This window comes from Cibotium barometz, chromosome 24 (genome assembly GCF_041138505.1).
Source record: "Cibotium barometz isolate CiBa-2024 chromosome 24, ASM4113850v1, whole genome shotgun sequence".
NCBI classification, from domain to species: domain Eukaryota; kingdom Viridiplantae; phylum Streptophyta; class Polypodiopsida; order Cyatheales; family Cibotiaceae; genus Cibotium; species Cibotium barometz.
The window spans coordinates 35,399,258-35,543,436 of NC_141069.1; the positions used below are offsets into that span (position 1 = coordinate 35,399,258).

General features: G+C 42.0%; 1 protein-coding gene and 1 pseudogene across 3 annotated transcripts; one reads left to right on the forward strand and one right to left on the reverse strand.

Annotated features, from left to right (window-relative positions):
* The first annotated feature begins 32,896 nt into the window (after positions 1–32,896).
* LOC147625227 (ubiquitin fusion degradation protein 1 C-like) lies at positions 32,897–84,276 on the forward strand. Of its 3 annotated transcripts, none has more exons than XM_086818496.1 (11): positions 32,897–32,937; positions 34,178–34,342; positions 34,450–34,566; positions 35,031–35,114; positions 35,207–35,231; positions 35,342–35,374; positions 48,019–48,140; positions 48,256–48,386; positions 49,383–49,609; positions 49,752–49,999; positions 83,847–84,276. In XM_086818496.1, exons 3-11 carry the CDS (start codon positions 34,564–34,566, stop codon positions 83,943–83,945), a joined length of 972 nt encoding a protein of 323 aa, XP_086674622.1. In that variant the 5' UTR covers positions 32,897–32,937; positions 34,178–34,342; positions 34,450–34,563; the 3' UTR covers positions 83,946–84,276. The 3 variants fall into 3 exon arrangements, with proteins under 3 accessions (XP_086674622.1, XP_086674621.1, XP_086674620.1); XM_086818495.1 differs by having other exon boundaries at positions 34,182–34,342; XM_086818494.1 differs by lacking the exon at positions 34,178–34,342.
* Positions 84,277–95,099: 10,823 nt separating this feature from the next.
* Positions 95,100–95,540, reverse strand: LOC147625228 (histone H3-like centromeric protein cnp1 pseudogene; annotated as a pseudogene).
* Positions 95,541–144,179: the final 48,639 nt, after the last annotated feature.

The following is a 144,179-nucleotide window of genomic DNA, read 5'->3' on the forward strand; positions in this document are numbered from 1 at the left end:
TCAACCTACTCGACAGCCAATGAGACACCAACGAGCTACAATTTAAGGCCTTGCAAATAGACACAATACTTACTAAATTGAACGTAATACTTGATATTTCACTGACCTTGAAGTTGCACAATGAAATACTTGAATTCTACAAGTAAAACACATTTCACTGACCTTGAAGTTGCACAATGAAATACTTGAATTCTACAAGTAAAACACATTCCAGTTGTCTTACTGAATATAGATAATTTGTGCATCCTAAAAACATTCATGTGACCATATGACACCTAGGACTAAGCGTGCAGCTAAGGGTGGGGGGCGGGAAGAAGGGTTTTTGATAGGACTGTGTAACTAGGGTTTGAAAGAGTGGGGGAAAGAAAAAAAAGGTTTTTTCATAGGATAAAGTGTGTAGTTAGGGTTTGAAAGAGTGTGGGAGAAACAGGGAAGGACATGCACCTTTGTCTACCATCCTCAACTCCCTGCCTGTCAAACAAGCGGTGGTATTTTGAGAAATATTCCAAATACAGGGGATTTATAAAGATTATTTGCCAAATATTTTTTCTAAATTCAAAAGCGATGGAAAGTACCATATGTTAAGGTTCAACTGTACAACAAATCTAATCTTCATTCTTGATTAGTTAATGGGACATAAGGAATTGTGAGGGGACTTAATTTTCTATATTTAAATCAAACTCAATAATAAAGTGGTTTGAAAGGGGGGGAAAGAGAGAATAGGTTTTTTCATAGGGTAAAGTGTGTAGTTAGGGTTTGAAAGAGTTTGGGAGCAACAGGGAAGGACACGCACCTTTGTCTACCATCCTCAACTCCATGCTTGGCAAACAAGTGGTGGTATTTTGAGAAATATCCCAAATACAAGGGATTTATAAAGATTATTTGCCAAATGTTTTTTCTAAATTCAAAGGCCATGGAAAGTACCACATGTTAAGGTTCAACTGTACAACAAATCTAATCTTCATGCTTGATTAGTTAATGGGACATAAGGAATTGTGAGGGGATATAATTTTCTATTTTTAAACCAAACTCAATAATAAAGCGGTTTTCAATTATCATGGTATCTTTATGTTTGTAAGCTCATTTAATTAAGCTTCTAAACTTATCAAATCAAAACAATGAATCATGTCAACCCCAGTGGTCTAGCTCGGGCCATTCTACCCAACCAAACGAATGGACTCAGGTTCAAACTGTGTGTAACATCTCTGGTGTGTGAGTGGTGCAATGCATGTCAGTAGGCTCTAGCTTGAGCCATTCTACCCTACCCAAACAAATGGACCTGGGTTCGAACCGTGCGTGACATCTGTTGGTGAAAGTGGTGCAATGCACGTATTGCATCCTCGGAAAGAGGCTTCTAGGAGAAAAAAATGAATTATAAAAATGATAACAACCTGTTGCAAACAATAACTATTCTTAAAAAATCATGCAAAAGCACCATAGTTTTAGTTACAAAATTATGTCAATTTTTTGGGAGTTATTATTTTTATGAAGGTGGGGGGAATATAGAAGAATAATGATTGAATATATATTATCGATTGATTATTAAAAAGAGTCTAAACAATCTATTTTACATCATCACAAAAAACACAATATAACAAGTTGGGATGGGAGACTCTCCAAGTTAGCACTGTTTTTTAGTACTTTTATTTTTTCTTTTGCCCATAAATATTCTTACGATAACACAAATAAACATAAATACAAAGAAACAAAGGTTCAAGAAAATTATAGCACTTCAAACTGCAATTTGTGTTTAAAAAACATTATGCCTTTTCTTTTTCCGCTTTTTATTTTAATCTCTCGCAAAGACTAAGCTAAATAACACAAAATAGATGCAAATTGGAGTATTATATTGAATTGTGGCATCTAGCCTCTTAATTGGGATGGGCACATATTTTTTAATTTTAAAAATGATTTCTTTGTCCTAGTAGTTCTCCCTCTACGCCCTCATCCACAAGATATATGCACCCCTTGTGCCATCCATGTGTCAATAAATGCTCACACTCCATGTGTTGCCTTGTGTTTTCAGTTAGGATTGTCACATAGTCCGTCTACATGAGGGCTCAACTAAGCTTCGGGTACGCACATCGGAGAACGAGCGACGAGCGAGTCCTGAGTTCACGGGTGAGAGACGTCCAAGTCGTAGCACTGTGGGTGTCCGGGCTAGTGTGGGTAGGCAGGCCACTACTATAGCCTAACGGAATGAGGGACTCCTCATTCTCCTCTAAGGATAGGAGGTGAACTAGAGCCAAGCCTTCTCTCTCTCCATGGCGTAACATTGCGATCAGAGCGTTCCTCACCGCGAACAGGGCCGAGCCCACTAAAGTTTTTTTTTAACCATACAATTGGACTATAGAGGAGCTCTCTCCTAGTCGTGTTGGGGGTTGTTGGAACTGTGGGGCGCATAAAGGAAAAAGCTCTCTCTCTCTCGTCGTCGATTGCCGTGTTGGGGGACAGCCGAGACCAACTAGCGCACGTTCGGCAGCGAACGTGCGCTAGTTGGTCAGCCGTGTTGGGGGACAGCCGAGACCAACTAGCGCACGTTCGGCAGCGAACACAAGCACGGCCAAGGCGGCAGCAGCACCGCCTACGACAAGTGACGGCCGTGTGCCGAGAGCCACAAACGGGCGCACTCAGTCGACCACTCTCTCTTTATCTCGTAGCCACGCGTACAACAGCGTCAGAGAGCCACACGAGAGGGAAACGGCGGAGCCAACAGTCACAGCAACGTGCCTCTCTCTCTCTCTCTCTCTCTTGTCGTTCAGCAGCCGCGGCTGGGGACGCACACAGTCGAGCCGAGTAGTAGCAAAAGACGTGGTGGGGGGCGCATACGGGCCAGTCGAGACCAACTGAAGGAAAGCTCTCTCTCATTCACACAAGCTGCATGTGAGGAGACGGGGTGCAGGGGCACTGATAGCACGCCACACAGTGCAAACTGGCATAATGGGCCACGACTAACACAGCCGTGCCGTTGGTAGTAAATGTCATCGGATTGCTGCCGGATTTGTTGCCACCGTGCACGCCACCTCAACTCGGGCGGGGATATTTCGGGTAGCTAGTTCTAGTTTTATCTTGTATTATTTATTTATTTTTATTGAATAATATTTTCTATAATACATGAAATATATATATATATATATAAAGAAAAAAATCCAAAATGTCTAGTGGTATAGTAGTCCACTTGCACGGGATTTAGGAAATTTTTCTCGTATGTTATTTTCCATTTTTAGCCTTTCATAGGCTGAGCTTGGTCGCATGTGCCAAGCAGTAGTGGCTCGCCAAGCCGACACTTGATCCGCTCCCTCGGTCATTCGTGAGACCTGCGATGTGTCCATTGATTTAGAGCCCATTACGTCCCTTTTTGTAAAAGACCCCGTGAGTCCATCCGCACAGTGGTGGATACCATTTGATGAGACCAGTCCATAGAGGCTGGCGGTCCTTATGACCACCTTGACGAGGAGGAGTATAGAAACGATGCTCTCCACACTAATGCCATGGACCCAGATGAGTCGGATATAGATATCTCTAGAGAGCCCATCTCACAACTGTTGAGACAATCCTAATATGAGATTGATCATGGTGAATAAACATATATTAAGCTTAAGATTAAGGTGGATTAAACCACACAAGAAACTCCATGACTAGAGAGAGAGAGAGAGAGAGAGAGAGAGAGAGAGAGAGATTGCACACTCAACAATAGCTCTATTGCAATATGTTGTAAACCATACAATGATATACAGGCCTTCTAGCCTTATCCCACTTTACACATCATCATACCATGTGGCACTCCCTTTTTCACATTCTTTTATGTGGCTCTCAATATTCACACCACACAATATTATCTTGCACCTCTAAGGTGTGTTCACACAAACTACCATGTGTTCTCACATTCCATGATTTAACATTGCACCTTTCAACACCCCTCCTCAATGTAAAATCGGGTGTTCATAATCTCTCCAATCAACTAGACCACTCACCTTTCACCTCCAACAATTTGGCATTGTCAATCTCAACACTCCCCCTCAATACAAATTGGAGTGTTCAACAAGTGTGTGTGCATGTGCCTCGCCAACCTAGACACCTCAAGTCCGTTTTGAGCACCATTTTGCTCCAGCGGAACCATCGAGTGCTTTTTGGACACCCATATGCTCGAGAGAAGGAACCAACCCATAAAGTGCGATGCCTATGCGTACACAACTCAAAGCATACCACATTTACAAACCATTTCGAGCACCCATGGTCTGAGGTAGGGGACCTTCATAAAGCTAGGTGAGAGAAAATACAATCCTTTTTATGTGTGCAAGCAAGGGCAGGGTACTCACAAAATCCAAGTGATCAAAACAATTTTCACAGGTTTATTTTTACCAGCCGATATTTGCCCGCTATTTCAGGATGATACAAATTTTATGTGATAATTACAATTCTGCTTGTGGCCACAGCTGAGCAGGGGATTCCTATGTGTACATCTTCTTGTGGAAAAATACAACTCTAGCTCTACACCACGTGGAAACCACTTATATAGGGCACTTTTGACACCAACCATTTTAATGTTATTTAACACCTTATCTTTTAAGTGGCGATTTTCACTCACACCACAAAAAAACAGGAGATTACATTGTGAGTTTGTTGTCACTAAAGTTGCCATGTTCTCTGCATGGGCTATGGTGGGTGGCCCTTATCCACCCGCTACCTCCTTTCCTATTTGCTTTTGCGCATCATCGCCTATGTGCTCGAGAGGTCGTCTCGCTTGCCTCTGATGCTTCGATAATAGGAATATCCTTTCAATCCCTTACTTTCTTATACACATAATGCTGCCTTGCTATTGTTATTCGCTTTGATGCTCGCGGCTTGCTATTGTTTGTGAGGCGCTCTCTCTATAGCTGCCAGTTTTAGGTGCATAGCTCTTCATGGGTGGGCATCTGTGCAATAATCTACTATTGGTTGCCTTTCTCTCATGATTTACGATCGATTGTATTACCTAGCACCAAGCCGCCTTTGGGCCTTTTGTTGTTGCTCTTGTCTGCACTGCAGCCTCCTGCAAACTACTTGTTGGTTCTAGTCATCACTGTCTACTCTGCTGGCTACTGGCACGTCAAGGTCACCACCGACACTTGTTTCTTCTCTATTGTAGCAGTTGAGTCATAGCCTTCTCGTCTTTACACAACCATCTCTCACGATTGCATCAATGTTTTCTACTTGTCATCTTGAGTGTTGTGTGCTCAGTTTCCATAGTTGCTACTTCCAAACTTTTGACTGTGATTGCCGCTACTTCATAACCACCTCCATTATTTTCATTCTATCAAGACTACTTCCAAGCTCTTGATTGTGATTGCTTTTGCTTCCGACTGTGAGCTCCTTACTAAGCTCCACAATTCATTTTCTAAAAACCCATAACCTCCTTGAGGTTTCTATGATGACCATCAGCATGGTCTTTGCTACTACTGTGGGAGCTGCCATTTGAGCTCCATATGTAGCTCCTTGATTGCCTGTTCCATATTGGCATCTCTGCATTGTAGATGCCTCTAACTTGCCTTAATCATCAACCTTTTTCATGAGGTTTACATAGCCATCTATGTGACCATCACAACTCACCAATGAGCTCCAAACATGCATGGAGCCATCTATGTGACCATCACAGCTCACCAATGAGCTCCAAACATGCATGCTACTGTTTTGCATGCTACCAAGGGTTCTTTCATTGGTTTCTCACAAGAAACCACTCACAAGAAACCATGGGTGCAAAACCAATGTGAAAGTCTCTATTGCTTCCACACAAGTTTGCTCATCTTCCAAGAGCAAATATGTAAGAATCACCCCTTTTGGTGTTTCGGCCATGGGCTCCATTCCTTAGCCCAAACTTGCTTATCCCCATTTGCACAAGTTGCACCTCATAACACTCTTTGCTCACTTGCAAAGAACCATGGGATCCAAATATCCCATCAAATAGCAACCCTTCTAATCAACAATTCTCATGCTCAAACCAAAAATTAATGAGGCAAATAATCACAAAATACCTTCTTTGTTAATCTTCTTGGTAGCTTCCTTGTTGACACCGAAGACTCCATAGCCTTCATAGTTGCTGCCTTATTTCAGCTTCTTTGATGATGAGCAGGCTCTCCATATTACAAACCTCCCATTTTCAACTCTCTTGGGCAGCTTCTTTGATGTTGATGAAGACTTCATAGTCTTCATATTGCTAAAATCTTCATTTTCAGCTTCCATGGCAGCACCATAATCTCCAAATCTCCACGACAAGCGTCCAAGACTCTAAATGCAATTCATAATGATGAGTGTGCATAACTTTCTCATAATAGAAATGCTAAAATAGAAAATATGCTTAATCAAATGAACACATTAATACACATACATAAGCACCATGATCAAGAGCCCATCCTAGTTCTGATAACATGTTGACAATCCTAATATGGGATTGATCATGGTGGATAAATATATATTAAGTATAAGATTAAGGTAGATTAAACCACAAGAAACTCCATGACTAGAGAGAGAGAGAGATTACACACTCAACAATAGCTCTATTGCAATATGTTGTAAACCATACAATGATATAGGCCTTCTTGACTTATCCCACTTTACACATCATCATGCCATGTGGCACTTCCTTTTCCACATTCTTTTATGTGGCTCTCAACATTCACACCGCACAATATTATCTTGCACCTCTAAGGTGCATTCACACAAACTACAATGTGTTCTCACACTACATGATTTAACATTGCACCTTTCAACAACAACTATTTGCTAGGACCAAAGAACTTGAAAGAGGCCAATATGAGATTTTGACTATGTTGACGAGCATCCCACCACGGACATTTAGATGCTATTTGGATCACTCCATCAGGGAATAGAGTTGCACAACGACTAGGGAAGGATGAGATTCCCTTCTCTAGGGGACGTACGATCCAACACAGGTAGAGGCAGGTCGTAGCATCTGCCAAGCAGTCCGTAGTAGCGGTTGTTAATCTTTTTAAGAAACTCAAGCCGCTGAGCTTTGGGGGAGAGGAGAAAGAGCGCAACAAGGATTCAGTGAATATCTTTGTATAAACACGGTCGGATATTCATAACCTTAGGCAAACACCTGAGGATATGAGGCCCATAGAGGCCAGCCTATCATTAAGACAGGCAAAGCATATAAATGGTGGATGAGTTTGGCCGACAGTGCAAGACGTCCTCGCACCTAGGTGGATTTCGAAATGTTGTTTCAAAATGAGTTTTTATCCATGAATGAGTTGTAAAGATCCTGGCCTGAGTGGGATAAATGCTCGATGCGTGTGGCATTTCCCTCACCCAGTACATCTCTAACTACCGCGAGATTATGCTTAAATTGAAAGGGATCGATGAATTCCAAACTTTGTGCAGGTTCACAAGGGGATTACACCTGAACTATGAGGCTTTTGTGGAGCCCAAGGAACGGAAAGACCTCAATGAGGCCATTAAATACACACAAATTTATGATGATGTTTTGTGTCATTCTAAATCGGGTCTTGGTGGTAAAGCAGGAGAGGAAAGGGGTGGTTCAATTTTAAAAGAAATTTGTTTAGGGGTGATAGGGGGCAAGGGGGCTCTGATGAGCAGAGAAGGGAGGGTGGACGTTGGTCGAAGAAACCACGCTATCTAAAAGAGAAAAACCAAGTGAGAACCCTTAAAAAAGAGCAGTACGAGAGTGAGAAAAGAAATTTATACTTTCACTGCTTTGAGGCAGGACATAGCAAAGTAGCATGTTCTAAGCTGGGTACTCGAGGGAGTTTGAGTGGCACCAAGGAGGGGAAATCCTTCGACAAGTGCATACCATCTAGAAGTTGCCACTTAGTTCCGCAGAGTTCTGAGGGTAATTATCTGTCATATGAAAAGTACACATGCTTGCTGCGTTACATAGGCTATGTGGTAGCCATCGGTGGGACAACATGATTTGGTCCATCTATATGGCATGATAGGTGGCCATAGAGTCACCGTTATGGTAGACGATGGACCCACGCATAACTTTCTTAACTATGCATTGGTTAAGAAGTTGCGCTTACTTAAAACCAAAAATGATCATAAGTACACTATTTCATTGGTTAATGGTCATGACAAAACCATTTGGGACATAGTGGTTTTGGATGTACCTTTGGCTATGTAGGACTATGAGGCTAGATTGGATTTCCAAGTCATGCACTTAGCTAGAGAGCATATATATATCTAGGCAAGGAATGGTTGTATACTTCGGCGCTACCCTGAATCATAGTTACCAGGATAATAGCCTAGAGTTTGTGCATGAGGGTAGACTTGCGAGGCTACAGGGTGAGCGAGCGGTTCTAGCTACACCCCTTATATCTCCAAGGTATATATTTGTACCATGCTACATCATTTTGATGCCGTAGATGAAACAAGTTTGAATAATGTTATTTCCAAGATGAAATAAGTGATAATGTTTCCATCGTTGAAACTAGAGAAAACTTCATTAGCCTTGGACGAGACCCTTGTTTGTTAAACACTATCTTGTTGTCTTGTGAACAAAAATAACAATCCACGGCAGAAAAAGTGAGTCGATAAAAACTAATAAGTACTCAGGTACTTAATTAGTTTTTATGTGAAACTAGAGAAAACTTCATTAGCCTTGGACGAGACCCTTGTTTGTTAAACACTATCTTGTTGTCTTGTGAACAAAAATAACAATCCACGGCAGAAATTGAGTCGATAAAAACTATAAGTACTCAGGTACTTTATGTTATTTATTATGAGAGTTTAGGGATGTTTTTCTCGAAGATTTGTCGGATGGTATTCCACCATTGAGAGAAATTAACCATAGCATTGAAGTGCTTCCTGGGTCAAAACCAGTAAGCGAATCTGCTTACAGGATCAGCCACTCTGAGGCGCAGGAGGTGGAACGACAGTTAGCTAAGTATGTGAGACCGAGTTCTTCACCTTGGGTATCACCCATTCTTTTGGTTAAAAAGAAAGATAAATCTATGCGGATGTGCGTAGACTATCGCACCCTTAATCAAATTATGATTAAGAACAAGTACCCCATGCCACACATTGATGAGCAACTCATGGCGCATTGTATTTTTCCAAGATTGATCTTAGATTGGGGTATCACCAGGTAAAAATAAGGGAACATGATGTTTCCAAGATCGCATTTAGGACTCGTTTTGGACGTTACAAGTTCTTAGTCGTGTCGTTTGGCTTGATGAATGTGCCAGCGACTTTTATGACACTTATGGATGGTTTGTAACGACATACTTGTTTGTTTATAGTAAGTCGAGGAAAGAACACTTGCAGCATTTACGCTTGGTGTATGAATTGCTTAGCGAAAACAAGCTATTTGCAAAGGAAAGCGAATGCATGTTTTTCGCTAAGTAAACTCATAATCTAAGCCATATTATATATGTAGAAGGAACACGAATGGAGCCTGAGAAGGTGGAATCTATTCTCAAAAGGCCTGAGCCGAGAAATCTAGAAGAATTGTAATTTTTTCTAAGATTGTCGGGCTTTTACCGACAATATTTGAAGGACTACGCAAGGATCGCAATCCCCTTAACGGATTAGTTAAAAACAAAAGATAAAACTATTTGTTGGGAGGATACCCAATGAAGGAGTTTTGAAAAACTCAAGGTCGCCATAGTAACGACACGTGTTTTGAGTATTGTGTGGATCCTAATAAACCGTTTGTAGTGGAGACAGATGCGAGTGGGGAGGCCATTAGGGCGGTTTTATTGCAAAGGGGATACCCTGTTGCATTTGAAAGCAAAGATCTTGACCATGCTCTGCGTAACTACTCGACTTATGAGCGAGGGTTACTAGGTATTGTTCATGCTTTGAAAAAGTGGCGGCATTACTTATATGGCACTACTTTTGAGGTTCGAACAGACCATGAAAGTCTGAAATGGCTTTCTAGTCAAAATGAGTTGAAGGGTAGAAAAGTTCGATGGGCGGAGCTCCTACAAGAGTTTGACCTAAAACTTCGTTACTAGAAAGGTAAGTTTAATGTAGTGGCGGATGCACTGAGTCGCATGCCGATGTATGGTGAACGAGTTGTGTTTCACTATAATCAAAAGTAAATTCTTGGATTTACTACGTGGTATTTGTGAGCATGATTTGATTGTTTTCTCAGAGGCGGCTTGCTATACGTGTGCACACTTGCGAGCCTACACCTTCCTCGTTGGAAAGTGCAACCATCCAAGATTTCCATGAGAAGAAGAGTGATTGGGCGAGTCCATTGGGTTATGTACCTAGACGGAGAGCTCGGGGGTGGTGGACCCTTCACAACCATTTGACATTAGTTCATCTGGGGGTGATAAAGTTCGTTAGGGAAAAAAGTACAAACACTATTCCATTGACGATGAATACCTTCTCTACAAAGGTAGAGTTTGAATACCAGCTATTGGTGATTTTTGGTGCCAAATTCTTATTGCAAGTCACCATAGTCGGAGTGTTGGTTATCCCACGATATAAAAGACCTATGCACTAGTTAAAAGATAATTTTATTAGCCTAGTTTGTTTAAGGATATCCATGACTTCGTGCTGAAATGCAAGAACTGTCAGGTCAATAAACATGAGTTCCTCAAGGTTGGAGGTTTGCTTCATCCATTGGATATTCCCGAAGGGAAACAAGAAAGTATTTCCATGGATTTCATCACGGGTTTACCTAGAATGAATCAAGGGAATGCTTCGGTTTGGGTAGTGGTTGACATATTGACCAAGATGGTCAAGTTTATACCTTACTTAAAAGGAGGTGAAAACTCGTGAGTTAGCTAGGTTGTTTATTAAGCAACTATACAAGCTATACAACCTGCCTGCCATAGATACAGTTTCTCATAGAGATAGGAAGTTCGACAGTCATTTTGGGAGGGAAGTCTTAAAAAAAGTTGGACACTACTCTGAGTATGAGGACGATAGATCATCCACAGTCTGATGGTCAGACATAAAGAGTTAACCAAGTGTTGGAAGACATGCTTCGAGCGTATGTTAGGAAAAAGCAATCCAATTGGGAGGAGAACCTGCTGCATCTAGAGTTTGCTTATAATAGTTCAAAACATTCGGCAGCTAAATTTAGCCCATTCATGTTGATGTATGGTTTTCAGCCGAGGTCTCCTATAGCCGTAGGGCTAGAGAAGGAAAAGATTTAGTCTGTCAAGGATTTTCTTGAAGACATGCAATATATGCTATAGGTAGCAAAAGATAGCATACGCAATGCACAAGATTGCGCGAAGACATATGTTGACAAGGGTCGCAAAGAAGTAACCTTTGAAGAAGGTGATTTCATATTTTTGAAAGTCCTTGGTGAAGTTGGAGACGTTAAAATCAGGAAAGTGTCAACAAATCTCTCATGCCATAGCTTACTTGTCCCCACATTGCCTTGGGTTGTAAAAGCTAACAGCTCATAATTGTATTTTGGAATAATTTTTTATATTTTATTTTTGCATGCAAATATTTTCTTCTGGAAATTGTCTATGTCGATGAGTTTGCATCAAGAGCTAGTGGAACAAGGGGTGGCAGAGGAAGAGTCTAGGATGCAACTTTGAAGGAGTATATTGGCAAGATCTTCCAAGAAATCATTGTCTTTCACAAAGTATGCCCCCTGATGAACAAGTCTCTCTCATGAAGATCAAGGCTTTAACAAAGGGTGCTGCATTCAAGTCCAAGACACTTGGCAAGGATTTTTAAAAAAAAATCATTAAGTAAAGCATTTACATCATGATCACATGAGATTACATTGTGGCATATACATGAGATTACAAGATCTCCCTCTAAAATTACAAGATCTCTCTCTAAAATTGCAGCTCATCACCATAATCTTCCCTCCACTTCCGTAATGCGTAGAACTAGCTGCATATCTTTGTCAGTGATGGTGACTCTCTTGGCATAGACTCTTGCGTACACTGTGTCACCATACATGTCCACCAAAAAAGCTTCAGCAGCCTCTTGAAGAGCTTCCAAAGCTACTAATGTCCATCGTGTGGGAGCCTTACTATTGCTGACCCGACAATGCCATCGAGATATCTGGCTCTTGTTAAAATCATCCATGATCTCCCTAACGAGGCGATGAAAAGGTCTCCTCAGGATCAAAAGGTTTGTCGTCTTTTGATACTTTCTTATTTCTTGAAGAGCGACGGTGCCAGGTCTCCACCAATGTTTGCAATGTGTGGGCGGTGGTGGGGCGCTGACCTTCACGAGATCAACCCTCTTGGTAGTCTACTTGGTGCGAGCCATGTTTTTGAAGAAGATAAAACAAGAATAGAATGAAAATGAAAGACTCTAAACTTATATTTATAACTTCAAAAAGTGAAAAATAACTTATATTTATATTTTTATAGAATGAAAATAAATAACTCTTAAATTTATTAGTAATTTTTATTATATTTAGTAATTTCCTTATTTATAAGAGCCCCTTTGATGCAACATCTTACTAATTCCCTAGGGTTTCTAGAACTTCGTTCCATGTTTAAAGTAATCTAATTTTTAGAGTAATTTTTATTATATTTTTTTAGTAAAGACAAAAATTTTAAAATTTCTAAATTGAAGTGCGAACTTCACATATCTTTAGTGAGTACCTTTTCAATTCCTTGATTCACTTCATTTTCTAGATTGCTAAATGTCTTTTGCATGTTATCACGTTGTGCATAGATCCTTCGCATATTGTCCACCTGTCTTTGCCAACATGTGCATAGGTTTATATGACCTTTGGCGTTCAGGTACCTCCCGTGTCATTGTGGGCCCATAAGTGAGTCTTCTCTAGCATTGTCTTCATCTTCTTATTGCTATCCTGTAAATCATTAACGTGGTTAATCAAACTGGCATTTTGCATTACCATGTCATGCATAGCATCTTGCAAAACATTGTTCTCTTCTTGTTTTGCCAACAATGATCTATTAAGTTTCATGATCCATTGTGCAGAAACATGGGCTTGGGTTGCAAGTCTCCAAGTATTTTTGAAATATGCAAGTGAATGGGTGTGTGCAGAAACAAGCCCTAGCATTAAGAGGCTGTAAAAGAGAGTCTATAATTGAGTGGGTAGCAGTGAAAAGGTGAGAGGTATCTATTGATGAGAGAATCAAGGGCAGCATGAGTGAATATAGGGGTGTGGAAAGATTCTAGGAAAAGGTGTCCCCAGATGTAGGGGAGGTGGCACAAGGAGAAATCAGTGGGATTAGATGCTTGGCATCTTGTGGATGTAAACACTATAAATTGAGGCATTGGCCTAATGAGTATTTGCTGGTTTTTAAGTATCCATGCCTACATTAAGCTATTAGTTAATTGCTCACTAATCTCGTCTTAATCATCATCTAATAATCCACATAAAACTTCAGTTGAAAATCAATTGTTGCTATACAGGACATCATGGAGGGCTCTCAGGAGTCGAGCTCAACCTCTACTTAACCTATGGCAATGGTAGTGAGTGTTCCCAGGTATGCCAAATCTTTCTCAGCCTGTTAGCATAGAAATGGCCACTCAACTTATAATTCTCATAGGGCCTATAACCCAATGCATGGAAGAGCATCTCAATCATGTTTTTTAAAGTGATTTGAAGGAAATCGGGATAGTTCAATCAACATATCCCGTCCCCAATGTAAGTTTTGCAACCACATTTGGCATCTTGAAAAAGAGTGTCGAACTAAGGATACCTTAATCGAGAGTAGGGTTAGATCTAAAAACTAAAGTCTATAATGTTTTAAAGTGGCCAAATTTAATGAGTTTTGATGGTGAATAAGGATTAGGATTAAATCCAAGAACATGAATAGTAGGGATTGATATGCGGCATCTGTAAAAATAAGGCCGTAAGAGATTTGATAGGACCCATGCTCAAGGTGAGATTCTTCTTCACCATTATGTACTTGACCTCGTAGGGAATTTGCTCTTAGTTAGCATGGCCACAACCAATGGCACTGTAGTTGGGTTTTATCACAACTATTGCATCATTAAGATTAACGTCTAGTCCATAGCATGTAAAAAGCAAGGTTGACTTTACCCATTTGGCACAAATACCCCTATTGTAGCCTCCATAGCATCCAGCGCATGGCTAGTGACCCTCAAGAGACCCTAAAATGGACTCAGCCCTGCAACATGCTCTTAGTTGCAGGCCTTAGCCATTCTTACTGGGAGGAAGCTATGGCTTAGCCATTCTTACTGGGAGGAAGCTATGGCTATGATTATGGCTATGGCTTGTTACCTCTAAAATCAAACATATTCTTGAACCCTTTCTACCATACCTTATCGTTAGTGGTTTGGGAAGAAATTGGATTTATCACATCTTAGGGTTTTGTTTATATGCATGTAGAGGTGGTGCTATTTCCTCGCAATCAAAGAAATAATCAAAAGAGGGACTTTGGTTTCAAACTTTACTTTAATTATTCCTAGCTTATCACTTACTTTATATTGTGATAATTAATCTTGTATTGCTCTCGCTAAGAATCCAAGGCACCATGAGAAGACAAAACACGTCAACTACAAATTTTACTTTTTTTCATGAAATAATTGAAGCTGATTGACTTACCAATAGAGGAGATGGCTGATTTCTTGACAAAGCCAACATCACATCAAACACATCACAACTATTGCTCAAGCATAGGACTAAAAGAAAAATAAACTTGTCAAGCTTACGTGGGGGTGTTGTGATATTAATAAGCCGCCTGACAATTCTAACTTTAGGAATTAATTTAATGTAAATAAATGAAAAGGCGTCCGCCTCAAATCAATGTATCCAACACTTTCTCTACATGACAATGAATTTTTTAGCCTGTACTCTTCGTTACGGTGTTCAGGTTAGACACCATAAGGTTCGCTCTCTCTCCTCGTGAAACACATAGAACATGTCCCTCTCTCTATTGTCATCAAATGGAGATAATGTTCTCTCTCTCCCAGATCATTATCTCTCTCTCTCTCTCTTTCTTTCTTTCTTTCTTTTAATCTTTGTGCTTGTGTGCGTGTGTGCTTTTTCATGCCGCCCCATCAACAGCCAGCAGGTTTTAAACCAAGCACCTCATGCATGGGACTTCAACACCTTACCCTATGATGTGTCTCCATTGGCCACTCTCTCTTCTAACCATAGTCCTTGAGGAGATCTTTGTCATGTAACACTTATCGTATTCAACCTTATAAAATCTAGCGCTATTAATACTAAGGTTTTCCTTCAAATGTCCCAGTCTCATAATTAATTAATGTTTAAAAAAAAGTTTGGGACCCATATTATTCACGCCCCCTACTCTTTACATTCACTTTTTCACAATCATTAGTACTGATATTATTACTAAAGCTACCAATGTTGGGTGTGACGTATTGTTAAGCCCAACATCAATACATGTGGAGATATTTTGGCTATAGAGCAAGAAATGATGGATGGTCCCCAAAACTCAGCCACCAGTGAGGATATTTGATTCTTCATCACTTGCTATCTAATGAAAGTGTGTTCAAGTTGAAGCTTACCTAGCCTTGTCGAAACATGTGTCATTGGGAGCTTTGCCTAGAGCCGTGAAATACAACTTCCTAGTTGTGAGTGTGTTAGCCCATCATCCAGATCCTCACTCCATTGTTATATCAAGACCTTGAAGGGTTCCCTTCATAGTAGCCTTAAGTAACAAGCAACTTAGTGGATTGTGGGCAAAACTCCTTGTATATAGTCACATCACTTATGAGGGGAATTTGTAGCCATTTATATGGTAGTGATGTGGCTAATAATGGACCGGGCCACTTTTTCCCTCAGAGGATTTTTCCCTAGAGCATGTGTACACACTCTGTGTGTGCAAGTGACCTTATCATGTCAATTAACTCAATCTCATCAATCTACTTTGAGTGTTGTTTTCTCTCTAGCTCTCCATGCTTGCTACATTTGTGTATGTATTTCTACCTTCATCTCCACTCCAACATTAATGTTGTTATACAATACTTTTATAATCTTAGAGCCTTACCTTGTTACTCAATCACACACACACTAATACAATGACACATGGCACATGTGTTGACATCACTACTTACTAAATACACACACATAATGTCTAGCCTTTAAAGTATATTCACGCACGTAGGCACAGTTACATATACTAAGGGGTGGTTCACCCATACAAAGCTCCAAATCCCAACAAGATCTCATAATAAAAAAGGTCATTAAGATGGTGCTAGCTAACAATGAACAGTACACAAGAAGACAAATCTTCTTTTTATCTACTCAATCAATAAACATTAGTGGTCACTCAAAGTAGAGTTGCAATGATAGGGAGATTAGATAAGAGTGCTACAATGATAGGGACATTAGGTAAGAGTGCTATAAGGAAGTTTAACAAGGCAAAAGCCAAGGTAGAGTATACAAAAGCCATGGTAGAGCCATGGTAGAGTATACACAAAAGCCATGGTAGAGCATGTATGCATTTTGGTAAAATAAGCACATGTTAAGGTGGTGTAACCATAAGTAGGCTAAGGTAATTGAGGCCCAGGGCTACCGAAATGTTATCCTAAGAGGAGAGAGGTAGAAAAGAGGCAATACAACAAGTTATTGGATAGTGAAGGTGAGGACCTAAACTGTGAGCTACTCATGGGGCTTGGTGACTCTGAGGGCTAGATTCATGTCTTGGTGGCCACATGGACACTCTCTGACAAAATCTTGGATCAAGGTTTGCAAGATTGGATGGAACAAAGATCACCTTCCTAAGTTCCTATTCATGCTAAGTGCAGTAGTATTCCTTTCAAGAGCTAACAATGATTTCAAACTAGGGACAACTAGTTGAGTTGTCTAGCAAAGATTCCTCTTCCCTAGAGGAGTGAGATACTAGTCTCAATGGAAGAGAGCATCATCCTCAAAAGATGGATTTCACCAAAACTGATTGCACAATGAGTTGGAAAAAGAGATTTGCAGTGCAATGCTTGATCTCCCTAATGTTATTGTACCTTGGTGTGGATGAGGATGCCCTAACCTTTCAAACGTCCCAACTAGGTTGTCTTACAAATACAAATACACATCATCACCTTAGATAACTCCTAAAATTAAATACTCCTCTTACCTTGCCCCATTGATTATCCCTTCATCCACCAAAACCTCATTGGTAGAGACAAAAATTGCCTTCCAAGCAACAACCTTAAAAACCATCTTCAAGGAGGCATTGTCTAGCCGTGTATTCCATAGACAAATAAGGCACACCCAATAGCCAATAGCTTGTTATAAAGTGATATATCAAATGGTTTACCTACATCTTGGAGATTGAGCTTAGCACCTGCCTCTACTGGTGCTGCTTACACTCTTCAAGACCAAATTATGTAAGCATGTACTTTGATTGTAACATCACAATACCATCATCACGATACATAAAAATATATGCCCAAATAATAATGCAATGAGCCCAAATATATCATCCCAAATGACACACATAATTCGGCCTTGAAGGTTGAAATTTTCTCCTCATTAGGGTCTATGCATAGCATGTCATCAATGTATAAAATGATGATAAAAAAACAATCTTCACTTCTCTTTACATATAATTCGGCCTTGAAGGTTGAAATTTTCTTCTCATTAGGGCCTATGCATAGCATGTAATCAATGTATAAAATGATACAATCTTCACTCCTCTTTACATAGAGAGTACTCTCAATTAGACTATTGTAAAAACCATTTGCACAACCAAGTATGCATTTATCTTCCCATACCATAGTTTCGGAGCCTACTTAAGGCCATATAAAGCTTTTCTTAACATCCATACTTTAGACTCTTGTCCTTTCTCAACAAACCACGAGGCTGAGATACATAAACCTTCTCGTGCAAATCACCATTTAAAAGGCAGTCTTGAAATCTAACTGATGTACATTGTATACATTCCAACCATGATGTGCTATTGGTGTAATAATACACCTAATTCTAGTTATACAAGACGTCGGTCCAAAGGCCTCATCATGATATATGCCCTTCTTCTAATCATAACCCTTTGACAAGCCTTAACTTGTAGAGACAAGTCTTCTCCTAAGCATAACACTTTGCATAATGAGCCTTAACTTGTAGCAGCAGTCACAACATTACCCAATCAGCTTTACACTTGAGCTTATAAACCCACTTTGTACCAATGGTCTTTTTACCATAAGGTAAATTTTCCATATACCAAGTGTCATTTTTAGGATTGAGTCATACTCATCCTATATGGCTTGCATCCAATGATCATTTTCATGTGATTCCTCAAAGGAAACACGTTCCTCTTCATTGCATATATTGGCAATGAGAGCATGATCCATAGCCTTTGCTTTCTGAGATATATCCTACAAAAATACATTTTATGGCCTTATCATCTAGGTTATTGTGTTGTTACTCAGGTATAAGAACATAAGCAAGATAACTAAAAACATACAAATGAGCCGTAAAGGGCTTTCTGCGCCATTCCAAGCTTCACAAGAGGCAAGTGTATTTGCGGCCTTGGTGGGGCATTTGTTTAGCACATTACTGTCTCCAAACCAAAAAAAACATGAGGCAAATCCGAGATTTTAACTATGCAACGTGCTATCTCCATGAGAGATATATTCTCCCTCTTAACCACACCATTTTGTTAAGGTGTGTAAGACACCGTGCATTGATGTTTTATGCCTCCTTCAGCCACATATGTATAAAACTCCTTTAACATATACCCCCTCCTCGATCTATATGAAGAGTGCCAACTTTACATGTAGATACATTTTCAGCCATATGCTATAAGTCATACAAGACTCTAGCAAAGCGACAATAACAAAATTTATGGGTGTCACAAAATTAGTGATACTTTTAGGATTATACTACCAAACTTTTAAAAAAAACTCACGGGTGTATCTAGCAACATTTTGTGTGTCTCTAGGCTATAATTGTGACACTATTAGGGACAAGAATCCCATTACATACTAGAGTTATATTGTAGCATGTGTAATTCAAATCTTATTTCTCTCCCGCACTGCTTTTTCTCCTAGGAGTTCTCTCAATCTCCATTGCATCTTCTCTCTAGCCTCCATTGCATACATTACACACACCTGTATTTTCCCTTGCCATAGATCCTGGCATACTGCTTTTTGTTGATTTTACTTAGGCATACTGCTTTTTTGTTACTTAGGCAGATCCTCATAGATGGAGGATTCATAGGAGAGGTTGTGGAGGATGTTATGGCCTCCATGGCCAATGCTATTACAAAGCACATTCAAGATATGATCGACTCTTTACGGCGGCAGAGGCTGCTCACCAGGCAGATAAAGGTGTCGACCTAAAATATTGTTAATGCATTAACCTATTGCATGAGAATAATATATGTACATTCTAATGCATTTTTTCGAGTATGCATAAGATATCTATATGTAAGCATGCATAAGATCTCCCTTCCCCCATTCCTCAATATGGGAACATGTGATAGATAAGACCGTAAACTTTTACTTATACTCTCTAGATTCATGTTGAGCATTTTCTTAGGCATATCTCTTGTTTGCTATGTTTTTTAAATTAACACGTAGTTTTTCTATTCCCATTTCTCCCCAAGGATACGTGTTCTTGTTTCTTCCACTTGCCATGTTCACGTTTTGAAATTCTCATTCCTAACAATAATGTTTCTCGCTTTATTGGTCACATAGCTTTCAAACTTGTTTACTAAAGCTTGCTTACTTGTTGCAAATGTTCAGTTTTGTGAACTTCCCAAATAACCATGCTTTGCTCTTCTCAGCTTGTGCTTATGGTCGTGCAAACTTATAAGCGAGTTATAAGGATTTTGAGCATGTGGGCTTCTTGTCTTACAGGCTTTGTTGGACTAGCTTTGACTAATTGGCTTATATGCTTATGAACTTTGCAACTAATTTACTTCCTTCCTTGTGGACTTTCTAACTACTTATCTTGCATGCTTGTGGACTTCGTGTCTTGCAAACTTCTTGACTAACTGACTAGTAGGCTCCCCGGCTTGCAAGCTAATGGTCTTGCAATCTTTTTGGCTTATAAGCTTATGGACTTCCCAATTATCAAACTTCCAAAAGCTAACTAGCTTGTGGAGATCCCGACTTTGTAGGTTTCTTAGCTTGGAAACTTACAAGCTTATGGGCTTCCAAAAGTGCATGCTTATGGACTAACCATCAAACTTAAAAGCCACAAAAGTTGTAAGCTTGCAAGCGGCCCCGTAAGCCCACTTGCCTACACACCAAATGTCTAGCCTTACTCATGACTCTCTCAATTGTAGCATATTCAACAGTACATTTTTTGACTTCTTATTTGGATTTCCCCATTAGCTTAAGTAGAGTAAGCTTATGCACTTCCTAGTTATCAGACTTCCAAGCTAACCGGTTTGTGGAGATCCCAACTTTGCAATTTCTTAGCTTGAAAAATTATAAGCTTATGGGCTTGCAAAAGCGCATGCTTATGGACTAACCATCAAACTTGGAATCCACAAAAGTTTGAAGCTGGCGTGCAAGCTTGCAAGTCGGCCCCATAAACCCATAAGCTTGAACCTCGCTTGTATGCCAAATAATTAGTCTTACCCCCATGACTCTCGATTCTAGCATATTCAACAAGCCACTGTCAAACTTCTTATTTGGATTTCTCCATTAGATCAAGTAGAGGTTTTAAATTAAGATGTCCTTATTATCAGTGTGAAGAACCCAATGGCCATTTCCATCCTCCTAACATGCCCCATTCTTCTAATACAATGCACATACCTTTTAATGTAATTGGAAAGATCATAGCTAGTCATATGTGCAACATGACAAAGCTTGATGAAAAACAAAAATAGAGAAGAGAAAGAGAAAGGAGATAAGAACATCGTCACAAGATTCTAACCCTCTCAAGGGTCCCAACTTGTTGCTAAATTAGTTTCTTATTTGGAATTTACATAACATGCCAACCCAGTCTACAAAGCCAATCTTCTAAAGCACAACTACTCTCTTAGCTTCTAATACACTATCCTTTTGTGCCTTCAAAACCATGTGCATGAACTTGTTCCATTAACTTATTTTTGTTCTCATTCTCAAGAAGCCATTGTGGGTCTTATTGGTTGGATTTCTCCATTAGATCAACTAGAGGTTTTATAAGTGAGATATTCTTATTATTAGTAAGTTATCATCCCACACTTAACATACCACAATACATGAGAGAGAGAGAGAGAGAGAGAGAGAGAGAGCAAGATATTTTGTATAATGTAATTTTGACTTATATACAATACATGTGTGTGTGTGTGTGTGTGTGTGTGAGAGAGAGAGAGAGAGAGAGAGAGAGAGAGAGAGAGAGAGAGAGATTTTATAATATAATTTTATGTTATTTGTTCTATGTTCATGTTGCTTCAATTATACCCATACACCAGGATCTAGATCAAATAGTGTACCCGATAGTATCGGTTCCACTCCACCCTCCACACCCGCACCCCAAGTACCTCTACCACGACCTTTTACCACACCCACTTTCACCACACCACCACCTACTAGTCCCACACCACGGACCCTAATCCCCATACAACAGTCTACTACCCATGTCTATATACACATCACACCTATAGGGGCATGTCACTTACGATATCATGGGTTGAGCGTTTTGGGCACGATTATGAGCGTTCGTGTCGCTCCACCTATGCACATTCATATTTCACAAATAGAAGTATATTTCAAAATTTAGATATATGTTCTTTAATTGATAATCTTATGTTATAGCTACATTCTAATAAAATGACTACTTTTTAATGCAGGAAACAAGATTTGGGGGAGAAAAAGAAAGTGCTCGTTCAGTTAGAGTATGAGTTTAGAGGTGGATGGTTGAAAAACATGATTATGAGAGAGATGCACGAGTTAGTCAGTTTTAGGCATGATAATTCCAAGTACAACAATTAAACTTTAAAGTTTAATAATATAATATGTTATGATTAAAGTGGTGGTGGAATTCATTAGGACCTTAAGTTTACATTAAAGTGTATTAAAGGGTTAGTCTCTCTATAATAATGCACAAGCTTCTGGACCGTATTAGCATTTGATAAAGAAATCAATTATAATACTTGAAAGCATGACATTTAGAGAAAACAAAGAAAGATAAGAGAGAGAAAGAGTTTACACCAAATTGGGTCCCAATAACCTTCAAAGGGGCCCCACCTTGCGGTTTATTTGCTTTTATTATTATATGAAGTAGTTGGATTGACTAGAGGTTAATTATGCATGAGACTGACTTTGACCTTGTACTTTGATGAGATAGGTAGACTAGAGGCTGGTATGCAAACTCTAAACTATAGGTTTTGGTCCTTGCTAAACATCCAAGGCGTGCTCCCCTCTCTCATTGCTATCTTGATCTATAATATCACCCCCTTTTCTTGGCCTTTCTTGAAATATTTGCCTACCATGAGGCAACACATGGATACATACAGCCTTTGCCCATCGTGTGTATTTGGATAAAAGAATGGTTGTTCATAATACTCTAGGAAGACGAATGGCTCAATTCTTTGATGCAGTACTTTTGATGAGTTGATGGCATAGAATCCATTTATATCCATTCTAAATGCTACACTGTATTCACAATACTCTATCTGTAACCATTCAACTTGTAGAGCAACACGTTTGAAGGATATGTAGCCAACATCAATTATGTCTTTGATTACTCCAACATAACTGAGGTTGCCACCATCGACAAGATTTGTATCCATAATATCTAGCATGGCTTTGTTGTTGAAATGAGGCAACAATGCCAAAATCCATCGTCACGTGTCACAAACCAACTCTTGAGATTTGAAGATGCCAACCATAAGCCCACATACTACTATAACATCATACCTATCCAAACAAGAAGAGTGAACATGTGTGAATTTAGGCATTACATGTCAAGTAAAATTGTCTACATAATGATAGAAATTGCATATACATGTATCCTACATGGAAACCACACCCACGAGATATCTCAACTTTGTCTCACGAGAAATAATTGTCCCCCCTTACTTGTCATCACCTTATCCAAAGTCTCTCCAACATAATTAAGTACATTAGGCATGCTTGTAGTTGAGTGGCCATTCATCTTGCAGTCTCTTACTTGCAAGAAATCTCTTTCTCTTTTCCTCCTCTTTCACAATCAAGTACATTAGGCATGCTTGTAGACTTTGAGTGGCCATTCTTCTCACAGTCTCTTACTTGCAAAGGAATCTCTTTCTCTTTTCCTCCTCGTGTACAAGTTAACCCACTTTGCCATGCGCTACATATTGTACAACACAAAGGTGATTATTTGTTGGTGAAGCTGATATAAGCATAGCTTTAATAGCATTGTCATCATTGACTCATTGATTTCTATATTCTTGCGCTAATACCATGTCCGCTCTATACTATCATTAACAGCTTTAATATCAATGTCATCATTGACTCATCGATTATTATATTCTAGCTAATACCATGTCTACACTCTATACTATCATTTTTCATACACTTTGTAGGTTTCCTTTGTCATCAGTGATCTACTCGCAGTGGATATTGACAATAAATGCAAGTAGTTGGGATATTTGCATTTTATGTTAGAGATTCGATATTTGTATGCTGAAATGGTAGGGAGTGATGTATTTGGGATGCTTTTGCCCGAGGATAAGCTTGACCAAACAAATAACCCATTATGTGGTCCTATATGATGCGTCATGTATTGGTTGTTACAGGATTTTGGAATGTCATTATTAGCATTAAGACATGCCTTGTCTCACCACCATAGGATAGTATAGATACTTTGATGGTGATACTAGTTCATATGTAACTGTGACATCTGTCTCCACACCTCCAACGGTGAAACAAGCTAAATGGATGGCAGGGATGCATAAGCACATGCATTGGTGGCACTTTTTGTGAAAAGGAGCATTATTCCTTATATTTGCTCATGTAAAATTACTAAGTAGGCTTGGGATACGCTTTACCAAGTGCGTAACGAGGCACAACTAGCCTACCTGCACAAGCAGTTAGAGTCCAAGCATATGAATGAGTTTCTCATAAGGATTAAAGATCTCCAGGAGAAACTTGTATATATTGATGAGGCCTATCCAAACGGTTCATTTTTGTCTACTATTTTCACAGCTTTACCAGATTTATATCAGGGTTTTATATCCACACTTTAGCTCATGATGAAAGGTAACCCTAATGCCTTTTCGGGTTGATGAGTCGATGGTAGTGCTCTTGCAAATAAGAAGAGCAATCTCAATAAAATTTATCTAGTATGTGTGTGGGAGATTAAGCATTCATTGCCAATAACAAAGGTAAAGGCAAAGCCTTTTCTCATGGTGGCTATAAGCCAAATGAAGAATCACCCAATCTTTTGGCAAGGATGCTCATAAGGAGGGGGGTGATAAGCCTAAGAAGAAAGCAAAATGCAACTATCATTAGAAGCCATACATTGTATCAATAAATGTAGAAAGAGCCTACAAAAAGAGAGAAGAACAAAGAGTCAAGCATAGCTATGGGGCTAATGCATCAACACCAAGCATTTAAAAGAAGGAGTCAATGAACTATGCACATGATGTGACTGGGCATTCATTATGCATTATAGTTATGCTCCTTCTCTCCATGATGAGCACATTATTTCTTAGGGTGATTTTTTTTCCTCCCTTAAGTTTACTCCTTCTGTCAAGGTGATTTGTTTTCATTATGCATTGTAGCTATGACCCTTCTCTCCATGATAAGCACATTACTTCTCAGGGTGATTTATTTTCCTCCCTTAAGTTTGTTCCTTAAGGAGGCATAATCACATGTGCAAATAACTCCTCATATTCAGTGAAAGGAGTTGGTAAGGTTGTTCTCATTGCTGCAAATGATGGTGGGTCAATCACTCTCTCAAAAGTCTTGTTTATGCCAGGCACTAAAAAGAACTTGCTGTCAGTCTTTGCCATTGTTTGGACTGGCCATATTTGTTGATGACATGTGTATAGTATATGAAGCAAGTGATGGAGACATCACAGTGATATTCAATACTCTAAGCCAAGGGCTTTATAGGTAGGATAGGTATGAGAGATTGGCACATAATGCTGGCTTATTTACTATCATGTTCCCTATGAGAGACATGGAGCTATGCCATGCTTACTTTGGTCAGTTGAATTTTGGTAGTCTATTATGCCTTAAAAGGTAAGATATGGTGTGAGTTGTCAAAGCTTGAGGCACCTACTATCAAACATGTATGTGGGGTGCATTTTGGGTAGGATGTAATGGGCCATCATTCCTGAAAGATGGATCAGTAATGGCTATCCAAAAATTACAGCTTATATATAGTGATGTATATGGTCCTATGAGGATACCATCGAGTGGGGGATATCTCTACTCGGTGACTTTTATTGATGATTACTCTAGGCACACCTAGCAAGCACACCTAGGTATAGTATCTGCATGTTGAAAGAAAAGTCAGAGGTTTTTACATTGTGCTTTAGATAACTTTGTTTCTATCACTACAAGGATACATGGGCCCTGGCAACACAACTGAAGTAACACTATGGGTCCCCTAAAAAATGTCGATAATAATGTCGCATCTAACATGTCACAAAATGATATTTTGAAGAGACACTCTATATGTCGCTTAGTGACACTTTTTATGTCACTAAGTGATGGTATTTAAGTGAATCCTTTATAATATAATACTATTTAAAGCGTCACTTAGAGACTCATTTTATGTCGCTAAGCAACTCACAAGCAATATTCTCCTCTCTCTCTCTCTCTCTCTCTCTCTCTCTCTCTCTCTGTCTCTGTGACACACACACACACACACACACACACGTGTGCGCATGCACACACACTCACCCATAAACCTCTCTCTCTCTCTCTCTCTCTCTCTCTCTCTCACACACACACACACACACGCACGCACGCACGCATGCACGCACACACACTCACCCTCCCTCTCTCTCTCTCTCTCTCTCTCTCTCTCTCTCTCTCTCTCTCTCACACACACACACACACACACACACACACTCACCCTCCCTTTCTCACTCACACAATCATTCTCACTCTCTCATCACACTATCATGATCTATCATCATGTGTAGGATACAACATACGTGTACACATGTATTCACTATGTAGTAAGATGCTCTCATCAACGATTCCTCTCATGGAGGTCGTCTTACTAATTTCATGTATTTAATTGGTTATAAGATTTGTTTTTTTAATTAAAGTACATATAAATATACCTATTTCTTTATAAGAGTTTGTTAATATAAATGATAGAATGTACTCATACAAAATAGATTTAATAAAAGGTATAATATAAGATACAATGACTATGTGTATATATAAAAATGATAATAAAGTATACAACATTCATCTATGGCTAAGTGGTGACCAAAATTTTTAAAAAATACAAGCTATACAGGTATATGCTATGAGCTATGCAGGTATCTGCTTGTAGCATGAATGCATGGCCATATACAGAGACAATAATGGATGCATCATCATGAAAAAACATACAGACTAAAAAATCAGAGAAGATAGGCCCTATCACAAATCTAATGATTCTCCTCATCCAAGCTATGGTGTTTACGATCCTCCCTATCATCATCATGTTCAGCATTGTGCTCTCTATAATGCTCAAGGGAAGGTAACGGCCTAGCCTCCTACAATGAAGTATATTCAAACACTTGTTACTATGTTATTATTTAATTACATTACTAAGATCAAAGATAATCACATTATGAATAATATTATGCTATTTGACCACATATTTCAGGCACTGGCTCCACTTCATGTGATGAGAGCTCTCTACATAGCCACTCGTACCCATGATGTGTCACATCTCGAATCTCATCCAACAGTTGGACCACAAACATAATGGTATAATCTTTAGTATGCATTTTTTTAAATCAATACACTGGTTAACCTTTATAAATATGACTTTATTTTAGTACTACCATTGTACTTACAAATTGTACTTACAAATTGTGTGATTAAGGCACGACTTTGCCACACTTGTCGAGGCGGGTGACCACCTCTCCTTCATCGCTCACCTCTACTGATGTTTTTACCTCTTCTTGCTCTTGACCTCATCTCTAATATGACTCTATCTCGGGGGATTCACTTTTAGAAAACTTGTGATATCACATGAGTGTACAAGAGAGGGGTGTTTTGAAATGAGGCATAAGCTTATAAGGTAGGGGTAAGGCCATGTATTTAGGTGAATACTAAATCTTGAATTTAAGTTAGGGGGAGGGGGCCTTGGGGGAGGGGGAGGGGAATGGGGAGGGGTATAGCAACATTAAGGATATGTCATAAGTAGTTTTGATAAACATGGTTGTACAAAATTACAATGTTTTGGTAGCATTCTAGCAATACTTTTAGCTGTGATATAAGGAAGGGGGTGACGTAGACACTTTCAAAGGTATTCTTCTAAGCTTAAATAGGGGGCTGTATTCACCATATGTATCCAAATCTTCATGCTACCGTTGGAGGGTGCCACAGATAATACTTCGACAAACTGAGGAAGAGATGGGGGCATTCTTTGGCTGGAAGAGGTCTGGAAAGGAGTGGAAGAGGTCTAGAAAGTAGCACAAGATAGTCAATCATCCCAACCCCATCAATCGCCTCCATTTTTTATTCATCACAGAGACTTTCATGTGAACACATAAGACTACTTGTATGTCCAAGTGAGCTATGGGTTGGTTCTTGGGCTATAGACATTGGAAAATATGTGTCATGGTCTACCCTATTGTGTAATTAACTCATTGTAAAAATGAAGCATTTGAAGCTCTAATCTAGAATTACTAAGATTGTGCCTTATCTTAGTCTATTGGCCAATGGTGTGACTATGAACAAACACGAACCAAGGGATTGTTCACCCACAAATTGTTGCTTCCAAATTAACCCCTAACCTCCAATTTATGAAAAAGAAAAACATTGGGACTAGACATGTTACTAAGGTTGAGGAAACACAAGCACAGAAGAGAGGAAAGGCAGAGAAGGTAGTAGAGGTGAGGGCATCAGTTGGAATATTGACCCCTGAACACATCACTAGAATCATTGTAGAAGGGTCTGGGCAAGCTTCTAAAACCCCCACAATGCCTTCTAGAACCCCTGTGCTGCCTTCATCATCAATAGTGTTTCCTAAGGAAGTAAGCTTGGACCTAGTGCAATCAGCACACGTTCATACATTGTCGAGTGTGCCTCATTGTTGGCAAATCTGAAGGAAACAATATATTGATTTTTTAAGTCTCTTAAGCCTTAAAAAAGCAGTGTTTTCTTTACAAGGCTAGTGTTAGTATCCCTATAGGTCTCCATTCTTGGGGAGGGTTCTTGTGGTCTTCTTATTGTTGCTTTAGCTTCCACACCATTTGAGACGTGAGCATGTTTCTAGATGGTGGAATTACCATCATAATATTCTTGAGTAATGAGTAGGCATGTAGGCACCCATTTTTTATGAACTTTCGATGAGGGAGTTTATGCCTTCGTTGACGAGGTTTGCTTCCGTTGTGCAAGTTGAGGGGGTCTTCTGGGATCCACACATTTTCATTACCCTTATAGAATCCATGTGCTTGCAATAAATTTTTTGGGAACCCATAATTGATGAATTGGAAGAAGGTTTTGTCAAGCTATAACCAAGTCCTACAAATTCAGCTCCCTAACACACAGATCGAGTTAGCAGAACTTCCAGCCATCCGAAACCGATTCGCATATTTGAAAAATCAAAAACATGTCATGAGCTACTCTCTGGAGGGCCATACAATAAGAGTTGCATGAGTTGCAATCTACTAGGGATAAGTTTCAAGGGGAGCTTTTGGATGTACAAAAGAAATATACTGCTCCCAGAGCTCCATCAAATTATGTTCATTAGCTACATTTATTTTCTATATATCAAATAGAGGCTGCTGCTTAGGAAGACAAAGCTCAATCACATATTCTAAAGAGCTAGATAGCTACAATGGAATTGGAAGAAGATTTAGAAGTTTATGAGTTATTCATCTCGCCAGAATGGATGCATATGAAGCTCAGTGTATCCAACTTTTACAAGATGCATATGATGGATACATGGAGAAATTTTGGATCTGGTTCAACCAACCTGTTAATCGAATGCTCTAATACTCCATAATCTAGAAGACAGATCCGATGGATCCGGAGGCCCCAATGGTGATGCTGAACAGTCTAAAGGGCAAACACAGATTGCAGCAGTTGGAACTCAGACAACAATAATAATTACGCAACCATCTTCATCTGATAATGGTAAAGGGCTTGTAGGGCTAAAACAAAAGATTTGATAAGGGTAAAGGATTTGTAGGGCTGAAACAAAAAAATCTGAAACATTAAAAAGATTTGCTAATTTTACATATGCAAGCTCTAGTTTATGTAACTAGAGTGAAAGATCTGAGTCATGATGAGAAGCTAGCTCTTGAAGTAGTTAACCAGCACAGCTGGAGAAAACTCAAGCAGAAAACTCAAGCAAAGATGATTATACAATAGAAAAAAGTTGGAGAACTCATTCAACAACTCTAAAAAAAGCTTAGATCTTTAAAAGGGCTAAATGATACAGCCATCAAGAAGTTGGATGAATATGAATATACAAAATGAGACAGATGGAAACATAATTCTCAAAAAGATTAGATAATTTTTAAAGGAGGGTATAAGATCAACACATAGGAATAATAATTGGGTTTTCTATTTAAGTCCTTCAACTCCCTTGCTCTTTTGGTAGCTAGTTATTGTGTCAATAGCTTATCTTCTCAAAAAGTTAGTACTTTGGAGAAATTTAGAAACATTGTTTGTGTCTCCAATAATGTGCACGATGAGGAGATCCTTACCTAAGGTGAAATCCCAACAAACAAAATCCCTTGCTCTTTTGGTAGCTAGCTATTGTGTGAATATCTTATCTTGTTAAGTAGTAATTTGGAGAAAATTGGAAGCGTTGTTTGTAACTTATCTTCTCAAGTAGTAATTTGGTGAAAATTGGAAATGTTGTTTGTATATGTATCTTATCTTACCTTCTCAAGTAGTAATTTGGAGAAAATACATTGTTTGTGCATGAGGAGATCCTTACCTAAGGTGAATTCCTGACATGCAAATGAATTGATACCTCTAGAAGTTCCCACAACCCCTAATAATCTTCAACTTTCTTTAGAATACAAGGTCTATCCCCCCATTCTCTACACTAAGTGCACATCATGCCAATTGGGCAACAAAACCATACCTGTCTCACCAAATATTGGGTAAGGCTAATACCCCTACAATTAGTCAATTGGTCAACAAGTGCGGGTCATGCCAATCGGTCAACAAAACCATGAGTGTCTCACCACACAATGGGTAAGGCCGACACCCCTAAAATTAGTTTTATCGCTAATAAAACCATTCCTAAGGCTATTGCTCCTAAGGGTACGAGTCTTGTAGATTTATATGATGAAGATTAGACCAAAGCATCCTATGAAATGAAGAAAGCTTCAAAACCCTGCCATCCAGTGAGGGTGGTGCTTTGAGAGAGAAGCATGGTCACGTACCCATGAGAACACATCTAGTTGGCCAAAATCTCTAACAAGAATACCTTGCTAACTTATTAACAAGGAAAATTTAAAGTACGTGCTAAATAACCGATTATCATCATGGATGTTCATACCATTATAGAAGGTACTCACTTCTCAAATAATGGACTTACTCATTTATTTGGTCTTGGAAAGTCCCCTTTAAAAATCACGAGAGTCAAAGTGCAATATGAAAGTTCTCGGGCTTTGGAGACCATTTATGTGGTGAGCCAAAGCCTAACCCTCTTTCTACTGGTTTGGAATAATGATAAGCCAAAACCCAATTCTCTTTCTCGTAAGATAAGCCAAAACCCAACTCTCTTTCTATTGAATTTGGGTCATAAACAGTGCTTAGCATTTTAATAAAAACCTTCGGCAAAGAGACTTCCAACCACAATATATTATCACCCATTACAAATCAAATAAAAATAACTACGAGCACTTGCATCAAGTAGGAGCCTATGAGCTGAACATAAAAAAACAAAGAGCCCCTCGTTCATTACAAATCAAATAAAAATAACTACGAGCACTTGCATCAAGTAGGAGCCTATGAGCTGAACATAAAAAAACAAAGAGCCCCTCGTTCATTTATGATAAGTGGAGCAACACCATTATGGTAAGTATGAGGATTCACAAATATGAAACTTGGTGAACAAAATTTGATCTACTTTTGTAAGGCTATGGAAAGCAAATAGGGAGCCAAGATGTTGCATGACTGTGTACATCACACTAGGACCACCACTCACATGAAGAGCTCAATAGCCTCATGTGAGTACAAGCAATGGTGAGCTCAACACAAAAAGCAAAGAGCCCCTCCCTAATTTATGATAAGTTGAGCAACACCAATATGGTGGTGTGAGGATTCATATAAGGTTGCGAAAATAGGGAACTAAGAGGTTGCACAAGCTTGTGGATCACATGAGGACCACCATTGCTCACATGAGGAGCTCAATAGCCTCATATCACCACATTTTTGCCACCTCTATACCTATATAAGGAAACTATCCCCCATAAAGATGCCTTCTAGGATGTGTTACAAAACACTCCCCACATTATCTCTCATCTCTCTTGAGGATGCTACAGATAAGTCCCATGTTGAACTTACCTTCACCCTTCATGAACCAAAAGAAAAAAATCATATGAAGTTGATGGGATTGTTCTCCAAATTTACAAAGCCATGTAGGTAGCTATAGATCCTTTATCTTTTTGCTATGGTGTAAGAGATTACCTCCATTGTCCTTGACCAAGGAGGGTAATAGTTGGAGGCCTATCACCTTGCTGAGAATTGGGTATGGAATCATCTCGAAAGCCCTCACCAACCTCCTGAAACATGTCCTTAAGTGGGAAATATCTCACGACCAGAGTTACAAGATATAAGAACAATTTTTTCTATGAAAAACCTCTTTGGTTGCCAAGAAGAAATGACCTCCTAATAAGGAAGGACATACTTTTGTTACACATGTGCTTGTCATTATTGTACCTACTATGAGAGAGGAGTTGTTCATGGTAAAAAAATGTCTTCCTTTGAGTACTTCAAAAGGAAAGAACCTCTAACAAATGTGAAACATAAATCTCATTGAGCATCCCAATTGTCAGTGATGATTTGGGCAAAGCAAAGTCATTGTTCACCTAGTTATTTATAGCCTTTGCTGCCTAGGGAAGGCCTATGGGAAGCAATTATTTTGCTCGCCCCATCCAACATTGCCCTCTTACCTTTATGCCCATGCTACACACCCTTTTCCTTAACCATCCTTTTACTTGTCATCTTGAAAAGATAGCTTGGCAACTTCCTCGTGTAAATGATCTAGAGTACGAGGAATAGAGGAGTTTTGTCATAAGATATTGGAGTTAGCAATAGGTGGCTGAGGTTACGAGATGGCTTATGGCTTATGTAGAATTTGGTACCACGCCAAATAGAATGCACGTACGTATGGGTTGTTAGACCACACTCATGGGGTAGAAGGAGATCTTGCTGGAACACATAGTCCTTGGGTTCAATCTATACCATAGACCAAGTATAAAGATCAAGGTAAAAAAAAACCCATAGTCCTCGGGTTGCCATAGATTCAATCACCATAGAGTAAATATAAAGAAGATCAAGGTTAAAAAAACCATTATTTTTTTTTAAATTTAGAAAGATGTGTTACTTTGTGTGACCATACATCTAGTTTGTTTATTTCAATGTGCTTTTAATTACATACTCTTTTGGTTTTTTATTTTAGGTAACTTGTTGCAGCTCCCTCATGAGTTCATATCGATTGAAATAATTAATGAATATGTAAGACATTTTATATTGAAACACAAATTTTTATTAATTAGAGACTCAACAATGAAAAAGTAAAAATAAATAAAAAATTCAATGGTTCATACATACTATAAAACACCTCTCTTGCCATAGGGTAAAAATAGAAATAATGATAACTAATGAAAAATAATAGTTAATATGAAATTAATTAATAGTTAATACTAAATTAAATAATGGTTCATACTTAAATAAGGAGATGGAAAGCACACATATAGAAGACGGATTGATGTGAATTCTGCACGAGCTTGGATCCAGGTACGTTGTCTGTCATATCTCCTCTGTTGGGCACTCTCAGATCGTGCTACGTCTCACCTTCTCTATCCAAATTTTAATCTCCTAACTAGCAGAACGATACAGATTTTTTTTTTGTTTTTTTGTTTTTTGCATGAGAAGCTATGGAATATACACATTTTTGAGATTAAGAGATGTAGCGCATCTTGAGAGTAATTAATGGCTTGTTTCGAAGGTTAATTCAGCTTCACCCACGTAATGTAAACAGTGGCACTGTGTTCCTATGGTTCTCTATGGGCAGTTTTACGGTTCCAAACAGTGGTGTGTTTCTATGGGTTTCTATGGAAATACAGCCATGATCATCAGCTATAGGTCATTAATCTTCCAGTAAGCTCTGGGCCGGTTTTAGGGTTCCAAATAAAGATTTTGTGTGTGTGTGTGTGTGTGTGTTTCCAGTGGTGGGTTTATATAGGTTTCTCTGGCAATACATTTCTACCTCCCTTTTTAGTACCTGTAGGCAATTAGACCTTTCAGTCCGCTGGCCTTTTGGAGACAAAAATCTCGAAAAACATCGCCTTGATAAAACTTTTGGTTCTGTTTCAAAGGAAGCACATCTTCTGGCTAAGTTTTCTGTTTTTGGGGCTTACTAGGCAGATATTGTCCATGGACATGTAGCCTGGACTCGCTGGGCAGGAACCGGCAGCCAGGCTAGGTCTGCTGGATGCCTATAACTAAATATATCATATATCTCTTCAAAGAAAAACAAAATAAGTAGGCAGATAATAATCTACACATATCAAATTTGATATGCCATGGCAATGTGAGCTTTCTATTCAGATCAAAACAAGGGCAATCTCACTACCTTATGTTGTTTTTTCAACACCACAGGACAAGACAAGTCCCACATGCCCTAAAAAAGATCAACTCTATTTCACAGAGAGTAGCAGAAAAGATATTCACCCTTTTCTAAACTCTAGCAACAAGCCAATACTTAATCACTGTCACGGGTGGCTTTTAGCAAGCCATTGAGACCTAGTGAAGTTTTCTTTGCATACTTTTGTTAACCCTAAACTCAGGTGTGTCACCGTGTGTGATCAATGGTTTGGGTCAACTTTCGGGGTGGCTTTTAGCAAGCCATTGAGACCTAGTGAAGTTTTCTTTGCATACTTTTGTTAACCCTAAACTCCGGTGTGTCACCGTGTGTGATCAATGGTTTGGGTCAACTTTGTGTCACATAAACACTTTATCCTCGCTTTCTTTGTAGCTAGGCAACAAAGGAGGGGCGAGGAGATACTGTGAACTGCAACTCCTCTTCTACTTGCTGCAGAAAGCGTCCTCAATTGTACTGCATCACATACAAACTAATTTTAAAGGAGTGCTTATAAAGCACTAAAAAGGCTAGATGTGAAGTTACGAACACACGTGGATGGTAATACTCTTACTAAATGGTTGGTGACTAGAGCGGTTAGCTCACACCCACACTACCAAGACCTCGTGTATTCAAACCTTGTTAAAAAATACATACTTGTTTTGCAGATCATGTGTTGAAGTATTGACTGAAGGGTTTACGCAAACAACTTATCTTGAAGAGGGGTTTGCAAAAGGATAAAGCTGGCGGACTTTAACCCCAACGTTCCTGACCCATTTGCCATGGTAAAGATTTGGCTTTTTTGTTTTTAAGAAGGTAGAAAGACTATTGAGGACTTCAAGATACTTGGTTAACTTGACCTTACAATTAGCTCAGTATGTTGAGGACTTCCAAATAGCTTCTTTGCCTGATTGTTAAGTAGCTCAGTATGTTTGTGTCTAGCATTAGGTAGGACTTCCACCTCTTTTTAAGCGCAAATGCTTGTTTTGCAAAGATTGCAAAATTATGCAATTAATGAGGTGGTTTGGAGTTTTATCTACAGCCATTCGGAGAGAGGGTTGGGGGGGGAGCACACACACTCACATGAACAGAGACATATATATGAATATACATGTTTGTATGTACGCAGATACATACATGTGTGCATGTGTGTGTGTGAGTGTACGTTTGGACACACATATTTAAAGCAATACTTAAACATTATTTTGGGGGAATATTGATTCAGTGGACTTTGGTGTCTGTTGTGCAGTTTTATGGAGGATATGGGGTTGGATACCCAAGCACTCCATTTGAGCAGAATTATCGTTGCTACCCAATGTCTTTTATTGATAAAGTATGCAATTTACACACATTACATACTTTCACTTCCAGGATGTTCAAAGTGTTGAATATAAGCAAATGACTTCGCTTTTTCAATTTTTGCAGCCCCAACTGGAGAATGGGGACAAAGGTAGTCTTGTTTGCTGTGTGCTGTTGTCAAAGAGGCCGTTTGTTGCTTTCAAGCTCATGTTTTCTAATGTTCACATTGTTTTGCTTGTGCTGTTTATTTGATCTTTGCAGTCATCATGCCTCCCTCAGCCCTTGATCGTTTAGGTAGTGACTTGACAACTAAGAATCATTGTGATTTAAATAAGTCTGTTTTTATGCTTTAATCTCAAACAAGTCATGGAAGTTTAAATTCTGGGTTTTAGAAACCTGAAGTTCATTGTCAAACTGTTTTTGTTACACTCTATGTTAGCTAAAAGCAGGACTAAAACTTTGCATACAAGGCCTTTGAGGAAGTATATCAAGGAGCAGGAGCTCCTGCTTGACTGCCCACCAGCTCCCCCCTCAACCCCCCAAACAAAACAAAAAAAAACTGTTTGTTACCAGCCTTTGTGCTGCCCCCCGCCCTCTGTCACTGTTTCCTCTGCTCGCTCTTCCCACCACCTCCATTCTGTTGTGATTCTTCCCTGTTGGGGATGCCTTACGTTCCGCCTTTGTTTCCCCTTCTTTTTCCTTTTTCTATTTCTCCTTGCCTGTTCGCCTTTGTTTGGGTGCTTCTTGGTTAGTTTTATGCTCTTCTAGGCAGTTGGTTGACAGTTTCTTGCTCTTTTGCTTCCGGAGGACTCCATGGCAGCTGCTTTATCTACCTGTCTGTGATTGCCCTCAACTACCAATTTCCAGAAGCGGACCTCTAGCTTCTCTCCAGCTCGGTGGCTTCATGTTTGTAAGCAGCAGACCAGCACCAGGTTAGATTCGAGACCTTGCGCAAGCTGCTCGAGTCAGTGAGTAGGGGTGCATTGTTGACATTCAGTTCCTAGGCAATGGATACATCTGGATAGAGTATGACTCAGCTGCCCTTGCAGAGAAAACCATGTCATTGAGCTCTGTTGCAATATGGGGTTCCCATGTGTACTTCACAAGGTGAAAGCATGGCTTCTCTACGGACTTAGACCCACTGGCGTGCGCAAATGGCTTTGCCATCACTGTTTGCTTTCCCGGCCTTCTCAAAGAATATCTTGAACTTCTCCCTGTGATTGGGCGCTCTTTAAGCGAGGTTTTAGAATCCCCCCAAACAGTGGAGGTCACCCTTTTGCAAGGGCACCATGGGTCTGTATCCTTGGAGTTTTCATTGCTTCACCGGGGAACCTTCCTTGCCACCTTGCGATTCCTCAACTGGATGGCTCCAACTTCTTTCTTGCAGAGGATTGAGTTCTCAGATCTACCGGGGCAATGCTTTGTTTGCCCCCAAGTCGGCTATTAGCATGCACACGCCCTTGCCGCCGCCTTGGTGAGGGGGCAGATGACAGGAGTTCTTGCAGGCGCCACCCTGGAACTCTGGCAGCCATGGAGTCCAGAGGCGCACGGCTCCCCGCCCGCAGTCCTCCCCCAGAAGCTACAACTAGAAGCCTGCCACTCCTACTCGGAGCGGGCTGCTACTGCTGGTCCTAGTAGGGGGCACTGCACGATGGGGCAAGGCTCATAGGAGAGGCTCCTACTCTGGATGGGGCCCCGTGCAGGTTGTCCACACTTCGCTGTTTCAGGAGTACAAGTATGATAGCAATGAAAATTATGACTACATTAAAGACATTTTTGTATATCATGATCTAAGCCAAAACATCTGTTTAACCTATGAGATATTACGGTCATAGCAGCTTCAGATGTTTCCGCACAAATTGTTCAAGTTGCCATGAAGAATTCTCTGCCGGTAGTCCTTTCAATTGTATTAGGTATTCGGTAATATACCCTATTTATCAGTTACCCTTGCCAACACCACCTCCGGAACATATTGGATGATACCCTCTTCATTCATAGGTGGAAGTTCGTGAATTACCTGTAATTCTTGACCAATATATTCAAATTGGAGACATGGAATACATTATGTTTTCAGGAAGTAGTTGCAGTTGATATGCAACCTCTCATCTATTTTTAACACCTTGAATGGCCCCTTTAAAGTGTGTGCCAGGTTGATGCCCCTTTAAAGTGTGTGCTAGGTTGATGCTAGTATCACCCTTGAGAGATGCATACGTAGTAATTTCAAGAACACACAGTCTCCCTCCTTGAACTCCACATGCCTTCTAAACTGATCTGTATTTTCCTTCATTTTGGCTTGGGCCTTGACCATATCACCCTTGCATTGTTGTAATATGCCCTGCATTCCTTCCATTTCCTCCTTGCTTGAGGATTGGTCTTGTCATCAAATGATATGGCCCTCAGCCATAGCCCTCTATTTATAGTGACTTTTAAGCTAGTTGGCTGGCCAGCCCTAATCTAGGGTGTTCACACCATAATAATATGCCCTCAATTCCTCCTTGCTTGAGGATTGGTCTTGTCATCATCAAATGATATGGCCTCAGCCATAGCCCTCTATTATAGCGACTTTTGGGGCAGTTCGCTGGTCAACCCTAATCTACGGTGTTGACACCATAATAATGTTGTCCACACTTGGCTGCTCATTGGGTGCTTGGACAAGAATACAATCAATTGGCACAAATGTCCCTACATACACATGAATCTGGCCACGCACTCTACCTTTGAGCTGGCTAATGGTTAGAAGCATGTCCATGTCACACCTTGGAAGAGTGTGTACATGACATCCCCTAATGCTTAACTTGGAGCACGGGTGCACATGAGAGCCCTACGCTGTCAATCCGATTGTCGGCTCAACCTTCAACATGCTGCCTCCGCCACTATCTCCTTGGGAGCTTCGAGGATTGAAACTGGTCTCTTTGCCTTTGAATGTTGGGCTAGGCATGGTATGCCTCACGGAAACCTCAAGAATTGCTGAAGCACTCAATTCATCCTCCTCCTCAATGGAATCTGCGCTTGGTCTTCAATTGTGGCACTCTTGTCAACTTCCTTTGGCTTCACCACAAATGCTTCCACTTTTGTACTTGATGTCATGAATGCAGCCATCATGCCTGGTATCTCCTCCCTTTGTTTGGCAAAAAACTCGTATACCACTTTCAAACATTTGACTAGGTGCTCTTCTTGGAGTTGTGCCACTTTCGCATTACTTCCTCATATGCCTTTCTATGAACTTCTGCACGCTCCTCAGCTTCCTATCTTCTTTCTTGCCGGAATGCATCTGTCTTCACGTTCATTTGATGCTCAAAGATACTCTTCCCAAAAAGCGTTCATGGCTACCATGAAGCATAGCTAGTTGCTTTGAATGAAAACCCACCCTTGTGAGAAACAAAATTTCAACACCTCATGGTCAAGGCAATGTCGAGAGCTTCTCAAAAGTAGGCACCTACTGGCAAAGTCGCATTGAGATGTAACCGCTCTCTACGGGAGGCCTACAAATCGGAAGATAAAACACACATTATTAGATCACTTAACCAATACAAACAATACTTGCAACATTAAAAATGGAAATGACACAGAACACTTGACACCATCACTGGGGCCAGAAAGCCCCCCCCCCCCTCTCAATACAGTTTAAATTTCTTGGAGTATTTATATGTACAAGTGCCCCAAGGCCAGATTTCTCCATAACATGGAGTGAATACAACTGAAAACAATAAGATTTCAGTCGATGAAGAATTGGTTGTCGGAGTAGACCAAATCACAGGCAGTCTCCCATCTTCACTGCGTGAACACTTGCCCCTCACTGGTCTTTCGAGACCGTGCACCAACAGGCACGCCCATACTAGCATCTGGTAGGGTGAGGCACCGTGGAGGGAGTGATACCTAGTACTCCCAAGTAAGCTTTTCTCCCAGTTTCCCTCAAACCCCATTGACCTTCACTGGCTCCTTTGAATGTGAGGGCGCGGTCAGGGTACTCACGGGGAAAGATCACCATCCCAGTGGCCTTCCATGGTGAAGGCAACCGGTGGTGATGATTGCCTACATAAGACTTGGAAAAACAACATTTAAATTTAATATTATCTGAATTCGAAATACAAAAACAAGTACTTGATTTAGATTCAAATTGGGATTTAAGGTGAGGAGATTGTCCCCCTTTAATGTGGTCATAATTCGTGCAAACAGCCATAGTCGTCGGGTACTGATGGCGAGCACAAGAGCAACAACAACCAACAGGTTGGATGGCGGGTACCCAACAGATAGCAGCCGGCGGGGACTGGAGCAGCCACAGGCGGGTATTGGCAGGAGGCGGGTGCTGATGTAGGAGCCAGGCGGGTACAAAAGCTGGTATAGGATAGCAACCGGCATGTGCTGTAGGCGGGTACAGGGACTGGAGGCGGGTGCTGATGTAGGAGCCAGGTGGGTACAGGGCAGCAACCGGCAAGTGCTGTAGGTGGGTACAGGGCAGCAGCCGATGGCGGGTGAGAGAGCGGCAGTTGATGGCGGGTGTGAGAGCCGGTACAGGGGCAGCCACAGGCGGGTGAAACCATTCCCCCCTCTCTCCAATCCAGTAGGTGCCTTCTTTCCATCAATCACCCCCACACACCATCCACGTGCTTGAGAGAATTCTTCCCATGCAATCCGTAATCTTAAATATTATTAGGCCTTAATTAAGGGTTTATCCTTGGACACCCACATTAAAAAGTGTCCAGCCATTATTTTAAATATGTGTGAACACCCAACCTTATAAATATTAAGGTTAACACTACTTTATAGATTTTACATTTGAAAAAGGCCAAAAAGGCAATACTTACCACCTGTTCACACGCCACACCAACTTGTCAGCAAACAATACACCCACGGTATGTTGGGAGCGTCCCCATCCAGCGTACTGGCGCGTCATAGCAGGCAAACACACGAAAACAAGTTTATGCATGCAAACATGAATGCATGTGCACATGTAATGGATGAAATCTCCCTTTCATGACACTTCTACAAGAATTTCTTGTCGGGCACAAAACTGGCGCGACAGAAATGTGAAGTCCTGGTCTTCGTATGGAGTGACAGTCCCATAGGCAAAACACAAATCTTGGCACGGGCCTTCCTATGGGGTGACAATCCCATGGACAAAGCTCAGCACAAATATCAGTCCTACCATGGAGTGACAGTCCCATGGGTAAGATGCAATCCTGGTCATACACGGGTGGCAACAAACGGGCTCCCGTCCATACGGCACAATACTGGTCACACACAGGTGGCACAAAACTGGTTCTCGTCCATGTGACACAAGATGACTGACCCTTTCACATGGGACACTGGCTTGGCCACATGTGAACATGGTACAATCTGGCCGCTCTATGGAGTGACAGTCCCATAGAAGTGGCTCCAGAAATGGAGATGGACCAAATGGTGACATCCCCTCCCCACCCCTCCCGGCTTCTAAACAGTTGACCTCAACTAAAAAGCCTCAAGATATGCCTGCAAAAGTTGCGGGTAATCAGTAAAATAATCCTCATCTACCCACTTTGCATCAATGGGCAAGTAGTTCTTAAATTTCATAAGGTATCTCTTGGAATGCTTCCCCATGTGTAGCTCTCTCTCCTTGTGAAATACAATCTGCTCTGGCTGGAGGATCTCGTCAAGCTCATCAATCTCGGGTGGATCTTCTGTGACAGGCTCTTCCGGATCTGGCTCCACATACTTCCGCAAAAGACTCACGTGAAAAGTATTGTGAATCTTCTAATGATTGGGTAAAGCAAGCCTGTAGGACACTTCATACAGTGGTACAGCAGGCCGTGTAGCTCTTCTCCTATTCCTTGTGCTGGTTGTACAGTGGACAGCAGCCGGTTTTAGCTCTCTCTTCAGTAGGCCGTATAGTGGTACAGCAGCCAGGCAGATTCTTTCCTCTCTTGTTCTATCACTAGCAACCAGCCACACACCATTAGAACCACCCTCACGACCACCTCGTACCATCATCCATTTCACTAAAGAGTTGGAGGATATATACACAAACCATGTCTATGAGGGGATACTACATCTAGATCCATCAGCACCTCTATCGGCACTCACGGATGGACTTACGTCAGTATTGCATTCAGCAGCCATGGAGAGCTTCCCCCACACTACACATGGCATGGAGAGCACCCGTTCTAGGACTATGCCCCAGAACCGTTGGTATGATAATGAGTGCCGCCAGTTACGCAGACAGCTACAGAGAGAGCTGGGCCAGATTACACTACGCCAGGCTGGACGACAGATGTCCGCCCTTACTAGACGTAAGAGACGGGCATATCCCCCATGCCCTATTGGAGCTGACCACTCACATCTTGTTCTATCACTAGCAACCAGCCACACACCATTACAACCACCCTCACGACCACCTCGCACCATCATCCATTTCACTAAAGAGTTGGAGGATATATACACAAACCATGTCTATGAGGGGATACTACATCTAGATCCATCAACACCTCTATCGGCACTCACGGATGGACTTACGTTAGTATTGCATTCAGCAGCCATGGAGAGCTTCCCCCACACTACACATGGCATGGAGAGCACCCGTTCTAGGACTATGCCCCAGAACCGTTGGTATGATGATGAGTGCTGCCAGTTACGCAGACAGCTGAGAGTACAGAGAGAGCTGGGCCAGATTACACTACTACGCTAGGCTGGACGACGCCCTTACTAGACGTAAGAGACGGGCATATCCCCCATGCCCTATTGGAGCTGACCACTAACATCTTGTTCTATCACTAGCAACCAGCCACACACCATTAGAACCACCCTCACGACCACCTTGCACCATCATCCATTCCACTAAAGAGTTGGAGGATATATACACAAACCATGTCTATGAGGGGATACTACATCTAGATCCATCGGCACCTCTATTGGCACTCACGGATGGACTTACGTCAGTATTGCATTCAGCAGCCATGGAGAGCTTCCCCCACACTACACATGGCATGGAGAGCACCCGTTCTAGGACTATTCCCCAGAACCGCTGGTATGATGATGAGTGGTGCCAGTTACACAGACAGCTGAGAGTACAGAGAGAGCTGGGACAGATTACACTACGCCAGGTTGGATGACAGATGTCCGCCCTTACTAGACGTAAGAGATGGGCATATCCCCCATGCCCTATTGGAGCTGGCCACTCACATCTTGTTCTATCACTAGCAACCAGCCACACACCATTAGAACCACCCTCACGACCACCTCGCACCATCATCCATTTCACTAAAGAGTTGGAGGATATATACACAAACCATGTCTATGAGGGGATACTACATCTAGATCCATCAGCACCTCTATCGGCACTCACGGATGGACTTACGTCAGTATTGCAGTCAGCAGCCATGGAGAGCTTCCCCCACACTACACATGGCATGGAGAGCACCCGTTCTAGGACTATGCCCCAGAACCGTTGGTATGATGATGAGTGCCGCCAGTTATGCAGACAGCTGAATGTACAGAGAGAGCTGGGCCAGATTACACTACGCCAGGCTGGACGACAGATGTCCGCCCTTACTAGACGTAAGAGACGGGCATATCCCCCATGCCCTATTGGAGCTGACCACTCACATCTTGTTCTATCACTAGCAACCAGCCCCACACCATTACAACCACCCTCACGACCACCTCGCACCATCATCCATTTCACTAAAGAGTTGGAGGATATATACACAAACCATGTCTATGAGGGGATACTACATCTAGATCCATCAACACCTCTATCGGCACTCACGGATGGACTTACGTTAGTATTGCATTCAGCAGCCATGGAGAGCTTCCCCCACACTACACATGGCATGGAGAGCACCCGTTCTAGGACTATGCCCCAGAACCGTTTATGATGATGAGTGCTGCTAGTTACGCAGACAGCTGAGAGTACAGAGAGAGCTGGGCCAAATTACACTACGCCAGGCTGGATGACAGATGTCCGCCCTTACTAGACGTAAGAGATGGGCATATCCCCCATGCCCTATTGGAGCTGACCACTCACATCTTGTTCTATCACTAGCAACCAGCCATACACCATTAGAACCACCCTCACGACCACCTCGCACCATCATCCATTTCACTAAAGAGTTGGAGGATATATACACAAACCATGTCTATGAAAGGATACTACATCTAGATCCATCAGCACCTCTATCGGCACTCATGGATGGACTTACATCAGTATTGCATTCAGCAGCCATGGAGAGCTTCCCCCACACTACACATGGCATGGAGAGCACCCGTTCTAGGAGTATGCCCCAGAACCGCTGGTATGCAGTGAACCTTGGGAAAACCAAGGTTATGATCTTCCATACATCGCCAGCAATGAGGAGATCTGTTTTTATGTTTGAGGGAAGCCAAGTAGAGGTCTCTACATCTTATGTATATTTGGGGATTACATTCACTAGCAGAGCCGGGCAATTCTCTATGACGTAGGCAGCCCATGATCGACTCACCCGAGCCTATGCAGCCTTGGCTATGCTAGAGAGACAGAGCCATTAGGCACATTTCCAAGAGCCCCGTACAAAAGGGTGGCTTTTTGACACTTTAGTCACCCCAGCCCTGATGTACGCAGCCCCAGTTTGGACACCAGGCTTGGCAGCCTCCACATGGAGCCAGATAGAGCGCCCACAGGTCATACTGCTATCCCGGATGGTTTGTAGCAAGCCATCCGTTCCCCATGACATTGTGAGAGCAGAGATTGCTGCACCACCACTCTTTCAGACAGTATGTTTCTTGCACAGACTCAGTGACATGCCGGTGGACCGACTCTCGCGCATTGCTTTTGAGGCATTCAGGCAGCTTGTAGAGTCAGGGGATAGTCGCTCATGGTATACACAGGTAGTCCAGCGGCTCCAGAGTTTTGAGTATGATATGGACCGATTACCACCTACCGAGTATGATCTACATGCCCCACACCTCTCCCTCTCACACACTGAGAGGAATAGAGTCATCAGGCAGGAGCTGATTCAGAGACATATCATGCGCACATGGGTGACACCATCAAAGCCTCTTCGCACGAAGATGGCATACTACAGAGATCATTTCTTGGTGCTGACTTATGATGGTTTCATTCAGAGACCGCACTACATGGATCTATATCTTCCACATGCTCTGAGAGTAGTGATTGGACAGCTCCGAGTTTCATCACCCCCCCTGGAGATTGAGGCTGGACGAGCAGCCCGCATCCCGCATCCCGCGGGAGGAGAGATTATGCAGAGAGGTTGTGGAGAGCGAGTCACACTTTGTATGCAGATGTCCATATTATGATGGGATCAGAGCCACCTACCCTACTCTCTTCAGGGGAGGAGACACATCTTTTCAGTCCATCCTACAGATATCAGACCAGACCAACAAGTACTTGGGCGCTTCTTACTAGAGATATACAGACACAGAGAGCAGTTACTCAGTCAGGAGAGAGGAGAGTCCAGATCCGACAGACTCAGCTGACTGATTTCTTCCAGAGGACAGCCATGCTAGATCCCACAGTGATGGGCCGAGGAATCATTTTGAGGAGAGCAGAGGAGATTTGAGCATTGCGGCGTCCACGAGCGCCCGGATACCGACCTTCCCATAGACATTGACATATGATCAGGGACATTCAGGCATGACACTAGAGGCGACTACAGGAGAGAGGACAGCCAGGACCCATTGATCTGGTGGCCATCTTGCATATCATTACAACTGGTGTTGACATGTATGATATATTACACCCCCCCCCCTCCCCCCCCCCTCACCACAGGATGGAGCTGACTAGGAGCATGCCTGCACTAAGCATCGTTGTATCACCCTGGCATATAGTTGTGCATTTACCCGGTAGTGCTCCATCCTTATATATGTACATACATCCCGACCTCATAGTAGCAGTTTTCTTTCAGTTTTCTTCCAGTTGTTGTATTGTGCACTGAGCACCATTTGATACTCAGAGATACCACATACATTGTACATGGTTTTGTCTCATAGGCCAGTTCTCTTTGGCCTGAGAGAGACGTTAATACAATCTTTCTTTCTTTCTTTCTTTCTTCAGCACTCCCTCCTGATCATCGATTCCGGGATTGTGTTTGAGGGTATCAGGGACTTTGAGAGCTTTTCCGGGGCTGTTTTGGAGAAATCTGGTAACTGTTCTGAGAGCCCTTCTAGGAATGATTTGAGGCTCCGTTCTGGGGGCTGTTTTGGCACGGATTTCGGGGCTGGATTTGGCACCATATTGGGCTTTTGTTCGAGGCTGATTTGCACTAGTTGTGGTGTTGATTAGTACCTCAGATCTTTGAGCATGTTTTTGCTGAGCTTTGTGGAAAATCCGGTGCAGGATTGCACCCGCACCTTGGTTTATCTGTATCAGTTTATTCATTGGAATAAAACAATTTAGGGGGGGGCCGGCCATTCCGGCTCAGTGTTGTGTTCTCTTTGGTGTTTTTCATGGTTATTCCGCTGCGTCCCAAAGTTTGTTTCAGTACTATGCTATCTGGCGGTGTCCCGAGTGTTCAGGGGTTTGTTTTCATAAGTCTGGACCGGTCTCTATCTGGTATTATGAAGTGTTGGTCTTTCTCTCCGGGTCCCCTATCGGTTTCATAGGAACCAGCTCCCAAGTTCTATTCCGCTCAATAGAGTCAAGCTCTGCTTCCATGGCCCGCTTCCCTAATATGAGTAGGTTTCGAGTCCTTTTGGATGCGTGACATCAGTGCATATTTAATGCACAGGTTCTCTTGAGATGATGTCGTGGTACGCAACTGCTCTGATCGACGGGAACCCCCTGTTGGAGGTGAAGACAACCGTGTTAACCCTGAGTCTTGAAATGTCTAGTATAACCAATTGGGAATCTGAGATCCCCCCTCCAAAGTGGAACCTTGCTCGTGAGATGAAGCCTGCTGTGGAGCATCCACCAAAATCTCCTCCTCTTGATCAATGTTAGATAATTCCTCCGCCTGAGGTGCTCGAGGATCCTTCGGGTCAAGTTGAGGAAGAGGATTGGGAAGAGTGCATAGGTTCAAGATTGGACATCATTGGTGCTTCTACAACAGTGTACAGTTCAACCCAACTCTTGGTCTTCAGAGGTCTTGCGTTTGGCTTATCGTTAGTCACACCGTCAGTCTCTTCAAAGATAATAAAGCAAATACTATCTTGGTAACGGGATAGGGGGCCCTTCAGTGGGTAATTCAGGACCCCATACGGTGTACAGTTCTCATCTATCTCTCTCTCCCTCAGATCTCTTAAAAGTTTGAAGTCTTAAAGTGGATTGCTAAACTCGCGAAACTCAGGATACAGAAGACGGTGTGAGCATTTGTGTGACAAGATCCTCCAATACGAATACTTCCGCTGTATATTACAAAATCCTCTCTAGTCTTCCTGACATAGAGGGTATTCTTTGTTGGACTGTTATAAAACCCCAACCAAGTATGCATGTATCTTCTCGTACAATGTTCTAGGAGCTTGCTTAAGGCCATACAAAGCCTTCTTTAATGTGCACACTTTGGTTTCCTGACCCTTCTAAACAAAACCTCAAGGCGGAGATACATAGACCTCATGCAAATCACCATTCAAGAAGGTGGTTTTGATGGCCAATTGATTCACATTCCAACCATGATGTGCTGCCGTAGCAATAATACACCTAGTGGTGGTCATACGAGATGTGGGAGCAAAGGTCTCATCATTGTCTATGCCCTTTAGCTGAGCATAACCCTTTGCAACAAAGGGTGTGACTATGAAGTCGTGTGTAAAATCCACTTGTGGGAATACCAATGTTGCACTCCGGGCTAATAACTTGACTTGTAGGTTTATTCAATCATTAAAGCGGGTGATTGTCGGTGTCGAATCTGAATGGGCTCGTTAAAGCAAGCTGCTCTGAAACGATGTCTTTGATATTGCTACAGTCAAGCAAGACTACAACTGGGAGGCCGCTCGAAGTGCCACGATACTTCATGAGTTGTCCTTCCGTACTTGGAGTCTCGTCCACCTGATCTTCATGCTTCTGGGAGATTCTCTCTTGTGGAGGTTCTAGCACTTGATGGGTTTCCTTCTGCTGAGCTTCCAGAGGCTTCACTAGTTCGGCCATGACAACCACTACCCGGGTCGTTTCTTGGGGAAAGTACTCGAGGTATGCTCCATCGTGTGGCACCACAAACAATTACTGTCACATTGATATTGAGCCTTTTGTTTATGGTCCAACTATCCACCCCTTGTGCTTTCTTGGGATTTCTGGTCTGAGGTGAGCTTGGGTGTGTTCATGGATGGCTTTTAGAGCCTGAGGCTCCGGAAGCTTGTCTTGGGGCTGCTCCCGTCTGGGCCTGGGTATGGCCCATGCACACGCATTTGATGCCATGGTGCTTGGGGCTGAACGGTCTTGGGCTTTCCACCACTGTACTTCATCTCAACACTTTGTGTAAGCGAGAACGTGTCACACATGGGCCTCCTAGTTATGTGTGTAGAGTTGCTAATTATGTTTGAAGGGATTTGGGGCTTGTGTGAACAGCCAAAAGCTATGTTTTTGATCACATGGTATGGCTGGCCGGGCTAGTGGTTATCATGTGTCTGTTCAGTGTGGAGCTGGCCTTGTGGCAGTATTGGTTGGGCCTAGGACGTGCTACAGGGATTAGGGTACTGCTGGTACACAAACTTATTAATAAGTGTGGACACCAAATGGGCACTGGACCAGATTTTTTGCATTAAAACATTGTCCTTCATCATGGATTGTGGTCACAAGGACCAGTGAACATGTGCATTTTTGTCTTCCCGGGTTGGGGGGGCATAGTGTTCCCATTTTCATCACGATTGTGATGCAGGGTTCTTTACATACGAAATCTTTTTCCCTCCCGCACACAGACTTAGGGTCGGTCTATATAGTAAAGCAAGCACAGAATGGAACTAGGTAGTTGCTTAATCACGCTTCAAGTTACCACATAATTCAGGCTAACAATGGTATTGGTTTTTACTCTCTTTGGCAGCATCTTTGCGCATAGATTACCCTATGTTGTTTGAGTTGCATAATCCTGCAACAAGCCGTACTTCTCATTGTGGAGTTCTGGAGTTCATTGCTGAAGAAGGGATGATTTATATGCCCTATTGGGTAAGGGTCATCTCTATGCTGTGAGCAGCTGTTTGTTGATATAGTCCTACTATTGGACTTAATTTTCATATAACGTGTTGTGCAAGTATTCATTCTTCACCTTGTTTTGTTTTAGATGATGGAGAACATGCTACTTTCAGAGGGAGACATAGTTAGAGTGAAAAGTGCAACCTTGCCAAAGGGAACATATGTTAAGCTGCAACCGCATACGAAGGACTTTTTGGACATCTCAAATCCCAAGGCTGTGTGAGCATTCTCTCCTAGATTGTGACTCAACGTTGTACCTAGATGAGTACAAATCACACATACACCAAGCATGATTACAGTGCCTTTAAAAATAGCACTCTGTGACTATCCTGTAGGAAATGTTTCAGGAGAATCTAGTCTGAGTCATGTATACAGATGCCAATACGTTTTTATACATAAACGTGCACCTTCTTGTAGGCAATGCGAATGAGCATTTTGATGTCATAGCCAAGCTAGCGGACCCATACGATGGCACCAAACTGTAGGGAATGAGATTTAAAGCTAAGATCTTTCACTTTGGAGTACCCTTACTTCAGCATATAGCAAAGCTTTGCTAGTAGAGTCTTAGGAAGGCAAGACTGCACTCTTCCTCTTGTTGCCTTTCCAATTACGTGGCAGGTGGCACATCAATTTTCTTTATTAGTTCCATTTATCTGTAACTATGGTTGTGACTAGTGAACAATGAGGGAGTCTTGAGAACTAGTTGCCAGCTTCCACAATGACTGATTTATCAACCCTGTAACAGTTCTCGTGTATCCCTTCTAGAGTGGCAGGTAGATACCCAATAGATATACCTGCAGTTAGATACTTCTTAGATTCCATTTTTAATTGTTATTCTGAGGACTTGATGGGCACATGGAGGAGGTGACTTTGGAGGAGGAGGGGAAAGACTAGTAGATAGAGTTGTAGAGGAGACCTTACATGGCATTGGCTGTGGAGTGACTGTTTGCCTACATGTGCACTGAGGGGGATTTGTGACAGGATGCAAGTGGACTTGAGGCTAGTAGAGCAACCAGGGGTGGTCCAAAATTTAAGCGGCATCCATGGTGGCAGGGCCAATCCTCGGATGGCTTATTTATTAATTATATCTGCTTCTTGGATTGGTTTTTCATTGCATGTAGGCTTCCCAGCACTAGGCTTTCATATAAGGATGTCACCGTGTATGTGTCCGCTCCTTCAGGAGAATCTGATTTTCAAATTTTGAAAACTTTCCAGGTTAGAAACCACACTACGGAACTTTTCGTGTTTGACAGTAGGCGACAATATTATGGTTGCATATAATAACAAGAAATATTATATTGATATCATAGAGGCAAAACCATCAGCTGCAATCTCCATCATTGAGACTGATTGTGAAGTGGATTTTGCACCTCCTTTGGATTACAAAGAGCCAGAGCCAGTCCAACCTGCTGCTGTGTCCGGTAACACCACCACTTCTCAAGGTACTTTCTGTTAATTCCTCCTCCTTAGGAGACAGTTGCTTCTGATTTTTGTAGCTGCTTTATTGCTCTACGCATGTTTGTGGTGGGATTTATTTCTCTACTCTACATTTTTGTGGTGCTTATTTGGGCAATGATTCCTCAGCTTCTCAAAATCCGGAAGATTCCGAGGCGGAAAAATTCAGTGCTTTTACAGGTGTCGGGAGGCGACTGGATGGAAAGCCTTTGAAGTACTCTGTTGCACCAGAGAATGCTTCTGCAGGATCCACATCACAACCACCAAACCAGAAGACGTTGGTGGCTCCAGCTGGAACGTCTGGAACCGGCCCCAATAGACCACCTGGAAAATTGGTTTTTGGTGGGGGTAATGCGAGCGCTAATGTTTCTGTCAAGGTATGAAAAGAAGTAATCTATTCAATTTTCATGTGTCGTACCTGCACCCTTTGCTTGCATAGACCTAGAAAAATGTCGCTGGCTGTAGGGGTCAGTGGGTGGCTGCGCTTGTGTATGTGTGTGGGGAGAGAGAGAGAGAGCGAGAAAAAAAGAAAGAAAGATATATAATGTCTGCAAAAGGCCCGAAGGGCCTATGAGACCATGAATAGTACAATGATACCATGGGTATATAGTGCCATGGAAATACTAAAAAAGGACGTGAAAACTGAAAACTGAAACATGACTCTATAAGCCTCCTAATGGCAGATGTGGCTATGGTGAGGGCAGGGCATGTTGCTCGAGAATCTCATTGATCTGTCTCTATGTGGTGTAGATTCTCGGTGATCTGGGTCCAAGGGCATTGGCATGTAGGATGAGTAGGCTTGCCCACATGGTACTCCTCTGGGAAGTGAATATGGCCCCTGTGTACAGCTTGTTGGGATCAAGGTCTTGTGTGTGTGTTTGTTTGTGTGTATGTGAACCCACTCTTAGGAGGGGCTAACATAATATCTAGATATTTTATGTGTTTTACGTAAGCAATGATGTCATGAACCCACTCTTAGGAGGGGCTAATATAATATCTAGATATTTTGTGTATTTTACATAAGCAATGATGTAATGAACTGAACCTTTATACCTATAAAGGTATTGTACTTGGTTGAAGAAATACACAAGTCACATCATTTGTAGTCGTGCAAATACTCTCTCTAAGAGCTTTGTTCTCTCTGTTTCTCTCTCTCTCCCCTACACTATTTGGGTTATACATCGATGAGGTGGCTGACTTCATTGGTCACGGTGGTGGGGACGGGTTAGTCATCTCAGGTACCACAGTCCACACTATGCTATATGCAGATGATATTATTCTGGTCTCTGAGTCGCAGATGGGACTACAGCACCATCTCCATGCACTCGACGACTTCTGCACACAGAGGGGGCTTACAGTGAACCTTGGGAAAACCAAGACCATGATTTTCCACACCTCACGGCCGGTTCGACGACAGGCCATCTTCACACTAGCAGGAGGACAGGTAGAGGTGGTAGACTCATATGTGTACTTGGGGATTACATTTACGACTCCGCCAGGAAGATTTACTATGGCACAAGTAGCCAAGGATAGACTCACACGAGGGTATGCAGCTCTGGCCATGCTAGAGAGACAGTGTCACCAGGCACACTTCCAGGAGCCCCGCACGAAGGGGTGGTTGTTTGACACACTAGTCACCCCTGCTTTGATGTATGCTGCGGCAGTATGGGCACCTGGGCTCGCCACCTCCACATGGTCTCCGATAGAGGCGCCTTAGATTCTCATGCTCTCACGGATGATCCGCAGCAAACCCTCCGTCCCACATGACATTGTTCGGACGGAGTTTGCTGCACCTCCTATGGTAGTAGAGGCCCTCTTCCAGACGATCTCCTTCATACAGAGGATCAGAGATATGCCATCAGATCGACTCTCACATAGAGCTTTTGAGGCATCCAGGCAGCTCGCAGAGAGTGGAGGTAGGAGATCATGGTATTCACAAATGATACAGTGGCTCACTCAGCATGGTCTTGACATAGATCACCTGCCACCTTTCCAGTATGATATACATGCACCACACATCCAGCTCTCTCACAGTGAGAGGAACAGAGTCCTTCGGCAGGATTTATGGCAGCGATACACTCAAGAGACTTGGATTACACCCAGTCAGCCTCTACCGCTGAAGATGCTATACTACAGAGATTAGTTTATGCGTATCTCAGCGGATGGATTCATACAGAGACCTAGATACATGTATGTGTACATGCCTCACAGTGCCCGAGTGGCGATTGGCCAGCTCAGAGTGTCATCACACCAGCTTCAGATTGAGGCAGGTAGGGCAGCATGGATCCCCAGAGCAGAGAGGATATGCAGACTATGCCAGGAGGAGGTTGAGAGTGAGGAACATTATGTATGCAGATGCAGAGCATATAGTATCATTAGAGAGAGATACACCACCATCTTCAGTGGACATCCCTCACTCCGCCAGATCATGGAGTCCGTAGACCAACGCAGATTTGGCCAGTTCTTGCTAGAGACAGAGCGCCACAGAGAGACACTGCTACGGACTCATACCATAGGGAGAGGTGGGCTCCAGCTCCAGCTCCAGCTCACTGATTTCTTCTAGAGATCTATCCCAGTGCCTACCCTGACACAGGAGGGGGTTACACTTCAGCGCGCTGCGGACCTCCGAGCCAGACAGAGACCGAGGGCACTAGGCTACCAGACTCCCAGACTACATCAGAGGGGGATCACAGAGATACGGGCTCGACATCAGCACCATATCCAGGAGCGGCTAGCTCACTTACACTCACACCCGGAGATCATAGTCCGAGGTATTTTTGCCTTGCCATCGCCTATGTATCACATATTACACCCCCATTATGGTACTGGTTGGAGCTAGACAGATCTGCATTGCATTCTTGTATACCCTACGCATATAGGTTGCATACTGAGCCTCTAGCAGTAGTGCTCCATCCATCACACCCCCCCACTAGCTCAGTACTTTCATAGTTTATTTCATGTTCATTTTGTTCTTTTTTTTTTCTGGACATCCATAAGACATTGACAGTTGTACATTGATTTGTCTCATAGGTCGAGTTCGGCCTCTAGTAGACGTTAATACAGCTTTCTTTCTTTCTTTCTTTCTTCTCTCTCTATCCTTCTGCATACACACAGAAGTCATGGAGATTTTTTTGTGCTAACCCTAGTTTCAACATTTGGTATCAAAGCCACCTGCCCATCGACCTGAACCACTTTGTCCGCCTCTGCAGCGCTACGTGAACATTTGCTCATCGTTACCCATCAGCGTCATCATCTGCTCATTGTCAGCCCATCTTACACCGCTGTGTGCGTTGCAAGCGCTCCCCGCTTGTACGCCGATTTCAACAGCCACCTGGCCCACTTGTAGCAGCCACTCAATATTGACCTGCAGCTGCTCCTCCACGTAGGCCCATCTGTGAGCTTTTGCATATTGGCACGCCACCTCCTGTTCGCCTCTCGACTGTAGCAGAACTACATCAGCAGCAACATGTGTACTTGCACATTTCACATCAATAGTCAATTTGGGGCATGTCAGAAATCTGGTAAAAGTTGTCTAATTGAAGTCTCTGCAAGAGGTTTTTTCGATTTCTCCATTTTTGCATCAAATTGAAGCCACACCATCAAACAAAAATTGGGACTTTTTAAATTTTTGCAAAATCTTGCTTAATCAAGCAATTAATCTTAATTGCTTCATCATTTTTCAAAATTGAGGGCATAAATCAAGCATTTAAGTGTTGCTGCAGTTTCCTATAGCATCATTTCCAAAAAGCGCTAATTTCTCGGAAATCCTAATTTTTGGAAACCTAATTTTTCCGGTGGCATGAAGTGAAAATCTTTTATTTTCTCTGTAACTATGAGCTCTCACATGTTCATAGACAAGTTTAATGGCCAAGGTTTCCACACTTGGCAAATGAAGATAAAGTTTCATTTGATGAAAACTAATCTGTGGCGATTGGTGAAGAGCACTACCAGTACGACTTCTTCCTCCCATGATGGTACAACCATTGTAGAAGAAGCGAGAACACAACAGGAACTCCTTAGAGCAGAGAGGGCATATGCCATCATTGCCCTTGGCTTGGGTGATGACTATTTGTATTACATTTTTGATCTTGAATAATTTGCTGAAGTTTAGGCTAAACTTGATTTGCTTTTTAGTGCTAGTGCTAAAAATTGAACGCTTTCTTTAAAAATTGCTTTCTTTGAGTTACAATTGAAGGCATGAGAATCTCTTGTTGCACATGTCAACAAAATGAGGAGTCTCATGACTCAACTAGCTGTAGTCAAATCTCTAATGACCGAAGATGATGCCATGCTTGTGCTTCTCAAAAGCCTTCTCAAAAGCATGCCTGAGGAATATGACAACCTGGTCACCACCTTGAAGAATGTACCTAATCCAAGCTTGGAAGGAATCATCAGTGCCTTACAAGAAGAAGAAAAAACAAGGCTATCATAGAACAAGGCTTTGCTGTAACATCCAAAGGATCATACAAATGACAAGCCATAGGACAGGCTTGTAGATTATGTGGTAAAAGCAATCACTTGGAAAAGGATTGTTTTAGCGTGAATCCAGATTGCTATTCCAAGAAGAACATTGTGAAGATTGTTGAAGAGCCTTCCACACATGAGGCCATCTATTATATGGATGATTGGGCTTTTTAAAGTCCATTATGTGTGATGTTGGTTTTCTTTTGTTTATGTGACCTAAAATCCCTAGTTTGTCTCTATCCTTGGGAATCCATATTTGGCATGTGAAACTGGAGCCATGTTGATTTATCCTTGACTAGGAAAACTGGCATGAGAAACCATGAGCCTAGATTTATCCTTGACACAATATGAGCCAATCCCTTGAGTGGGGGTTTGTTGGGATCAAGGTCTTTCCTAAGAGTTTGTTTGTGTATGTGACCACTCTTAGGAGGGGCTAACATAATATGTAGATATTTTATGTGTGTTTGACACAAGCAATGATGTCATGAGCTGCACCTTTATACCTATAAAGGTATTGTACTTGATTGAAGAAATATACAATTCACATCATTTGTAGTCGTGCAAATCTTCTCTCTAAGAGCTTTGTTCTCTCTCTATCTCGCTCTTCTCTCTATATTCTTTTGCATACACATAGAAGTCATGGAGATCTTTGAGTCACCATAGCTTAGCACTGTTCCTGCTAACTCTAGTTTCAACATTGGTTGGTATCTGATGTCGATGTGGTAGTGTAGGCATGGGCGGCTGATGTGCATGCTCGTGCTGTGAAGAAATCAATGATGGATCTCTGAGCAACATCTCGTATCTGCTGGCCTTGTCTCTCATCAATACTCTGTCCTTGTGTTGTTTGAGCTCTATCAAGTACATCTCGAGACATCTATGGTCCTCATAATACTACATCACCCGTGCCAGTGGCCCGAACGTCTCCCGGAAGAGGCAATGAAATCTCCCCCGTATCTCTTGATACGTTGGGCATTTGAACATATAGTAGGCCTCGTCCTCTACATCCCCTATGGTGCATACTCTGCGTATCTGCTCCTTTGGTGGGATGTTCTAGTCTTTAATCGGAAGCGGTGGGAGGACATTTTGAGTTGATGAATCACAATGCACATAGCATGTGAGGATCTGCATGTACCTCGGGATCTCAAAGAACACATCCCGGTGAGTCTCAAAAATGCTCTCTGAAGAACTCACGTTTCGTCCTTCTCTCTGAGGATGACACCCAAGTTTGGCATATGTGTAGGCTGAATATATTTAACTAGATGATCCGGTTGATCTCCTTTTGTGAGAGGTCAAGGTGTGGGGGGAGTCTAGGTTGTAAAAAAATGTGCAGAAAGAGAGAGAAAGAAAGAAAGAAAGAAAGATATATTAACGTCTACGAGAGGCCAAAGTCAGCCTGTGAGACAAAAAATACAACTGTGTTCTTCCGGTCATCGGAAGAAAAGGAAAAGAAAGAAAAGGAAAAGAAAGAAAAGGAAAAGAAAGAAAGAAAAAAGTGTGCATGTGTCTGTGAATCATCATGGATCGGTGGAGCCTAGATACAAACAATATAAAGGGGAGTGGGGATGTGGATGGAGTGCTAAGGCAAGATGCATCTCTATATGCTGAAGGGGTAGTACAAGCATGATATGCAGATCTATGTCTAACTCCATCCAGTGCCATAAGAGGGATATAAGATATCATACATCGCCGATGCTGAGGCTGTGAGTGGCGTGAACATGTACCCTGAGTCTGAATGAAAGCGAGCTAGCCTCTCCTGTGTCTCCATCTGGTGTCTCATCCGGATAGCTGCTATCTCTCGGTGACGGAGTCGGGGTGCTCTGTGTCCAGTTTGTCTAGGTCTCCTCCTGGCTCTCAATTCCTTTGCTCTCTGTGCGGTCACCCCACGTGGTACATCAGCTGGCACTGGCATAGCTCTCTGGAAGAAATCTGTGAGCTGGGACTGTCTCCCACCCCTAGTGGGAGCGGGTGTCTGGAGGAGTCTCTCTCGAGAACTATGAAGCTCTAGTAGTAGTCTGCCAAGCTGTCGCTGGTCCGAGGCCTCCATCAACTGATGTAGTGAAGAGTGCTCCTCAAACAATCCTGCATATCTATCTCTGACCCCCTGGTGGACTCTACATCTACATACAAAGTGATCCTCAGTCTCCACCTCCTCGTGGCACAATCTGCATATCCGCTCGGCTCTGGGAACCCGTGCCGCTCTCCCAGCCTCTATCTCTAGCTGATGTGATGAGACTCGTAGCTATCCAATAGCAACGCGAGAGCTGTGTGGCATGTATACAACAAGTCCATGTCCTGAGTATGATGGAAAGAAAAACTGAAACGAAAAGCTAATCCTAGTCCTATGCAGCTCCATTGTCTAGCATGCTATAGATGTATAATCATGATAGGTGGTATACTACTAATTCCACCCAGTGGAGATGGTGGGGTGTAGTACATCATACAGGGGCATGGGGCGAGGAGGACTCTCACATCTATTGTGCTTTAGTGTAGCCTCTAGACTCTCTCCTCCATAGCTCTGCGGTATCATGCCTAGATCTGGGCAGTCTGGGCCTAATGGAGAGAGAGAGAGAGAGAGAGAGAGAGAGAGAGAGAGAGAGAGAGTTAGAGTTATATTGAACTTCTTCAAAGGCCTAGTGGGTCTATGAGACCAAAAGAGATGCAATAGTGTCCATGTAATCTCATCATGGTACAAAAGAAAATAAAGACGAGAGCTATGAGCCAAATCCGAGCCATATGATACAAAATGGGACCATCATCATCATACAGCCTATGGAGCTAACCCCCCAGTAGGAGGAGGGGGCCATCAAGGATATCAAGCATGGGGCTAGCCTAGGGAGCTAACCCCCCGGAGGGGGCCATCAAGGATATCAAGCATGGGGCTAGCCTAGGGAGCTAACCCCCCGGTAGGAGGAGGGGGCCATCAAGGATATCAAGCATGGGGTTAGCTTGTAGAAGGCTTTGCAGATCTGTTGGGTTTGGGAAGGTGGCTCTGTGCCTCTCCAAGATCTCCTCAAGCTGGGGCTGATGTCTGTGTTGCTAGCGAGGTCTAGGGAGTCTGGGATGTTGGGGCTTGCTGTAGTGCCGTCTTAATATAGCAGCCATCAAGGTTAAGGCATACCTGCAAACCTTGCTCAACTATCTATCCAACAATAACCAAATTCTTTGTTATGTTAGGCACATGAAGTACATCAGCCAAGTACCTCATCTTGCCATCTTGCATAGCCAATGGCACATTCCCAATAATGTGAGTAATAGAATGAGTCGTGTCATCCTCCATCTCTACATAACCTGGTTTTTCCATATTTTTAACGGCCAGATCTACAGTCACACCAGAGTGGGGTTTGGCAGGAGGTCAAGCACTTGAGAATGTTTGACTCGAGGTTGTGGGTATGTCATCCATGGTTGGTGTAGTGTCCTTTTGTCGGAAGAACTGAGTGATGGTCGCCTGGGGCCAGGGTGGATGTCTCCCACGGGGTCTCGACTCCCTAATTAGTGAGTCTCTGTGGCGATGAAACTCTAGTAGGAAGAGGCCTAGGCACCGTTGATCTGGGTAATCCATGATCCTGGATAAGGATCCAAATCCCTCTATGAAGAGATAGTGGAACCTCCCTCTAATCTCATAATATACAGTGATCCAAACCCCTCTCTCAAGGGATAGTAGAACCTCCCTCTAATCTACTTGACCTCCCGCTGGCACATAGTGCATATCCTCTTCTCATGAGGTATGTGGCCCTCCCTGTCAATCCTCAAGTGGTGCGATGGCCGCAACTGGTGTCAAAACCCGAGATCTCTCTAAGAAGGCAACCTGCAATACAAGCCATGAAAAGCAAGACAAAGCAACAAACCCCAACCCTAGAAGGCAAACCGAAAGAAACATATTTGGGTGCAGGCATACTCACCACCGAACCATGACAACCATGAGCGAGGCTCACAATCTTGGCTGTCCCCACCGAGCCACGAGCTAGAGCATCATGCCCTCAGGAGTGTCTTGCCACATCCTCCTCGGGTGTCTCATACCACCAGGGGTTGTCTCCCCCCAAGGATGATGGCCTACTGCACGATGGAGCTCTCTGCTCCACGCGCTCTGCACTCCTGAGCTCCATCCGTCGGTGTGTGCCCAACTGGTACCCCTCCCCGATTGGGATCTACATATGTTAAGTGTTGGTAGAGATGGTGAGAGTAAGTCGAGTCCCCATCATGGTGGAAGTGAATCTGGGTATAGAGTAGTTCATATCGTGGGGATAAAGAATCTGCAAGATTAGATGGCGGCGGGTGGGGATCACTAAGACCAGTGGCACACAAAAGCGACATCGACTCCGCCATCCCTCCGGAGTGGCTGGCCCCCGATCCCGGACCCTCCTCCCCACAGTGGCTGGGAGTTTTCACCAGGCACGGTATACCTTTGCCAATTCATTGAGCGGACGAGAGCTCCATCCTTGGCAGATTGGAGAGAGTAGATACCCCCTTAGAGGACCTCAAGGGATGCACCTTGCAGAGGGTGAGGGTGATTGGTTTTCATGCACATGAGTGGCACATCGACCCTCCACCGGCCAAGGTGGCTAGAGAGAGACTTTGGTAGTTATGGATGTGGGAGGGTCGACCTCTCACGAGTCTCCAGTGGGACCCAAGAGAGTGGACATGGCAAGATCTAGAGGACAGTGAGGTGACGCGTGGCACCTTTTTTGCATACACTGCATAGCTAGGCCGCAGGATTCAGATGTTATAGAGGGCACTCTAGCAATAGCAGGACATTGGCGGTCCTAGGGCCTCGCGCTGCATTTTCTCTCATATTTTTGGAAGCGGTTGTGGGGTAGTTTTCGGTGGCGGAAGATCACTCTTTTCATGTGGTTACTGGCACATAAGAGCTTGGCAGTTGGCACGTGGTTGGCCGTTAGAGGTAGACCAACATTATGTCCGAGATGTGGCCATCCCAAGGAGTGTTAGCATCATTGTCTTTGGGATTGCCCGAAGGCTCAGTAGGTTTGGCGGAGGATGCTACGCATTTTCATGATGGGTCGGGATGCCACTCGTATTGTTATGTGGGGTGGGCCATTGAGGCCGCGGTTGTCACGTCATATAAGGAGGAAGGTGGGGGACTAGCCCTTTAGGTCTCTCGCTTGAACATTTTTGCAGTCCCAGTCCCAACTTCATCCACAAGTCGTTGGTTACTAGGTTCTTGCTAGAGAGATGGGAGTTTTGCAGTAGTATAGCTGCATGTCACATATGGAGAGCTCGATGCATCGAAGCCATCAAAGGCATCCTCACCCCGCCAGTGGAGTCCATCCGGAGCATCTGGCTTGATATCATTCATACCCTCTGTGGTCAGTGGGGCAACGTTAGAGTGGCTCAGAAGTGTTAAGAGGCCTTCTTGAGGATTTGGTGTCACGGTCCCTTTCTCATGGACAGCGGTGGTGAGCCCACCTGGCACTATAGACCACTTGTGTGGTTGTTTCCCCCTCCTCCCATCGTATGAGATAGCCGTCTCCTCCTAGAGCGGCCAACCGAAGGAGAGGAGCATCCTCCCCACTTTTATGCGTCTTGACTTTCGTTTCCCATTTGAGGATGAGTTTGTATGTACCCATTTTGGTTGTTTTCTCGGTAACTAATAGAAGGATCTTCTTCCCGGGAAAAAAAAAAGACCAGTCATTAATTTAATTAAACACACTTAAGCAAGAAAGATTAAAATGATCACCATACCATAAACATTGCACTAGGAGTCAAAGATGGATGACCTCCCTCTTAATGTATTTTATTACCCAAGAAGCCTCTCTGGTGCTTAAGGGGCCATGGAAAATCCGGGCCTTCCCCATACCATTGTACCCAAACATGCTCCGATAGGAACTAAACTTTGTAAGAATGTGGGGGGGGGGACCCACCCCCACATGTTTGCAAAGTTTGGTCACAGTCGGAGCATGTTTGGATTAGTAATTAGCGCCCAGTGCGAATTTTTCAAGTCTCTTGGTGCTTAAGAGGCCATGGAAAATCCGGGCCTGTCAGAATACGCAGCGGCATCTCTATAAAAGTGATGTTAGCTAAAGAAAGAGGACGTTTTTGGCCATTCTCACATAAGCTATTGAGTGAAGCTCTTGAGCTCTCCGGAGATGATGACCAGATCTGGGAACACAAGAGCAAAAGCAAAAACGCAGGCAGAAAAACAGCACAAGAGAGAGAGAGATGTAGGTGTGTAACTCTGCTCTATATACACAAGAAGATCCCGAGGAATGATACAAATGAGGTATGGGGGCTGGGGTCCTATATATACCTCCCATAGAGGGCAGTCGGCCAACAGAAGGAATGCCCACGACTGATGAAAAGACCCACGACTGCATAAATGCAGTCGGCCAGCAAAACAGGTGCCCACGACTGATCAAATGCAGTCGGCCAGCAGCCCTGAAGCCCACGAACTGATGTAGATCCAGTCGGCCAGCAATAGGGTGCTCCTGGCATCACTTGGCAGCCCTCCCAAGCCTCAGAAAAATGGGAAAAAATAGGGGAAAAATGCGGAGAGTGGGGAAAAATGGGAAAACACCTCATAAGGGCAGGCACACCCACAACAAAGGCCCTGGTGTATAAAACTGGACAGGAGATGACTTCTAACACCCCCTCTCAGCTCCTGGCTGTGTGACCAACCATTGGGAGCTGGGGTGCCGCCTGAGCAAATCCTGAGAGTGACTTCGTGAAGAGGTCCACCTTACTGTCCTCCGTCGAACAGAACTCCAGCAAGATGTCATCAGCAACGATCTGTTACGAACAAGGTGCCTCTGGATGACAATGGGTTCCTGCAGTGGAAGCCCAAACCTGCAATGTAACCTCCTCCTGCTCTGTAAAACTGCTCCTGGGCCAGAAGTAGATCTCCTCGTGTCCGGATCTCCTCCCCAAACCGAGTCACTCCAACCGCGGAGTCGGACTCCATCCAACAATCCCCCTCCTGTGTACAAGAGTCCATGATCCTTCGCATGCCGCAGAAACCACAGGAAACGCAATCCTGCCTCCCAAAGAGACATCTGCAACCAAGAGCTCAACTGCCTCATCAGGAAGCTCCCGTCCAATCCGGTGTCAATCAATCAGATCAATGAACCATACAGCTTCTGAGTCACAGAGACATCACACTGCTCACAAGGATCAACACCTGTTACGGTGCACAAACAAGTCCTGGAAACCTGATGAAACCTGTCAACCACCCCCTCTGAATCCGGAACCACAAAGCCTGGAGAAACTACCTCCTTCTGCAAGTAAGCACCTGCCACCTGCCTGGCTTTCCGAAAGGTCCCCGTGGAAAGAACATCCTCAACTACTGGAAGTTCCGTGTCTCGAACACGACGAGACATCAGAGCATAAGTGACCTGTTCAGCTTCCTCTGACTCACGAACACAAGAACTACCAACCTCAGTACTGGAAAGTTCCTGCCAACTGCTGCCATCTACTGGCAAGCTATCCACCACCTGGTCTCGGAAAGCCCGCACCTGCAGCGTATCCACACTTGAGTAGCCATTACCAGACTGCCACTCATCACAATCCTGAGGACCTGGGAGAGAGAGTGCTGAAAGCCTGTAGACTCCATTCTCCACTCCACCTTCCCAAACCACTTGGCCTGTTGCTTTGTCCCGGAGAGCAACAAAATGCTCATCAAACTCCACCCGTACGCCAGTCTTGCAAACCTGATGCACTGACAACAGATGAAAACCAAGTGCCGGAACATACAACACCTGGGAGGAATGCTTCCCCCCTCTGCCATCGGGAACTATCTCCATCGTGCCCTCACTGTGAACTGGGATAGTGGACGTATCCCCAGTCAGAATATGACCAGAAAGCCTGTAGAGATCCTGTAAACCGGAACGGGAAGGAATCATGTGCTTGGAAGCACCACTATCGAGAATCCACTCCCGTGTATCCGTTGCGGAGAGTCCTCCAATCTCCTCCCTGCCTGAAGAAAATGAAGCATCGGTGTCCATCACCTCCAGGTGCACAAAAGCCGGAGTCTTCATGATTGCTGAGGAGTCTTCACCCTTCTCGGTCTTCCGCTTGGGACACTGCCTCCAGTAGTGGCCTTTCTCGCCACAATCATTACAGGTCCTCTCTGCCTTCAGTTTCTCGCGGTCAGCGTTGGACTTCTTCTCAGAAGACTTCTCCGATGAAGCCTTCCCTTTGCCCGAGTTATGGCCTTTCGACCGTTGGCCAGTTAAGGTCTCCGAACCTCCACCCTGAGGAGGGTTCGTGAATCGTTTCTCCTGGTCCAGGACCATGGGCACAAGCTCCTCCCACGTGATGGTGCTGAGCCTGCCACTAGTAATCAAAAACGAGTAGAATGCTGAGTATGAAGAGGGCAAGTATGACAGCAACGTTATGGCCATGTCCTCTGACGATATCTCCTTCCCAGCCTGGAGAACTTCCTGCTGAAGAGCCTGCAGCTTGTTAATATGCTCCCGCATCGTCGACGACTTTGCAGGGCTCATAACCCGCATCTGTACTTCCAAGGAAATCCTCTTCATGGGCGATACCCTGTTGTAAAGTGAGGCCAAATGCTGCCATATACCTTTGGCCAGCGTCATGTGCTTGACATGATTGATTACCTGCGGTGTGCAGCTGAGGAAAATAAACGAATGGACCCTGGCGTTGACGCGATCCCACATCTGCGTCTGGGCCTCCCGGTCCTTTCGGGTTGACGGTAACTCCCCTTCCTCTACTTCCGACCGTGGAACACCAACAATGACGAAATCGGCGAGATCGTAGGACTCCAGAACGGATTCCATCATCACCTTCCATATGCCGTAGTTGCTCCCGTCCAACTGACGGTCCACTGGGAACGTGGGGAGTGTCGGGATCTTCACATGTCTCTCGGCCATCTCAAACAGATCTGCCATAGCGGGGATGTACTCTGAAAAGGGTGGGTGGGTGGGAACAAGGAAGAAATAAAACCTGCAAGTGGCTGTCCAGCAAATCAGCCCGCCTTCCTCTTGCTTCTCCTCTTCCCGATCAGCCCAAAACAGTCCACCAATCAGCCACAAAACAGTCCCCCTCTTGCTCACACAAATCCCAAGACCTATCTAGAGCCTAGGGCTCTGATACCATGTCAGAATACGCAGCGGGGATGATGACCAGATCTGGGAACACAAGAGCAAAAGCAAAAACGCAGGCAGAAAAACAGCACAAGAGAGAGAGAGATGTAGGTGTGTAACTCTGCTCTATATACACAAGAAGATCCCGAGGAATGATACAAATGAGGTATGGGGGCTGGGGTCCTATATATACCTCCCATAGAGGGCAGTTGGCCAACAGAAGGAATGCCCACGACTGATGAAAAGACCCACGACTGCATAAATGCAGTCGGCCAGCAAAACAGGTGCCCACGACTGATCAAATCCAGTCGGCCAGCAGCCCTGAAGCCCACGACTGATGTAGATCCAGTCGGCCAGCAATAGGGTGCTCCTGGCATCACCTGGCAGCCCTCCCAAGCCTCAGAAAAATGGGAAAAAATAGGGGAAAAATGCGGAGAGTGGGGAAAAATGGGAAAACACCTCATAAGGGCGGGCACACCCACAACAAAGGCCCTGGTGTATAAAACTGGACAGGAGATGACTTCTAACAGCCTTCCCCATACCATCGTACCCAAACATGCTCTGATGGGAACAAAACTTTGCAAGCATGTGGGGGGTGCCCACCCCCACGTGCTTGCAAAGTTTGGTCATGATAGGGAGCTACATCCATTGGGTTATTTGCATTATCTGATTACAATAGAGAGATGAAAACATTCAAAGTAGAGTGTTGGTGTACTAGATTATTTGCCCACAAATGATGACACAATTGGTAAGCTTTTAGCTTAATTAAACATAATGAAAGATCTTAATACTTGTTGGCTGATGTGAGGGAGCTTTGCAAGAGAACACGCACGAAGACACAGAGAGTAGAGCTCAGAGAGAAACACGAGTTGTAAAAAATGTACTTAATGATAATGAAAGTACAAAGTACTAAGTACTAAATACTCTTAAGGCTCAAGGCCCAACACACAAGGGTGTGTTCCCACGGGGAAAAAACCTCTGTCCAGCCAGAGTAAAAAGTGTTCGTGGGTAGAGGTGTACACACTAGGACTTCCTGGAGGCCAAATGGCTAACAAACCCCCCGTTCGAACAATGGATCCCCTTGACATGCTAGTTGCAGATGCGGGACAAGCATGCCTTAACTTAGCACCATATACATATACCCACAAATTCTTTGCAACGAGTACATGCTTCATCATATATGCCCATATGGGATAGTTAGTCCCATCAAGCTTGTCCTCGGCAGAGAGCAACCCAAATACATCATTATTAGCCATGTCTCAAAGGTAACTGACAATCTGTCCCAAGCTTGTTGCACAATGCATTGCAAACCCTCAATGTCCACTGGAAGGCAGGCTTTTGTGATGCCCAATGATTCACTGATGACAAGGACCTACAAATGTATTGAGATGACAGAGTGTAGGGATAGAAAAGCTTGATGACCAAAATAGACCCCAAAGATGGGTGTCAGAATGTTGTATTTCGATGCCGAGTGCATTGAGAGAGAACAAAAGGAATGCCGGATTTAACCCAGGGCTCGATTCAGTTCTGTTTTTTGAAAGCTGAAAATTTGTAGAGGGGATTCGATGGCCTAAATGGGCTCCGATTCAGGTGCTTCGGCTTGGGAGACTCGACAAAGGATGAGGAACACAGCTATGTAAAAGAAAATTGAAATTTTTTGTATGGGATTTTGGCTTTGCAACAGTGGCACCGTTGGCAGTGGCGGGCGGAACTGGCGGCTCAGCCGGTGGAAATCCCCAAATCAAAAATTGATTTGGGGGTTTGCTAATTAAAGACTGGGCAAAGCCCCCGGTGCAAGCGTGTCATGTGCACAGTGTGTATCTACCGTGTGCTATACGCATGCAAGACTAGTTTCGAGGCTTGGGGAAGCTTGGAACTAGGCAGGCTGATTGACGAGCTGAGTTAGGGAAATACTAACGGGTAGGCACCCAAGTATGGACGGGCGGGCGGCCAAGTGTGGACGCCCGATGACCGGCCAAGAGCCTATAAAAGGGTGGCCAAGGTTAGTTATTGATTATAGAGAGTCTCGCGAGTTTGTGAGAGCTCTATGGTCTTGGAGCCTGGATCTAGTGGAGATGTGCACCTGCTTTACGCAGCCGAGGCTGATAGCAATCTCGAGGCCCGCGAGGGCCTTGGTGGCGGTATGGGACGTCGCGAGGAGGAGATTGGTCGGTACGTCAACCTAGTTAGCTCAGCTCGTGGCTCGGTGGGGACAGCCAAGACTGTGGGCTCGCCCATGGCTGTCATGGTTGGGAGGTGAGTCAGGCCTGCACCCCCTTGCTTGTTTGTTTGTTTGTTTGTTTGCAGGATTCGAGTTTCGAACCAAGATCGATCATGAGGGGGTCCGTGGGGATTTGACAGTGCTATCAGAGCATACCTCGTGAACGAGCAAGTCGGTAGGTAGAGAAGAAGAGGTCGAAGAACGGTATGTGTTAAAAGCTTGCTGTTTTTTCTGTGCATACTGCAGATTTCAGATTAGTATGTGTTTTTTCTTCATCAAAGACACCCATGTTGATGGGGGGATGGTAGTTAAGTAGGGTTGATTGCTTTTGCAAAGAAGAGGCATGTTTGTTGTGCAGTCGCATAAACTGCAGGGTGAGAAAGCAAAAAAAAGCAAAAAAAAGCAAGTTTGCTTTTCGTTTGCTTTTGATGAACGCGTAAGCGAGAGAGAGAGCAAGAGAAGTGTTGGATCGCATATTCGCTGGCGAGTGGGTTTGCTGGCCGAGATTTGTTGACGTGGCAGGCGGGCAAGTGCGTATGCAGGCGGGCAGGTGCGTTGCAGTCGGGCAAGTTCGTAACCAGGCGGTCTAGGCTTGTGGGCAGCTGGGCGGCCAAGCCTACCAAGATAGGCGGCTTGCGCAGCCACCCCAGGCCGGCCAGGCTTGCGTAGCCAGACGGCCAGGCCAGGCCAGGCCCGGCTTGCGCAGCCAGCCCAGGCCAGTACGGCCGGCGCCCAGGCCCACGTGGCCTCCTGGCCAGGCCTTTGAGGTGATGATGCAGGCGACAGCAACACCTCCAGAAACGTCAGCAGTCAGCGATGGCAACCAGCCAGTCCTCGGGCGAATCCAGGGAAAAAGAGAAAAAAAAAACTAAAAACTAAGAAAGCTTACGTTTTTTTTAGCTTTCAGTTTTTTTTTTGGAGTTTAAAATTTTTAAGTTTTAAAATCAAGGTTTCCAAGGTGTTTTATTTTTTTAAAGAAAAGAGAATATATATATATATATATATATATATATATATATATACATATATATTCAAGAAAAAAAAAAACACAAAAGCTAAAGCAAAAGCTAAGCCTAGCTTTAGGAGATTTTTTGGCTTTTGGGAAACCTTTATAAACTCCTCAAGTGGGCTTCTTGCCACACATCTCTCAAGTTCTCAAGTTTTCAAGCTCTCAAGCTCTCAAGTTCGCTCGCACTTTTGTTGTGCAAAGATCGAATTCTCTCTCCACGTATCCTCTTCACGATGTCGACCCAAGAATCAGAGTTGGAGCCCCTTGTGGAACGCGAAGGCTTGCCGGCTAAGGTACCGATGCCGATCTTTTTGAAGATTTTGTGTCAAAATCAGATTTCCAAGAGTTCAAAGTAGCTCTCGAAGCTTCTTCGACGGAACGTCAGGCACAAATCGCAGCCCAGATGCAAGCTTTGCAGAACTCCATCGCTCTATTGATCACTACTCTCTCTACTTTCTCGGGTATGGATACCTTGGCTTCAGCTTTAGGCCCCAACATTACTCTGGAACCGTTCGGGGCGAGCAAAAGCAGCGAACCAAGGAGATCGTGGACACGTGGCTACATAAGTGGCAAGTTCACTTTCAGTTTCATCCATATGATGATGGAAAGAAGATCCAGTTAGCAGCAGGTTTCCTGTCCGGCAAAGCTTTGCTTTGGTGGAAGGAACTCAACCCTAAGCCAACGACTTAGGCACAATTTGAATATATCTTCAAGAAAGAATTCCTCAAGAAAGAGGATGACTATGATGTTGTTGCCCGGTTTTCAGCTTTGACCATGACCTCGCAGCACCTCACTTACGAGGTCTACCTCCAGAAGTTTCGTGACTTGCAGATGAAAGCTACAAAGATGGATCCCACTACTCTTTTGGGGTTTTTCGTAGCTGGTTTACCAGACTCGTACCGATTACAGGTTACAAATAACAAATGTAAAACATTGGACGAGGCTATTCATTCAGCTCGTATCTATGATGATACGATGGTCTCTTCCAAGTCGAAACCCGTTACCGAGCAGGGGAACAAGCATAAAAGAAAGTTCTCCGCACCTATGGCTAACACGAATGAAGGCAAGTCTTCGGACCAACCTTCGAAGAATTCCAGTTCGACACCAGCGAAGAAGAAACGACTTCTTCGGGCTTTGAAGCTCAAGAAGGAAGGACTTTGTTTTATCTGCGAAGAAAAAGGACACATGCGTAACGAGTGCCCGAAGCAAAAGGGTACCAAGTCAAACGCAGGACCCAAGCCAAAGGCAGCTAACCAGTTGTCTTTGACAGGTACGTCAATTACTGTACTCTCGCCCTAGTACTTGTTCTGATTGTCTGTTCAATTCTAAGGTATTTGGCATGCATGATCTTCTCTGAGTTTATGGAGAAGTGAAGGGCCATAAAATTCACATTCTTTTAGACCCTGGCAGTTCGCATAACTTTGTTAACTACAAACTTGTGCAGAAATTGAGTCTTGATACGACACTTAGCGACCATACCTATGAGGTACGTCTACCTGCGGGAAGACAAGTTTGGGATCGCAAGGTGGAGATGCTTCCAATCCAGATTCAGGACTACAAAGATACTCTGGAATGCTATGTTATGCATCTGGAAAATGTAGACTTGTTATTAGGGATTGGGTGGTTTAAGACTCTTGACGTCCGGGTAGCCTCATTGGCGAGACTGCCAGAATCGTCAGCGTGGATTTTTTAGGCCGCGGCTACTACCAGGTGGAGTTCGAGTCCCCACCAGCAGCGCAGAGGGTGTTGGCTCGGAGCCCCATTGCCCTACGCTCCTCTCGGGCGTTCTTGGCGCGATGGACACATGGTTTCGACCCATCGTCTGATCCACTGGCAGGCGCGACTGGATTCCCCATCACCGTCTGCTTTCCAGGTCTCCGAAGGGAGTACTTGCCCCTCCTGCCGGCCATAGGCAAGGCTTTCGGGCAAGTGGTGGAGGTGCCACAGACCGCGGCCTCAGTGGTTGCGCGGACAGCAGGACTCCCGGCCATTCGTGTTGTGGTTCAGTCACCGGAGTCCCTCCCGAAGACGATCCTCCTCCCTTGTCTTTCTGGAGGACATCTGATTCAGCGCGTGGAGTATTCGGGCCTCCCCGGCCAGTGTTTCATATGTCGGGAGATGGGCCATCTCGCACGCTCTTGTCCCCGCAAGGGGGCTCCTCCTTCACGCTATGCTGCCGCTGGACCCCCTGCAGGAGACCCGAGAGGTGGCCATCCACCTCCGAGATCGGACATCCCAGGCTCGCCACAGCAGGCGCCACCATCGGACGAGCAGGCTCCGGCGGAGGACGCCGCGCAGACTCAGGAGGCTGGAGGCTGCTGGCAGGAGGTTCGCCGGCGGAAACGCCCGGCCCGCAGGGACCGTCGCAGACGCCAGCAGCAGCAGGCAGCACAGGCTGGCGGACAGGATGGTGGACGGGTGGCTCCGTCTGGCCTACCGGCACCTACCCGCATTTATGCTCCAGTCAGGGATAGGCGGCCTGTAGGTCCCACCCCGATGGACGAGGATTCAGACTCGGTGCCCGTTGTTGAGGCCGATGGTGGAGTCTCCCACGTGGAGACCCCACTCCCGCCTCCCCCCGCGGGAGGCCCCGCCCCCTCCTTGGAGCAGTTCCCTGAGGATCCCCGGCCGCACTCTGCGACCCCCGGCTCCCCTCCCCCCCACCCGGAGAGCTCTCTTCCCTCCCCCCCCTCTCCCCCCCCCGGCCCCCCCCTCCCACCTCCCCCGGCGGACCCCCCTGACACCTATCCTCTGGCAGATGCCTCTCCATCCTCCCCTCGCTCTCCCCCCTCCTCGCCGCGAGCCCCCATCCCTCCTTCGGCCTCTCCAGGATACTTCGCCAGACCTCCCGCTGCCCCGGGGCAGCGCAGCAGGGTAGGTCAGAGTTCAGTCCAGCGGCTGTTTCACCGCCACTCCGGGCCGGTGGAGATGGCGATACTAGCCTCGCCCGTCACAGAGTTCTCCCCAGCCTCCCCTGGGGGGCCCCCGCGAGTGATGGGGTTACCAGTGGACTACAGTTTTTTCAGATGCCTCCAGCTGGATGCTGGCCCTTTCGAGACTCTGGTCGCGCCCTTGCGAGTTTGCGTGGTGTGCCATCCCTCGCGTTCTCCTTCAGTGGTGAGCAGCATGGTGGCCTTCTCCTTTCCTCTCAGCGTTGCCCCAGACACAGCATGGGATTGCAACTCTGTAGAGGAAGTTCTGCGTGACCAGATACTGGAGTTTTCTCACCACTTCAGTGACTTGGGGCTCACGGATTTACTGCAGACCCGACTACACTCAGCCCGCATGAGCCTGTTTGGTATAGGAGATTGGCGGGTGGATCCGGTCCACACATCAGTTGAGGCGGTGCTACTGATTCTCCTCCATGCCGCCCCGAGGGTGCAGCCTACCTTTAGATATTTATATGCAGAGGATTGGTCTCACGCCTATGCTCTGGACAGGGCGAAGGCGGAGTGGGGCTGGACTCAGACACAGGTCACCCTCTTTCTGGAGAGACTCCGCACCCGGACAGACAGTGACTATTCTCCCTCCAAGCCGGCGCCCAAGACCCATAGAGTGGAGGGCAGATCATCCGGGCCGGCTGAGAGGGGTGAGCCAGTGGCGGCTACTTCACTTGCCACAGTTCATCCATGAGGATCCTCTCATGGAACATCCAGGGTCTGGGTGGACACCGCTGCTACATTGGTCGGGGCAGACTTCGCCAGGAGATCCAGAGGGCTCTCGTTGGAGGACCCATAGATATTCTCTTCATCCAGGAGCACCACCTTTCTGCCGGGCGTACCCGCACCTGCGGGAAGATCTTGCCAGGCAGGAGCCACACTTTTTGGTCCCCAGCATATGGCCCCCAGGGGAACCAGGGCGGAGTATGCATCTCAGTCAGCGAGCAGCTTCTATCCGAGGTTGTGGACTCTGGCACTCTGGTTCAGGGTCGAGCGCAGTGGATCATCCTTCGGGTTGGGGAAGACCGCATTGGCTTCCTCAACTTCTACGCCCCTAACGGGGCGTCCGGGAGAGCCGAGTTCTGGAGCACCATCAGGCAGTCCCTCCCCTTGGCAGACCATTGGTGCCTAGGAGGGGATTGCAACATGCTGGAGGACGCAGAGGACAGGATGGGGGGCAGCCAGGAGACCATTCATGGGCCAGAGCTCGCTGCCTGGGAGGAGCTAGTGCTACAGGTGAGAGGCCAGGATCCGTGGACTCTCCCGGAGTTTGGCAGGTTGCAGGGGAGTCTATCTTTCTCGCGCTCGGATAGACGGGCCACAGGAGTTAACCTTTCCCGTATCGACAGATTCTACGTTGATGAGTGGGCCTGTGATAGAGGCGGCACTGTGGGCATACTTGCTGGATCCTCCTTCTCAGACCACTTCCCAGTGCTTCTCCAGATTGAGGACCCTACGAGAGGAGAGCGGGGCCAGAGCGTCCGGATTCCTGATTGTCTCATAGAGGAGCCTGAGATCGCGCTCAGAGTTGAGCAGGTCTGGCAGGAGCTGCAGTTCAGGAGAGGCTCGGCAGCCAGTGATCTTGCCAGTGGCTTGCAGGAGATCAGTCGGATGCTCAGACTGGCTGCCTTGGACCGTCTGGAGGCCTTCAGGGAGCAGGAGAGGAGCCTTCGGAGGAGTTTAGCGTCCCTCCAGAGACTCCAGGAGAGAGAGCCTCTGAGCCCTTGGATTTCAGAGCAGATGGAGACAGCTCGCACTGAGATCAGATCCATCGAGGAGAGGCGGGTGGAGTTCCGATTCCATGCTCGGGCTTCTTTTTGGACTCAGGCTGGAGACAGAGTGACTCGGGATTTCTTTGAGGCGACTGGGCCTCGCTTCAGACGAGAGGGTCTCAGGCGGCTTCGTCAGGCTGATGGCCAGGTTGTGGTGGATCCCCCCAGGGTTCGGGCGATAGCCACAGATTTTTACAGAGATCTCCTCTCTGCTGAGCCAGCAGACGACAGGGTGAGAGAGGCTAGGGAGGCAGTCTGGAGCTTCACGCGACCGGTTGTGCCGGCCCATTTGCAGCACTCCCTGAACTAGAGGAGGCTCTTCAGGCATTACCTCGGGGCAAATGCCCAGGTGAGGACGGTTTATCAGTGGCTTTCTTCCAGAGGTACTGGGGCCTCCTTCACAGGGGCTTCAGATTGGCATTCCAGGAGATTATGGAGACGGGAGTCATGCCGGACAGCATGGCAGAGGGGTTGATTCACTTGATCCCCAAAGAGGGAGGAGACAGACTGGAGATTAGACAGTGGAGACCGATCACCTTGCTAGGCACGGCCTACAAAGTCCTAGCTAAGGCGATCAGCAGGCGGCTTCAGCCTCACCTTCCGGACATCATCCACTCCACGCAGACAGGCTTCATCCAGGATAGGAGCATTCTGGATAACATTTTTTCTTTCTGGGAGGCTACGGCTTTGGCTAGATTTCGGCAGGAGGATCTGGCGGTGCTCCTTCTCGACTTCGAGAAGGCCTATGATCGGGTGGACTGGGCCTTCTTGGAAGGTACTATGGAGAGGATGGGCTTCCCCCCTCAGTGGATCCGTGGGGTCTCTGCACTCTACACTTCGGCTCATAGCCAAGTGCTGATACAGGGCGTGTGCGGTGAGCGGTTCCAGCTCTCGCGCTCGGTGCGGCAGGGGTGCCCCTTGGCGCCCTTTCTTTTTCTTTTGTGGCGGAGGCCATGAGCACCTTCTTGACGGCACAGGATACAGGTTTGAGGGGCCTCCAGCTTCCCATCCGCACCTCGGAGGAGCTCCTAGACTCGGAGTTTGCGGATGACACTGCTGTCTATCTTCAGGGAGGTGAGGAGAACCTCCGCCGCTTCGCCTCAGCCATGGACAGGTTTTGCAGAGCCTCGGGCGCTTTGATCAACTGGCACAAGTCGTGTGGGTTGTGGGTCAGTTCTTTGCCCCCCCCGACTTGGAGGCCAGTTGATGGTTTTCAGTGGCTGCCCCCCGGCACTACAGTGCGTTATTTGGGCTGCTATGTGGGCATTGATATATCTCCGGAGCAGCAGATAGCCCCCCTTCTTCTGAGCATTCGGAAGAAGCTTCTGTATTGGAGTACTGCTCGTTTATCTCTGGCTGGCCGAGTAGTTGTGGCCAACCAGGTTCTGCTCGCTACCATGTGGTACATCACTTCTTGCTGGGCCTTCTCTCGGGCGTGCATTGGCCAGGTGCAGAGGCTCATCAGGAACTTTCTCTGGTCCGGAGGCGACGGGCGACCCGCCAGGGCCAAGGTGGCATGGGCTGTGATCACTCAGCCGAGGGAGAGAGGCGGCTTGGGCATTGTAGATCCTATTTGCCAAAGCCGCGCTTTGCTTGGCAAGCTGGTAGTTCGTGGTCTCCTGCCAGGCGTTGAGCCGTGGAAGGAGTTTCTTGTTTCCAGGATGCTCAGCCGCACTCCCTCTCTTAGCGGCCCCTGGACCCCCAGCATCAGGTGGATCTTTACGGAGCAGCGATCCAGAGGAGTTGGCCTTGGCTTCGAGGAGCGTTTTGCAGCCAGCCTTCTGAGGGCCTGGGCGCATCTGAGGCCGTCACTCTTCAGACTCCCCCGGGCACCGATGAGGAGCGCCTGAGACAGCCATTGATCTGGAACCCCTTGATTCGACTCCCCAGTGGCCATATGGTTGGCTCGCGGTCTCACGTGTCGTGGGGCCCGTTGAGCTCCGGCCCGGCCCAGTCCCTAGATGACTGGATTTGTTTTCAGCAGCTGCCTCCAGAGGCTCAGGAGAGGAGACTCAGTGGGATGAGGGGCAGAGAGTTGATGAGACAGGATATTGAGGCGGCCATCCCCCGGGAGTGGCGGACCCCAGTACAGGACCCTTCACCTCCACAGTGGATGGGTGTCTTTACTCGGCATGAGATCCTTCTAGCGGTCTGCGGCACAGCGGAGAGAGTCGCCCCACTCACTTTCGAGGTGGGAGAGGGTGGCCAGCTTCAGAGGACACGACTAGATTTGGATGGGCTCCAGGGTTGTATCCTACAGAGGGTTCGGGTGGTCGGCTTTCATCAGAGACAGTGGCATGTAGACCCCTCACCGGCCTCGATAGGGGAGGATTGTTCTTGGAGACTCTGGGCTTGGGACATCAAGCCTCTTATTCGCCTTCAGTGGGACCCAGGTGAGTGGTTTTGGCGAGACCCCTATTCGGCCCCTACCAGCCCGGCCATCCCCTTTTTTCAGTACACCGCGAGGCTGGGGCGGCGGATTCAGAGACACAGGATAGCGAGCACCCCGACAGCGGCCGAGCATTGGCGGCGACAGGGGCTCTCCCCTGCCTTTCTTAGGGACTTCTGGCAGCGCCTTTGGGCCAGCTTCCGGCCCCGGAAGGTGACGCTTTTTCTCTGGCTCACAGCGCATAGGGGACTGGCTGTGGGGGCTTGGCTAGCCTTTGGCAGACACCCAGCGTCCTGCCCTCGGTGCGACCATGCACAGGAGTCACAGCGGCACTGCTTATGGGACTGCCCACAGGCACAGCAGGTCTGGCAGCGCGCTCTCAGGATGGTTTTTGCAGGTTCTCCAGGGGAGATGTTGGTGACATGGGGTGCGGTGGCTTGGGCCACGGACAGCGGCCCTGCACTTGGATATGAGGACGTTCCTGGCAGTGTGACCATCCAGGTCTCTGATAGGGCGATGGCTGTGGTTCCGACGCCAGACTTCTCTTCGGCAGCCTCACTGGAGGGGGTCGGGCAGAGATGGGAGATGATCAGTAGCATGACGGCCTGGCACATATGGAGAGCCCGATGCAGGGAGGCCATTGATCATCAGACGACTCCACCGGCGGAGGTCATACAGGCTCTCTGGGTGGACATCATTCACACCTTGAGAGGACACTGGGGGAAACTCCAGGGTGACTCGGATCGCATGAGAGGGCGCCGCAAGGCTTTCCTCCGCACTTGGCAGCCTGGCCCTTTCCTCACCGCGAGGGACGAGGATGTCGCTTGGCACTATCGGCCGCCAGTTTGGCTCTTCTCACCTCCTTCATGTATGGCTCTTCTCACCTCCTTCATGTATTACTAGGTAGCCCCCCCCAGAGAGCGGCCAGCCACGGGGGGGAGCTCAGGTGTTCATTGTGTTTTATCCCTCCTTGCGAGGTGAGCTTTGTAGCCATATGGCGTTTTCTCAGTAACTAATAGAAGGATCTTTTTACCAAAAAAAAAAAAAAGACTCTTGACGTCCAGATAGATTGGTCTAGTCATATTTTTTCTTTTCAGCATAGGGACACCAAGTATAGTATTTTAGGTGATTGTATCCATCCCTCTCAGGGACCTCTTGTAAATACAATTGATTTTGGAAATATAATGGATTCTTCGTTGTATACCACTTTCCATTGTATATTGATTCCACTTTCTTCTTTTCTCATCCCTTTCATGGATGTGAATGAATTAAGTGTGTTTGAAAGCAAAGAATTACAGAAGATACTTGATTCGTTTCAAGATGTATTTCCTAAGGAACTGCCATCGGGTTTACCACCTGAATGGGCAGTAGATCATCGTATTGACTTGATCCCTGGTGCTCATCCTGTGAGTATTCCACCTTATAGGATGAGCCAAGCTGAGGAAGATGAGTTGGCTAAACAACTCGAAGATTATTTGAGGATGGGCCAGATCCGTCCAAGTAAATCACCTTGGGGTGCACCTGTGTTGCTTAGGAGAAAGAAGGACAATACTTGGAGAATGATTACCCTGGCTTTTTAGTGAGCTCAGGAGTGAGCTCTTAGAGGAAGGGGAGTATGTCATGTGCACAGTGTGTATCTACCGTGTGCTATACGCATGCAAGACTAGTTTCGAGGTTTGGGGAAGCTTGGAACTAGGCAGGCTGATTGACGAGCTGAGTTAGGGAAATACTAACGGGCGGGCACCCAAGTATGGACGGGCGGGCGGCCAAGTGTGGACGCCCGATGATCGGCCAAGAGCCAGGTGTATGCTCCAAGCTTACCAGAATGGGATGTCATGTGCATTTGTTAATCCTAATGCTCATGATATGATTATATATGGGCAGATTTGGACCTTATTTTGAGGCCCCAGGTGCCGAGAAGTGCTCGGAACATGCACCGCTGGATAGGACACCTTTTGGGCACAATTTGGAGGCCAAATATGACTTTTTGGACATTATTATGTGGGTCAAAAAGGCAAAATTGACCTGAACATGACTTTCTGTCCTATCCCTATATAAAGGAGGTCAAAGGGCATGGAAAAGAAGAAATCAAATAGATCTCTTAAGCATCTCACGGGTGTTGGGAAGAACTCCCGCATAGAGGCAGCCTAAGGCAGCTCTAGGCAAGAAGGCAAGCATCTGGAGATCACGACCAAGGTGTGGAATCATCAAGATTTTGTATGCACATAGATTAACATGCATGGATTGGATCTAGGTCAAGATCCAAGATCATTGTACATATTTATGTTTGGAATATACAAAAGATTATGTCTACCTTTTCTTCTGTGTGTTTGCTAAACATAGGATTAATGTTAATGTCTTTTACTTAGCGTAATAATAGGCATGCTTCCGCAATGCATTTCACACTGCGGCACTCCGTTGTGTCGGTCCTTAATCTTTTGGTGGTTTGTACCTACCAGGAGGCAAGCATTTGGAGATCATGACCAAGCTGCGGAATTAGCAAGATTTTGTATGCACGTAGATTAGCTGCACGGATTGGATCTAGGTCAAGATCCAAGATCATTGTACATATTTATGTTTGGAATATAGAATAGATTACGTCTACCTTGTCTTTTGTGTGTCTGCTAAACATAGGGTTAATGTTAATGTCTTTTACTTAATGTAATCATAGACACGCTTCCGCAACGTATGTCATACGTGCGGGGCTCTTGCATGAGGCTTGGAGTTCACTTGTAAATGTGGCTGCCCAATTGCGGTTTGTTGGTATGTGGCTTGGATAGAACCATGAGTGGCACTCTGTTGTGATGGTCCTTAACCTTTTGGTGGTTTGTACTTACTGGGAGTACTAATTTTGGAACAATGATATCCTTGAACCTTGCATCATTGGAGTTGAGGCTGTCTTTGGTTACAAGATGCCTGATTTCGGCCATGGCGCCTTTCCTCTATGGAACTTACGTGGGATGGCTGGAAGGTGGAGGGCCCTTTTGATGAGATACTCATTGAAAGCAATCCTTTTTTGTGATCCGTCGAGCATCTCTACCTCCCTTGTGTCATCATTGTTGTAGTGGACTTAGTGAAATGAAGGTTAAGGGGGAGATCTGGGCCCCATGGTTGTGGTATTCTGGAAGGCTTTGAGGCTGACTTTGTCAAGATAGGGGTCGACTTCTGCTAATTGAAAGCTCAAGACACTCCATCGATGGGTAGGTTACCTTGTAGTGGTTCCCGAGGGTGGTATTGATTTGTGCTTGGGTGATGGCTCCTTGAACCTTGAGGAGCATTGGTGTGTATAGGGAGGAGTAGTCTTCTCTATTAGTGACCTCAGTTTCGGCAAATGGATAAGAAGATTCATAAGCTGCTTCTTGGGCTCTCGTTTGTTGGGGATGAGGTGGAGGTAGCACGTTCAGCCAATGCTTGGAAACCTTGTTTTTCCTTGTGCGAGGATTAAGCCCTTAATCTGGGTAAGTGCACTTGTTCTCCCTTGTGCAATGATATTTGGTGCTGGTGAAAGCTTCTTTGACTTTGTTATGTAAGGGTGTTAACTGTTGGAAACAGGGCTGGACTTGAGCAAAAACAAGACTCTATGAATAGGACTCTATGGGTGGAAGAAGACGGTGAAAGAAGATAAGATTCTTGATTTTTGGAAGAGGGCAACCTTGCGTTGAAACCCAAGGGTGAGGAGGATTGAGAGTCTCGGTTTTCTTGGACTTTACAGTATGTGCAAGGCAAATTCCCAGCTATAACATGCTCTTACCCACTTAGTGGGGACTCTTTGTGAAAAAGAAAACAAGATGAGGGAATTGAGATTACCAAAAACCAGCTTGTTGTCGATGTGGCGGAAGAGGTTGCCTCTTATAGTGGTTTCTCTCAACTTTATCAGTGGCAAGGAGCGATGCTCGAGCGCGGGGCCGTTGTGGCAGCACAAGAGCCCAAGATGACGCCATTTGGACTCCATCTTTGCTGGCTTGCCTTCCGATGGGGCGTCTTGATGCTTTGCCTGAGTATGGGTTGCTGGGTGCTTGGCTTTTCTGTCGGTGGGCTTGGGGTCTTTGTGGCCTGGTCTTGTTCCAGGTTCTTCCGCTTTACTTTCCTGGTTCATTTCTTCTTCTTTTTGTTCACTCCCTTCGTCTTCCTTATTTTTTTCGTCTTTTTTTTTTTCGTAATAGAAGATATATTACCAAAAATTACTTTACAAATGGCCACATGGCTGCCATGTGATGTATTTTCCCTCACTAATTACTGGTGTAGCTCGGAGTACCCTCATCCAATATATAGCCGTGTCATTCTCTACCAAATGAGCTGACCGGTAAGGAAGAGACTTGCCACAATAGTAGCCCTTTTATATGACCTATGTGAGCTGTAATACCAACTTTTGCATCAAATATGAAGGCATTCCTAGTTAACCAGATATGCCACAAACTTGTCCACTTGAAAAAATGAAAGAAAACTGAATGTTCTGGGTTATCCGGCCCATTCGAAATCTTGTCAAAAATCCAGTCTTTAACCTTTACGGGCCCATCTGTCAACGAAATCCAAACAGGAGAAAGGAAATCCCACACCTTCTTTGCCACTCGACATGAAATGAAAAGATGCGGGCATGCTTTCAAGCATGTAGTACAAAACACATAATTACCAGAAGCAATCCGCCGCTTTCGTACTGGTTCCCCAATGGTAGGCCTCCAACTAGCATGCGCCATAGGAACACCTTCCCTTAATATGGAATGTTAGACCCCACCAGCCCTGTAAGATTTCTTCATTCCACCAGTCCTCACATACCCTATTAGCCTTCTCAATGATCTGGTGCTTATCTTCCACCATCATATGGTACACTTGATTTGTTGTATGTTAGACAATGTCATGAGGCTTTCTAAATGCCCAATCTAACCAAGGTTACTGATCCTCCAACTAAGGAATATCACCAAACTGCGTAAGTCCTGTCCTCACCTTCTCCCATAATTGTACATATCCACGTGGAACCCGAAAATATTGACGGATTTTCCGAAAAGACAATAAGTGGCCTCTACGTGGCAACAAGGCATCCATAATTCTCACTAGTCCTAATCGAGCCATTCTATTGAATTTTGGCCGCTCAATAAGTTTGTCAGGCCACTCCAGAAGTTGTGAAATAGCCAACACCTCATCTACCATAGAATTCAACTGCAACCGCCGCTGATCTAAAGGCTTCCATGTAGTGTGTGCCAACACCTCCTTCCATGAGATCATCAAATGAGAAACAAGAGGTGAAGCCACCACTTGAACCTGTTGGGAACCATTCACTACATCCCACCATGTACCATCAATCTTGGTATTACCATGCACAAGTGCGACCTCCTCTATGAGGACCTTAGCCATTACCACCCATGGCTCTTGAGATACACACATATCTTGCAATAAAGGCCATCTTCTAGCGACCATATGTAATCTGACATTTAATAGGGCTGCCTCTCCACTCCTCTTCAGAGTAGTAACATGTTTCCAAGAAATCCACATTTGCCCAAGCTTATTTCGTGCTCTTTTCCATAGCATAAATCTAATTGGTTGTTGTATCTGATGCAAAGCTTTGCCCGTCGATGTCAATGAAGGCAAGAAAAAAGATATCATGCTAATCATAATGCAATTTGCCACTTTGAGCCGAACATGCGTAGGCCAACCTTGAGATTTCTGTTAAGGTTAGGGCTACACACAAATAGATACACACAAAGAATGAACAGCTGCAAGCACTCTCAAGAGTGATGGTGATTAATACTCACACAAAGAAGATAGCATACAATGTGTGGAGCTTGGGGGTTGACTCCACAATATCAAAATACAATAATTGTCGTGTCCTTTCACACCTAATATCCAAGGGGCAAAACCCAAAGGGAGAAAAGTGCCCTTGGTTAGCCCATGTTCACATGTGGCACTACTCATAGCATATGTGCCAATAATTTCCAATACACAAACTTATCATTTATCCTCGTAGAAATCCATGCCAACAAAGCTTGTGAATCAACATCAACTTCAATCAGATAACCCAAGTGGCGTGTGATGCATCCCCTTTGTATGACTTGCCCATTCCATCCCAAACCAAGCAAATCGCTCTCGGTATAGCTTATCAGAGCAGATTACTACATATTAATTTGTTACCCTGAAGCAAGACCAAAAGTATCCCAAATAGCCATAGCCTTCTGAACATTATCTCTTTGAGCCTTAAGGAACATGAAAGAATCATCTGCCAATGCCTGGCCGACCATCTACTCTCCGCTTGGAAGAGTACTACAACTTCATAGTCCTCCACTAGCTTATCGAGTCCAAATAAGATTGGATGTGTAACAATTGAAAACAAGAGAGGTCTAAGTGGGCGTTCTTGCTTGACCGATCTCGTTAAATGAATGGGCTCAGTCACCCCACCATTAATCATAAGCCTAGCCACTACATGTTGGCTAATAGTATAAATTGAAGAAGACATGCGAGGGCCAAATTTCATAGCTTGCGTAAGCTGTGAAAGAAAAGACTAACTAACGTGATCATAAGCCTTTTCAATATCTTGTGGGTTGACTTCCATGAGTATATAACATGCACGTTCCTAAAAGTTGAATTTGGGATGTTCTTGGATTCATCTAGGTATATAATTCAGTAATATTAGCGGACACGCAGATTTCACATTGTGAAGTTTTCGTCTGAGTTGCGACCAGTTGATATTGTGCTTATTCTTTCTATCTTTAGCAGTGCATTCGCCCTATCAACTACTTATTTGCCGTACTAATTCTTTCTATTTGCTACTTCCCTTAGTGCTATGCTTCATTATGGCCGAGTCAAAACTCAGTACGAAGAGCTTTGTGTGAATATATGCTCTTATGTGTGTGTGTGTGTGGGAGAGCATATCTTGATATAGAGTTCTACACCCACTATTGGGCACTGATGACGTCAGTGGGGATGTCGTAGTATCTAGTCCATACTATGCATAATGGAGTTGATAGCTATATAGTCTTGTGGGTTGACTTCCATGAGTATATAACATGCACGTTCATAAAAGGTGAATTTGGGCATGTTTCTAGATTTATCTAGGTATATAATTCAGTCGTATTAGCAGACATGGAGATTTCACATTGTGAAGTTTTTGGCCAAGTTGCGACGAGTTGATATTGTGCTTATTCTTTCTTTCTTTAGCGGTGCATTCGCCCTATCAACTACTTATTTGCCGTACTAATTCTTTCTATTTGCTACTTCCCTTAGTGCTAGGCTTCATTATGGTTGAGTCGAAACTCAGTACGAAGAGCTTTGTCTGAATATATGCTCTTATGTGTGTGTGTGTGTGTGTGTGGAGTGCGTGTGGGAGAGTATATCTTGATACAGAGTTCTACACCCACTATTGGGCACTGATAACGTTAGTGGGGATGTCGTAGTATCTACTCCATACTATGCATAATGAAGTTGATATTTATATAGTCTTGTGGGTTGACTTCCATGAGTATATAACAAGCACGTTCCTAAAAGGTGAATTTGGGCATGTACTTGGATTCATCTAGGTATATAAGCCTTTTCAATATCTAGTTGAATCATAACCACCTCTTGCCTCGAAGCCCTTGCATAATCAATTTCAATTTGAACATTCAGTATATTATGCAAAATATTTCGATCTTTAATAAATCCATATTGCCTTGGATGAATTAAAGTAGGAAGAAATTACTGCAACCTGTTGGCCAAGACCTTTGTAAATATTTTTACATGGCTCCCATCAATGTGATTGGTCTCCATTGACGTAGATTAACTGGGGATGGAACTTTAGACAATATACGTACAAGCCCAATCTTCCAACTCGCAGGCATGATACTTGTATTCTACACCTCCTGAAAAATACAAGCGAAAGGGACCTTCAACTCATCAACATACTTTGTGAAAAGCTCATTGGGGAGCCCATCCCATCCTGGACTTTTCCTTTTAGGCAAATGCTTCAACACATCTTCCACCTCCTTTGCATAAATATCTCTTTCCAATTCATTTGCAAAAACATCTGATACTTGGTGACGAACCAAGTGAAACAAAGACTAGCTGCAATGACATCAGGAGACCACCTCTTGCGGACCCAACAAATGGTGATAAAAGTCCATACACATATCTAGAACACAAGTAGGATTAGTAATCAATACTCTTTGCCTATCCTGCATTCTGACAATATTCTCACGTGCATGCTTTTGCTGCAAACGAGCAAAGAACGTATGTGACTGACAATTAGAATCCATTAGGACATCCATTCGAGCCATAAGCTTATATCTCACATATTGATTCTCGTACAATGCAGCAACTTGATGGGACAACCAATCAATAGCTATCTCAATGTCAGGGCAAGAACCGTCCTCTTGAACCACCTGATTCAAATCAACCAACAACAATTCTAGGTTCCGCAACTTCTTCCTCAAATATGATGCATTATGAATCCCATACTGGTGAGCAAGCTTTTGAATATTGAACAGACAACACTCCCAAGCTTTATTGCCATGGGCGGGTAAAGCTTTGCATCATATATAAGAGCCAATGAGATTTATGCTATGGAAAAGAGCAGGAAATAAGCCAGGGCAGATGTGGATTTCTTGGGAACATGTTACTACTCCGAAGAGGAGTGGAGGGACAGCCCTATTAGATGTCAAATTACATAGCCTTTATTGCAAGATACGTGTGTATCTCAAGAGCCATGTGTGGTAATGGCTTAGGTAGAGGAGGTCACACTTGTGCATGGTAATACCAGGATTGATGGTACATGGTGAGATGTAGTGAATGGTTCCCAACAGGTTCGAGTGGTGGCTTCACCTCTCCTTTCTCATTTGATGATCTCATGGAAGGAGGTGTTTGCACACACTAAATGGAAGCCTTCAGATCAGCGGTTGGAGTTTAATTCTATGGCAGGTGAGGTGCTGAGTGGCCTGATAAACTTGTTGAGTGGCCAAAATTCAATAGAATGGCTCGATTGGGACGAGTGAAAATTATGGATGCTTTGTTGCCACGTAGAGGCCACTTATTTTTTTTTTTTGTGGAAAATCCGTCAATATTTTCGGGTTCCACGTGGATATGTACAGTTATGGGAGAAGGCGAGGGCAGGACTTACACTGTTTGGTGATATTCCTGAGTTGGAGGATCAACAACCTTGGTCAGATTGGGCATTTAGAAAGCCTCGGGAGATTGTCCAATGCACAATAAATCAAGTATACTATATGATGGTGGAAGATAAGCGCTAGATCACTGAGAAGGCTAATAGGGTATGTAGGACCTGGTGGAACGAAGTAATCTTACAGGGTTGGTGGTCTAAGATTCCATATCAAGGGAAGGTGTTCCTAAGGCGCATGTTAGTTGGAGGCCTACCATTGGGGGGACCAGTTGTTGCGAAAGCGGTGGATTGCTTCTGGTTATTGTGTGTTTTGTACTATATGCTTGGAAACATGCCCGCATCTTTTCATTTCATGTCCGGTGGCAAAGAAGGTGTGGGATTTCCTTTCTTGCGTATGGATTCCGTTGACAGATAGGCCCGTAAAGGTTAAAGACTGGATTTTTGACAAGATTCCGAATGGGCCGGATTTTTCTTTCATTTCCGCTGACTTCCCTTCTCTCTCTCTCTCTCTCTCTCTCTCTCTCTCTCTCCCCGCCTTGTTTTTTATTGCAGGCGGCAGCATTTTTGGTGGGGAGGCGGCGGCAGCACTTTGGAGAGGGCGGTGGGGACAGCACTGTGGGGAGGGCTAGCGGGGCTTAAGGGCAAGTAAGCAGTCAGCTATGGCAGATCTGGTTTGCAAGTAGAGTGGGCGGGTTCAGACGGGGGCTCGAAAGCAGGCTGAACAAGTTTGGTTGTGGGGTTGGTGTGGGCAGGGTCATGGGTCCAGATGGGTGGGCGGGTTAGGCGTGGGGCGCTGCTGCGGGGTGGGCTTCAGCATGGGTGCTTCAGACTGGCAGCTGAGACTGCTGGCAGGGTCGTGAGGTTGTTGGGGCAGCAGCAGCGCGAGATGGCGGCATCGGTGGCGTTGTTGGTGGATCAGATGGTGATGGGGGCGGCACCGGTGCGAGACGGGTGGCAAGGGCAGCACTGGATGCGGCGAAGGGTGACACTGGTGGCAAGGGGCAGATACGCATAGGCAAAGTCATAGGCTCACACACACAAGCACAGGCAGAGGCATAGCTACCGCCATGCTGAGTGAGCTTTGATTTTTTTGAGGATGAAGTGCAAGTAATTTCTGAATTTCTTGGACCTATGCCAGCTTTGTTTTTTTTGAGGATAAAGTGCATGTAATTTATAAGTTTTTTGTAGAGCATTTGTGTACATTGGTCTTCTTGTGCATTTAGTTTTCATTTCTATGCCCTTCATGTGTTTGGGGCAAGGGTCTTTGTTGACATTTCCAACTTGTTTTATTGCAGCAACCAGCACCTAAAGAACCTGTCAAGGAGGAACCCCCAAAGGAAGACCAAGCTAAATTTCAAGCTTTTAGTGGCAAAAAGTATTCATTGAAGGGCTGAGGGCTGAGGCCTTACTTGCTTGTGTATGATATCTTAGTGCAAAGATGCATCTGTACTCATGTACACAGCCTGAGTTAAAGGTGCTTCTGAAGAGGTTGAATATTTATCTTATAAGTGAATATAGGAGAAAGACGAATTCATGGTTTCAAAGATTACCATGATATACTTTATGAATTGATGGCATCGGTCGGCTTTGCAAGGTCTTCTTTTGAGATCAGTTGTTTCATTGTGAGACTTTGAAATTGTGGAATCCATTTGGTTGGTGGATGCTTGGTTTTGAGCTTGGGACACCTATAATTATCACACGAACTGCATCCTCTTATCTTTTAAAGGTTTAGTTTAGCGAAACTCTTTTTCATTGTTAATTTAATCATTTAAAGAATGTAATGTATTTTAGAATTTAGATGAGATGAATAAATTGTAATAATTTAATTAAGAATATAGTTATATGTTGAAGACAATCAATACTTTTATTATAACAATTGAAGGGTTCACCATATGCTTGTATCCAGGCAATTCCGGATTTGAATTGTTTGTTTTGTGCATCCACATCCTCGTGCTTGTATTACAAGAAGCAAAGATTTCATGATGTGCCTGTATTTAGGAATCTGCGAGCATGCGAATATACCTTGTGTAGAAAGATGAAGCAAAGAAAATTGTATTTAGGCCAGAGCGGCCTATGATACCAAACATGAAGTCCATGAGGTCTTGAGCCGTCAGGTGTAATAAAACACTTGAAAGAGAAACAAAACTTGCTAATCATTCATCATCGATTGCCCATTTACTTGCTTTGTGAGCTTCCATTCTTTTGCTTGAGATGCATTGGAGTGGATCCCTAAGCAATCCATATCTTTGCACCTTTTAGTTTGATTGTTTTAGAGCCTCAATCTTGCCAGGCTTGTTGTGGTCAATATTACATGATTACCTTGTAAATCTTAGGCAAATACATTTCGTTCGATCATTGGTGTGATTGCATGTAGCTGATCCTTGAGAGGTGTCCCTTCTTGTCTCCATCTTTGTACCATGCTTGAGGTAGACCGTTGATGTAGGTCTAAAGGGCCTTGATACATTGATACCACGGATATACTTGGCCATAGAAAAAATTAATGAGAGAAAAGGAAAAATGACAATCACTAGTGTATAAAAATGTGATATTAACATGTGACCATGTATGGGAGAAACTAAACATGATCAACCAGTGAATGCCCTCCTTAGCCATATAGATCTGATGGTCGAAATAATATCTTGTCTCTGTGTGATGGTGCCAAGTGGAGGGTCGTGATGCTCTGAGGTCAGGAAGTTTGGATGGCAAAATAGATCAAGCTCTATCATCGAGGATCCCTTCAGAGCAGAGCACCGGGCCGCTAGTGAGGGCGGTGGGCTTTGATGCGGATGCATGATGACTGAGGAAATCTGTAATGACCCTCTAGGAAGTATCATCTCAGGTCTGCCGCTCAGTATGTTGTCTTAGTAATGCATCCCTGTGATGTCTAAGCATCTTTGATCATCAAGCTACATCACTTGTGCGAGTGGACCTAACTCGAGTGGAATCTTCCTTGTATTGCAAGTCTTGGTAGCCAAATATGTAGTGCACCTCATCTTCCACCTGTCACATGGTGCACACTCTGCGTATCTGATCCTCATGTGGGGTATCATCAACTCTAGAAAACATCTTGAGCTTCCTTGTAGGCCGGGTAGCTAAACATGTAGTGCACCTCATCTTCCACTTGTCGCGTGGTGCATATGCTGCATATCTGATCCTCGTGTGGGGTATCATGAACTCTACCACTCACGACCTTGAGGTGGTGAGAAGACACCTTGAGCTTGCCAATCACAATACGCATGGCATGTGACATATAGATCCATATATATATCTCAAGATTATAATGAAACAATAACCGATCCTTATAAAACTGGCTTTTCATGCCAAGCTCATTTTCATGCCAAGCTAGAAAGGAGACACCCATGTGTGATGTATGTTAAGCTGCAGCAGTAGATCCAACTGGTTGATCTCCTGTTGTGAGAGCAGACTCCATACTATATTGAAAAGAGGGGGAGGGGGGAGGGGGGGGGGTTGGTGTCAATTTGGAATCCGTGTGCATCAAAGCACTTGAAGTCCTATCTCCATGTACCATGCTAGTGAGGGTAATGATGGTGATGGTGCTGATTAGGTGGAGGGAAATCTAGCCAGTCTAACCCACTCCCTCTCCCTCTCCTAATGTAACTGCATAGATGAGTCTAGTGCATGTTAGTGTGGGAAAATACCCTTAGGAGTAATACCACAATTAAAACATGCCCATTCAAGAACCTAGGAGGTTATGCACATGATGGAATATAATGTAGCACATCGGAGTAGGCAGCTAGAGGCTACACACTATAATCTAGCATGTCAAAGTAGGTAGTTAGGGGACACCACCTACCACCTCCCCTTGGGCTAAAAAAGCCGCCTTGTATGACAGTGAACAGAACAGAGAGAAATTACGATATAGTTTTTGTACAATGCAGGTCATAGAAAGTAATGCACTTTAAATGACTAATTTGAGTCCTGTGTTCTGTCGTGTCTGATCACGTTCTACCTCTATGTGTGTGCATTTTCACCTCGGTGTGTTGATGGCTATTCATTGCTAACACTTTTGGCACGCTCACTGGGACCAAACCACAAGTAGTACTGATTAGGAACTTCATCATCTTGGTGGAACATCCAAGGCACTTGACAACAGGTCTCCCAAATGAAGGAACTCCTTGACAATGGCGTCAACCTTCAAAAATAAAACCAACAACAATGCCCCCCCAGCTCTACTATGACGTTGCACCCATGTTGAACACAGAGCAGCTTGACAATGCCATCACCATGTTCCATAGTGAAACAATGGAACGGTGCAATGAGCTCACCCTAGTGGAGCAATACAACTTGCTTTGACTCATGAGACTCGACAGTCTACATAACTGGCAAGTGGGTTGAAGGAAGTAGCCTCGGCGCTTGTAGGCTTATAGCTGATATGGGACCCTGCCTACCATGCTAATAAATTAGTCAAGATGAGAGAGCAGATGAACAAACCTTTGTGCCAACTCCTCCACCCGCGCATTGCTGCGGCCGATGACCAAGGTTCCAGAAAAGAACTATTCCCTCTCTACAACCATCTCTCTCTCTCTCTCTCACACACACACACACACACACACACACACACATGCACATGACCCTCTCCCTCTCTCTGTCATGGACACACTCTCAAATGTTGAAACTCTCTCTCTCTCACATGCACACGCATATACACACCCTCTCTCTCTCTCTCTCTCACACACACACACACACACATCCACACACTCTGAATAGGAGGATAGTGCCGCGAGACCTCAAATTCGGCATTGTACAATCCTATACAAGGCTTCTATACCTCAACTACAAGGGAGAAGCAATATGCAACATCCTTTGCACCATAAGTAGGAGGTGCCATGCATAATGATAATTTAGCTTGCATCACTATCAGTTCTTAACAAAAATGGGAAAAAGTAGGTGTCAGAATTATGGAGAAAAGGGCCACCGTAAGACTACCAATACCACAAGTATGGAAGATGTTCTGACAAGGGCATAGGCAAAGATACTGTCGGTTGGAAATCTCAGATGCGTATGCAGTAGTTACCAAAACCATTTGCAAAGCCAACACAAAGCTTGAGCTTGGAAAGCTTGATAAGGCAATGAAGCAACTGAAAGATTTCTCAAAATTCTTGAAAAATGCACGACAATGGCATCTGCAATATAATAGGGGGAAGCATGTGTCATATTCATCATAAGGATAGAAGAGCTCCAAAATAATGTGAAAGGACTCCTAATAACAAAAAAGGTAGCAAAAGCATATACCAAAATGGAGTTAGAACGTGAGAAGTCAGATGAGGAGGTCTGCTACTTTGAAGAAGAAGGCGAGGACGATGATGAAGCTGATTCCGCAGGGCAAGGTCAAGGAGATAAGAAGAGTCAAGCATCCTTGAACCACATGAGGACATCATGAAAACATCAAAGAGCAAGCTGAGGCCTCAAGTGTTCTGAATTTGCCCCAGTAGTTGCAAGTGCTGTTTCAAACCAACATAACCAAGAATTGAACCAGGAGGAAGAGAATAAGAATGTGACAAGAGTTGAGGTGCCACAGGAGGAGCAAAGAGTTCAAGGGACCTAAGATGACTTCTTACACACAGCTAACTCTACGTTGGGGGACAAATCTCAGATTCAGGTTTCTGTTAATGGAAATATGTAGGGCCAAGAACATCACAGAAAGTGGATCAAATTCACCCGAAACTAGACCAAGTTGGTAAAACTTATGCCTCAAAAGAAAGCCTAGATGTTGGCTTGTGGAATAAGAGCTCAGATACCCAAGAGGATCCCCCAAACAGCATGAAGAACTAGTTGGATGATGCTTCCAGTAATGATGCAAGTGGAATGAACTCGAAACCGGGCACATGTATGCAGGATGCTCTGAACATAATCTGTTCGAATTTCTTGAAGCTACTGATTCAACTCCTCGATGTGCTTCTCTGCTTCTTCTCTTTTCTGTTTTTGGGCCCGACAATGCTTCACACAATCAGGGCATTGCTGAGGATGCAGTTGTACTTGATGATCCACAGACATGGATGGACAATGCCTCACACAATCAGGGCATTGCTGAGGATGCTGTTGTACTTGATGATCCACAGACATGGATGCCCAATGCTGGAATCCAGATGGGGCAAAGCCTTCACAGTGCTGTAGTGCATGCATCACTCCCAACTTTGGCCACAACATCAGATCCAGCTGGCAGATCCAACCCATTAGTAAAGAGTCAGCCGACTGATGGTAGATGTGACCTATTAGTAAAGAGTCAGTCGGACATACGGAGTTGACCTGCCACTCTAAACAAATCAAAGGACCATGACACATTGCAAAATCCGTCCGAATCAGACCCAAAGTGACACTTGTGTGTACATGCTTCCACGTAGTGCAGTCATCCCACTGACCACATTCCTCTTAAGGATAAAGTGACTAAGGCCTTGTGTGGTGATTCTCATGATCAGGGAGGGATATGTTTTCAGTGTTACTTAGGCCCGTTACACATACCCCACCGCCCATGTATGGGCCCGCCCATGTATGGGCGGGGGAGATTGCCTGCCCATGAATTATGGACGGTGGATACCCCCACCACATCAGCATGGGCAGGCAAGGGTACGGTGATGTGTAATGGGCCTCATATTTGACGGAAGTGTCAAACTCAGCAAACGATAATGATGGAGGCAAGTGCACTATTGGTCCATAAATTACTTTTTCAAAACATACCCAATTGTGGCCTTTGTACCTCCAACCACCCATGTGATAGTTCTGGCCTTAGATGTGAGATATATGCCCTTACATATACAACACTGTAATCAATAGATAAGTCCGATCCGATGGAGCTTCAAGAAGACTCACCTAGATGGTTGGCCGTGTGGTTGGATCTTGAGATATCGACCTTTAACTAGTGATGTGGACATTAATGATCCACTAAGGTGATAGCTTCTGCACTTACACCACTAGCAGGGTCGGTGAGATTATGGGCGATATGCCACTAGTGGTTTACAGGATGTGTGACAGTTGACATCAGTATAGCCACTTTAGTGTATTAGAGTTATGGCATAGTTATAGCGCTAGCTCATGTAGTCGGGTTCACACTTTGGACTAACCTTTGTATGTTATAGTAGGAGAGTACTTTACGTTATAGTATACTCTATTATGGTTGTAGAGAAGCAAAGAGAATAAAAAAAAATTCAGCCATCCATCTCTCTTGTGTGCTTGTCTATTCGTGTGTGTGTACCAGAGCACCAACTGGTGTGAAGAGCTCAAGAGTCAAGGAGGAGGCAAGCACATGAAGTAGTACATGGACAAGGGTAATTTCATCTCTTCCCCTCTTTGATTTTGGAGCAACACCTTTGGGTATGTACTATTATCTCTTTATATTATGGTTGTAGAGAAGCAAAGAGAATATAAAAAAATTCAGCCATCCATCTCTCTTGTGTGCTTATCTACTGTGTGTGTGTGTGTGTGTGTGTGTGTGTTTACTTGCAAGGAGCTCAAGCTCATCCTCTCCCCTGCATTCTTGTCATGGTATCAGAGCACTACTTGGTGTGAAGAGCTCAAGAGGCAAGAAGGAAGCAAGCACATGAAGTAGTACATAGGCAAGGATAATTCCATCTCTTCTCCTCTTTGATTTTGGAGCAACACCTTTGTGTATCTGTGATAGCTAGAGCAAAAAGAAGTGCTGCTAGTGAGCTCATTGCAGATTGAGTAGTATTGTATACAGATAACTATGTTTTACAAGTATTTGGTTGGTTGTAGGTAAAGATGTTTGACAGCTTGTTACATATTGTTAGTGAGAAGTTAAGTAAGAATAATTTTCAGGATTGTAAACTCAGGATGACTAATTTCCTTATGGGAAAAGGATATTGGGTGACTTTGATGGAGAGAACCTTACTGACTTTAGGACCTCTAAATCTCAATATGAGGATGAACTGAATAAAATGTAAGAATAATCTACTTTAGAATTCGTATCACTACTGAATTCCAACCATGCCATACACCTTGAAGAGTGTGCTTAGGGATAGAAATTGACATCATCTTACTATGACACGTTCAATTATCACAGTGATGCTGCTCTGTATTAAGCTTCATAGGATGATGTTGCTATAGTTGGTTGTTTCTTATTAAGTCAATATATACACAAATTGTCGAGAAAGAAGTGTGGACTATAGTCTATTATAATAGCCAACCCAGTTGGAATCACTATAGGCCCATAGTTCTAAATCACGCCCCTTGGCATAGAATAATCCAACATCTTGAGTGCCTATAGGAAAAGATACATTTAATTGCCTTGCCAATGCTTAGTGCGCCTGGGAAATGCATGAACTTTAAAAGTTGTGACACACCATATTGGATGTATGCCTGGGAAATGCATGAACTTTAAAAGTTGTGACACACCATATTGGATGTATGGCCACGAGTTTCACAAATACCAACAACTTGATTATAAGTGGTTATGTTGAATGACTCACCACCCATCCTGCAGACTAAGCTTTACATAAGGTTCCATTGGTGTAGAGATTGGTTTGCAACTTTCCATATTGAACCTCTTGAGTAGTGTCTTGATTGCTTAATGACTATACCATCATCTTGCTATATGAATTACATTCCCAACAAGTAGCAGTGCAAAAATCCAAGACATCAGGAGAAATATAGACTCTCCATTTTGTCCTTAAGGAGTGAATAAAAAAAGATTGGCATGACTAATGAGAGAGGTGGGATTCTAGATCCATGTAACATGGATCTTTTTGTCAGATGTACCTTGTGGTTAGCACATGGAAGTTTGAAAACCGAATTTCATTTTTTTTCATTTTTTATGTTTAACCTTTTACTTTCCCTCCTTTTATATTTCACTACCTTTTCATTTTCTCCTTTTTTTGGCAAAATTCAATTTTGCTATATCTTTAGTAACTCTGGTTCTTTCTTCACGAAAATTTACAGGCATGTTGTTCTCCACCATAGCTCTCTCCTTCTAAAATTTCATCTCATTTGGACAAAACGTCAGTGAGTGATGCCCGTTTTCTCACATGAACTTTCTCTTCTCTGCATCACAGATAGCTATCTTGATGTGAAGTGGCATCAAATTCTTGTGAGTAATTATCATATGTTTAGGGTTTGTCTATATTTTGTCTTGATATAAGTAATGATCATAGGTTTAGGATTTATTTATATTTTGTCTTGCTGTGTTGCCGTTTATTTTCTCAGGAGCAAGGTTGTGAGCAACAAGCTTGTGAAAATCAAAGCAATAAGTTGCTGTTTATTTCTTGTTGTTTTAATCTTTATTTGTTGCTTTCAATCTCCATAGTATTGATTTGAAGTGGCATAAAATACCACAGTAATGATCATAGGTTTTTGGATTTGTTTATGTTTTCTCTTGATGTGTTGCTGTTAATTTTCACAGGAGCAACAAGGTTGTGAGCAGTAAGTTGCTGTTTATTTCTTGTTGTTTTAATCTTTATTTGTTGATTACAATCTTCTCTGCACAGTAAAGATTTCAAGTGGCATAAAATACAACAATAATGATCATAGGCTTAGGGTTTGTCTATGTTTTATCTTGATGTGAGTAATGATCATAGGTTTAGGGTTTGTTAATATTTTGTCTTGATGTGTTTATGTTTATTTTCATAGGAGCAACAAGGTTGTGTAAATCAAAGGAGTAAGTTGTTGTTTATTTCTTGTTGTTTTAATCTTTATTTGTTTCTTACAATGTAACATATATTTATTAATCATGCAGTCTAGCTTTATTAATTTAGATGTCTTCAAGAGGAGGAATATCAATAATATTCACACACAGTGGAGGTGTTTAACAAGAGAGATGATGAAGGTAACTGGATCCCTAATCCGTACAGTAAGTTAAATTGGATTTTAATGCGACCAAGTACTCATGGGTGGCAATTTCAAGGTCAAGCTCAAAGATGTCACAGACCCCAACAAGCAATGGAAAGGTAGAATCATAGAGTTTAGGAGATGCACAAATGGCATGAGTACAATAACAGAGGTATTCATTCAACATGTTTATATGCACAAAGAGATTCGAGTGCATCATGATAACTTAAGTGAAAGACATAAGCCTAACAGTAAGTTTATATCTCTTTGCTTTGCGTTCTTGTGCTTTGAGTCCATGGTTATTAGATAGAGTTTTAATACAAGCATGTTTGTTGCTCTTGCAGCTTTATATCCATCCACTCTGCATGACTAGAAGAATGTAGAATGTTTTAGTGGAAAGCTAAATGTTTTACATGTAGAGATAGGTGCCTTGATCTACTATGACAACAAAAGTGCAAGCGGATTGGCATCTCAAAATTTTTACTTTTATGATTCAGTGTATGATGTGTGGAGAGACATAGTTTGGAGTATATTCCACTACCACCGTTGTCTAGCCAGGAATGGTATAATCCTAGCTTAGACATATCAGAAGCATGTAGGGTAACAATAAAAGCTAATGTTCATGCTGCTATGAAACCATCCACAGGCTCTAGAGATGTGCATCTAAGTTGGTTTGTACCATTTGGTTTGATTGCACATTTGTTTGGATCATGTGAAGTAGTTAAGAAAACTAAGATTATTTATCAATGCAAGTGTCCATTTGAGGATTGGATGACTCAGTTTACTGGGTGAGTCATGGCATCTCAAGAGAACTCACCACCACGATGATATCATTGAGTGCAGAATTACTGTGTCAGATATTACCTTTAGGTAAGATTGCACTTCTGTAGATTGTTGATGGTTTTTATTTATAAGTACTTCATTGCAAGCCACTGATTGTTGATTGTTGATTTTATGTTTTTATGTTGGTTATTGTTTGTTTTTTATGACATGTACTTCATTGCAAGACAAACTTTGTGCATTCACTTCAAGTATAGGAGATGGCGACTTCTACGAGAGAGGGGAGTGGCTCAGCTTGGACCAACACATGTGAGATGGCACGCATTCAGCACTCATTGATGTGGTTATTCTTTGGAAGGGTCATGACCCTTTCTTTTAGCTTTAATGTAGAGAGTCATTGGCCCCTTAGGCAGGAAATCCAACTTATGTCCAATAATCCTGCTTGTAATTTCTATTTTAAGTTGGATGGTAGGAAGGTTGGGAGTCGAAGAACATTGCAAAACATGTAAGCAATGTGTTGCTTCACACATCCTTGAGATTGTGGAGTCAATGTAATTCATATTCTTCCAAGTGAATATAAGAAGTTGTTTCTCTAAAAGTGTTGTAAATTTATTTTTTTTTTCATTTTCATAAAGTGTTATGGTTTTTTAAGTCTACTATGTTTCAAACCCTTTAATATGTAAGAAAATAATGATAAGTATAAGTAAGTACAAACATAAATATAAATATAAGTATATATTTAAGTGTAAATAATAATATAATTAATTATGCTAGAAATATAAATATTTTTACGATTTGTTATATTTTACTGAAGTGTCATTAATTTTCAAGTCTATAGATATAAGTTTAAAAATAAATATAACTTTAAGTATAAATAATAATATAAGTAACTATGTAAATAATATAATATAATATAATAATAACAATAATATAATGTAACATGTAAATAGAAGTATGATTTATTATTTATTATATTTTAATGACGTGTCTTTTATTTACTAGAGTATAAATATAAGGTATAAAAATAAATATAAGTTTATAGATATTTGTAAGTAATATAATAAACACAAGTATAAATTTATTAAAAATATTATAATTTTAAGTGTAAGTATAAATATGAGTATAAGTTATATATCAAACTCATTTATACTATCTATTCTCTAGCTCTCCCTTGTGTGCTGGCTCTCCCCACTACCCATCATGGGGCCGCCTCCCCTGCTTACGCCGCGCGTGGATTAGTAGCACTCGCTATGCTTACCTTGGTGGGGACCAGATCTACCCTAGGTTTCGCATGAGTTTAGATCTCAAGGCTATCATCTCCACCTTAGACCCAAACTCCACCTTGCTAGCTGCATTTTGCGATGTAATGGACGACTTCACCTACTCTATCCCACATTCCACCTTGAGTTGGATTCCTTTGGAGTTCCTCTTCAAGCATGAAGAGTGGATCCAACCACAAGAAGGCGGTGAACAGAGCTCGACAAGATTTCCACACTACCGCTGTCCCAATCTCCTATGAAGAGCACATCCCACTCGATCTCATTGAGCGGGATATTGCTTTTGCTATTTCCACAAGACTTGCTCTCCGGGGTATGCGGAGAACTTTTGAAGATTAAAGCACTTACAAAGGGTGCTGCATTCAAAGTTATTCTAACTAAATCAAGTTTGAAAAAAGTTGTTCTACTTGGACGCTCAAAGTTACTTTACTTATTCTCGACTCAAAGGTCAAGGCCTTTACATTCTGTGGTGGCCCGCCGTGGCATTATTGCGGGGGTATAAGATCCCACCGTCATCACAGGAGGGCAAAGCTTGAAGGGTTCCATGTTTTGATTCCAGTCATCAAGGCAGCTTCAGAGTCTGGAGAGCCTAGTAGTAAGAAGCCTAGGATTGAGAATTACAATTATGCGAGATATACAAAAATAAAACTAAAGATCCTGCTGGCTCGGAGGATCTCTCCAGCATCGCATGCATCACACCAACTGCATGCCCTTTTCATTGATGGTCACCCTCTTCGCATGGATAGCTACAAATACCGTGTCACCAAAAATATCCACTGCGTACGCCTCCGCAGCCTCCTGGAGTGCCTCCACCAAAGCTTTGGCTATCCACCGCATAGGTAGTGGGCTTGATGCTGCGTGAACCCAGAACATCCTATCACGATGGTCTTGCAGATCCTGCATGATCTCTCGCACCACACGTTGGAAGGAGAGCTTCGATATGAGCAGGTTCACCGTCTTTTGGTATTTCCTAATCTCACGGAGAGCCACATTACCAGGCGTCCACCTACGCTTGCGATGTTGTTGCTGTGGTGGTTGGACGCAGGGGGGTACTTCACGTCCCACCTTGGGGGGTACTTCACGTCCCACCTTGGGGAGCCAAACTCTCCTAACAGTTTTCTTGGTGTGAGCCATGCTCTTGGAGGTGAGAGAGAGAAATGAAAGATGAGAAATGAGGGTTATTTTTATACTTATAGATGAAAATTTATATATTTTCTAAATTAGCTCAATACATAAATTTGATACTTTTTAATTTTAAAAATAGTTTTTGGCCGTCCTTTGGTTCTTGTGCGACCATCGTATGGGTGCCCTAGTAAGTGTGTACGGCCCAAATTTTGGGATGGGGTCCCCAAATTTGGGATGTCCGCCTCGATTTGCGTGCCGGACCGCCCCGAGGAGCAATTTTTTTTTTTAAATCCGGGAGGTTCACTTGGTCGTCGGGGTTCAGACCGTTCGTCAATCGGACGCCCGGTCGTGCATTTATTAAGGTTTAAAGGTCGTCGCTTTTAATTAAAATGATTGAAATTTACGTATAAGCTTGATCCGATGTCCATTTTGGATGCTATAAAATCCTATATTAGGGTAAAATCACACATAGATTCCAAATTTGGGCTCAGAATTTGAAGATTCTAAGTAGAAATGACTCAAATAATAAAATCATTGATTTTTATACCATAAAAACTCATAAATTTATCTATTACATGAACATTTCTTTATTAGTGAAGATGGGTATGTTACATCCTTCCCCCCTTAAATAAATCAAGATGTCCTCATCTCGTCATGAATTGGGGATAATCCTTTAAGAGTGTAGCTTCATCTTTCCAAGTTGCATCCTCTTCAGGGTAATCTTTCCACTGTACTAGATGTTCTACAAGAGTTCTATTTCGGAGTTACCTTTCCCTAGAATCTATGATGCTACTGGGCTGTAATTCAAGGACTCCTTGAGTAGGGATTACAACTTGTTCATCATCAAGAATATGATCGAGACTGGGTACATATGGTTTTAACAAACTTACATGAAATACATTGTGGACTTTGATATGGACTCGGAGCTGGAGTTTATAGGCACTTTTACCTAGACACTTGATAACTGTATAGGGACCACAATACCTAGGGCTAAGTTTCTTATATTTCCCAAGTGATAGAGAACTTCGTTTGGGTCGCACTCGTAGAAGAACTCTGTCTCCTTCCTTGAAGATCCTTTCAGACCTCTTGGTGTCAGCATAATGCTTTTGTCGATCTTGGGCAGCTTTAATATCCTTTTGGATTGCCTTGGTTTGTTCCTCCATCTCTTCAAGCATTTTTCTGGATGCCTCAACTCTTATGGTTGGATTAGAGAAATTTAGAGGAGACAAGCATTCTTGCCCATAGAGTGCTTTGAATGGTGACATTCCTATGCTCTGATGATAAGATGTATTGTAGGCAAATTCTACCAGAGGAAGGTATTGAATCCACCTTCTTGGTTCCCGTCCACAATATGCTCTGAGAATGTCTTCAATTACTTGATTGACTCTCTCAGTCTGGCCATCGGTCTCTGGATGATAAGCTGTGCTAAAGCAAAGTTGAGTTCTCAGGGCTTAAAATAAGGACTGCCAGAACTTTGAAGTGAAGTCAGAATCCCGATCACTTACTATCCTTTTTGGGAGACCATGAAGTTTGAGGACTTCCTTGATGAATATTCGAGCAACATCAGAAGCTTTGTAGGTTTTCTTCGCTGGTATAAGGTGAGCTACTTTGGTAAGTAAGTCCACTACTACCAGGATGGAGTCATATCCTCCTTGAATAGTGGGGAGACTTGTGACAAAGTCCATACTAATGCACTCCCACTTCATTTGGGGAATATCTAAGGGTTGAAGTTTTCCAGGCATCTTGACCCTTTCAGCTTTGATCCTTTGGCATGAGAGACATTTCTTCAAGTACCGAAGGACATCATTTTTCAAGCCTGCCCAATGAAAGCTCCTTCTTACGGCATTTAATGTTTTTGCATAGCCTGGGTGTCCTGCAAAACAGGACTATCATGAGCTTCATGGAGGATTAATTTCTTTAAAGCAGGATCCTTAGGGATACATAGCCTGTGATTGAAGTAGAGGCTTCTTTCATGAGTGGAGTATCCCTTGATTAGATTCTTCTCTTTCTCTGAATTTCTCCCTTCTTCTACTAACTTCATCATCCTCTGATAATCTGGATCATGAGATGAGACTTCTTCCACCTTGACCAGTATGGGATCATTTGGCATTGAAATTGCACTCAAGAAAAATTTATGGCTAAGTTCATCTGCTACCACATTATCTTTCCCAGGGTGGAATTTGATGTCGAAGTCATATTCTTGTAGAATTTCAATCCATCTCCTTTGCCGCATGTTGAGGTTAGGCTGGGTGAAGATCCACTTTAGACTTTTGTGGTCAGTTTTACAAGCTGGAATTTGCCCCCCAAGAGATAATGTCTCCATAATTTGAGGCAATGAACAACTGCTAAGAGCTCCAAATCATGGGTGGCATAATTTGCTTCATATTGCTTCAGCTTGCGAGAAGTATAAGCGATTGGTCTTCCTTCTTGGCCTAAGACACCACCAAGTGCTAGACTACTAGCATCAGTAATCACTTCAAATTCCTTGGCGAAATCAGAAAGTTTCAGGACTGGGGCAGAAGTAATAATGACCTTGAGCTGATCAAAATTGTTTTGATGGATTGGCAGCCACACTATTTTGCAATCCTTCTTAAGAAGATCCATCAAAGGTGTAGCTACCAAGGCATATCTTTGATAAAAATCCTATACCATCCCATGATTCCCAAAAACCCACGAACTTCACGAACTGATTTAGGGGGGGTGGCCACTCCAGAATATCCTTGACCTTGGCGGGGTCTACTGAAATGCCATCTTTGGAGACGATGAATCCAAGATACTCAATTTGATGAGTAAAGAAAGTACATTTGATCTTCTTGGCATAGAGTTTGTGTTTGCGCAACAATTGCAGAACTCTACGCACATGCTCCTCATGCTCTTCCATTGATTTGGAGTAGATTAAGATGTCATCAAAGAAAACAAGCACAAATTCATCCAAGTAAGGACGGAATATATCTTGCATTAGGCGGTTGAAGGTTGCAAGAGCATTGGTTAACCCGAATGACATTACAGTAAACTCATAGTGGCCATAACGGGTATTGAAGGCTGTCTTGGGTATATCTGCTTCCTTGACTTTGATCTGATAGTAACCAGACCTCAAATCTATTTTTGAGAAGACTTTGGCCCCATGAAGCCTGTCAAGAAGTTTGTCGATGCGAGGGATAGGATACTTATTCGTGACAGTGACTTGATTTAGCCCTCGATAATCCAGAGGCGGAGAGTCCCGTCCTTCTTTTTTTGGAAAAGAACAGGTGCCCCCCAAGGAGAGCTACTGGGGCGTACGAATCCTTGCTCAATGAGTTGGGAAAGTTGCTCAATGAGTTGGGAAAGTTGCTCTTTAAGTTCAATGGCTTTAGGAAGGGACATTTTATAGGGCGTTTTTGAGACGGGTTGAGCTCCAAGGATCACCTCGATTTCATGATCGACTTCTCGAGGAGGCGGTTGCCCTGTAAGCTCATCAAGGAAGATGTCAGAGAATTCTTAGAGCCAAGAGGGTTCTGTCTCCATACTAGGTTCAATGGCTTTGTTGAGCTTGACTAAGAAAACTTGCTGTAGTTTGCTCATTACCTAGCTCAAAATCAAGGTTTCCTATAGAGTGGCGAGATACTACTTCTTTCCCACTGGCTAACTCTACAGTCATTCTCCTAGCTGTTTTTTGATTCAAGTTCAATTTTTGCAAACACCTAGGAGAAAGAAATCAATGGGTACTGCCTCAATCAATCAAAAGCTGAAATGGCTTACCGTGATGAGTGGCTGGGGTTTGGATTACACCAAATTGTTTATTCGGACCTTGGTGTTCTACTACCGAATGGACGGTGGCACGCTCTTCTTCAGCCATTTCCAAAGTCGGTTCTTCACTTATAATACAGGCGGTCCTAGCAATTGCTCCTCCCCGGCCTCTGCCACGCCCACCGCCTCTTGCACCTTGGTTGATAGGGGTTCCACGGCCTTGATTTCCTCTGCTACCTTGGGGAAATGATGTTGCCATCTTGGGACAGTTGGCTCTTAAGTGTCCCGGCTCATTGCACTCAAAACACAGAGGGCCTTCTCTGGAAGAAGCAGCATACGAGCGGGGGACAAAAGAGTTGCCTTGTCGCCCTCTGTTATAGTAGGGGAAATTCTGTTGGGATTTCTTGTAGGGTTGATCTTTAGGATTTCCTTCAGGGTAAGATCACTTTTGATGCTTAGGTTTGTCAGTCTTCATTTCTTTCACAAGGGGCTTTGCTCGTATGAGAGCATCCTGTAATGTGCTTGGTCTCATTGCTTCAAGGCGGGAATCTAAGGGTTCATTTAACCCTTGGCAAAAACGAGCCACTTGCTGGGAAGTAGTCATAGCTGGGGCATACTTCCGAAGAGTGATAAATTTGGAATAGTAGTCCTCCAGAGTTATCCTGCACTGCCTAAGACTAAAAAACTCATTCATCTTTATGGATTCATGGGATGGGGGAAGATATCTTTCCTTCACTGCCTGCTTGCTGTCTTCCCACGTTTGAGAATGCTCGGTGACTTCCTTGTCACGACACCACTGTTTCCACCAGAGTTTAGCATCTCCGATGAGGCAAAACCGTGCAAGCATAGACTGATTTGCTACTCCAGTACCGGCGGCAGAGAAATAATCGTCCATCGTCTCAATCCAGACTTCAGCAACCTTCTCAACCTTTGAACCTTCTCCTTTAAAGGGAGGGAGGTTGCATTTGCTTGAGCAGGAGCTTCTTCTCCTGGGTATCAGTGTAAAGCGCATTGGGAAGTGGAGGGTGATCGTTCTGGCCATCATTGTAAAAATAATTTTAAGATTACAAGATTCATATTTGCACAACACTTATTTTTGGAGAGTAAAACATTGAAATTATTTTATTTCCAAATATTTACAAGGACAAGTTTTATTACAAAGATCTGAGACTAATATAATTAGTCTTATTTGCCATCAAGGGAAATTCCTAAGCTTGACTATGACATAAGGGTAGAGCGGTCCACATAGGTGAAATATGGGGATTCCGCTGTAGTTTCTAAGACTCTAAAAACTGATGGTAAGGGTGGTAGACTCTGGGTTGGGATAGATCCCAACACAGCTACTCTATCAGCAGCAGCAGGTAAGATCTGCATCACTTTGTCATACACCCAGCGATCTTGAGGGTGGTAGACTCTGGATTGGGGTAGTTTCTAAAACTGATGGTAAGGGTGGTAGACTCTGGATTGGGGTAGATCCCAACACAGCTACTCTATCAGCAGGTAAGATCTGCATCACTTTGTTATACACCCAGCGATCCTGAGGTATGCGAATCACCTCTATAGTCATAGAGGTGTCGGTCCTGTGGGGGTACCGATGAACCAAAATAAATGGATCATCTTCAACTTTTCAATCCAATGAATCCTAGGTCGGTGGTGAGGTTCCCAATTCGATCTGCTCGGATGAAGAAATATCTCGGCCCACGACTCTAGAAATCTCTACCCCATCCTCTTTCAATACGAGAGAAATGAGGGAGGGACATTTTCTCTAGTATCTGCACCATGGTGTCACGGAACTCAAAATTTGAGGAGTGACTAGCAGTCTCGAAGATGCATTGGAAAACTAGAAACTTTGAGTAGGCATCTTCCTCTTCCTACAATCATTCAAACATCAATTCAACTTGTTTGTTTTAGTAGGATGTTTTTCTTATATTAATTAGCATTATGTTAGGTAAAACATTCATTGCAAAACAGTCCTTAAATGGCAATTCCTAGGAGCCAACTTGGCTCTGATACCAATTGTAAGGTTCGTCCTTCTGAAATTAGAGAAACACTTAAGATAGTCCACTAAGTCTTAACTTGGAGAAAATTTCCTATTTATCGACACCTTGACCATGTAGAGATTCAAGGATATGATTCATAGGTAAGACCTAGTCCTATCCCACAGGGGAAGCGTGATCTTCTAAAAGTCAAATCACCCATAGGGTAATTTATCATAAATTGGGCAACTACTAGACTTGATTTCTAGAGGCAACGCTTTTTTCCTCATCCATGCAAGGCACAGCTGCTGACCTAGTCTTCTAGAATAGAGTTGCCTAAGAACCTATTTATCTAGCGTAGGGCTTTCACTTAATCTATTGGAAAGCTACCCGACTAATCGGGTCCACCCGTCCGTAGTAGGATGGTGCCATCGAGGCATTCCATCCTCCCACTTTCCACCCTACTCACGCGTCAATTTGTTTTCTAATTAATCCTACCACACTGTTTGACATAAATAAACATGTTCCTTAATTACGTCCTTTTCATCACAAGGTTTGTTAAAATAGCCTTTTTACACAATACAATCATGCCAAAGACAAGATATATATATAAAAAGTTGATACATGAATCAATTTCATACAAGCCAAACCGGCTCTCTTATTCTTTCCCTATATTCTGTCGATGATCTAGAATTCGGCCTTCCAGCCTCCTCTACATGCTGGGCAAAACCCCACGGCGGGACCATACACCTCATCGTCGACTCGCTGGCAAGGACTCGAGCCGGCCTGTCGCTCTCTCAGGCTCCATCGCTCGATCCTCCTGCCCCTCAGAGGGATGTCTGCACACTAGGGTGGGCTTATTTACCGCACTAGCCTGGGCCCTCAAAACTAGGCAGCATCATAACCTCTCGCCTCAATCGGCGAACCTTATTCTCCCAATGGTATGAGGGATACCTTGGGCCATTCCCGAGCTCTGCTAATGACGCCACCCGGCTACACAAGCACGGAATGGAGTTAGCGTTGAAGCCAGGAAAAACTTGCACTCTTTAAAGATAACAATTTCAATGCAATTTATTGAATTACAGCATCACACAATTTGTAACTTCATACAATTTTATATCATTATTTTTAAAAGGAAAAGATACACATTTATTAGCACTAATATAGAAAAAAAACTATTCTTTAAAATATAACCAAGCTAACCTGGCCACCATTTCCTTGAGGAGCTTGAAAAGGGAGGGTTGGAGCCGCATCACAGGGGCATCTTCCCTAATCTTGTTATTGCGTGCTCTTCTCGGGACAATATTCTGACGTTTCTGGGATGAGGCCATCTTGGATATCGACTTGTAGAGCTCACTTCCGCGATCGAAATGCTTCAGTCGGATCTCAATTTGGAGATTGTTTGCTCACAGTATAAGCAAAAGACTATAGCGCACGAACCCTTTCTTAAGGCAAAAACCTCTTGTTAAAGTCTATGCAAATGGGGGGGGGGGATTGTGAGATGTCCTTAAGACAAAAACGTTTTGCAAAAGGGGAGAAGGGCTGAGGGTTGTTGCTGTAAGTCTATTCACATGGGAGGGGGGGGAGGGGGGGAGAAGAGTTAAGGACACTGCCTCCTAGCAGGAGGGGGAAATTGGCTTATCTGAAAAGAGGCAAATGAGGGGGTGTGAGAGGGGAGGCTGTACTGCAGGGACGGACGACGGTACGGACGGTGGTACAACAGGGCATACACTGCGCAGAAATGCGGAGCACCCCGAGGGTTTGTATAGCTGAGGGGTAGGGTACGAGTGCTGCGCAAAGCAAGGACAAAAGGACGATGTACCATTAAAGGCTATGGATCAGTGGCCTGCATGGGTCTAGGAGAAAGGTACGGTGTCGGTTGTCAGGGAAAGGAGTGGTACGCATGTACCTTATCTGGTCTGGGGCAGCATGGGTATCCACGTAGGGGTACGTGTGGAGCACACAGTGGGCGGCCGTCTTTTGGTTCTTGTGCGGCCATCGTACGGGCGCCTTAGTAAGTGTGTACAGTCTAAATTTTGGGGTGGGGTCTCCAAATTTGGGACGCCCGCCTTGATTTGCGTGCCGGACCGCCCCGGGGGATGAATTTTTTTTTTGTCCGGGAGGTTCTCTTGGTTGTCGGGGTTCAGACCGTTCGTCAATCGGATGCCCGGTCGTGCATTTATTAAGGTTTGAAGGTCGTCGCTTTTTAACTAAAATGACTGAAATTTGCGTATAAGCTTGATCCGGTGTCTGTTTTGGATGGTGTAAAATCCTATATTAGGGTAAAATCACGCGCAGATTCCAAATTTGGGCTCAGAATTTGAAGATTCTAAGTAGAAATGACTCAAATAATAAAATCATTGATTTTTATACCATAAAAACTCATAAATTTATTCTTTATTAGTGAAGATGGGTATGTTAAAGTTAGACTACGTGAGAGACGGACAGTAAACCTAATTGTCCTTCTCTCGATCTGAATCAGACAAAAACTTTGTGTGACCAATTCAAGTTTCTAATTACAAAGAATAGACTACCGAAACTAAGCTAGTTTTTCCTGATCAAACTCACCAAGAACCTAGTTGGACAAATGGACAAAATGATGGGTAGATTACCCTCATGAGAGATCAAGGATCCTCATTATGAAACTGGGAATTATGGAAAAAGGGCTTTTGGAACCAATCTCAAACTGGAATTTTACTTGCATTGGAACCTCTGTTTTTTTCATTCAAAGGACTGTTTTATGCCAGAATGCTGGAGGAAGCATTTGACTTATGTTTTTCTAAGAGGAGGTTCGTTGGAACAACTGGCGGGAGTTGTCAAGGGACGTTGCTTCGCGGCAAAGCCTACCGAGATCTTGACCAGCCTTGGTACGGTTAAAATGGTGCGCATCCGATACTATGGGCAAGGACAGACGAAGCGGTCCCTAAGTGAAGTGCTAGGACACCTAAGGAGGATCCATTAGGAATTTTTTGGACCCAAAGAGGGCCTCTTGGATTAACTTTTGATTAGGAATGGACCAATAGGAACAGGGCTGGGTGCACATTTTTGACTTCTTTGACCCTAGGGGGGGCTAGGCTTTGGTTTGCTAATGGGGCCTAATTACTACTCTTGTCCCCCTACCTCTTGGGCCCAAACTTAGAGGTCCCCCCACTTAGAATCGCACAGATGAAAAACCCTAAAAATTAAAAATTTTTAAATTTTTTCCAAAAATGTTTTTCCCTCTCAAACTTCCCCCCAACATACTCTAGGTTTGGAAAGCTCATTTTGAACCTCTTTCTTCCTCTTCTAAGCTCTCCGTTGCTACTGCTGCTGCTGCAGAAACTCCATACCTCTCAAGCTCTCCCTCCTTGTCAAGCTCCCTCAGTCTCAAGCTTCCTCTCCCTCTTTCTTCCTTTTCTAAGCTCTCCATTGTTGCAGAAACTCCATCCCTCTCAAGCTCTCCCTGCTTCTCAAGCTCCCTCCATCTCAATCTCCCTCTCTGTCTCTCTCTCAAGCTCCCTCCCTCTCCATTGCTACAGAAACTCTATCCCTCTTTAGTCTACTCTAGGTTTAGGAAGCCTATTCTCAAACTCTAACCCTCTTTTAAGCTTTCCATTGCTGCACTAAAAACCCTGAACTTTCTCTCCTCTCCACTCTTCTATTGTAAAACAAGCTTTTCTTTTCCCTTTTTCTCTTTTCTTACCACCATGGCCTCTTCCAGTAATGTGAGAAGACCTAGGGAGAAGGTGGAAGAGCTTGTACTGCATAACATAAGAGATGAGAATGGAGTTTGGGCTCCAACAAGATTCAGGAAATAATGTATTTTTACACATGATTAAAGGTATTTTTATCTTGTAAATTATTGTTTCTCATAATCAATGTACTCAACTTGATTATAAATGCATCAAAAATTATTCTAAGTGGTTGGAAGAGTAGTGCCAGAACAGTGCAAATTTTGAGCCTGCACCGTTGCTGTAGAGCCCAAATTTGCACTGTTCTAGCATAGCTTCCCCAGCCCTCCAGGAGCAATTCTGATGCATTGGATGACAAATAATGTAATTTTATACATGATTAAAGGTATTTTTATTTTATAAATTACTGTTTAATGTACTCAACTTGATTATAAATGCATCAGAAATGATCCTGAGTGGCTGGGGGAGGAGTGCTAGAACAGTGCGAATTTTGAGCCTGCACCGCCGCTGCATAGCCTAAATTCGCACTAATATGGCATAGCTTCCTCAGTCCTCCAGGAGCAATTCTGATGCATTGGATGACAAACAATGTAATTTTACACATGATTAAAGATGTTTTTATCTTATAAACTATTGTTTCTCATAATTAGTGTACTCAACTTCATTATAAATGCATCAGAAATGATCCTGCGTGGCTGAGGGAGCAGTGCCAGAACAGTGCAAATTTTGAGCCTGCACTGCCGCTATAGAGCCTAAATTCGCACTGTTCTGGCATAGCTTCCCCAGTCCTCCAAGAGCAATTCTGATGCATTGGATGATAAACACTATATTTTTACACATGATTAAAGGTGTTTTTATCTTATAAACTAATATTTCTCACAATTAATGTGCTTAACTTCATTATAAATGCATCAGAAATGATCCTGAGTGGCTGGGGGAGCAGTGCCAGAACAATGCAAATTTTGAGCCTTCACCGCCACTACAGAGCCTAAATTCTCACTGTTCTGGCATAGCTTCCCCTCCTCCAGGAGCAATTCTGATGCAGTGGATGATAAACAATGTAATTTTACACATGATTAAAGCTATTTTTATCTTACAAACTATTGTTTCTCACAATTAGTGTACTCAACTTTATGAAATGATCTTGAGTGGCTAGGGGAGCAGTGCCAGAGCAGTGCGAATTTTGAGCCTGCACCGCCGCTGCAGAGCCTAAATTCGCACTGTTCTGGCATAGCTTTCCTAGTCCTCCAGGAGCAATTCTGATGTATTAGATGATAAACACTATATTTTTATACATGATTAAAGGTGTTTTTATCTTATAAACTACTATTTCTCACAATTAGCGTGCATGCATCAAAAATGATCCTGAGTGGCTGGGGGAGCAGTGCCAGAATAGTGCGAATTTTGAGCCTATGTTGTTGCTGCAGAGCCTAAATTCGCACTGTTATGGCATAGCTTCCCTAGTCCTCCAGGAGCAATTCTGATGCATTGGATGATAAACACTATATTTTTACACATGATTAAAGGTGTTTTTATCTTATAAACTACTGTTTCTCATAATTAGTGTGCTCAACTTCATTAAACGCATCAGAAATGATCCTGAGAGTGGCTGGGGGAGAAGTGCCAGAACAATGCAAATTTTGAGCCTACATCACCGTTGCGCAGAGGCCAAATTCGCACTATTCTGGCACAACTTCCTTAGTCCTCCAGGAGTATTTCTGATGCCTTGGGTGACAAACTGGCACATGATAGACACTCCATGTTAAAAAAACATGATGACACCGAGACATTGTAAGAGAAACTTAAAATTTTAACTATCAAAAGGTTACAAGTGAAAGCCAGATAGGCTTGTTACAAAGGGGGGTTTGAAACAAAAGAGTTGCTTCAAAAAAAAGGTTAACATCTAAGATCTCTAGATCATGTCTCGCTCGCCTCCTCGAATGCGCCGAGCTAGTTGCATGTCCTTGGCAGATATGGTAATCCTCTTTGCATGTATTGTAAGGAGGTTGGTGTCTTCAAAAAGCCCAACAAGGTAAGCCTTGGAGGCTCCTTGCAATGCTTCCACCAGGGCAATCCCCTACACAGGGAACTCTATTCTATATCGTTGGAGAATCTCCTTCACTATGTGAGCAAAAGGGGCTCTTCTTATCAGCAACTCAATGTTCCTCTGATAAAACTTGATTTCTTGTAGAGCCTTATGCCCTTGGCGCATCCTTCTCCTTGGAGCTCTCTGTGTTGTGTTAGTGCGTTGGCGAGGTTGGGACTTCCTTGGCTTGAAGAGCTTGACCTTTCTACGCTTGCGCGCACTTGCAAGAACCTCCTCTTAGTCTCTCTCATAGTCTGAATCCTCCTCCTCTTGTTGTTGTGGTACCTGTGTATCAAGTTCCTCCCGGGGTAGGTAGGGGACCCTGTCCTGGTAGTAGGGTCTTGCCACCTATGGTGCTGCGCAATGTAGGAATGTTTTCACCAACCCAGTCGAACTGCTAATCATTGGCCTCTCTGTCTTGATCTCTGGGGTGGCTGCATTGTGGGGTCTTCTTCACACGCTTGCTTCCACTAGAAGGGCCTGCATGTGTGTGCACTGGTGTTGCTATGGGAGGAGGGTTGGGACTCTGGTGATCCCATTGGGCGTGTTCTATTATCCAAGGGGTCACTCTCTTCCGTGGTGTCACCGGTCGTTGGGTGCCTTGCACTGTGTTTTGTGAAGGCATGGTAACACGTGCGATGTTCTTGGTGCGTGCCATATCGATGTACGACTATGTTAACGTGGTGATGTGGTGGTGTCCTTACGTGGGTGTCTACATAGATCTTGAGCTCAAGCTCTCTAAAAAAGTGAAATGAAAATGAAGTGAGAGAAGGAACTATTAATAGTTTTTTTTAAGGAAAAAAAAACCTAACTAAACTTATTTTCTTAGCCTTATTACATCTAGATTTATGCTGGTGTGTGCACAACCCAACACCTCCCTTGTCTCCTCATTCGTGCACGCCAAGCACCATGCCTATGGGGAGCATTGGTCTGCAACCATTCAAGCCGAGCATGACTTTTTTGTAGCCTTGCATGCCTCTTCGCAAGCTTAGATTGTTGGGCCCGCTCCCTAACCAATACCCTTCCACAAAGGTTGTGTGATAAAACCAATTGAACATCTCTTGTAGATAGTTTGTACGTGTTCCTCCTACAGAAGTTCCACCTCCATGTCTTGTATTTTTGAAATAAACCCCTCTTGCTTTATAATGTAATTTCTCCATCCCTTGGGTACTCCACATGTCGAGCGATCCATACTTGTTCATGAAATATGCACCATGCGCATAAACTATGTGTGTTGTACACATGACAATAGAATTTAATTAGAAAAAGTCAAGGTTAAAACACCAGTTTATTTTTTACTGTACAACTTACCATATAGTGTGTTACTTTACTCTCTCCCCAGGCACCTAGCACACTTTTGGTGAATTCTATGATATGTTGTTGGAATGATGCTCGTTCTTGGGTAGTGCTACTTTGATTCATAATGCGAACCATGCTATTGAAATTTATCCAAAGCTGTTTGTGCATATTTACAAGAGCTGGGATTGGACAATCTACATTTGTGGTGATTGCACACAGGTCTCTCCAGAGTCGCCAAGTCTTCTTTGAATTCTCTATGTTTGCTGGCTTCTCCAAAAATCTCCTTTGCCAGTCATGGAGACCTTTTGAGCAACCTCGTATGACATACCAGAGGCCTGCTTATTCACTCCAATTTTCACGTTTCCGCCATGGCAGCCCAGAGAATTCAAAAGATGCTCTAATTTACCAAGGTCTGCAACTTTCCTCTCTTGTGTAGGCATTGTGAATGCATAATCGATATGGCACTTAAGCAATCGATCAAAGATTCTCATGAATGCATGAAGTGTGCAAAAGTGAATATTCTTTAGTGGAAAATTAATGATGGGGCTCCAATTTGAATTCTTGTTTGGTTCTCTTAGCATATCATGAGACGTGACACCTTCCACCCATCTTACATTTGGTTGTTCCTCATCTTCATCATCAGTTGACTCGGTTGGATCTACTGCATCTTCTTGTTGCTTCTTCCCTTTCTTGGGACCTTTCGAGGCATCCTTCCCTGCAGAACCAAACTTTTGTATACCTTTTCCATTTGTCTTTTTATGCCTAGGAATATCAATCTGAGCATTGCAGTATGGACAAGGCGAATTGGAATTTCTAGATCCCCAGTGCTGCAGTTAGTCAAGGCTTCCAAATTATTAAAAGGGCTCAGAAAGAAGCAAGCTGTGTATCTCGTTAAAATGAATCCCCAGTAGACATAAAATGCAAGGCTAAAGAACCAGAGTGGTTAAGTGAGTATGCAAATGTGTTTCCTGAAGAGCTGACTGAGATGCCTCCATCTCGTGAAGTAGATCATGAGATCCCGGAGCTCAGCCACCAATAGCCCAGCGTGCATACAAAATGCCAGTCCCCTGAAGCCATAGAACTTAAGGAACAGTTAAAACAACTATTAGAGCAAGGATTCGTCAGACCCAATGTCTCACCTTGGGGTGCGCCCATTCTCTTTCAAAAGAAGAAAGATAGAACGTTAAGACTCTGTATTGACTACAGAGGATTGAATCAATTAACAATTAAGAATAAGTATCCTTAAGGAACAGTTAAAATAACTATTAGAGCAAGGATTCATCAGACCCAGTGTCTCACCTTGGGGTGCGCCCATTCTCTTTCAAAAGAAGAAAGGTGGAACGTTAAGACTCTGTATTGACTACAGAGGATTGAATTAATTAACAATTAAGAATAGGAACAGTTAAAATAACTATTAGAGCAAGGATTTGTCAGACCCAGTGTCTCACCTTGGGGTGCACCCATTCTCTTTCAAAAGAAGAAAGATGGAACGTTAAGACTCTATATTAACTACGGAGGATTGAATCAATTAACAATTAAGAATAAGTATCCGATTCCTAGGATTGATGAACTTCTAGATCGGTTAAGTGGGACCCAAATGTTCACAAAGATAGATCTCAAATTTGGGTACTATTAGATCAGAATCAAGGAGCTAGACATCCCAAAAACAGCATTCAATACTTGCTATAGGCATTATGAGTTCACAGTCATGCCGTTTGGATTGACTAATGTCCCGACGACATTCAATGCAAGATATTCTTAGAGAATACTTGGATGATTTTGTTCTTGTCTTCTTTGATGATATCTTAGTATACTCAAAGAATGCTACAGACCATGAAGATCATGTGCGCAAGGTCCTGGAAATCCTGAGGAAACACTGACTATTTGCAAAGAAGAGCAAATGTTCTTTCTCTGTTGACCAGGTGGAATACTTGGGACTCATAGTGTCAAAGGATGGGATTTCTCCTGACCCCGCAAAGATCCAAGCAGTCATAGAATGGCCAAAACCCAAGTCAGTAAAGGAAGTCAGAGGATTCTGAACCAGATGGTATAGGATCTTTATACCTAGGTATGCTCAGATAGCGTCCCCTTTGACTAACCTTCTCAAGAAAAGTACACTTTTTCAGTGGACTGCAATGTGTCAGAGTGCCTTTGATAAGCCTTAGTAACCAACCCTGTTCTTAAATTGCCAAATTTTACCAAACCCTTTGAGGTAGTTATACTGATGCCAGTGGATTTACCTTAGGCGATGCTCTAATGCAAGAAGGTCATGCAGTGGCCTGTGAATCCAAAAAACTCAGAACACATGAGAGGAATTATGCCATCCATGACTTGGAGTTACTCTCAGTAGTGTATGCTCTGAAGTTTTGGAGACATTATCTCTTGGGACAAAGGTTCACCTTGATGTGACAGATCATCAAAGTTTGAAGTGGATCTTCACGCAAAGGGATCTCATTATGCATCAAAGGAGATGGATGCAGACCCTGTAGGAATTTAATTTTGAAATAAAGTATCGACCGAGGAAAGAAAATGTGGTTGCAGATGCGCTTAGTAGAAAAGCCTCCTTGCTTGCAGTTACAGTGGTGTCAAATCCATTGATCAATGAAGCAAAGGAGAAAATCATGCAGGACAAATTCTTTGCCCCTATTTCTACCCTTCTATTGCAAGAAAGCAAGACTCCTCAGGAAATGAGTCGAGTGGAGGATGCATGTATTATAATCGGCTATGTATCCCCAATCATGAGGGAATAAAGGGAAGAATTCTGAGAGAAGCCCATGATAGCCTGATAGCTGGACATCCAGGGTTTATAAAAACCTATATGTCTGTGGACGAAAAGCTTCTTCTGGTCAAGACTCAAAAAGGATGTACTTGATCATGTGCGAAAATGCTTGATGTGCCAAAGAGTCAAGGCAGAGAGAGTCAAGATGCCATGGAAACTGCAGCCTCTAGACATTCCACAGATGAAGTGGGAATGCATCAGTATGGACTTTGTCACTGGATTACCTTCAGTGCAACCAGGTTACAACTCCATTTTTGTGGTAGTTGACAGGCTGACCAAAGTTGCCCATCTAATTCCAGTGAAAGAAACATACTTTGTAGTGGATGTTGCCAGAGTTTTCCTTAAGGAGATCTTCAGATTGCATGGTTTACCCAGGAGGATAGTAAGTGACCGAGATCCCAAATTCACATCAAAATTCTGGACTACGTTCTTTGAAGCAGTAGGAACTTTCTTGGATCTCAGCACAGCCTATCATCTCAAAACAGATGGCCAGATGGAAAGGGTGAATCAAGTAATTGAAGATATCCTTCGGTCATGCTGCAAGGAACCCAAGAAGTGGTTAAGTCATCTGCATTTGGTCAAATTCGCTTACAATGCTTCTTATCATCGAAGTATTGGGATAAGTCCTTTCAAAGATTTGTATGGACAAGATTGCCTTACACCATTGACTTGGTCTGATCCATTGATCAGAGTCGAAATGTCCAGACAAATGCTTGACGACATGGACCAACAGATGCAATCAATCCGTAAAGATATAAAGGTAGCCCAAGACAGGCAAAAGCAGTATGCAGATAAAAAAAGATATGAGAGAGAGTTTGAAGAATCAGATATGGTTTTCATTCGAGTACGACCAAAAAGAAGTTCCTTATCCTTAGGGAAGTACAAGAAGCTCTCTCTCCCAGATACTGTGGGCCGTATGCTGTCATAAAGAAAGTGGGCGATCTAGCCTACAAACTTCTTCTACCTCCCCATCTCAGTACATGATGTATTCCATAAGAAATATGTACCTAGCCCGAGTCACGTGCTAGATGATGATGAACAATTGATTCAAAGTAAGTGGAGAGAGACCTTTTACGAAGTTGATGCAAGGTGTCAGAAAGGAGACTTACCATGATGGTAGATCTAATTAATGGGCGAAGATTTCTTCATGTTTGAATTTTTCTCCTTGTTTATTTACAAAGCATGTATGACCACAAAGTAGCATGTAACTTACGAGTTCGATCAGATCAGTTCAGTTAGTTAAGGCTTTTGACTACGTTAGGGAAAAATTATCCTGGTGGAATCGCCCCTGCTTTCCGGGCAAAGGAAGTTTTTCCAGGTTCGGTTTTGGAAAAACCGATGAATTAGTCTCTTGTCCGGATATCCGTGGGCGAGGCCCCGAGTGTGGGACCCTGCCCCGCGCAAGAAGTGCTACTTCCGTTGCTAGCACCCAGAATCCATTGCGCGGTGGGGACGAGGATCTCACAGTTGGTATCAGAGCAAATTTGGCTATTGATGATCAACCGAGAAGCCAAATATGTCAAAAATTTATCAAGAAGCACTAAAAGGTTGTAATTGTGTGATAAAATTCATACAATTTGCTATTCAAACTGAAATTTGTAAATTGGTAATTGGGTCTTCAGATGTGGAAGTACCGCAATTGTATGGAATCCCTGACTTGCTTGAGACCTAGACATGATAGTATTTACCTTATAATTCTAAGGACCGTGACTACCCGTATATATCGAGGGTATAACTGTAGCTCTTTACTGGCAGTATATACGAGTAAATCTAAGACTTGAAATTATAAGCATTAATGCTATCTAGATGATGAATTCGAGTGTGGTTGATATGATTTTTAAATTCTGGTTGAGTTGAATTGGATTCTGATTGAAAAAAAAATGATGATTCCTGAAATTTGGTTGAAATGTAATAAGCTGAGCGAAACCACAATGAGGATGAATGGGACGAAACCCTGTGATGATGTTCTTAACTGGAATGACGTTAATGACTTTAGCCAATTACTATGAGATTAGTGGATTGTGCTGGCAGATTGCTACTGTTAACTTCAAGTTAAGGGATGATAAATTAAAAATCTGAAAAATTGAAATCCCCATGGAGGATTGTTTAGATAGAAAAATTCAGTCTGATGGACCATTATTGTGTTAAAGATATGAATGAGATAATTCTGAATGAATTGCTAACTAATAATACGTTCTATATGAGTATCCTTATCCCTTGACTCTGTGGGGAGCCGAGAACCCCAGAATCAGTTGAATCGAAAATCGGATTGAATTTTAAATAAAGAGACTTAACAAGAATTTTCGTATTGATAGGAACATGGATCGAGATCGTCGTGCTAGAAATGTTAACCCCCAACTCGATGAAGAAGAGTTCGACCTGGATGTTTGTAAAACTCTTCATAGTTCGCAGCCTGGACCTTTCAAGGGTGAAGGGGGAAACTTGGACGAGACTATGGAGAAGTGGATCGAAGCAATGGAAGAATACTTCAATGTCACCGGTTACAACAATGAGAAGAGCAAAATGGCTCTTGCAAGGCTGAAGATAGTGGAGACAGCTAGAGTGGCGTGGAGAAACCACTACGAGACAAACCGTCTCGACCGAAATACCCAAACCTGGACCGATCTCAAGGCTTACCTCAAAAAGAGGTTTTATCTCCCAGGCTTTCTTGAAATTAAGATGAATGAGTTCTTGGAACAAAAGTAGGAAAACCGGTCAATTGAAGAGTACCATCAGGCTTTTGCCCTTCTCCTTAAATATTCCCCTCAATTGGATAAAGAGTGGCCAGGTTCATTCGGGGAATGAACGAGCCATTGGATACTTTAGTCAAGAATGCAAAACCTATCTCAATGGCCGAAGCAGTAAGAATGGCGAAGGATTTCGCCAAAGCCTTTGATGTCAAAGTCCCACCAAAGCCAGCACCATCACCTTTCAAAAGGTTTTTATCCCTAGAAGGTGATTCCAACCTTCCTCCGCCTAAGAGATATCAGGGTCAAACCCAGGATATGGGAAGTTCCAGAAGGGAAGAAATGTCCTTTTCCCGAGACTCAATTCCCTGGATTTCAACTTCAGAAGTTCCACCCTTGAACAAGAGAGTGAAATGCTATAACTATCAAGGATTTGGACATCGCAGTATGGATTGCCCAACTCCTTTTGGATCAAGGTTTTCAGTGCAGGGAAATCAGGGATCAAGATTCCAGACTCCAACCCCTTCCTTCGAGAGTAATCACGGTTCTATCCGCCAAAATTAGGGAAATCCCAGAGGTAGACCCTTTATCCAACCTGCAGTTTCAATCCAAAGTAATGCAAGACCTCCACCTCAGAATAGGGGAGGTCAAAGAGAGTTGTTCCCAAATCGGCCGTCCACTTCGAAGGCAGCAACACTGGAAGTGATTGAAGAAGAAGAAGAAGATGAAAGAGATAGCACTCCACCTGCGAGATGAGGGCATCTCGCGTTTTTTAAGTGAGGTAGAATGTAAGATTCCTCCCCCAGGCCCTCATGATGTCCAGTATCTTCCCCTATAGTCAAATCCCTCTTCAGAAATATTAAAGATCTTGTTTCTATCAGTTTTGGCCTAGAGAGAGAAAATCTTCTAGAAAGTGGTAATTCAGTTTTTAAATATTTTTGGATGAAAAAATATCTCTTCTTATTAAAATAAGTTCCCCTGAAATAGAAGTTCAAAAAGATTTCCAGAAGGTACATTAGAAATTAAATATAATCTATTCAAGAGGCATTATCTTGGGGGTGAAGTTTTTTTGAAATTTTAAATTAAGGTTCCTATGGACCAATAAGATTCATCCAAATGTAGAGAGGAGATAAATGAAGAAATAAAAGAAAAATCTCCCAAAAATGAGTAAATACTCACATAAGATGAAGAGTTGACTAAGGACAAGGTTAATAGTTAAAAAAGAAAGATATTTAGAAGTAATGATGCATTTTTGACACCTCTGCATGGGGGAATTCCCCTCATGAAGAGGGCGCCTATTTCACATGTTTGAATGAGTTTTAAACTCCCAAATAATGAGATATTTTCATCTCTCCTCTCTCCTATTTCAACTAGATCCAAAAAGTGAGCAAAACTGACCTAAAAATGGTCAAAAATTGACCAAACTGATCTGGAAAATTCTAGAATCAATTTGCTTGGTTTTTTCCCTATAAATAGAAGCCCTCCCCTTTGTTGAAACTTAATAGTGTTTTTGCACTGTTACCCTACCTCTCCCAAGTTCCAAAAACAATGAATTTTACTCATAATTCATTAGTTTTTGACCTTCCCTCTTCCAAAAGATTGGTGTGTGGCCACTCTTGTTTCAAACAAGAGTTGAATTCTCAAACCATCAAGCCAAAGGAAAGCTCCAAGAAATTATGTAAGTAGAGATTCTTGTAAATTTCTTTATTGATTTTATGTTTTTCTAATGTTTATGATTATTTGAAATGATAAATGGAAGCTATGCCTTGATCAAAAGGCTTTTCCCCTCTCTCTTCTTAGAATCAACCCTTCTTTATCCTAGTTAAAGTGATAATTATTGGAATTAAACCTTTTGAAATGTTTTCTCTTTTATAAGTGAATTTTGATTAGCCTAGATTACTTTAAATCAAGTAGAATTAAAATTTTAAGACAAATTAAGTAGAAAAATTTGAAAAATGGTCAGCCATACAAAGGAGGTTATAGCAAAATTTTTGGGAAGAAGTATTATCTTTTATTATGCTAAAAGAGTAATCCCTATCATTTCTATACTCTAAAAGAGTCATTTTCATGCATAGAAGATGCATATTGATTATTAATTTTTATGCATAAAAGTATGCATGAAAGAATATTTTTTATTATGAAAGTGTTACTTTCATCAAAATGGATTTTTGTGCATAAAAGAATATTTTTTAATTATAAAAGTGTTACTCTTATCATTATTGATTTTTATGCATAGAAGTATGCATAAAAGATTATATTTTTATTATAAAAGTGTTACTTTTATCATATTTGATTTTTATGCATAAAAGATTATATTTTATCATAAAAGTGTTACTTTTATCATATTTGATTTTCATGCATAGAGGTATGCATAAAAGATTATTATTTTATTGTAAAAGTGTTACTTTTATCATATTTGATTTTCATGCATAGAGGTATGCATAAAAGATTATTATTTTATTGTAAAAGTGTTACTTTTATCATATTTGATTTTCATGCATAGAGGTATGCATAAAAGATTATTATTTTATTGTAAAAGTGTTACTTTTATCATATTTTAACTAACGTAAATCATATCTATCTGTATCAGAGGAATCCCCCAATCCAGCCTATCGGCCCCAACCCCAACCGGCCCATGGGTTTTTAGCCAACCGCCCAACCACTATATTGGTGGGATTCCTTTATATAAAAATTTGGTTATATTTTGTTCTCCCGGGTACTGAGGAAAAGAGTCCCCTGGCCCCCTAGCCAGCGCTTCAAGCAAAATTCAAGGTAGACACACAACTTACACACCCAATATGAAATTGCCTTTTTAACAGATTCAGCTATCTTTAAAACAATCTTTCAATGAAACCATAGTATTACTGATCATAATCCTCCAAAATATCCAGTCCATTGTTTTACAAAAATTATCATCCAGACTCTCCGTTGAAGACTAGCTAGTCAACCAATGAGATCCAATATCAAAATCTAGTTCACAAAAATAATTCCTTTCCAGTTCATCCAAATCTTCCTCAACATACGCATAGGTGTCCTAGCAACCGTGAGCCCATGCATCACCTAGTCAAAACCCTCTAGGATCCTACTTAGGTGTCCTAGCACTTCACTCAAGGATACCTTCGTCGGTCCTCGCCCATCGTATTAACCATACTAAGGCTGGTCAAGACCTCGGCAAGCTTTGCTGCTACCGCGAGCGACGTCCTTTGACGACTCCCCACCAGCTGTTGCAAGGAGTCTCTCCTTAGTTTTAAATCACAAGCCAAATGCTTCATCCAGCATTCTGGCATAAAACAGTCCTTTTAAAAAAACACAGTTTCTATGCAAGTAGAATTCCTGGTTTTGATTCCACAAAACCCTTTTTCCCACAATTCAGATTTTCTTAGGGTAATCTACCCATCAATTTTGTTGAATTTCTAACTTAATTCTTGGTGATTTCAGTTAAAGGAAAACTTCTTTAATTCAGCGGTAAACTATTCTTTGTATCGAAGATTTGAAATTGGTCATCACGAGGTTTTTGCTTGATTCAGACTCGAGAGATGGGCAAGTAGTTTACTGGTCGCCATTCTCACGGTCATGGTCTAATAAAAAATTATTTGGTTTACTTCTAACTTTGATTCCTAAGGATTTTCTTCAAATAAGTTAATGGTGACTTCCAACCGTAAGGAAAATTTTAACTTTATGAAATTCATTCCTTCCTAGCCACAATAGAATTAAAGAAATAGTTCTATACGAGAATAACGAGATTTTATAAAAATACTCTTCTTCCAATAATCCAATTTTGAGTATGTATCATTTTGTTGATTTATCCACATATAGATATCTTAAAATATTATTTCCATCAATTTGATCTTCAACATTAGTATACCCTAATTTCCTACGTGAAATTATGGTAAAAACTCTTCTTTTTATATCAATTTAGATCTTTTTCTACTTAAATACAATGAAATTTCCTCTTTTTAAATAAGTAAAAATATCCACATTTTGGAATATGCCAAAAACTCATCTTTTAACATTTAAATGTTTGAATCCCGAATGTCATGGGAATTCCTCTTTTTACATCTAAATTCTTATGCATAAACATAAATTTATCTAAAATTTTTTCTCTTTTCTCTTAATTAAATAATTATGTATAAATACTAAAAAGTATTTTTCATGAATATGATAAAAATCATTCTTTTTGTATGAAATATCTAAACCTAGAATATGATAGGAATTCCTCTTTTTGCTTTATTCATAATATGCATAAAATTAAGATTTATCTTTTTTCCTGAAACATTTTGCCATGGCTTCGCTGCTGCAATTACTGATAATATTCAATTTTTTTACTTGAATGAAAACTTGTAATGAAAATATGATAGAAACTCTTCTTTTAGACTTAAAATTAAATTATGTATACTTAGCATAATGAAGAAAGAATCGTTACTTTGAAAGCTTCTCAAGCTTTAGAGGGGTTGAGAAGAAGAAAATCATTGAGATAATTGAAAAAAAAAACCATTAAAATAGGATTACCTCTAAGTTTGGCTTGATTCTTTGATTATTAGCAGTGACGCCCCCAAGCAAGTCCTTGGCCACCAAGAGGAAAAGAGAAATCTTTAAGAGATGTTGGAGAGTAGAGAAGCTCAAAGCTCCCAAGAGAAGAGACAAGATAAGGGATAATAGAAATATGCTAATTTTTAAGATAATACTGGCATGGTATAGCTCAAAGATGAAAATACAAAGGAATGAGGGTCTATTTATAGGTGAGGGAGGCTACTAACCAAGTCCAACTGGGTTTTAGAGGTTTCCAGCTTCAGTTTGACCTAATTTGGATAAGATTTGGACCAGTTTGGCTCCCTTTTTGATCTAGTTTGCTCCAAGAGAGAGGAGAGATAAAAATATCACATTTTTGTGAATTAAAAAACCCAAGTAATGATGAAGAAAAAGGCACCTACTTGATGGGGCTCCCCCTCGTTACCAAGGTGTCAAAAATTCATCATTTCTCCCAAATATCTCATTTTTTACTAATATACCTTAATTTTTAACTAATAAACCTTGTACTCAGTCAACTCTTCATCTTATGTGAGCATTTACTCATTTTTGGGTATTTTCTTTTATTCTTTGGATTTATCTCATCCCAACTCTTGGAATAATCCTATTGGCCCATTGGAACCTTAATTGAATTATAATCCTTTTTTTTGAAATGTGGACCCTTAGGCTAAGGCCTTTAATACACATATTTAATTGATTCCTAATGCACATTGGAGAATTTATTTTGAACTTCTATTTCAAAGAAATATATCTTAGATATTAGGAGAATTTTTATATCCAAAAATTTCTCAATATTGAATTATCTCTCTCTAGAATATTTCTTCTCTCTAGGCCAAAACAAGGAAAAACAATATTTCTTCTCTCTAGAATATTTCTTCTCTCTAGGCCAAAACAAGGGAAAACAATATTTTCTTGCATTCTGAAATAGGGGATGATTACAGGGGATTGAGGTAAAAGCTTATTCATTATTCAGGCCAAGGAGGAATCTTACATCCTCTCCCACTTAAAGAATGCAAGATGTCCTCATCTCACAAAGTGGGAGTAATCTTTTACCAACTCTTCTTCTTTCTCCCAAGTGGCGTCTTCTAAAGGGAAGAACTTCACTTGACCAAAAATTCTTTGAGGACTCTCCTCTGAGAACCTTCTTTGAGGACTCTCCTCTGAGAACCTTCTCCCAAACATCAAGGATTTCTTCAGGTTGGAGCACCTTCTGGCCTTGAGTTGGAGAAATCTATTGTTCATTATCAAGCACGTGACTCGGGCTGGTGGGTACATACTTCTTAAGCAAACTGACATGGAATACATTATGTACCTTGAGATGGGGAGGCAGAAGAAGTTTATAAGCTAAATCTCCTACTTTCTTTATAACAACATACGGTCCACAGTATCTGGGAGAGAGCTTCTTATACTTCCCTAAAGATAAGGAACTTCTTTTGGGTCGTACTCGAATGAAGACCATATCTGATTCTTCAAATACTCTCTCTGATCTCTTTTTATCAGCATATACTACTTTTTCCTATCCTGGGCAGCCTTAATATCTTTACAGATTGATTGCATTTGTTGGTCCACGTTATCAAGCAGCTGTGTTTGGACATCTTGACCCTGATCAATGGGCCGAACCAAGTCAATGGTGTAAGGCAATCTTGTCCATACAGAGCTTTGAAAGGGCTCATCTCGATGCTTTGATGAAAAGAAGCATTGCCGCACATGATCAAGTACATCCTTTTTGAGTCCTTACTACCATAAGAAGCTTTTCTTCACAGACATGTAGGTTTTTATGAACCCTAGATGTCTAGCTATCAAGCTATCATGCTATCATGGGCTTCTCTCAGAATCTTACCCTCATCATTGGGAATGCATAGCCAATTATTATAATACATGCATCCTCATCCAATTTATACCCAAGAACTCGACTCATTTCCTTGCTTTCTTACATCAGAAGGGTAGCAATAGGGGCAAAGAATTTGTCCTGCATGATTCTCTCCCTTGCTTTAATGATCAATGGATTTGACACCAATGTTATTGCAAGCAAGGAGACTTTTCTACTGAGCGCATCAGCTATCACATTTATGGATTTGACACCAATGTTATTGCAAGCAAGGAGGCTTTTCTACTGAGCGCATCAGCTATCACATTTTCTTTCCCTGGTCGATACTTAATTTCAAAATCAAATTCCTACGTAGGGTCTACATCCATCTTCTTTGATGCATGTTGAGATCCCTTTGGGTGAAGATCCATTTCAGACTTTGATGATCTGTCATCAAGGTGAATATATGTACTAAAAGATAATGTCTCCTCAACTTCAGAGCATAAACTACTGAGAGTAACTCTAAGTCATGTATATCATAATTTCTCTCATGTGTTCTGAGCTTTCTGGATTCATAGGCTACTACATGACCTTCCTGCATAAGAGCATCGCCTAAGGCAAAACCACTGGCATCAGTAACTACCTCAAAAGGTTTAGAAAAATCTGGCAACTTAAGGACATGGTTGATTACTAGGGCTGTCTTCAGCTTATCAAAGGCACTCTAACACATAGCATTCCACTGAAATAGGGTACTCTTCTTGAGAAGGTTAGTTAAAGGGGATGCTATCTGAGCATACCTGGATATAAAGATTCTATACCATCTGGTTAATCCCAAGAAACCTCTGACTTCTTTCACTGTCTTGGGCTCTGACCAATCTATGACTGCTTGGATTTTTGCGGGGTCAGGAGAAATCCCATCTTTAGACACTATGAATCCCAAGTATTCCACCCTGCTCAACAGGGAAAGAACACTTGCTCTTTTTTGCAAAGAGTTGGTGCTTCCTTAGGATTTCCAGGACCTTGCGCACATGATCTTCATGATCTGCAGCATTCTTTGAGTATACCAAGATGTCATCAAAGAAGACAAGAATAAAATCATCCAAGTATTCTCTGAGAATATCCTGCATGAGACGGTTAAAAGTTGTTGGGGCATTAGTCAATCCAAATAGCATGACTGTGAACTCATAATTCCCATAGCGAGTATTGAATGCTGTCTTTGAGAATGTCTTGTTCCTTGATTCTGATCTGGTAGTACCTGGATTTGAGATCTATTTGGTAGTACCTGGATTTGAGATCTATCTTCGTGAACATTTGGGTTCCACTTAACCAATTTAGGATTTCATCAATCCTAGGGATAAGATACTTATTTTAAATTGTTAACTGATTTAATCCTCTGTAATCAATATAGAGTCTTAACGTTTCATCTTTCTTCTTTTGAAAGAGAACAGGCGCACCCCAAAATGAAATACTAGGTCTGACAAACAAATCCTTGCTCTAGCAATTGTCTTAACTGCTGCTCCTTAAGTTCTATGGCTCTCAAGTTGGCATTTTGTAAGCACGCTGGGCTACTGGCTAAGCTCTGGGGGGTTAACTCGATCTCATGATCTACTTTGCGAGTCAGAGGCATCTCAGTCAGCTCTTCTGGGAACACATCGGCATACTCACTTAACCACTCTGGTTCTTTAGCCTTGCATTTTATGTCTACCAGATTCATCTTAACGACATAAACAGCTTGCCTCTTTTTGAGTCCCTTTAACAATTTAGAAGCTTTGACTAATTGCAGCACTGGGATCCAAAAATTCCAGTTCCTTAAACTTTATTCCCGTGAAGGTCAAGGAAAGGGATGGTTCCATTGTGATAGTGAATGTGAGCCTGATTCTTATGGAGCCAATCCATTCCAAGGATTCCATCATAGATTCCCAAGGCTAGGACTCTGAACTGGCAATCTGTTACGTTCCCATCTAGATTAAACTAAATAGGGTATGTCTCAAGGTGTGTGAAAAGAATCTTTCCACTGGCCAATTCCACTTGCATAGGTTTCCCTGATTTTTGATTTAGGACTAACTTATGCAGACATCCTGGGGAAATAAAAGAATGAGTACTGCTTGAATCAATCAAAAGCTTGAATTGCTTACCTTGGTACTCTGCTGGAATCTAGAGGACTGAGAATTGATGATTCTGCCCCTGATGCTCAATGGCGGTATAACTCTGTCCTTTTTCTTCCTCCACTTCCTCAGCTATAGTGATGGCTCTAGCTGCAGTCTGAGGTGGAACTCTCTCTCTTTGGTTTCCCCATTTTTAGGAGGGAGTTCTGAGACTACTTTGCATGGAGGCTACAGGTTGTGAGCTGGCACTCTTCTGGGGTTGCCCTGATTTTGGCGCGAGAGACCCTGATTGGACTGATACGAAGGAGTCTGTCTTTGAACTCTGGGACCTTGGCTTCCTTGGCCCATAGAAGGAGTTGGGAAATCCTTGAGCTGGTGCCCAAACCCCTTAACAATCGAAACACCTGCTTTCACTTCAAAGCTCTGCCCTCTGCATTCTAGAAAGAGCCAGAGTTCTTGAAAAATGTTATAATTTCGTGGTTCTCATGCTAGATCAAAGATGTGGAGGAGAGACTCACAAAATAAAAGAAAATATCTTGCTTATTAAGTTGCTCAAAATACAACTAGGCTTCTTGCTTAATACAATGCCTTCTAGCTCCACCTTTAAATAGGTGAGCTAGTGGACCATAAGTCCATTCACACACACCCTTCTCCTCCCCTTTTACATAACCTTAGTCTCTTAATACCCCCCCTCAATACCAACTATGAGAGAGAATTGTAATAGGTGGTATTGGACATATGTTGCCTTTATAACATTAGGCGTACAAGGTTAGGAATATAGGTGTGGTTACATTTAGATTTAAAACAATTCCTCAGTGGAATTAGAGGCTGATACAAAGTTAGCCTCTGAATCTTTGTTAGGACATTTAGAAGTGATATGTCTTGTTTGTTTACACTTGTTACATTTCATTTTGTTGGTATATTTGATCCAACAATTATTTACCAAATGACCCACCTTTTTGCAATGGACACATCTTACTTTGATCACTTGATGTGACAAAGCTTGTTCGATATTCGATGAAGTTGTTGCAACAATTGAAGATTCAGCTCCTCCCTTTGGCCTCTTTTCTTCATCAAGACAAGATTAAATGACTCCTTCAAGGGTGGAATTAGGTATGTTCTTCACGGTGGTGACTAAGGTCGGGTACACCTTCTTGACTGCTTTTAGCAAAATAGCCACTGCATCATCTTCATCCATTCTCGCATTCACTGATGCAAGTTGAGCCATAAGGCCCTTCAAGTGAGAGATGAAGGCCCTTCAAGTGAGAGATGAAGGCTCCAATGTCGTCTCCCTCTTTGAGTTCCAAGCTGAAAAATTCAATTTTAAGTGAGATCTTGGAATTCTTACCCCACGAGCTCCATAGAGCTTATCAAGCTCATCCCATTTCTCCTTTGCAGCCAGTCGGAAGCTGGTCCACATGGTGAATGAGAGCCTCATCAAGATGAAGCATGATGATGGCTTGTGCCCTCTCATCATCTTCAATATCTTCAGCCTTAGTTTGATCAATAACCTTAGTGCCGGAGATGAATGGCCAAAAACCTTTGGACATCATCTTGTACTTGACAAGATGTGGAAGCCCTCTCTTGAGAACTTCTTAATTTGGGTGTTGTCCTTTAACATTGGGTATTGAAGGAGATTACTAGAGAATAATGGGCTGGTTTATGAAGAAGAAAAAACCAAAAATTTGTGATGTTTTGGCTTAAGTAGAAAGAGAGAGGCTTATGAGAGTGCAACAACCCTTAACCAAGCCAAGGATGTTGCATAAAAAAGGAGATTAAGATGGTGAAGCTTATGGTTTAGCATTTAGGGTTTGTGCCCAACCACTAATTTTGATGGAGAGTAGCTTCATTAGTGTCAAAGAACACTTTGTTTGGTGATTAAGATCACCATTAGTGTTTAAAAACATGATTAGTGCTTGAGAGCACATTTCTAGCATCTAATGACACTTGCATTGGTGACTAGATTCACCATTAGTATTTAAGAACACTCTTAATGTTTAGAAACACTTTGGAATGACTCCCTTTTACTGGATTAGAAGTCTCATTAGTGTTAATCAACACTATTAGTGCTTATAAGCACACTTTGAAAAGCTTTGTGCACTTGAAGATGTTGTTGATGGAGCTTGATGAGAATGAGGCTCATGAATACCTCATGGTGTATACCCACCACTTCAAACTCAAAATAGGATCTACAACAAGCCCTCACAAGAGAACTTAAGTGATTAGAGCTAAGAGGAGAGGATTAGAGCAAAAAGAAGCTTGATTTTGAAGCTTTAATGGCTTTCAAGGAGAGCAGCCTGGTTTTTCTACTGTAGAGCGAACGCGTCAGGCCGCCATTAGGGCTAAGATTCGGGCTGTAGGTAGTTGAGACTATGGGCTTCAAAAGACCTAAGCTCTCATAGCCTGTAATCACTTGCAGACGTTGAATGCATGTACGACATCGACGGCAGCCAGAAAATTGCACCGGCCCTGCTCAGACGACAATGCTGCGATAGAGAAGGGGTCACTCGTCTGATGAGCTATACGATCTTGAGCGCCCGAACGTCCTCTTCAAGTTCTTAGTGTCCACGGGTTCTTGCCTCCAGGAGTTGCTGGAGCTGTTCCACTTGCAGAAGGTTCAGCTCCACAAAGAAAAGAAATAATAGAGTTGACCTATTCTACACCACAAAAGTGACCTAAGCAACCAAAGCTCTAGATACCATGTTATAATTTTGTGGTGCTCATGCTAGATCAAAGATGTGGAGGAGAGACTCACAAAATACAAGAAAATATCTTGCTTATTACGTTGCTCAAAATACAACTAGGCTTCTTGCTTAATACAATGCCTTCTAGCTCCACCTTAAATAGGTGAGCTAGTGGACCATAAGTCCATTCACACACACACCCTTCTCCTCCCCTTTTACATAAGTCTCTTAATAAAAAAGAGCTTCGCGGAAAAGGTCTTCCTTTATTTTTGAAACTTTCTATCTCCTGATTCTGATTGGGACCTTGGTGTCTCTTTGGAGAGGCGAAAGGTTAGAAGAACTTCCTGGTGTTTGGAACCCCTTGAAGGATGAGGGAGCTGGCTTTGGCGGGACCTTAACAATAAAGGCTTTGGCGAAATCCTTTGCAATCCTTACTGCTTCAGTCCCCATGGAAACTGGCTTGGCATTCTTGACTAGGGTGTCCAAAGGTTCGTTCATTCCTCGAATGAACTTGGCCATGAGTTGCTCTTTGTCCAGTGGTGGCGACCAAGTACTTGAGGAGAAGAGCGAACGCTTGGTGATATTCTTCAATAGTTTTTCTCCCGTGGTTTAATTCTAAGAATTCATTCATCTTGGTTTCCAAAAATCTGGGAGGGGGCAAAATCTCTTCCTTAAGTAAGTCTTGAGATCATTCCAAGTCTGGGTGTTCCTATCTAGCCGGTTTGTCTCACAATAATTTCTCCATGCCACTCTAGCTGTTTCGACTATCTTCAGCCTTGCAAGAGACATTTTACTCTTTTTGTTGTATCCAATGACATCGAAGTATTCTTCCATTGCTTCGATCCACTTCTCCACCACAGCCTCACCCAAGTTCTCCCCTTCACCCTTGAAGGGACCTCGCTGAGATCTCTATGAAGGGTTACAAACATCAGGGTCAAGCTCTTCCTCATATGTGAGAGGATATGGTTGTCGGCCACGATTAGCGAGCCTCATGATTTTGCCAAAAATGATATATTATTAAATTTTTTTTTAAAAATTGATTTCATCAACAAGATCCTAAGACTTAAGAGTTCGAAAAAATAATTGCTTAAACAAGATAATCGATCTTAGTGGAGATCTACCACATATGTCCAAGGAACAGATCTTGTTTCTTCAATTTGTCATATAATAAACAATCACTTATATAACTAGGAATTTTCCACAAAACATATCTTTATTTATATAAAGGTTGCAATATGTACATAGAGTAACATGGCTCCATAAAATCAAACCTTTATTTGCATAAAGGTTGCAATATGTACATAGAGCAACATGGCTCCATAAAATCAAAACCTCCGTGGTATAAGCATGAGACGGCGATACTCGGCCCACTGGCATGCCGCGATACAATTGTTCCCTTACCACTAAAGGTGCTACAATCTTACTACTTGGGATAAAACATCTAAGAAGTTTACAAATATAACAAGAAAGCCTAAAATCTCGAGGTGTGGAGTGATATAGGATAACACCACGAACCACCTTTAGCCTCAATAGGACCATGGCTAAAGAGATATTCTTCCTCAGCATCAGGCACTGGTTGCAAGAGGCGTGGACATATTGCCTTGCGTGTCACTTATGCTGCCATCTCTCAGCCAAGTCCGGGAAATATAATTCCTCAAAATAATTTACGAGTCTTGCTCTGCCTATTCGAGTCGTAGCGGAGGAGAGGATATGCTCAACCGCAAAAGCAGTCATATCTTGAAGCTGAGTGAGATCGCGAATACCAGATAAACATGAAACTTCCATCTATTAAACCAAATTCATGGATTAAAAGTCTTCATTAATGAAGCTTAAGGAATGAAAACACAATACGTAAATGCTCTTTCTGAGTTTTTATTATAAATTTATGATAAATTTTATTTTTTCTTCTTAGCTTTCCTACAAAGCTCTGATACTAGCTCTGTAAGACCCCCGTTCCCTTCAGGAATGGCCCCTGTTGGGGGCGCTCGTGATGGAAGAAGCGTCGACCTCTTGCGCGAGGCAGGGATTCACACTCTGGGCCTCGCCCACAGATGTCCGGACAAGAGACTAGCTTGGCGGCTCCTTCAAAACCGAACCTGGAAAAACTTCCCTCGCCCGAAAGCCAAGGGCGATTCCACCTTTAGAAAATCATCTAACGAGAGATTTATCTAATGGGTCAAGGCCTTAATTAACCAACTGATCCGACCAAACTCATAAGTCACATGGTTAGATCAAGGAAGAGACTTGCACTTGGTCCATAGAATCATCACTTTTTTCCCCCTTAAGTGAGGCACAGCGGGCGGCTGATTCCTTCCCACAAAACAAGGGTCTTCCTAGGAATTAATCGTATCTATTTGTATTGCAAGAATCCCTCGATCTAGCCCGGCCCATGGGTTAGCAAACCGCCCAACAACTGTATTGATGGGATTCCTTTAAATAAAAATTTGGTTATATTTTGTCCCGGGTACCGAGGAAAAGAGTCCCCAGGCAGGCCCCCTAGCTAGCGCTTCAAGCAAAATTCAAGGTAGGCACACCACTTACACACCCAATATGAAATTGCATTTTTAACAGGTTCGACTGTCTTTAAAACAATCTTTCAATGAAACCATAGTATTACTGATCATAATCCTCCAAAATATCCAGTCCATTGTTTTACAAAAATTATCTTCCGGACTCTCCGTTGAAGACTAGCTGGTTAACAAACCGAGATCCAATATCAAAATCCAGTTCACAAAAATAATTCCTTTCTAGTTCATCCAAATCTTCCTCGACATATGCATGGGTGTCCTACCAACCATGAGCCCGTGCATCACCTGGTCAGAACCCTCTAGGATCCTACTTAAGCATCCTAGCACTTCACTCAGGGACCGCTTCGGTCCTTGCCCATCGTATGGAAAGTGTACCATTTTAACCATACCAAGGCTGGTCAAGACCTCGACAAGCTTTGCCCGCGAGTGACGTCCTTTGATGACTCCTCGTGCCAGCTATTGCAACGAATCTCTCCTTAGTTTTAAATCACAAGCCAAATGCTTCGTCCAGCATTCTGGCGTAAAACAGTTCTTTAAAAAAAATAGAGTTCCTATGCAAGTAGAATTCTTGATTTTGATTCCACAAAACTCCTTTTCCCACAATTTAGATTTTCTTAATGAGAATCACTATTCTTGCACATCATGGTAATCTACCCATCAATTTCGTTAAATTTCTAACTTAATTCTTGGTGATTTCGGTTAAAGGAAAACTTCTTTAATTCAGCGGTAGTCTATTCTTTGTATCGAAGATTTGAAATTGGTCACGAGGTTTTTGCTTGATTCAGATTCGAGAGATGGGCAAGTGATTTATTGGTCGCCATTCTCACGGCGGTCGTGGTCTAAAAAAAAATTATTTGGTTTACTTCTAACTTTGATTCCTAAGGATTTTCTTCAAATAAGTTAACGGCAATGACTTCCAACCGTAAGGAAAATTCTAACTTTATGAAATTCATTCCTTCTTAAACGCCACAATAGAATTAAAGAAATAGTTCTATACGAGAATAACGAGATTTTATAAAAATACTCTTCTTCCAATAATCCAATTTTGAGTATGTATCATTTTGTTGATTTATCCACATATAAATAACTTAAAATACTCTTTCCATCAATTTGATCTTCAACATTAGTATACCCTAATTTCCTTCGTGAAATTATGGTGAAAACTCCTCTTTTTATATCAAAATTAATTTAGATCTTTTTTTACTTAAATACAATGAAAATTCCTCTTTTTAAATAAGTAAAAATATCCATATTTTGGAATATGCGAAAAATTCCTCTTTTAACATTTAAATGTTTGAATCCCGAATGTCATGGGAATTCCTCTTTTTACATCTAAATTCTTATGCATAAAAATAAATTTATAATAAATGTTCTCTTTTCTCTTAATTAAATAATTATGCATAAATACTAAAAAGTATTTTTCATGAATATGATAAAAATCATTCTTTTTGTATAAAATATATAAACCTAGAATATGATAGGAATTCCATTTTTTGCTTTATTCATAATATGCATAAAATTAAGATTTATCTTTTTTTCTAAAATTTTTTGCCATGGCTTCACTGCAATTACTGATAATATTCAAATTTTTTAATTAAATGAAAACTTGTAATGAAAATATGATAGAAACTCTTCTTTTAGACTTAAAATTAAATTATGTATACTTAGCATAATTATAATCATAATTATAAGCATAATTATGATTATTTTCCTTGATTAAACTAAATTAACCATTCCTCATTTCTAAAATTGTTAGTTTATTCCTCTTTCAATTTAGAATGAGTTATTGTGATTTTTCCTACTCATAATCAAGCTAAAAAGAATTAACCATTATTTTTACTAAATTAAAAATCATGAAAATATCCTCATTCTCTAGCTCATCAAGCCAAGAGATTAGATTGAAACAAGAGATTATTATTGAAATTCATCCTTTTTCTACGGATCTAGCCATAAAGATGATTAATCTTTTCAAGAGAGAGATTTTCTTAAAGAAAACATTATAATTAAGCATAAAGATTAACATAATTCTAATTAGACATTATGAATCTTTGGAAAGCTTGATTTGAAGAAAGAATCATTACTTTGAAAGCTTCTCAAGCTTTAGAGGGGATGAGAAGAAGAAAATCATTGAGATAATTTAAAAAAAACCATAAAAATAGGATTACCTCTACGTTTGGCTTGATTCTTTGATTAGAAGTGACGCCCCCAAGCAAGTCCTTGGCCACCAAGAGGAGAAGAGCAATCTTCAAGAGATTTTGGAGAGTAGAGAAGCTCCAAGCTCCCAAGAGAAGAGGCAAGATAAGGGATAATAGAAATATGCTAATTTTTAAGATAATGTTGGCATGGTATGGCTCAAAGATGAAAATACAAAGGAATGAGAGTCTGTTTATAGGTGAGGGAGGCCACTAGCCAAGTCCAACTGGGTTCTAGAGCTTTTGAGCTTTAGTTTGACCCAATTTGGACAAGATTTGGACCAATTTGCTCCCCTTTTGATCTAGTTTGCTTTAGGAGAGAGGAGAGATAAAAATATCACATTTTTTTAAATTAAAAAACCCAAGTAATGATGAAGAAAAAGGTGCCTACTTGATGGGGCTCCCTCTCCTTACCAAGGTGTCAAAAATTTATCATTTCTTCTAAATATCTCATTTTTTACTAATATAACTTAATTTTTAATTAATAAACCTTGTACTCAGTCAACTCTCCATCTTATGTGAGCATTTACTCAATTTTGGGTATTTTCTTTTATTCTTTAGATTTATCTCATCCCAACCTTTGGATTAATTCTATTGGCCCATTGGAACCTTAATTGGACCCTAATCCAAAAAAATCTGAAATGTGGACTCTTAGGCTAAGGCCTTTAATACACATATTTAATTGATTCCTAATGTACATTGGAGAATTTATTTTGAACTTCTGTTTCAGGGAAATATATCTTAGATATTAGGAGAATTTTTATATCTAAAAATATCCTAATATTGAATTACCTCTCTCTAAAATATTTCTTCTCTCTAGGCCAAAACAAGGAAAAACAATATTTTCTTGCATTTTGAAATAGGGGATGATTACATGGGATTGAGGTAAAAGCTTATTCATTATTCGGGCTGAGGAGGAATCTTACACCTCATCGTTTTGGGAAGGAGAAGCTCGCGAGGACTCAAGCCATCCTATTGCCCTCTCGGGCTCCATCGCTTGATCCTCTCGCCCCTCACATTCGAGTTAACCGATTCTCCTACAACTTTCAACCGCCTAATGCAAGATATATTCTATCCCTACTTGGATGAACTTTTTCTTGTCTTTTTTGAAGACATTCTAATCTACTCTAAGTCAGTGGAAGAATATGAGGAGCATGTGCATAGTGTGCTTTAATTGCTACATAGACATAAACTCTATGCTAAAAAAAGTAAATGTACCTTCTTTACTCACTAAATTGAGTATCTTGGTTTCATTGTCTCCTCCCAAGACAGTATCTTAGTAGATCTCTCCAAGATCAGAGATATATTGGAATGGCCACCCCCTAATTCAGTCCGCGAAGTTCATGGTTTTTTGGAAATCACAAGATGGTACATGATTTTCATTAAAGATTATTCCCTGGTAGCTGCACCCTTGACCAATCTTCTTAAGAAGGATTCTCGCCACACTTTGGTTGAGGTCTTAGCTTCCAACATCACAACCTCGGCTCTGATACCATGTTGGAAACATGGATCCTCCCACTTCCCGAGAGGTCACCCATCTGAGTTGTGTTCTTGTGCAAGCGCGCTTAACTAAGGTAGGACTCTTTCTAGGATCAATAGTATAGACTTTTCTATTAGTGTGTTGGTTTCCTTTTTCCTTGGCCTAGGTGGCAAGATTTTCCCCTTCTAGGTCTCATGCCGCACTGACATTTTCCCTCTTGCTTTGGCAAGAGTGTCATAGTCTGATTGATATGTTTTAATGTCTCTAGGTTATACACCTAAATCTAGAACTATTATCTAAAAAAAGGTGCTACTAAATAATCTTGTTTCTAAACATACTGGTGTTTACTAATGTTTCATGTAAATGTCAAAGATCTCGACATATCAATTATACTTTAAAGTTTATTCTAGAGAGATTATTGGGAATACTAATGGCCTTTGGAAAAGTTAGTAAACTATGACAAATCTCTAGCAACTATGCCAAGTCTCTATAATTTGTGGTATTAGTATAAAACAAACTTATTGGTCAATAAACGACAAGACATATGGTCACCTTATCCTACTATCTTAAGGATGGTCATGATTTTAAGTTTGTAAAACTCACTATCTAGTTTATTAATCCCATACATAATAATACTTTAATCATCAAAGTATTAAGGATGGTCTTGATTTTAAGCTAGTAAAACTCACTATCTAGTTTATTAATCCCATACTACACAATAATACTTTAATCATCACTATCTCACTATCTAGTTTATTAATCCCATACTACACAATAATACTTTAATCATCATAGTTAACCAATAATAATCAAAAGTTAATGGTATTATGTGATCATAGATCTTCTCGATATGTAATCAATGTATACAAGTAAAGAAAGAAACGAAAGGAATTCAACTCTTATCTAGCTCTTGAATTGTTAGTGATTTTGACTTGTGTTTGATGAAACTCTTGGCATCCATTTGTTGAAGCTCATTGAGTCTCCTTGATGACATAATCGCATGTTTCCCTCCTCTGACTTGTAATCTCCATCACCAAGGCCTTTCTTCTTCTCGTGCTAGAAATTTGGTTAATGCCCTTTTTCCATAATAGTCCTCCCATTTGAGGAGCAACTATCCTCAATCAAAAAAACAACTTTGTAGGCACAAACTTTGTAAATATTTGTCATGCATGAGTGTGAGTGCTCAGAATGCTTACTTGTGTTGCTCAACTTGTAGTTGAGAAATTTTGATAACTCCTAAATTGAAAAGATATTAATGATTCAAATACATTAAAAATTAAAGATTTTGTAATATTTATTTGACTAATCTTAAGAGTTTCTAGTTGGTAAGAATATGGAAAGGAATAATTATATTTTCGGGGGGGTAGTTAGGATGTTAGGCATTTCATATGCATGTGGAATTCCTCATTGGTTATAATTGGATCATCCTCTTAAATATTATAACCTCGGGTAATTGCATAGTGCTCCATAAAATGGCAGAATCAAATATTTGGTCTAGATACTCAATGATTGTCGATAGGAACCTGACAAAACCTACTTGGTGGTCTCTCGACCATACCTTTGACCATTCATCAAGATAATTATTATTGAAAACCCAAAGAAACACTTGGTGAGAAAGGCATTTCATTTGGAGAAACTTGCCAAAAGTGTACGCACTCCACCAGAAATTGTGGAAGCTTTGAGGTTTGAATAAATTGAAGTGTAATTATTCAAGCCATATTGCTTTATTAGCTCTTTCCTCCCTCTTCTCATTCTACTCAATTTTTTGTGAGAATTGTTTTTGTTGAAGGCTGGATCTTTTCTAAAATTTTAAAAAATAATTAAAATTTTCCTTTGAAATTTTGAATCACCTCTTATGCCCTTAAGCCTTAATACTTTGATCTTTTAAGCAATGGATAGAAGGGAAAACTACAACGTGTAAACTGTATGTGAGGATGAAAAGCATTGTCGATCATTCATGAAGTGGAAGAAAAGAAGAATGCAGCGTCACCTTCTTCTGAGGGTAGGAGGAAATTCTTCACACCATGGAGGCCGATTTGAAAAATATGGAGAGTTGAACAAAACCATTTTTCATTAAAGAGTCGTGGTTTTCTTAAAGATGGGCAGTTTTATAGGAGATTAAGAGGTTTTTGAAGCTCTATGAGACTTTAGGTTTTGATTTTTAGCTTTAACCATTGGATTTGGCCTTTACACACCATATAAAGCCTTACATCCAATGTACTTGAGCTTCCAATCATCTGGCCTTCACTTGAAAGTGGTCCCAAGCTTTAATACCATGGTTAGGACCTTTGTACCACTTTGTGAATATTAATCCATACACATTCTCAACAAACATAAGCATATTCATTGGCTTGAAGTAAATCAAAATAGAAGAACCATATTATAAATAATAAATAGAGAATTCAACATCACCATCACAAGATAGGATGCAATCTCCCCCCAACGTGTGTGGCTCCTCCCACATGCAATATTTAAATCATATTCACAAAAATAACCCTTGGAGCCATTAATAGAGTGCTTTTCTAAATTTGGGCTTTTATTTTATAAAAGTAACCTTTGATCAATATCTAAGGTATCAAAAATAATATAACCTTTGCTCAACAACTATGAACAATGGACCTAACCATAATAAATCCAAAATGGTGCACACATGGGAACTTAGCCAAAAATAATGCAAACACCTTAGACGTAGGTAGGAGTTCACCTCAGTGCCCATCGTCATCATCATCCTTATACTCATAACCTATACTTATACAATCCACAATGCTAGGTCACAATTAAATTAGAATCACTTAACAAAATAATACTAACATGTGGTAGCATAATTAAATGGACTCACTCACAAACTGTCACACAAATTGTCAGAATCTTTGTATAACTTGAAGAATTAATCCCTCCAACAACGTATCAATTGAAATAAACCCTTAACTTAAAAAAATTTGACAAGCTCAAGCATAGCATAAAGAGATAGAATCAAAGTAGACATCACCACATTAACAAGTATTAGGTTGAATCTCCACCTCTGTGTAAGTGGCTCCTCCTTCCTTAACGAGAGTATTTTAATCATATATTGACAAAAATAGCCCAAGGAGAAACTAATAGCATACCTTTTCCAAAAGTGGGCTTGTTGACACAAAAATAGATAGACTGACCATAAACAATAGTGTAATCAATAAACTAATGTGTGAACCCAAAATAATGAATAGCTCATATGTACAATACTAGCACATATATACAAAGTATTGGGTATAAGGCCATTATCCAAAATAATTAAAATTATGGTATAAACCACTCAAAATAGATACTTAAAATAGAGCCATGCGACACATGCATATACCATACATTAGGGGAAATCAAATTGGGCCCTTTTAAGGATAAGGCCATTATCCAAAATAATTAAAATTGTGGTATAAACGACTCAAAATAGATACTTAATAAATAGAGCCATGCGACACATGCATATACCATACATTAGGGAAAATCAAATTGGGCCCTTTTAAGGATTTTTACGCATTCTCTCTACAAAAATGGGTGCATGGTGAAATTTTTACAAATAAATTCAAAAGTGAGCGGAGTTTAGACATTTGGAATATACTCTTTGAGACCTTTCCAATGATATATAGCATGATGGGCAATTTTGTATATTGAAGAAGTCTCCAAATTTGGTGATGATGTGGCACATTAGAGCAAAGTTTGGACATTTGGAATCTACTCTTCGAGACATTTTGCATATTCAAAAATTTCCCATCATGCTATATATCATTGGAAAGGTCTCAAGGAGTAGATTCCAAATGTCCAAACTCTTCTCACTTCTAAGTTTATTTGCAAAAATTTCACCATGCACCCATTTTTATAGAGAGAGAATGTGTAGAAATCCTTAAAGGGCCCAATTTGAGTCCAAATTTTCCCTAATGAGTGCTAGGAGACTAAGTTGACCTTGCATAGATCATCATCATCCAAAAGAGACACACTACAATTGTGTGAGATCCCACTGTCCCCTCCGCACACCGGATTCTCATCGGTAGCTGGCAGGCGGAAGCAGCTCCCTCATGGGCGGCGGGAAGGGTTTCCCACTCGGGGCCTTGCCCTTGAATGTCTGGGCAGCACGAGACTAAGCTAGTGGTCATTTCAAAAACCAAAACCGAGAAAATTTCCTATGCCCAGAAAACGGGGACGATTCCACCATTTTGAATTTCTTAACGAATTTTTCTAACGAGGTCAAGATACTGAACTAACCTTCATCTGATTAAACTAGATAGAAGGAAAACTATTACAGACTTGTCTTGAAGGAATCAACGCTTTTTTCCTAGTTGAATTAGGCATAGCCGTTGATCTATTCATTAGAGAAGTCTTTAGGCTTTTATTTAACTACTCGAGTTTTAAGCGTATTCCTATTAATCAATTTTATTATTAAAACTCTACTGATTCTAGCTCCGGCCCATGGGTTAGCCACCGCCCAACCACTAGAATTGATGAAACCAGACAAGTACTCATCCACCCATAATTGAATGCCTTTCTTAACTTTTGCTTTAGAATACAGATACGCACACACTCCTCTTTAAACTTTAACTTATAAAACAATCCATTGACAAAAAATTATTGGTTACAGATGTCATAACTCAAAATTTCCATTCAATCCTTGTTTCTCACAAAATAGTATCACTCTGGACTCTCCGTTGAGACCAGTGATGAGTAACGAGATCCAGTAAGATTCTTGGTGAGTTCGGTCAAGAGAAAAACTAGCTTAGTCCTGGTAGTCTATTCTTTGTAAAACTGGAATTGGTCTCACGAAGTTTTTGTTTGATTAAGATCAAGAGAAGGACAATTAGGTTTACAGTCCGTCCCTCACGTAGTCTAACCAAATTCATTCGGTTTAGTTCTACAAGGATTCCCTTCAACTAAACATCTAGATTTTGGGTAAATATCAATTTAGTGATTTTACCAATTAAAACATCCAAAGATATTCTTTATGCCACATAATTTCTCAGCCTTAATTCATTAGGTAGAATTATGGTGGAAATTCATCTTTTGACACTAAAATTTAATTCAAATCCATCTTTTCTTAAATATCATAAAAATTCTTCTTTTAACTAAAATATCAATACCTATTTTTTTAATAAACTTGAAATCCTTCTTTTTCTCATTTCAATGAGTGCAATCCAATTATCATGGGAATTCCTCTTTTACCATAAACTTAAAATTCTTCTTAAAAATTACATAAAAATATCCATTAATTCCTTTAAGCTAAAAATTCCACTTTTCTCATTTAAACATTTGAATTCCAGTATGGTGGGAATTCCTCTTTTATCATTTAATCTTATCTATACAAAAAAATAAATTTAACTAAATTTTCTCTTAAAATTTAAAAACAAATCTTCAATAATTCCTTTACACTAGGAATTACACTTTCCTTATTTAAATATTTGGATTCCAATATAGTGGGAATTCCTCTTCATCATTTAAAATTTATCTATGTAAAAAGATAAATTTAACTAAATTTTCTCTTAAAAACTTAAATAAAAATCTTCATTAATTCCTTTACACTAGGAATTACACTTTCCTCATTTAAATATTTTGATTCCAATATAGTAAGATAAATTTTCCTAACATCATTCTTTAATTTTTAAATAAAATATAAATTATTTTAGCATCATAATTTTTTCCTCTTACTTCATTGGAGTACATGGATTTCCATTGTCATGGGGATTACTCTTTTAACATAAAAATGAATTACTAGAAATTTCTCTTTTTTCTAATTTATTATTTATGCATAAACCTAAAAATCAAATTTTCCATGATTATAATAAGAATCATTCAATTAATCTAGGATGATTAATCCGAGAATATGGTAAGAAGTCCTCTTTTCATATTATGAATGAAAATGATTTATGTGTTAATTTTTCACAAATTTTGCCATAGCTCCGCTGCTATTACTGATAATTCACAAATAATTTGAAAGCATAAAGTTTAGTATTATTCATGTGATTAGAATAACCACTAATTGGATCATTATCCAATTATGGATTGATTCTTAATTTTACCATAAATTAAATAGCATAAAAGTATTAAAAAGCCATTATTTTGGCCTCCAATTAGACAAGCATAGAAATTACTTTTAGATTAGAGAAATGCTTCATGAGAAGCTTCATTTGAATTGAGAATAGGTCATAGGAATGACCATTCTTTGGGGGAGAGAGAGAAATGTTTAAAAACCATTATAAATTAAGCATAAATTAAAATTTATGTGTTTTTTCATTACAATACATTAAAGAACTTCAATAGTATTCAAAAACCATTCAAATTAATGCTTCTCAAGCTTGAGAGGAGTTGAGAAGAGAATCATTTGGAGATTTAAGAAAAAGAAGACAATAATCCATACTTTACCTTCTAAATTACTTGATTCTTTGATCACAGTAGAGGCCCCCAACCAATCAATTGGTTTGGTATATTGTTGGAGTCTCCAAGGAAGATTGAAGAGAGAGAGAAGCTCCAATCTCTTCAATTTGTAGAGGGTTTTTAGTAGAGGATAATAGAAAATAAGCTTAACTTAGAGTAATACCGGCATAGTTTAATTCACAGATGAGAATACAAAGGAATGAGGGTCTATTTATAAGTGAGGGAGGCCACTAACTGAGTCCAATTGAGTTCTAGAATTTTCTAGTTTCAATTTGGCTGAATTTGGATAAGTTTTGGACCAGTTTGGCTCCCTTTTTGATTTGGTTTGATCTAGGAGAGAGGAGAGATAAAAATATCCTATTATTTTTTAGTTTAAAACTCATCCACACATGTGAAATAGGCGCCTCCTTGAAGGGTCCCCTTTTCCTTACCCATGTGTCAAAAATGAATGATTACTCCAAAATATCTCATTTTTTTAATACTTCATAATTTTTAACTAATAAACCTAGTACTTAGTCAACTCTTCATCTTATGTGGGCATTTACTCATTTTGGGTATTTTCTTTTATTCTTTGGATTTATCTTGTCCCAACACTTAGATTAATCTTATTGGTCCATAGGAACCTTAATTGGACTATTAAAAAAAATTTCAAAAATCTTGACCCCCCTTAGACTGAGGTCTTCTAAATCAAATTTTTCCAATTGTACCTTGGAAAATCTATTTTGATTTTTTGTTTCAGGGAAATAATTTTTTGATATTTGTAGAATTTATTTATCTAAAAATATCCCAATATTGATTTACCACTCTCTAGAAATTTTTATCTCACTAGGCAAAACAAGGAAAAATAATATTTTCTTGTATTCAAAAACATAGAATGATTACAAGGGATTGAAGTAGAGGCTTAATCAATATTCATCCCGAGGAGGAATCTTACATTCTCTCCCACTTGAAAAATGCGAGATGTCCTCATCTCGCAAAGTGGGAGTAATCCTTCACCAATTCTTCTTCTTTCTCCCAGGTGGCGTCTTCTAGAGGGAAGAACTTTCACTTTACTAAGAATTCTTTGAGGACTCTGCTCCTGAGAATCTTCTCCCAAATGTCAAGGATTTCCTCCAGTTGGAGTACCATCTAGCCTTGAGTCGGGCTACTTGCAATGAAGTAATGTTGTAAGATCCCTGTCCCCACAACAATTTCAGGGGTGCTAGCAGTGGAAGTAGGATGCATTGTTAGCACACAAAACTATTCCACATTGCCAATGTCTTTGATGGCATAGGATGCATTGTTAGCACACAAAACTATTCCACTTGTTGGAGCATCTCTCAAGGTCAAAAAGAGCTGCTTTTTGCAATGAAGTAATGTTGTAAGATCCCTGTCCCCACCGTGCAACAATTTCAAGGGTGCTAGCAGCAGCGGAAGTAGCACTTCTTGCGCGGGGCAGGTTCCCACACTCAGGGCCTCGCCCACGGATATCCAGACAAGAGACTAATCTATCGGTTTTTCCAAAACCGAACCTGAAAAAACTTCCTTTGCCCGAAAAAGCACGGGCGATTCCACCAAGATAACTTTTCCCTAACATAGTCAAAAGCCTTAACAAACTGAGCTCATCTAATCGAACTCGTAAGTCCCATAGTCAAATCAGGGAAAAAGATTGTACTTGGATCATAGAGACCAACACATTTTTCCTCATTGAGAGGCACAGCCATTGATTCTTTTTCATAGAACAATTTTTGTCCGGGATTTACTTCATCTATCGAATTAAACAGAAATTGAGTCTCGATTTACGGATCCATCAGTCCAACCCCATCCAGTCCCATGGGTTAGCCAACCGCCCAACCACTGTAGTGATGGGATCCAATTAGGAATTTGGTTAGGTTTTGTCCCGGGTACCACCCAGGCCCTCTAGCCGGATTTTCAAGCAAATTTAACTCCACTCACACCACTTACACACCCAATATGAAATTGCCTTTTTCCTAGATTCAAATGTATTTAATTCAGTCATTTAATGAAATCAGTGTTACTGATCATAAACTTCCAAGTATCCGGTTGAATCTTAATTTCCAATCATTCCTTCATCGGAGTATCTGTGGCATCATTGGCAACCAGAACGCTCACCACCTGTTCATCAGGGGCCTTTTCTATAGTTCCTAGCTCATAGTACCCGGCAGATAATCACTTATAAAAATCAAGATGGAATCCTCGTTGTTGAAGATCAGCAAGATCAACCAACAGATCCATATAAGAGAGCTATGGACTCATCAGTTGAGGACCAGCAAGATCAACCAACAGATTCGTATAAGAGAGCTATGGACTCATCAGTTGAGGACCAACAAGGTCAATCAACCAGATCCATACTCGGTTTCAGAAAACAACTCTTACTCCTTGTTCCAATATCTTCCACGACGCACGTGTCGGTATCTTCGGCGACCCAGAGCCCGAGCACCGTATGGTTAGTACCCTCTAGGATCCTTCGCACGTCACCTAGCGCTTCACTCATAGGCCGCTTCCTTGGTCCCTCATCCACCGTACCGGAAGCTCACCATTTAAATCAAACCGAGGCTGGTTAAAACCTCGACCGAGACCTTGCAACACGAGACGTCCTCCATTGACTCTCCATCAGCAGTTGCAACTTTATCAGTTAGGTCTCCACGACCTTAATCACAAGACGGTCAAAATGCTTCCCCAGCATTCTTGACATAAAACAGTCATTTACAAACAAGTCACAAATACAGTTTCTATATTGAACTCTCGTCTTTCCACATTATCCCTCATCAGTCCACATTACTTATTCCACATTCCATTCATATGTGTACTCATTCTCATCCAATCACATCTTTTTCTATCTCATCACCTCAGATTCATTCACATCACATATCATATATTCACATGTCATCACATCTCATCCATTCACTCATATCGATGACACATCATTTCACATACACGTTCGCATTCATTATTCTACATACACATCACATATCATATATTCACATGTCATCACATCTCATCCATTCACTCATATCGATGACACATCATTTCACATACACATTCGCATTCATTATTCACAAATACAGTTTCTATATTGAACTCTCGTCTTTCCACATTATCCCTCATCAGTCCACATTACTTATTCCACATTCCATTCATATGTGTACTCATTCTCATCCAATCACATCTTTTTCCATCTCATCACCTCAGATTCATTCACATCACATATCATATATTCACATGTCATCACATCTCATCCATTCACTCATATCGATGACACATCATTTCACATACACATTCGCATTCATTATTCTACATACACATCCACATTCGTACATCCACATCATACATCCAATTTCACATCTACATTCATACATACACATCCATATCCACATCCATACATCCACATCCACATTCATACATCCATATCCACATCCACATCCACATCCACATCCATATCCACATCCATACATCCACATCCACATTCATACATCCATATCCACATCCACATCCACATCCACATCCATACATCCATTTCCACATCTATACATCCATATCCACATCCACATGCATACATCTATTTTCACATCCACATTCATACATCCACATCCACATTCCATATCTACATCTATACATCCACATCCATACCCACATCCATATATCCACATCCACATTCACATCCATACATCCATATCCACATTCCACATTCATACATCCATATCCACATTCCACATTCATACATCCACATCCACATTCACATTCATACATCCATTTTCACATCCTCATTCATACATTCACATCCACATACATACTTCCATACATCCACATACATACTTCCATACATTCACATCCACATACATACTTCCATACATCCACATCCATACATCCACATCTACATCCGTACATCCATTTTCACATCCACATTCATACATCCATTTTCACATCCACATTCATACATCCATTTTCACATCCTCATTCATACATCCACATCCACATACATACATCCACATCCACATCCATACATCCACATTCACATTCACATCCATACATCCACATCCACATCTACGTCCATACATCCATTTTCACATCCACATCCACATACATACATCCACATCCACATCTACATCCATACATCCACATCCACATCCACATTCACATCCATACATCCATTTCCACATTCCACATTCATACATCCATATCCACATTCACATTCATACATCCACATCCACATCTACATTCATACATCCACATCCATATCCACATTCACATCCATACATCCATATCCACATTCCACATCTACATCCATACATCCACATCCATACCCACATCCATTTACATCTATCTGATTCCTATCACATCTTATCACATCTATTTATAAAATGTAGAAGAATTCTAATTTTTTTGATATAAAGATTCTTTATGAATCTAATTAGGCATAAAGACAACTTTAGTAGGAATAACACTTTTATAAAAATCCTTTTATGCATCTATTTAGGCATGAGTTCAATTTTAAGGAAAATAACACTTTCGAATTAAAAATAAACCTTTTATGCATTTTTTAATGCATAAATTTCATTTTAATGAGAATAACACTTTCAAAATAAAAATAAATCTTTTATGCATTTTACTATGCATAAATTTAATTTCAATAAAAATAATACTTTGGAAATAAAAATAAATCTTTTATGCATCTTTCTATGCATAAAATTAATATTGATAAGAATAACTCTTTTGAATTAAAAATAAAATTCTTTATGCATCTTTCTATGCATAAAATCAAAATTGATGAAAATAACTCTTTTCAATTAAAAATAAAATTCTTTATGCATCTATTTATGCATAAAATCAAAATTGATGAAAATAACTCTTTTGAAATAAAAATAAAATTCTTTATGCATCTATTTATGCATAAAATCAAAATTGATGAAAATAACTCTTTTCAATTAAAAATAAAATTCTTTATGCATCTATTTATGCATAAAATCAAAATTGATAAGAATAACTCTTTTGAAATAAAAATAAAATTCTTTATGCATCTATTTATGCATAAAATCAAAATTGATGAGAATAACACTTTTGGATTAAAATAAATTCTTTATGCATCTTTCCATGCATAAATCCAATTTAGTAGGAATTACACTTTTAGAATAAGAGAATTTCTCTTATGTATCTAATTTATGCATAAAATCCATTTATGATAAAAATCACACTTTTAATATAAAAAATATCTTTTATGCATACAAATCATTTATGATAAAAATCACTCTTTTAATATAAAAGAATTTCTTTTATGCATCTATTTATGCATAAAAAGTATTTATGATAAAAATCACACTTTTAATATAAAAAAATATCTTTTATGCATATGTTTATGCATACAAATCATTTATGATGAAAATCACTCTTTTAATATAAAAGAATTTCTTTTATGCATCTATTTATGCATAAAAATCATTTATGATGAAAATCACACTTTTAATATAAAAAATTATCTTTTATGCATATGTTTATGCATAAAAATCATTTATGATGAAAATCACTCTTTTAATATAAAATAATTTCTTTTATGCATAAAAATCATTTATGATGAAAATCACACTTTTATAATCAAAATAACAATTTCAATATACTTCCTTTTATGCATGGAATTTAATTCTAAAGAAAGTAACACTTTTTTAATAAAGTATTTTTAGTATGCATTTTCTTATACCTAGGATGAAAATTAACACTTTAAGATACATATACGATGGGAATTACTCTTTTTGAATTAAAAAAATTAAAACTTATTTTTCACAATTTTAGAAAATTTTGCCATAACCTCCTTTGTATGGCTGACCATTTTTTAATTTTTAATTCTCTAAAATTAATTGGAAGTTCACCAAGAGTATTTAAATCATTCTAATGTAAACATTTTCTACTTATCAAAGCGAAACATTATGAAAAACTTGATTTTATCCATTAATCATTCATCTAGGATAAAGAATGGTTGGATTTACTAAAGAAGAGAGGGGAATGCCTTTTTTCATCGAGGCATAACATCATAATCATTTTAGAGAAGACAAAAATCATAAAAACCTTAAAATGAAAAAGAAAAAAGGAAGAATCTCCAACATACAAGGAGAATTTGAGAGCTTTCCTTTGTCTTGATGATTTGAGAGATCTACTCTTGTTTGAAACAAGAGTGGCCACCAATCTTTAGAAGAGGGAAGGTCAAAAACTAATGAAATTCACAGTTTTTGGCTCTTGGGAGAAGCAGGGTAAAAGTGCAAAAAATACTATTAAGCTTCAACAAATGGAGAGGCTTCTATTTATAGGAAAAAGTGAGCCTCTAACCAAGCAAACTGATTCTAGAATTTTCTAGATCAGTTTGGTCAATTTTTGACCATTTTTAGGTCAGTTTGACTCACTATTTGGATCTAGTTGAAACAGGAGAGAGGAGAGATAAAAATATCTCATTATTTGGGAGTTAAAAACTCTCCCCTACATGTGAAATAGGTGCCTCCTTCATGAGGGGAATTCCCCCATACTGAGGTGTCAAAAATACATCATTTCTTCTAAATATCTTTCTTTTTTAACTAATAACCTTGTCCTTAGTCAACTCTTCATCTTATGTGAGTATTTACTCATTTTTGGGGGGATTTTCTTTATTTCTTCCATTTATCTCCTCCACACATTTGGATGAATCTTATTGGCCCATAGGAACCTTAATTTAAAATTTTAAAA

Bases quoted from the DNA above. Each gene is read 5' to 3' on its own strand.
- LOC147625227 (XM_086818496.1), top strand. The intron at 48,387-49,382 runs GTGAGCATTCTC...AAAACTTTCCAG, and splicing joins ATCTCAAATCCCAAGGCTGT to GTTAGAAACCACACTACGGA. The intron at 50,000-83,846 runs GTATGAAAAGAA...GTTTTATTGCAG, and splicing joins GCGCTAATGTTTCTGTCAAG to CAACCAGCACCTAAAGAACC.